Here is a 126,787-nt window from a genome sequence, read left to right on the forward strand (position 1 = left end):
GATGTGGACAACCGAATAGAAAGTGCAGGTTCAAGTAACTCAGACTCCTTTTTTCCCATGGAGTGTATAATATGTATAATACTAGAGAATACATAATTTGGTTTCCCTGTTATTCATTGCGCAGCTCTCTGGATCAAGCTGGTTCACCTTTAACCTTTTTGCAAATCCGACCTGTCAGTTCGTGGTCTTATACTGCTCTAAATGTATTGTTTTGCTCCGTCTGTCACTCTATCTGCATGTTCTCACCACAGTCTGTCCCAGCCAAAAATCTCAAGTTTTTCTGTGGGCTTGCCTGAAGATATGGTGCATATTGCTTTAAATGTGCATTTATTACATCGGACCCTGGTATTTATTGCCATATTACAGGTGATGTTACACAACCTTCTGCTGCCACTTTTCAGAAATCATGCCATCAATAAATTTGCCTACTAAGCAATGTTCTAGTTATTTTTTAAAAATTGAGGACATAATGTTAAACTCCAGGATGAGACATGTTGACCAACTATGTCACTTTCTATTTTTGAGTCTTTTTGTCTTTAACTATTCAATGTTCTGCTTGTAGAACTGTAAAAAAGGATTACTGTATTCTGAGGGTAAAACATGTTTGAGAGGCATTTGCAGCCTATGTTTGTACACAAAAATAGTAAATAAAAACTCCTGTATCTACAAACAGTTTGTTGCACTCCTCTTGTGACTGCTTGAAACTGATGAATCAGCCAAATGTATGATTGTTGGTGTAAACCTGCAATGTATATGTACACACCTTCTCATTGAATTCAATGAGAAGGTGTGTCCAAACTTTTGGTCTGTACTGTATGTAACCCTTCTTTGCTCGTCTCAGATCCAATAGGCTGACTCCATGACAGACACATTCAGGTTCATCGTTCATCGTGTTTATTCTTAAAGAAAAGAATAAAACAGGTAGGTTGTTATCAGCAGTCTAGCAGCTTCTGCCCCCTGTATATTAAATAAAATACAATAAATAGCCTTCGACAAACTATGAAGCAATAACAGCAGTTAATATCAGCTAGAGGCAGTTAACATTTGTACAATTAAGCAAGCTAAAATGACTAACATTAACAATGATAACATTTAAAAATATACACAAAACATAGCAAGTTTACTTAAGAAACACTGTACACTATCACATTTGTCCAAAATATATTGTAAAATATATTTGTAAGGAAAACACAGAGCTTACTCTAATACATACCACAGTAACAGACATCAACAGAAAAACAGGACGACCTGTCAGTTACCAGTTACTATGGTAACCACCCACTGCCAATGGCAACATAACAGAACTTAAAACACCAATAAATGTCTAAAGAAACATATAAAAAAATAAAGTCAAAGGCCGAATAAACAAATTTTGACAAACTTCACATTTACAACATTGTTACATTAAAACCCTGTTACATGTACTTACAGCTAATGTGTTTACACAATATTTAGTTTGAAATGCACCTGGATAGATGGAGGGTAAGGAAGATGATTCAAAAATAAGAGCAAAACAAAAAAAAAAAAGCTTAAAACGCTCGCATCAATGTCCTTTAGACAATCAAACCACTTTGCAAAAACTCTGCAAAATATATCCTCTCCAATATTTTACAAAAATATTCTAAAAGCATAGTAGTGGAGGGCTGGGGATGTGGGGTTACATACATCTTCTTTATTCATGTAGCAATGGGCAATTAATTTTACAGAAGGTCACAATAAAAACAGCAACACACCAAGAGGGCTTCACCTGGTGCCCTCTGGCAAACCAGATAACATCTCAACTGACCTCAAATTCATTTTGACCATTGAAGCGAACAGTGAGTCAGAATAACTGATTCGTCATGCAGAAATTTTCTTCAAACTCCCTTCACTCCCTCATTTTTTTTTTTTTTTTTTTTTGAGTTTGGCTTCATTAGTTTGAAATAGCCTACATTCCATCAGAAATCTTTTTCGTTTCATTTTGTTTGTATCTAAGATGCAAGACACATTTAGGATCAGGTTTCTTACTACTTCGGATGTTAAAACAGAACAACTATAAATATAGTATATAACACAATATATAAAAAAAAATGTTAACGTAATAGAAGTGCAATTTGTAAAAAAAAAAAAAAGGCTTACTTATTCCTCAAATTAAATTTAAGTCAAAAAGTTATTTTCTCCTGATCTGCATTCATATAAGTCATGTAGCGGTTGACAGTTTGTGGTTACCATAGCAAACAGTTACTGACGGCTCATCCTCTCTTTTTGTTACTATCTGGAACTGTGGTATGCATTAGGATCAGCTCTGTATTTCTTTAGTTTTATAAGTATTTTAATATCTATTTTATACAAATTACACTACATACAAGGTTTAATTTGTATATGTTTTGTAATTAATATTGTACATTTTAATTTTACAATTGCTAACAACTGCCAACTTGTTAGCAGTTGTTAACAAGTGCTTAACAACTGCTAAGCACTTGTTAAGCTTAGCAGTTAACAAGTTGTTAACTCCTAAGTTAACAAGGTTATGCTGTAGCATAAACTCTTGCTATGCTACACAGAGTTTACAGAGTTTAGGGCAGTAACACTAAACTGTAGTAACCCTAAACTACAGAGCAATGACTGTGGTTTAGGGTTATTGTATTTTATTTAATGTGCAGGGGCAGAAGCTGCTGAGCTAATACTAACCACCAGCTTGATTTTCTCCTGTTTGATATGTTTTAATTTTTGATACAAATTAATGATTCATATACCATTTGTGTGATATGTGATTTTTATTTCCTGTACTAAAGACATATATTCATTGCTTTATGTTAAAGATGAAATTACTTTTGTGGATAAATTTACGTTACATACCACTGTAGAATCCCAGTCAGCTGCCGCTTTTTCTGTTGCCGTCTGTATCGGTGGAATGGATTTTTGCAGTATCCTGTTGATGAAATGTTTTAGAAATGCTTTTGCGGGGTTGTACTTCAGACTACATGAGTTTGTGACATAACTAGCTTATGAGATGCTGCGAGACATTACCAGCAAGACTAATGTGAAAGTGTGTCAGTCACATGTTTTAAGTTTTGTCAACATCGTGATGGAAATAATTTGGTGGTGAGAGCTTTCAGACCCACCCACTGAGAGAGGTTTTGCTGAGACCTACTTTTGCGGTGTTCTGGAAAAACTTTACCTTGGTTAGTTTAGTTGTGTGAACACAAGCCTTGCTATGCTACAGCATAACCTTAAGTAAAAAATATCATAGTTTCACTTCTTCACAGTATTCACACAAGAAACTGAAACAAAATTGTAGACCGTGATCTATTTTTCAATTAATGTAGAAAGGTTATAATTTTTGCTACATTGCTACAATCTTAGCTTCAGCTGACCAGATGTGTGCAGCAAGCTGGTCTATATTGCTGCATACAGCCGGAGCAAACCAGTAAGGTTACTATCTGTAACCTTGTAAAAACAGGGTTACCTAACTCCAGTCCTTTTTAGCTACTATTCTCCAACTTTCAGGTGAATCCCTTTTCCGTGAATCAAATGAAGAGCTCAATGTCATACTGAACAAGGAATTCAGTCATTTCATTCAGATGTTTCGGTCGCATCCAGTAGTTACAAGATAGTAGCTAAAAGAGAAACTAATGTAATTTTGAAAGACGAGCTTCTGAAATGATGTTCGTTGGACAGACTCATCTAAACGAAGTTGTTTGGAGAGTAGAACAGAGGAAATGATAAGCCAAATATAGCATTGTAGGGAAATAACCTCACACCAACTGTGAAACAAGGAGGCGAGGTGTCATACCTTGGAGGTGGTTTGCTACAGCCGGATTTGGCCAGCTCTTGCATCAGAGGATGATTAAGGGAAAATGTGCCATCTACTAAACAAACTGGTCCTGTTAAATGATCTACAACAACCAACAAATCCAATAAGAATTACAGTAGAACTGTTGGGCTGAGTCAGAGTCCAGACCTGGATTTCAGTGAAATGCTGTAGGATGCATGTTGCACAGCTGGTAGGACTGCCTTGAATCCCGGCTGCATGGAGTTTGCATGTTCTTCCAGTGCATGCCTGTGTTTCTGTCTAGGTACTCTGGTATTACTCCCATAGCCCCAAAATAATGACTTCCAGGTTAATTAGTCCTTCTCAACTGTCCTTAGGTCTCTGTGTGTGCATGGTTGCTTGTTCTGTGTCTCTTGCCCTGCGATGGACTGGCGACCTATCAAGGGTGTACCCCGCCTCTCCTACACCCCATCGAAGCTCTGCAAGGATAAGTCAGTATAGAATATAAATGGAGGGCTGCGGGATGCTTTGTAGGCTAAAAATAAAATAAACACATTTTACTGTGAGCGGTGAGGTAACTTTTCCTGTCAGAGGCTTCTCTGCAAGAAGAATCTTACTGAAATTCAGTGAAAATGGAAAACTTAGGGGGGGTAGGGCGTCCCAACTATTTCCTCAAAACACATTTATGCTGTCTTTACCTTATTTACTAAGACATGTAAAAAAAACATAACAACAAGGAACTGAATAGATAAAGGTAGAATTTTTCCCACATGACTGTGTTTTGTACCGTTTCTTGCTGCATGGTTTCACTTTTGTCATCTTCCGTTGTGGTTTACCTGAAGCCCCGGTTTTGTTTTTTCTTTTTTTATCTCTCAAACAGCAGTGTTTAATCTCAGTCAAATCTCATCACATCGCCTTTTCTACCTTAAACATAATTTATGCTGTGCATTTCACAGTTTACTCGCGGGAGGACTCGGGGAAGGGGCGGGTCTCCACGCTGGAGCTACAAATGTGTGTCCTCAAAGTAGCGGCAATTTCGGGGAGGACGCACGCAAGCGGAGAGCCTGCTGCCGCTCTTCGTTTTCCTGTTGCGCCGCGTCGGTGCGCACCATCACTGGCGCGACCGCAGCAACTTTTTTGCATCATGTTTCCTGTCTTCCAAGGTAACTTACGCGTTTGTTTGCAGTTTCAGGGTTAACGAAACCCACGCAGCAGGGAGATCAACTTTCTCATCCATCAGGTAAGGAAAGGATTACTTTTCCAAATTGCGTCAGCTGATTGAAGGTAGTTTGATATTCTAATGGTTGTATTCAGGGTATTACACAAATATTATACTTTAAAACTGAAAGGGCCTTTGAAACAACTGACACCCATTTAGATGTTTGTTCTTTAACCAGTCGTGTACTACTACAGAAACATACTTTTTTTTTTTTAAAAATGAATGGGTCAGAATAAATGTCTTATTGCAAATAGCGCTGTTATCATCCGTGTTCAGATTAAATGAAACTGTGCGCTGAGCTCTTGAGATCTAAAAAGCCCCCCAAAAATCTAATGACACTTTTGTTATTTCTGTTTCTTCCCGTATTAAAAACCTGTTTCTATTAATATGTCAAAACCAGCAGCTTTTCTCGTTCTTGGAAATAAGCATTTCCTTTCTAACTCTTCTTCTTGTTTTCCTTGGACTTTGTTGGAGCTGAGCTGATACATTGATTGACAGGGCAGTGGCAGATCTTTTCCAGCAGGATGTGCGTTTTCTTATCACCTCTTCCTCTGTTTCTCATAGGCATAATCAAAGTTCTGAGTGCTTCTTGTCTCTCTTTCCGTCAGTCAGATCAGCTAGAAAATGGTCTTTTCTTATATTTTGCAAACTTTGATCAAATGTTTTTTGCTTTTCGCCATGCTTTGGAGGATTTGCACACTAATCTGCTACAACCTCAAGAGGTCTTTCACTGCAACTGGATAAATCCTTGATTCTGAATTCCTAAACAGCAAAGCAACAGAGGAAAAGTTGGACTTTGCGATAGCAGAACAGATTACTGATGGTGGAGCTGCACGTTTGCACGTGGCTCAGAGGGGTATGTTTAATAAAGTGTAAAGTGTCTAAAAATACCAGAATGAGAAATGTTTCAAAGGGAAGCAAATTGTGCAAACTTCTGTTCTCTCTTTGTATTTTCAGTGTTTGCACTGACTGTTGCTCTGAGCCATCTTTTTTCCCTTTTTTGCATACTTTAATGATTTCTCAGTGGAGTCAGGTGTTAGATAGTTAGCTCCTGGTGTTAGATTACACATTACTGAGCCAAAACATAATGGGAAGCATGCACATTGTAAAGGTGTTCAGGACTGCCTGGGATGTTTATAGCAGTTGCATGCTTAGGCTCTTGTTTTACACTACATGAGAATTAGGGAGGCTTTCCACAGATGCTTTTAGATCTCAGATTGGTAATTAGAGGTTTGATGATCAGTCTTATCTCATATCATAGGAGAGAGGCAATGAGAAAACCACTTGACTGAAGTTTGCTAAAAGGCATCTAGGAGACTCTAAGGACAAGAGAAAGAAAATTTATTAGCTCTTGCTTGTTTTTCTGGGTTTTACTGTAGCTCAGTTTTGCTGCGAATAGGGGAATGACTCAACAACATAAGAATATTTCATTATCTCACAGCGGAAGGTTTTCACTGGAAGTGTGAGCAAGCATAATTTTTCAGCTTCACACCTTGGCATATTTACCCTGTTGCACTGAAACTGTGAAAAAAACCTCGATGTCTTCACTTCATTGACACCATAACGCAACTAAGACCATATTAAACAGGGTTCAAATTTCATTTCCTAAGATTCTTATTTTATGTTTGTTAGTTTTGTTACCCAGGTTTTCTGTTTAGTTTTTTTCCATTTTGAATATTTTCCAATATGAACTTGCAATGTTGTCTTGTTTTCATCTTTTGTTGGGGAAGATTCTGTTGAAGAACTACTCTCTTAATCATTGACAGATTTTTCTGCATGATGCTCGCTTGATCGTTGATGCAATTTTTCTTCATCATATAAATAGGCATAAGATGTAAAACAAAAGTAACACAAAAAGAGCAATGGAAACACTTTAAGTCAATGTCGGAAGTGTAAATGTGACCTTTTGAGCAATCATCAGGGTTATTTCTGTAGAAGTTGTTTCCATTTTGTTTTTTCCTTTTCACCCCTTACTGATGAGCGCAAGTAAACTCCTCATTTTATTCCATGACTACCAATTAATTCACGAGTGTTTGTGTCAGTGTGGAAGATAAATAGATACATAATTACTCAAGAACCGTGACGTAAAAGTGCTCCAAGCTTCAAACTGAGATTTTGAAGACGTCATAACATTTCAGTATTAACCGACTAATTCAAGAACTTATTTTAAATTTTAAAGATCCAAATAAGTTTGGAGCAAACACCACAAGAAGAAAAATAAGAAGGAGGCATCCATTAAATTCTATTCTGACTCATGCTATCATTTTTCTAAATAGCTCATTGTTGGAATAAGGAAAGTGAATCATTTCATTCAGGAATCAACTGCAAATTTAGCAGAACAAGTTAGGCTTTAATAATGACAGCAGTATTTTTTTTACTCTGTCAATAAAGGCCACTGGTGCCAAAATATCTAAATAAAATTGTATCTTCTTTCCACTCTTACAAATTTAGTGTACATAACTATTTTCTTTCATTTACTTTTTTATTTAATTTTTATGTCACCAGGTGAATCCCATTGAGATAAAAAAAAAAAAAATTCCTAAAAATTCTGGCCAAGACTTGCAGCAGAACATAAGAATTACAGAACATTCACAACAAACACAGAAAAAGTTAACATTGTCATAAATCATCTACATTTTTTTTCCTCATCGCAATTATCTGTTTATGTGGGTGTTTCACATAAAACCAATAAAGTGCAATTAATTTTGTTGATGTAAATAAATGCTTTTGAAATGCCCCATAATTCTATAAATCATTACATTTCATCTGATCTGATCTTTGAGCTTACGTTCGTTTTTGCTCTTCATTCCCTTGTTTTTATCTTGTACAGTTGAGCTCACACGTCTGAGGTCATTTTTACTAAAGTCTGTTGACGTTGTTACAAGTTTGTGTAAGAACTCCTAATTTGCATATAACATGCAGGGATTTCCATAAAAAGAACTCTACAGAGCTCCTTTGATTATGTAATAACATCAAACAGTTAGTGTTTGAGTTATTTGTGTAATTATCTGTGAAAAGTATGTCAGTATCTCAAATGATAAGGGAAAGGGATTTTGGGAAACTGTCCCTAAATAAAAAGCCCCTTGTTGTCTTGTTTGATTTGACCCTGTATCCTTGTCATGCAGTGATAGATTGCTTTTTTGATATGTGTGTGGGTGTGCATGTAACTGCATGTCCATTGAACACAGTGTAATCTGTTTATACAAGCTAAACACACTAACACCATGTCCTCTCTTTATTCCCCCCCCCATCTCCAGATTACTTCTCTACTTTGGTAGCCCCTTCAGATGCGTCATCCACAGCTGTATCACTGTTCACTGACCAACACTTGAAAAAGAGGAAGCCCAGCACAGCAGTAGTGACGGTAAAAGGTGTAAGTGTAATCCGGCGTCACGCGTGTGACGCTTGTGCTGGGAACTTTCTGCTTTGCCTCACTGTCGATGTGACACAATCCCCTTTGTCTCAAGTCATACCATGTGGTCTAGCAAGAAAATGTTGTGTCTGAAAACAAGACAAGGAGCTGATTGGATGGGATGAAAGTACAAGAAAAGCAAAAAAGGAGGAAAAAACAACCATGCCGGAGCTCCACCAGGTGGTTTATATTGGCTTGGAGCTGCTGATTGCTCTCCTGGCTGTGGCTGGGAACACCCTGGTATGCTGGTCCGTCTGCCTGAACTCCAATCTGCAGAACATCACCAACTTCTTTGTGGTCTCACTAGCAGTTGCTGATATCGCTGTGGGGCTACTGGCAATTCCCTTCGCTATCACAATTAGGTATCATTTCCTTGTTTTTATCTAATTTAGGGCAAGGGTTAATGTTGTACCGCTGAAATATTACATTACAGGATGAGATACATCCACTGATGATTTCTTGTAATTGTTGTGATAGCTGCCTTATTGTTTGGTAATGGTTCCTTTTTCATCCATATCCAGTGTGGGGTTCTGTGCCGACTTTTACGGTTGCCTGTTCATCGCCTGCTTTCTGCTCGTGCTCACACAGAGCTCCATCTTCAGTCTGCTGGCCATCGCTGTGGACCGCTATATCGCAATCAAGAATCCGCTCAGGTGAGAGCAAAGAAGCCCTCCCCCACCCCAGCACATGATATTTAAGTGAAATCAGAAACATGCAAACGCTTACTTTCAGAAAAAACTTAAATAATTAAGCCTCATCTGGAGAGATTTACGTTGATTCATGCATGACGAACAGATCATTTTTTCTGCCTTGAGGGGAAGTAAAGTTGCAGAATGTGACCTTTAGTACTCATTTAAATCAATATTGATTAAGTGCTACCTTGAATTTCCTTGTTGCTAATCTGGGTGCTTTTACAGAACAATGAGTGGTTGGTTAGTAACCGCTGCTCTCTCCTGTTAAGGAAGTTTCATCTTGTAAGCCACAACAGGTGATGTATTTGCATAAGCGGTTGGATAATGGCTTCCGTGTATACTTAGTGCTAATACTGGTGCCATGAGCCTGCCAACCTGCCCACACAGGGTCTCAGTCAAAAACAAAGTAACAGTGTTGAGCATTTGAACTAATGACTCAAGGACTTGCGCTTACTAATGTTTATTTTAGTTTTCCAGCTGAATTTGTTTATATTTGGAAATGTTCTCGTTCATACTTAGTTCCAAGAAAAGTTTGGGACTTAATTCGGGAAAATAATTAGTAGTGACTACATGGAATAAATTTCCCCCTGAAGTTTGTTATTAAAAAAAAAGCCTTTTTAACGAGACAATTTTCTGAAACAAAGTGTCTACAGTTTTTGACATTGGGTGGAGACTTGGATAGGGGGGATAACTATTTTCTACCCATCTTTGCTCAAATAAGCAGAGGTTACATTTACCTAATATTCTTTTAGGACAAACATTCTTTTAAGAATATTTTTGCTGCTCTGTATTGTGCACTATTCGTTTTTACATTGATGCACTTCTGTAAGGATTGGACTTGAAAGTTGTAAAAACAACAGTTGTGAAAAACAAAATGATTTTGAAATGTGGTCTTCAGCCTTAATTTGTTATTTTGAAATTATGCCATTCATATGTACTTTTTTGCATTTAAAATAAAACAATTTCCACATAATTTTATAAAATATTTTCTCATTTGATTACATTTTTTACACATTTAATCAGATGTTATGATTAGTTACTCAGTACTTGAATAGCCTTTTTGTCAGATTCTTTTCTATTCTCACTTGAGTAATTTTTTCTTTCAAATGACTTATTATTGATTAGTAGAAATATTGGACAACATGGTACAAAGTATAGCAATACAATTTTAGCAGATTTTAACCCACAAACAAATTCCTAGAAAGCAGACACACCCACACAAAACTAAACAGATGTAATTTTTTCTTGGCTATTTTTTTAAATAGCGAAATAGGGTGTTCAAAGATATGTTCAAGTAATGCTATTCTTGAATGCGTTCAGTGACTCCTCTGTCCACCTCTGCAAATACATTTTCTATACTTCACTTGCATTTACATTTCCAGGCAAGAAACAATGGCCTTACTTCCTAGCTGATCATTGATGCTGAAGTTGAATAAGATTCCTATTTTGTGTGCAATGTCAATACCTTTTATGGAATATGGATTTACGTAATCATCTCTACGTTTAAAATCTAAAAGACTTAATCTGGTCAAATCTTTTCATAGATAATTTTATACTGAACATTGATTTTTTAAAGTACAGCTTGAGATTTATTCAACTTTTCTAAAGCATGTTGAAATACAAAAACTATATTTCTAGTACTTTTGGCATCAGGACAGCCTTAGCTTGACATAGGCACTAAAACTATAATAAAAGACTCCTAAAACCTTCACTAAATTTTTTTGTCATTGATTAGAGATTGTTGAAAGAAGAAACTTGTCGTTTTGAAATCCCCACTATTTTTACATTTTAATATTTAAGATATATTTGAATGATATTATAGAAGATTCTTTAGTGTGGTGAATTTTTCTGCGTAGCCTATATCACTACAAAGATCTATGTAAAAAAAATAATAAAATGAATGAATTGCCTATCGAAAAGGGAAATCTAATTCACAATGAGGCATAACACCAAGATATCACAATGTGTTTGCGCCTAATGTGTTAAAGAAGGAAGTGCATACAAAAAGCAGGAAAGTGCAAATTGGATTTGGTAGTGATTTGTTGCAAAGAAAATGAGAAAGAGAATTATAAGAAAGTGTTTTTAAACATTTTCATGATTCATGATTGTGGTGTGTTTAACCATCAACCTATAAATAGGAAAGGCGGGCCATAAAAGTAAATGTGTTCTGATTACTGTAATGTTTTTCTTTTAAGAAACCATCAATTTGTTTTAATAAATAAATAATGCAGTTAGATTTAAGTGCACATCCTGTTAAAATTGGCAAATATTGACCCGTTCTCTGAGTGATGTAATCATAAAGAGGTAAAACAAAGCTTTCTGCCCTATAATGTATCTTTGTGCTCTGTTCAACCATTTAGGTATAACAGTCTGGTAACAGGGCTGAGAGCAAAGTGCATCATAGCACTGTGCTGGACTTTGTCAGCGGCGATCGGCATGACTCCACTGTTTGGTTGGAACACAGGTGAGAGATCAAATTTAGCCATTTTTCCTTCTGTCACTCATATTTTTCTGTCATCAAAATAAATTTTGAAATTTAGCATTAGGGCAGCTGAAAAAAGATTTTTTTTTTTTCACTTTCATTTTGACTTTTTTTTTCTCAGAAGAAAAAGTTTACATTTCTGTGAGAAAAATGGATTGTTACCAGAGGGAAAGATCTTAAACATGCAGGGCTATGAGCCCTAAGGACCATGACCTCTAGTCTAGTTGCCAAATTATTACAAGCTTGTTTTATGGCCTCCAAATATAACAAAACATCCTCAACTTTCACTTAAATGATATTCCCCTTTTCTGAACTTGGATTCTTAATTGAAACCATTTATCTGTTTTTTTTTGTGTGTGTCTATTTTCTGTAAAAATATAACTACAGTACTAACATTCATGAATCTTGGTATTCTGTGTATTGTGCTTCCAATTAAACCCATTGTAAGCCTATATCATTCTCAGAGTCTTTCTATGGATTTTCATACCTTAAGATTAAATCTTTGTTGCCTCTGTTGCACAGGCTGGAACGCAACACTTCACAGCTCAAAAAGAAAAAGCTGCCCAAAAGGTCTGACCCAATGCCTTTTTGAGACAGTTGTTCCTTTGGACTATATGACCTATTTTAATTTCTTTGGCTTTGTGCTGACCCCTCTGTTGGTCATGCTGGTCATCTACATCAAAATATTTCTGGTGGCGAGGAGGCAGCTCCGTCGAATGAGCATCACAGTTTCATTCTCACCTGTTTCTGGACGAAGACCTTCATCCTCGAACTCTTCCCATTCTTTTCTGCAGAAGGACGTGCATGCTGCCAAATCACTGGCAATTATTGTGGGCTTATTTGCTATCTGCTGGCTTCCTGTGCACATCATCAACTGCTTCAACCACCTGTGCAAAGACTGTGAGCGTCCAACAATCTGGGTGATGAACATTGCCATCATCCTCTCCCATGCAAACTCTGTGGTGAATCCCTTTATTTATGCCTACCGCATCAGGGAGTTTAGACAGACTTTTTGGAAGATTTTTTACAAGTACATTCTGAGGCAGGCAACCAGCAACGGGATTGGGACAATGAGTATTGACAGCAGAGATTTCAGCTGCATCAGCATCAGACGGACATCCCAAACGAGTAAAGAGGTTTCAACATGTGGCACAATGGCGAATAGCTACATCCTGGATCCTGATACTCATCCATCAAGATACAAAGTTAATCGCAGAACTTCTAGCCATTGGTCTTCAAATCAAGATGTGCTGCCAAGCAGCTGCATCCACAACGGATGCAGAGGACAAAGTGACACGTTCTCAGGGATGCAGGAGAACCCAAGCACGGCATTTTGTGCACAGGATGCAGCAGAATCTGCTTCATGTGAAGAGGGAGCGGCAGATGTTTTTGAGCTGAAAGACAGAGGAGGCTGCACTGATTTTGTCAATGTTCAAGCTGTCTCTGTAAAAAAGACTGATGGTTGCAACTCCACAGACATAACAGAGGTGTCATGACATTTACGTTCATATATACATTTTTCCTGCCAGCACGAGACTCTTAATCCTGTGAAGACAATTTCTTCAACAACAAAAAAACACTGAACAGAATAGCTATTTCTTCCTCGTAGCATAAGACCTGTTTTTATTTACTCTAGACTTTTATTTTCTATATGAGCCAAATTTCAGTTGAAGGTCAGGCTACATGAATATAAAGATGCTTAAAGCAGAAAGCTTTTCAATATGAGCTGATGCTTATATTTTCTCTGCATATTGTTTAAGTGACATCCGTGGAAATGTCTGTTTTCAAAAATGAATGTAGGCTGTATACAGTAAGAAAAAGCAAAAATGTTAAATCATAATGTGAACAAAACAATAATCTATATAGTGATAACAATTTTTTAGACCCTGTAAAGAAGTTTAAAAAAATATTGTTTCACTACTCTAAACATAAAAATTTAGATTTTGATCAGGCAGTGTGTGTGCTACCTGGGCCTTTGCTCAAAGGGTTTTTTTTTTGTTTTTTTTTGACTCAAATGGGTTTACTAAATAAATACTGTATCAACAAAACCAGTTACCCAAAGCTGTCCTGCTTCAAACCCATACAGAAAATTACGATTGGACCTATGATCAATCTCTTAAGTGATCAATTATTCAAACCACTTCATACTTTCATTGATCCCATATGTAAATGTTGGCTCAAAACCTTGCTAAACATTACAAAAGAAGACTTTCATCTTGACCCTTGTCATCAAGGGTGCTGGGAAGTTTTTGTAAGGACAATTTTGACAAAAACATTTCTTAACATGTATTCCACCCTACTGAACAAATGTAATCAAATTGAAGCTTTTTACACATTTTTATCACTGATGTCAATAACTGTACAAATCTTCAGTCAGCCCTGTAGTGTACCGTGTCATTCATTGTACTTTAACTTTCAAACACTCAAAAAGCATTTCTTACAAAGCTGGATCGTGTCATGTATAATCAGACGCTTCCTTTCTGTTCAAACATGAATAAAATAATTGTTTGGTGTTTTGTTGTCAAACACACAAATACTTCCATGGATAATGTGGTTTATAGGCTGCCTATTACGAACATAGATCATTATATTCAGAATTGTAATCAGTGGTCTTAGTCTCTGTTTCTTGAGTAAGACATAAATACATTCATTTAAGCAAAGCTCCCTTTTACAGTAATTAAATGTTTGTATATCAATAGTTTGATCAACAATTAAATAACTGCCAGGCAACATGCAACAGTTACCTGTTCAGCATCTATGTTACACAAATAACAGGCACTGAAATTACCTTTTACCTAATGAAACATTAGGTTTGTTTGAACTTTGAAAAACTCTCTATAGACGTGTTAGGTCACTAATTTCTGAATCAGACTTGCACACATAAAGAACAATAGAAACACACATATACACACAAGTAAATTCCCTGCACATGACCATAGACTACAATCCAAGAGGTGTTTACAGAGTAGCCTGGCTGCTGACGCCAGTCAATGAGCCAAATGCAATGAAAATCAAATGAAGGTTCATTTGATGATGTCTTTTATTATCCCATTATGCTTTCTCCTTCCCCATTAAAAACCCCTTCCTCTGTGGCAAAAACCCACATTAGGCGACTTTTATGTGCCTCACAGCAATCCCAGACACACGTCTCCCAAAATAAACATTACTTGGCTTCTATATAACACGTGCTATATGTGTGCATTCAAATCCTATGCATATCGGTAGCTCGACAAACCTTGTCATCATGTATATGTGGTATTTAAATGGATCAAACAATCCTATTTTAATTATTTATTTTTATAGGCTACATGAAAATTAGGTGGTCATGTCAGATTCAAATGTTATTTTTTCAAGAGAATAAATGTTTCACGTGGCACCTTGATGGGATCCCTTTCAGCCTCTTTATGGAATCTCATAAAGCTGTAAATGTCAACCATGAACCATAACTGTGTCACGATGAAAAATTGTTTTGTGTCCTTTCAGAAAGAAGATGCAAATTGGTGCTACTGTGTCAGACGTTCCTTTCTATGGATGTTTTTTTTTTTTGTGTGTTGTTATTTACATTTACACTCTGACTGAAGCTTTTTCTTAATAAAAAAAAAATCCATCTTAAATAAATAACTGACTTTGACAAGCCTAATTTCAGCATGGGGAAAAAAGTAGTCAATGACTAATGCACTTCCTATAATAATAATAAAATAAAACTATATAAGCTTAGTGTGGCTTGGTTGGTTCCAGAGGAAGCAAAATGACCCATGTTTACCATTCATGCATGAGTAACTATCTACAGTTAAGTAAACATCCAGTTTGTGGTTAATGAGTTCGGCAATGCATCTCATTTCCTGGTTATATGTATCTCATATGGGCCATTGAATTATTACCAATAAAATATGTAATTCATAATTAAATTTTTCCTTTTATTTAACCAGTAAAGAACTCATTAAGATCAAAGGTGTCTTTTGGAAGAGCAACCAGACAAGACAGAAAGCTATAAACACTTACTGTAACAATAAAGCAGGCAGGAAAATACTACAGGAAGACTAAAAAACAGATCAGGGTTAACAGAGTTAAGAAAGTTTGGCAAACGTACCTGCAATCTGTTATGGCTGCATCTGAATTTTGAAGAATTTATTTAAACCTGCAGATCACAAAAATGTACCGGGTTTTGAGTTAAATTTCTATGCTCCATGATGAAGAGTATCGGAGCATGTAGGGGTCTGGTAAAGGAATGCATTACAGGAGATTGCCATAATTAGACTTGAAGCTTGGCTGGCAACAACCTGTCTCCTTTTGGCCTCAAAAAAATCCAAGCTGATTTCCATATTAAACGCTCTGTTTCTGTTTCAACTTCTTTTTTCTTTTTTTTTTTAAAACCAATTCCTCTACAGTATATCGAGTTTAATAGAAAGGCAGTCACATTTCTCAAGTATTTATGATGACTGACAAAGCTGGGAAGGGAAATATAGGAGGTAGAAAAATGTTAAGTTCTCCTCCAATCAGGTGAGGAAGACTCCATACAATTATAACTTTTCGTCCCCAGGGTGTTAAAACAAACTCACGTCCTTCACCAACTGCTGACCAATTGTTCTAGGTAACAGCAGCTGTTGTCAAAAATTATAATTTAAAAATATTCTGATTTACATTCTTGCCAATCATACTTTTTTGTACCTACCTAAAAAGGTTACGATTTGTGTTAGAAAAAACTCTTTATCCCACAATGCTTTGCCGTAAGCGCTACAGGAAACACTTATGTTGACCCCTCGTTGCTTTGTGGGTAGCAGGAAAAGGCTCAAAAGGCGCTGTAATAGCGACAAGCGCACGTTGCAGCATTACTACAGCAAAAATAACAAGAAAATAACCTGTTTTCAAGGCAAACCCAAGGTAAATGCACAATTTTATCTTCATTTTTGTTAAGAAAATTGCCTCTGGCTTGTTTTTACGTAAGCACAATTTGGACATTAGTTAGAATTTTGAAGCTAAGTCATTCAATTGTTATGGCTCCGTTTGGTTATGTTTTGTATAAATAAGGGGGTATAATTTAAAGTGGAACGTGTGAAACTGTCTAATTGTTCAGCGTATTTTATTTATTAACTTTAAATGTACATTATCTGGAGGATTTTCTGTTTGGTAAGTAAGAGTTGTACCTTAGCATAGTTAGCTATTGTGGCTAACGTTGTTAGCGGTCGACTTTTCACTCAAAGTTCACAGATTATGTTTTTCTACGGGAGTTGTAATTGCTTCATGCTAAAGAGTAGTATTAGTGATTATTATTTTTGAATGATTCAACCTTTTTCATAGAGCTGAGATGGCTCTTTAATATTTGCTAAAGAAACAGTAAATCCTATCCTCCATGAAGAATGACCTCTTGTTGGTAGCAACATTTATACGCTTTTATTCATTTGTGGTGTTTGCACTTATTTCAAGACATGTATTAACAATGTGAATAAAATTGTAAAGTGTAACTTAAAATTGGTCTTTTTGTGTTTATTGAGTGCTGCTTGGGCATAAGTTTTAGCTTTTTTTTCTCGACAGACTGCCCCTACAATTTTATGTAACTCAAATTTTCACTCACAAGTTAGTAACCCTGACTTTAACTACTAGTTAATTCAATATTTTAGTCCATATCTTTTGCACACGAGGAAAGAAAAATATAGGTGCATGTTCATTGGTGGAGTTGCTGCCTCATTTAGATATTCCAGGACGAATATTGCAGCCAACTTCTGCTTAGAAGTATCAGAAATTTAAAAGTCAGCAGATTGACATTTGCTGTCACACTTTTTTTTGTTGCATGCAAAGGTAAACGTTATTTTTTTTAAATCATCTTTTTGTAGGATCTACATGTATTTTTGTAACTGTGGATATCTGCTGTATATTTGACATTAGATTGTTAACTTTTTATTCATTATTATCAACTTGTAGAGGTGTGTGTGTGTGTGTTTTCCATTGGCCTGTCACCTAGCTTCTGATGCATTGAATTTCTTTAGAGAACTGAATAAAGGATTTTATTTTATAATACAGCAGCAGATATAGTAAAGTTTTTGCTTTGTGTTGTATTTCAGGAAGACTGTTAAAAAATGTCCATTGGCGTGCCAATCAAGGTCCTGCATGAGGCCGAGGGACACATTGTGACCTGTGAGACCAACACAGGAGAGGTGTACAGAGGCAAGCTGATTGAAGCTGAGGACAACATGAACTGTCAGGTTGGTTTGACTATCTTCATGGGTTGCCTTCATATGTTAGAGCAACAGCAATGTCAGGCGACTTAAGACTCGGGGTTATTTGCCCCTTTGTTAATTTGTACCCCAATTTTGTATTGGGCATAGTTATTCTTTCCTTCCCTACTTCAATTTCTTAAAGTATGTAAAGCAGGGGTCTCAAACTCCAGTCCTCGAGGGCCCCAGTCCTCCAACTTTTAGATGTGCCTCTGCTGCACCACACCTGAATAGAATAATTAGGTCATTAGCAAGGCTCGGAGAACTGATCTACACAAGGAGGAGGTAATTAAGCCATTTCATTCCAGTGTTTTGTACCTGTGGCACATCTAAAAACTGTAGGTCTGCGGCCCTCGAGGACTGGAGTTTGAGACCCCTGATGTAAAGCATCCTATCAGCTTATTTTCATAACTGGTGGTATATAAAGAGCTTAAATCCAGCATGTCTTTTATATTCTATTAGGAAAACTTTGTTTCACATCCTATATTCATTAATTTTGGTTCTCATTAGGCTTGCACAGTATTTAGTCATCCTAGTATCAATGTGTGCAATATTTACATCAACTCAGACTTTTTACAGTGCAGTAATTGTTACCCTCTAATGTTATATTTAGCCAGTAATGGAAGCAGATGCCAACATCAGACACAAATACTAGTGTCCATAATGGTAAAGGTCAGAGTGTATGCAACAGTGATGAAAGAAAAAAGAAAATAGGCTTATGCTGAAGCTGATCTCACAATCACATTTTTTTTTACCAATATTATTGATATTGCAAGATTTTCTAATATAATGCAGCCCTAGTTCTCATTACCATTTAGGTCAGTTAACTCATCATTCCTTTAGCGTAGGCCATAAGTATTTTGTACTTGGAAATGACTCTGGTGCATTTTATACTCAAGGTGAGATATCTCAAGGTGAAAATATGTATTTTTGATTGTCTGGTATCAGTAAATGGTCACCAATTGTGAAATGTAAGAGGTACATTGTTCTATTTTGTTTTTCTGTTGACTAACCATTAGGTTAATAGCATTTTTATGAGCACAAAGATGGTATTGGAAAGCCATTAGAGGGATGTTCTTTAGTGCTTGGATTATTCATTGGTCATCATAGCATATTTATTCACTATGCCAAGAAAATCCTTACTGTGTGCTGTAATGTTGTTACTTTGATGCCTTTATAAAACCATGCTATGAAATGGAGGGAATAATGTCAGTTTTCATTTAGTAAACCTGGACCATATAGTCTATTATTGTTCTAAAAGTAGTGGGGTGTTTTTATTCTCTGATCACGTTTTCCAAACATGTAGAGTAGGGTTGCACAATATATTGTGCATTTTCGTCCGTTATGATTTTAATATGAAATATTAAAAGTGAAAATGACCTGTCGGAATGTGGTATTAGCTAATGTATTCTCTCACATTTTGCATACCAATATAATATCCACCTTGTTTAATCAAGTCTTGTTGCAGTAATTGCCCACATTTGGCACTAATGATAACTCCCAAGCTGCAATGGCACAAAGAGAGCAATGAGAAAGAAAAGTTGGGAAAATAATTACAAATAATACTGGCAGATGTTTGTGAAATGCTTTCTTTTTGTGCATTAATTTTGCTGGATTTGCAGAAGTGACCAAATAAATAAGTGGGATTGGAAATTTCAGTTGTCATCCTCGCACAATGACATACATGCTAAACTTCTAAAGCTTTTCTTCCTTTTTCTTTACTTTTCCAATAGATGTCCAACATTACCGTGACCTATCGGGATGGTCGGGTCGCGCAGTTGGAACAGGTCTACATCCGAGGAAGCAAGATCCGCTTTCTGATCCTACCTGATATGTTAAAGAATGCTCCCATGTTAAAGAGCATGAAGAACAAGAACCAGGGTTCTGGCGCAGGAAGAGGCAAAGCTGCCATTCTAAAAGCACAAGGTGAGTGAGGAAGCTGTTTTTCCATAAAATTGTACTTGTATTCAAAATACTTGATGTATTTGTGGGGTGGTTAAGGTCAACAAGTTTTTAAATTTTGTTTATTGATCAAAATATTTTTCCTTGTGTAATAAAATCCAGGAGAAAATTGTTAAACTGCGTGCCGTTTTATGTGATTGCTTTATATATGATTATCTCCTATTCATGCTTCTTTTCTGTACTTGTGCAGTGCTAGGGATTCCTTTGTGATCATTTTCTAACCACACATTTTTTTGGTGCATTTTTGTTAAAATGCTGTTTTCTTCACTTTTTTATAGTGGCTGCAAGAGGACGAGGTCGTGGTGGAATTGGAAGAGGCAACATCTTCCAAAAGAGGCGATAACTTTCCTTTGTTGTTTCATTTAGTCGTCTTTGGATTTGAAATAATTTGCGATTCTCTGGTATTTTGTGCTTTTGCAATTCCTCACTTTGATTTTTATTTTGTATGGAAATAAACATCTTTGCGTTTACAACTCTTACTTAGTCTGTTTCTTCGAGACTTGATATTTTGGTGAGAGCTGCTTTCATTTATATTAAACATTTGAAAAGCTAAAATTACCATGTAAACACAACAGCAAACTGAGATTTTTAGCTGTCAAATTGTGGACAAAATCAACGACTCGGGTACAGTCATCAGATTGGCTAAATCTTTTTAGCTGATCTGAAATACTACTGTGGCTTCACAAAAATACTATTTTAATCAAAATAAGATTACACCGGTATGAACTATGCTTGCTTATGTTGCCTCCAAAGAATGTACTGCATCTCGTTTAAGGTTACAACAGTAAAAGGGGAAGAATACAAATTCAGATTATATATATAATCTGAGTTTATATATATATATATATATATATATATATAAAACCAAATTCTTTTCCTTCCACTGCAAAATTATATTTGCTATTTTGTGTTGATGGTGTAAAATTCAAAGAAAACTGAAGTTCATAACATTACTTTCATAAAGTCCTAATGATATGAAGAATCCTTAAAAAATGTTAATACAGACAAGCATCAATTAAAGACTACTTTAATTTGAGCAAGAGTGCTCCAAAACATTAAGGTAGCCAAAATGATTTAATCTGTTGAAACATAAAAGTTCTTGTGACTTTGACAGAGTGAAATTGAAAAAGTGTGTATTCAGAGTGCATTTAAATGTAGGTTAAAAATACATTGCCAACGAGTGCAATTCTCCAGCTCATCAACAGGAGGCGGTGTTGGCCGTGCTTTGTAGATCAGAAATTAAGAACCATGAAGTATTTTCCTAAAGTCGTGAGAAAAATGAAAACAATGAGGGGCAGCATACACTGCTTCTGCTTCTGAATCTCATTTCTCTGAGTGCATTTGTCAACGTTATGTAAATAAATGCATGCTGTCAGTATTCCCTTCGTGTGAAGCTCTGGACTTGCGCTGTCGACCGCTCCATCACAACATCGGCTGTCAGTCTGCTACATTTCCCGTCTCTCTCAAAGCTAGCTAGCTGGCAGCAGCTACTGTAACACCTCAGCTGGAAGAAGGAACCTCACATTTCTGATTCTACGCCCCCAGTTGCACGGAGAGGTAAGACCCAAATAACATCAGATTGTATGTTTTTGATTGATTCAATGGCTTTGCTATCGAGTGGAAGCTTCTTTTAAGCGCTGGAATCGTTACTATCATCATTGACGCCCGTTACAGCAACATCTGTATGTTGACATCTGAAGCAGCTGCTAACGTTAGCCGAGCCGCTTGACTTTGAGCTTTGGAGAGGAGTTGGCTCGCTGGTACCGTAAACAACCGTAACATTCGTTTCAATTTTGGCAGCGAAGACGCCCTTTGGCACATTGAGCTTTAAAATTAATTTAACAAGTTGCATTATTAATGCAAGTTCGCTTATATGTCACCAGAAACGCGAGACATTTCATTGAAAGCGGCTCATAATTGGCAAGTCATTTGTTTATGTTTGCAGGTGGAATTGCACGTTTTCAGCCTGTCAACAGTCTAAACTGAAATATCTCTGCCTACTATATTATGTAACAATAGTTGCAATGAGAATCTAAAGTTGCATAACATTCTATCCCAGATGTTATCATCAAGCTATATTTCCATTTAGGTTTATTTTAGGGGCAGACTAGTGTCGAACGCTTTTGGTTTAAAACAGCAACTTGATGCCAGTAACCGGTCTATGCCATCACTCTGCAATGGAAAACAGAAGCAGGAAAATTAGGCAGGGATTATAATTTCTTTGCCGTTGTTTGAAGCATATTTGACGCCTTCTTTCCACAGCCTTTATCCTGCATTGTCACTCAGCTGGATAGAAAACCATTACACTTTAGTCGTACTTTCTGGAAGGATGAATTTCATTTACCTTTATTTCTTTTCTTATAAGCAGAATAAAATCAACATGATTCCGTATTCCACTAGATGTATTGTTATTGTGTGACAGATTCTTATATAGGTCAACGTATTTCAAAAATTTTCCACAATTGAGCTAACCCAAGTGAGATATGACAGGAAATATTTGGAAATAATTGGTAAAATATACATCATTTAGGTTAAATGTAAATATATTTCACATGTTAAATTTAATGATTTCTACATCTAAAAATTGAATATTTACTGTCTTATGGCTGAATACTAAAACATGTTAATAAACTGCTATCAATAGTATGTTCCAGTTTTACACAGGATGTTGCAGATAAAAATACACGAATTCATATAAAAAGTACAATCTTTCTTGTAAGTGACCTCTCACCCATATTGTGTGGCATTTAAACTGTTCACAATTGGCTTTAATCCAACAACTCACTTCTGAATAGTTTGGAAATCAACACATGTATATTGTCATAATTAAAAATCCTTAAATATTTGACATCAAATTAGGGTGAGATGCTGTTTTGCATTAAAAACTTGGTGCTCTTGTAGCAGGTTAAGACTGGCTCTGTTCTCAGCCATGTGATAACACTGCACTTAAGTTAATCTATTAGATCCTTTCTTGCATTTACTGCAGCTTATCTCCTGCATGATTCCACACACCGCTGACTCTGTTGCCCTGTGTATCACTTAATGAAGCTTGGGATGCTCCACTGCTCCAGATGGCTGTGTGTTGAACTGGTATGTCTGCAGGACCACATCTATGTCATAATTACTGCACTACATACCTCGGACCCCCTCTTTTACCTTTCCGCCCCACGTTCTATGATAAGTCCTGCTTTCCTCTCCCCTCATGCCCAGATTGTCCAGGTCAACTCATGTGACTTTGGGTCTAAGAGGCTAAGTACAGCATCTGGAGCTTTACAGCATCTGCTGGTGTTTTACAGGACTTGAATCTAATCTTAGTCTGATGGCACCTTAAGTGGGCGTCTCTCCCACATATCCTCATTTAACTAGCTCACACACTGTTATGTTTACCTCATAGCTTTATTTGTCCTCTGCTACATCAGTTTATCGTGCTTTCATGACCACAATCCTCTTAAAAACAATCCAACAAAAATTATGTAGATTTTTCTTCCTCCTCCGCTTTTCTCTTCTCCTCATTCCTCGGATAATGAGCGTATGAAAAGCATGAGTAGACTTGGAGATAGAAATTGTGGTCTTAAATTATGCAAACAAGAAAAAAAACATGGTCCTCATTAAATGCTGTAGAGATAATAATTAATCATGTTGTATAACTGACATCAAAAGCGTACGCCAGTGTTGCTCCTTCAGATGCACCACTTTGTATCTGCTTACCAGAGCTGAAATTGGTGCATCTAAAAGTGTTCAGATGAATTAATTAGTTCATTATAAGGCGTGTGGGGAAAAAGTCAAGACTCTATTGAGGGTTCAAATGAAAACAAAATGTCTACTTAGGTTATGTTGTAGGTGAAAAGCATCTGGTTTGTGATACTTCACCTCTATGTATGCAATATCATGTCCCTACTAGAGATATGTATTTGCATATGTAAACTATACTGCCATCCAATTCATTTCGTACCTCTTACTACTGAGTTTGTCTTCCACTTTCCAGTTGATTCGTCTGGTTGGCCACACTTCAAAAAAAGAAAAGTACACAAGAGACTGAAACCAAAGGAATCATGCTTCAGATGGGGAACCTTACTTTTCACTCCATGATATTAGAAAAACATGCAAGAAATGATAATATGGGTTGAATTTTATAATAACTATAGGACTTGACGGAGAAACGTCTAATTAAAGGTCAGTGGCTTCTACAGAGCAGGACTGAGTCACTGGTCTAGGCACCTCTTCACTATGTGCCTATTGGTCACACTGATATTGCAATAACAATTTGTGACAGAATGTGCAGCCCTACTTCTCGGAAGGAATATTTATTTGTTTTTGTATACCTAACAAAAATCAACATGCCATTAGGTATCAAACTAGAAGCAAAAATGTTGAATCAATCAGGAGTCTGGGAATGGTTGAAAACTATTCTTTCATTCTTTATAACTTTTTCCAGATTGCAAATAACGCAAGATGCAAGACTGAAAATTTTACTGTCAACTCTGTCCATGTTAGCAGAAAAAAATGGGCCATTTTAAGTCTGCCAAAATTTCTTTTGCTTTTAACTCGGAATGCCTCCATTCTTTTTATAAATCAGGATTTTATTGCAGAAACATAATTTTATACACACAAAAAAACCCCACTCCACTGGCAGTGTGTTTTCTTAGATTGTATACTTCCCTTAAAATATAGTACACTAAATAGAATAAACACAGTTGAAGATTAACATTTTGTATACCAGATAATGTGACTGATGGTGGAAGCTTCAAGATGAGAAAAAAGTCTGTTGTCAGCTTGTGTGGGAAAAAAAAAACCCAATCAAAAAGCAACAGACAGGAAGTCAGTCAAGCACAAATTATTTTTCTGAGTGTCGACACTTAATTCTTAATGATATGGCATAAAAGTGCCTTTTAGAGTAGAGGTTGTAGATACAGCTTCTAGGCAATTCTAGGAATTTTAGTGAAAACTCTGAAACGTTTTTATAAATGATAAACATGACGTGCTCAGTATAATAAATATGCTACAGTTTCAACTTCAAGAAATCTACAATATAATATTGTAATATCACCTTTGAATCATGCTGCATTGAACTTACCTTCAAAGCAAAAGCCAGACCACTATAATTTGTCATTTTTCTGTCATTTATGATTGTAAACCAGAAAACAAATACAAAATCCAATTTTTACAATGATTTCATTTAATGAAGGCGAAAGATTAGTCAAATCTACATTAGATAATCAGTAGTTTGGTGCTTTTAGCAGCAACAAGAGCCATCAAGAGATGCTTAGTCCTCTCTTTTTCACAGAATTGTTTTAATTCAGCTTCACTGGAGGGTTTTTAAGCATGAATGTTGTACAGCCTGGCGGCCTCAGGCCATCACAATGATTGTTGCTATGATGTTCTTTCTGAAATACTGGAATAATTTTACACCAGATTTAGCAAGCTTTCCAAAAAGTTCTATTTCTGTCATGTCAGTCAGACAGTTTAGATTGTTTTTTTAATTTTTTTTATGTAAATGACTGTGTTTCTCAGTAAAGCAGGACAGGGTTGGTTTGGATAGGTTTTTCTCTCAATATATAGAATCATCATTTAAAAACATTTTTTTGTTTGTTTGTTTACTCTGATTGTTTGATATAAAATATTTAAGATGCCCATTGATCACAAAAATAAAAAACAGACTACATATCTTAGGGAGGTAGGAATCTGTATAATCTTATAACAACAAGAGTAACATCCTTTTATTTTGTACAAATTCTTTTTCTTAGGTACAGTTCTCCTAGAGGATGCAGTCTGATGGAGGAGTTGTCTAGTTTTGTGACGACAAAAAAAACATGTTTCCTTGTCATGTAACTCCTTGGCCCTCTGCTGAGTCTCCGGCGTCCTGCGGCAGTCATGCACCGTCAGTGCAGCAACCTCTCCCTGATCTGCTGTGCAGCTGTCCCTCCCCGCCTTTAAACGCGCACTCTGAGACACCGTCCCCAGACCCCATGGAGTCCCTCATTGTGGTCACAGAGTATGAACCAAGTCAACCACCTGGAGAGGAAGAGGTGAGCTGGAACATACTGATTTATGTCTTTCAAAAAGAATAAGCCTATACATTCTTTTTTTAAAATGATAAATAAAAACCAACATGTCACGTTAGGTGGAAGAAATGGACAGCTCTGAGACACCGGAGCCAGCTTCCTCAGCAGGAGCTCCTTTCCGGACTCCATCCTGCGACCTGCTGTCCCATACAGTTGGTCGGCCCGAGGTTCTGCTGCCTGAAAGCCAAGAGCAACGGGGCAGATTGAGTTTGTCTGACCGGAAACTTTCTCTGCAAGAACGCTCACACACTGCCACCTCACCCTGCAGTTCCCCTGGACTTAACGGGCGCTATATTTACCCGTCGTTACCTTACTCTCCCATCACATCGCCCCACTCCTCTCCACGCCTGCCCCGTCGACCCACTGTGGAGTCCCACAGCGTTTCCATCATAGATCTCCAGGTAAGATACCCCCTTCAGACTGGCATCAGTTAAATTTTCAAACTATCTCCATTAGTAGATTATCATTGATTTATTTATTCAAAATTCAGCTAAATTACAATTGTACTGAGATTATACTACAAGGTTTATAAACTTTTATCAAAATTAGATACCAGGGTTCCCAGTCCCAAATCTAAATATAGGTTCACTATGGATTTACTAGAGGTAACTCGGCAGGCCGGCATTAAAAATAAAACCTGTAAAAACAGAGTATGGATGGTCAAATGGACTGATTAACCAAAGGATGGACGGACGGATGGATGATCACTTGGATGGGTAATTGATGGATCCAGCCTCAGATTGTTTTTGAACTGTGATACTAAAATATTTCCAGCAGATTAATTAAGGTAATACTTATGCAGATGGATACCCTCATCCTATTTGTTTAATAGTTCCTCACTGATCAGGTGATGAAGAATTTATTGGAAATTAGTAAATTTGAGGTGATAAGCACCACAATAGTAAATATGAATACAGTATCTGTTTTCTCTGCACCCTGACTTACTGTACTCTCCTGAGGCTTTAGTAAAGCATTACACATGAATGGGCACACTAATGCTGACGCAGAGTAACTCTCTGAGGCTCTCCTCTTTAACATCTGCCAGTGTACCACGATATTAAAATTAACTATAAGTATTTAGAATTACATGTACATTTCTTGTTAAAAGCAGCAGCACTGGTTAAGATCAAGCTGTGGAAGCACAGGTAAGATTTTATAGACTCAGTAAAAGTAGCTGATAGCTGTGGTAGAACTTGATGTGGGTAGTGTTTCGTTCTGTTCTACTATATCAAGAGCAAAGGCTCTTGATATAGTAGGATCAGATTTTGTCGTATCAAAAGTCATATTTGTGAAGGATTTACATGACTATTATTTACATTAAAAATCCTTCAAATGAACTTTAAAATATATATTTTAGTACTCTGATTAATGTTTGTTGTTTTTGTATTTATTGAAAAGAAACGCATATATCCATATAAGTCTTTTTATAATAAAATTCCTAAATGTGAGTGGGGCATTTTGCCCGAACGACCTAAGTTTTCTTGATATAAAGGAAAAAAAAAAGTGATTGAATATGTTTGCTTTTTGCTTTCTGAAGAGAATCACAAATATTCCTTTTTCTTCCTTTCTTTCCCTTCTTCCCTCCCTCCTCCAGGACTGCGTTCAGCTCAACCAGTACAAACTGAAGGATGAGATTGGAAAGGTACCATCCGAGACCACTCACTCACTGATTGCTCTCTTTCACTGACTCTTCCATTTCCCTTCTCCTCTCCGCCTACTGCATGTCTGTCAAGTAAACGCACATCACCGAGGACGTGCAGTAACAGTTTCTGATATGCTCTCTCCCGGCTGTCCTCATTTTCCAAACTCCATGTAAACCACCCAGCCATGAGAGAGTTGGAAGATGGATGAGAGGCTGGTATAAATAGTGCTCTCTAAGGATTGTGCAAGGCTTAGTGGATAGGGGTTGGTGCGAGGGAGTCGATTGGTGTATAAATAAATGGTTTAGATTGTTAGTATTGTTGAGCAGGTTGATAGTATCTATGAATTTTAATAAATAGATGTAATGTCTGTAGATTGAAGCCATTTAGGATCACTGGAGAGAGTCCTCTGTTGTGGAATTGTCACTTTGGACTGTGGGATGAGCGATTTGCTTCCTCTCCATGCTACAGTCTGCTCCCCCAGCAGGAACTGAGTCTGCCCTCTCTCTGTGTTTGTTTTGTTGTGTATGAATTTGTCTGCACAGGGCTCTAATTGGGCCCACTTTCTACACAGAGTTTCCTGTGTTGAGGGGGGAGGGTGCGGTGTGATGGCACAAACCAGATCCAGTTTCCTTAATTAGCCTGAAATCAAAAATGAAAGAGCGATGGAGAGAGGATTTGAATTTCTCTGTTCTCACTTTGAAGCAGCTGGTACTCTTTCAGTGTGAGCCCACTCACTTCAGCTCGTGTGTTGATGCTTGTGTGTTTGTTCTTGTGGGGTTTTCTACATATTAATGTTGTTTATTTTGTATGAAGCGTTTCTTTTTTTTTGTTTTCTCTTCCACAGGGATCTTATGGCGTTGTCAAGCTTGCTTACAATGAAGATGACAACACATACTATGTGAGTATTGTGAACCCCACTCCCACATCCTAATTGTACAATAATGATACGCCTGTTATTTTTATGAATAAGCTACATCTGTGAGAAAGTTCAGAATGTAATTTACTCTTCATAACAATGACTCCATGACAGCGACTGAAAATGTCATGGGGATTTTTTTACCACTGTCTCCCAAGTGACAAAGCACACATGTCACAATTGGTGATTATATCATTGTTGTAATAGCTTAGTGAATTGGATTAGTTGGGTCTGAATAAGTCCAGTCCAGAAGAATTCATCCACTTTGAGCTTTTTCAGACTTTAACAGTCAGTAAATATTTTATATGGGGGTTTCATGTGATATAACAACAGAAGTCTTGGTCTTACAGTACATTCATGTTATTAAAATAAAGGCCTTAAAAAATCTTAAATTTATATTAACTTTTTTTTATTTGGCATTAAATATGTTTATCAGAAGTCTTATGTTTTCTTATGGCAGTACTATTTAATCTTGTATATGCAGTTTTTTTTGTTTTCATGGGACTGTTCTGTCTGGCAAAAGTTTGAGCCTCTTGTAGACATCTTTAGATTGTGACTCGAGGAGGATGAGGGCTAATATGCCCTTTCTAACTAGCTAGCTTTTTTTGCATCTATCATAGGTAGGAGCCAGTTTATTGGCGATTGACTAGACGACGTTTGTTTATGCCACTGGCTCACTTCTGTTGAGGCTGGGTGCATTCGTCTTTAAAAGTCTTAAATTTGACTGAAACCTGCAGACATCCTGTTCCATTCCTGTTTTCTATAATTGTGAAGTGCAAACTAAAGGATGCATGTTATTTTATCTGGCAAGTGTGGTGTGTATGTATGAAGCCCTCCTTAGTCAATACTTTATGTAACCATCTTTCACTGCAGTTACAGCTGCAGGTCGGTTGTGTCTCTACCAGCTTTGCTCTCTTCATCAGATGACTAGTGTCTGAGAATATTGATTTTTTAAGTCTTGCCACAGATTTAGATATGGACTCTGAGTCATTGCAGCACTGGACCTGCTTGAATTTTAACAATCCCTGCTGGTTAATCGAATTTGGATCTGCTAATTCACACCTGGATGAGCTCTCCTTCTACTTGATCACTCCAATTGGTACAGATTTTGGTCTTAAGTGGCACAAAAAATGAGTAGATTAAGTAAAGTTTTTGTTAATTGCAGCAATCGTTGCAGCACTGAACAAAAATATTGCAACTGCATGCTTTCCAAATATTATTTAGCCCCAGATTTCATCACAGTCCTGCTAGAAGTTTAATCTCTGCACCAGTCTCAGCTCTTTTGCAGCCTCTATTGGGTTTCGGTCTAGGATGCTCTGCCCCTGATGAGAAAAATCGTGACTATGATTCCAATGCTCTTTATATAGAAATCTTTAGGCACACTGTGCATTCTAAGAATCCCTTTTGAGTCTGTAAAAGTGATTCTTTTAGTTACTGAGAAGCATCAGACAAAGGATTTTCAAGGTAAGAGATGTTTTTTTTTGTTTGTTTTTTTACTGTAGATGCTGCCACTGTCATCTGTACAGTAGGTGTATGAGTGGGTGCGCTGTCAGAATAGCAGCATCTGATTGTGTGGTATCCAGCTCCATTTTTTCCCCATCTGCCCCTTTGTTCATCTTTTTCCTGGATCGCTGCCCACTGGGCTCTCCGGCCTCCTGCCCTCCTTATCCTCCACCAAATCTAAACCTGTTTCCCTCTGTTGTGTAGGCGATGAAGCTTTTATCCAAGAAGAGGCTCCTGAGGCAGGCAGGGTTTCCACGTAAGTCAGAAGCAGGATCTTTAATGCTGCAATAGATAGCTGATAAAGGTCACTTCAGTTTTTTTGTCTTTCGTCTAACCTCTTACTGCTCATCCATTTTTTCTATTCTCCTCCATCAGGGAGACCACCTCCTCGTGGAACCAGAGCAGTCCCCGAAGGTCCAGCTCAGCATAAAGGGCCACTGGAACGAGTTTATCAAGAGATAGCCATTCTAAAAAAACTCGACCATCCTAATGTAGTTAAACTAGTAGAGGTATGTAAACTGCAGTTTACTTTTACAGTGCTGTTTTTATTGTCAAAATTAAATCTTACAGATCATCAAACGAATGTTAATATCAGAGAAAGGTAATATGTGTAAATACAAAAAGTAATTCTTGAATGATGAGTTAATTTATTGAGGTATAAAAGCAATCCAAACACCTGTTTTGAAAATAACCCAATCTAAAGAATTTCAAAAATAAAACAAATAAAATCATTTGACATGTATAAGTCTGGGAAAGGCCACAAATCGATCCCTTACTTCCAGTGCATGTGAATAAAAAGATGAGGTTTTGTGTGTTTTAAGTGTGTGTTTGGATTGACATTCATTTCTTGTTCCCTCATGCTGTGATGGCAGGTCTTGGATGACCCCAACGAGGACCATCTGTACATGGGTATGTTCTGGCCAAACTGTCACTGTCCAGACTGCAAACAGACATAACACAGCTGGTTTTATTCTAATAAAGCATATGGAAATATTACTTTTTGGTATTTTGATAACGCTTGTAAAAAAATCTGCATTTTAGAACATGTTTCCTGACAAGTGAATTTTTTTTCCTTGTTATTTGTCACAGTGTTTGAGCTGGTGAAGCAAGGGTAAGATACAGTTCTATTATGGCAATGATTATATGACTGAAATCTCGATCTCATTACTTCTGATTGCTAATAGTGGGGGTGTACGTGTGTGTGTGTGTGTGTTCAGGGCTGTGATGGAGGTGCCAACTGATAAACCCTTCAGTGAGGAACAGGCCCGCTTTTACTTCAGGGATCTGCTGAGAGGAATTGAGTACTGTGAGTCCCCCGGGCCTCTACATTCATTTTCCATCTAATGGAAACTATTATTTAATCAATATGAATCGCTTTGTTTCAAAATGAACCTGTGATAGATTATACCTGCTATACTGATATGGCTTTTATTTTTAGATGAAATAAAAGATGTTGTGAATAATCATTCTTGTCTTGGTTAGACATTAAAATGCTCTCACACTATCATTAAGATTTGTTTTCACGATGCTACCCTGGCTTCACAAAGTTCTCCATGTGAGCTGTTCTTGACTCCAGCCACCCACGAGGATCATTTCACATAATTTTCCTGGCTGCAAATGCATTTCAGCTCAAGAGAAAAGCTTTTACACAAGGGTTGTCTAGGAGACTATTACTGCGATGAAAGGGAAGGGAGGGCTTTAAGTGTCAGACTCAAAAAAAACTTATAACAATCACATCTAAAGAAAAAAAATGCTTTTCTCAATATGTGTTGCTTCGTTGAAATTCAACCACCTCCATATTCTTTCTTTATGTGATAAGCATACATTATGGCTGTTATTTTTTGGAACAATGATGTTTACCTAGAGATTCTTTAGCATTTCCAGACTTATATTCTCGCAATTTGACTTGTCTTATCACCTCATGGTTTTGACAGTGCATTATCAGAGAATCATTCATAGAGACATCAAACCCTCTAACTTGCTGGTGGGAGAAGATGGACACATCAAGATTGCAGACTTTGGAGTTAGTAACCAGTTTGAAGGTGCCGATGCCCTGCTCACCAGCACAGTGGGAACACCTGCTTTCCTTGCTCCTGAAACACTTTCTGAGACCAGAAAAAATTTCTCGGGGAAGGTGAGGCAGCGTTTGTGGCTAACTAGTGCCACCTGGAGACAGTTGTCAGTAATGCAATACAATACTGAGGTGTTTCAGATTAATTCTTTCTGTTTATTAGTTGACATGGCTTTAGGGTATTTCTTATTTTTCTTTTTAAAGGCATTGGATGTCTGGGCTATGGGAGTAACGCTTTACTGCTTCGTCTTTGGAGTGGTGAGTGTGTCTACATCAAACAAATAGAGGCTGCTTGTCTCTTTAAAGTTGTTCCAAATGGTGGTGTACCATTAAAACAAAAAACTATGCATATTAATTGTCTCCACAGTGTCCTTTTATGGATGAGCGCATTCTTAGTCTACATCAAAAAATCAAAACCCAACCTGTGGTGATACCAGAATGGTATGTTGTAATGGGTCCTTTATGTATCTCAAAAAACATGTGTTGGTTTTCCACTCACTTGCTGTTTGTTCTGAATCTTTGCATTACTTGTTTTCTTGTGCCAACAGTGCAAACATATCGGATGGCCTCAAAGATTTGCTGTTGAAAATGTTGGACAAGAATCCAGAGGCCAGAATATCAGTGGCACAGATAAAGGTGAACACTTTCTATTGTTTCCTAACCTGAGAACAGTCTACTTTAGTTATCTCAGTGATTCTTGAGAAGAGGGACAAAATGGGTCCTATGGATAAAGCACAAAATTTGATTTTTTTTTTTTTTTCAAATATTTGACTAAACTAAGCTGGGCCATGTGAGCACAACAATGTATGTTTTCCTGGTGTTTGCTGAATATTTTTTAATTTAAACATTGTAGTAGGTGGATGGTGTCTTTAAAATCCCTTGTCTTGCAGCAGAACTCAATACATTATAATAGTTTACAACAATTAAAGGAATACTAAGATAATATATTATGACAATTAAGTATAAGTATTCAAATAAATAATTATAAAAGTATCAATAAATTGAATTAAAAATCATTTTTATATATTTTCCAACTCATTTGAAATTTGTCCCAAGTTTTTGTCAACACCATCAGACATAAAAACAATGTAAAAAAATCAGGCATTATTGGGGGGCATCAGAACTTCTGAGGACCCCACAACCTCTTCCTTTCTCTTCCTTTGCTAAGAGGGCTAAGCAGCTCTGGCTAGCTTATGTTATTCTTTAGTTTTTTCTTCCGTTTTATTCCTAAGTTGTTCGTCACAACCATGATGTGTCAACACCATCACTGACAATTTACAAAACTTTGATGAAATTTTGTGAAATGCTTAATTTTGGTGCACTGTAAAGATTTTATGGACCTGATGAGCTACAATCTGGCCTCCTGCAGAATAACATCATATAAATTGAGGTAGCTTGGCATTTCGTCAACTGTCAGATGTCAACTCCATCAGTTTTTAACTGACAGTCTGACTCTTTCAGTGATAGTGTTGACAAATCTCACTTAAATGTGCAGCTAATTCATTTTAATGTATTTTACATAAATGGCATTACTTCACATGTATCAAGTATTTCTTTTTACTCACTAGTTTGTCACCACCTCCAGTTCTGTGTCAGCTCCGTCATGCACTGTCAACTCTGTCAGATGGACTTTATGTTGTTTTTTTTGTTTTAAATAATATTTCTTTTGTTTCTTAAGAAGCATTTGTTTGTAAAACTGAGTTAAAATATCACTAATAGGGTCATTAAAAATAATTTTATATTTATTTTTGTCAGATGGTGATGACAAAGTTCTGGGTCAGGTCCATTAAAAATTTAATTTTCAAAAAAATGTTGCAACTGGGAGGCTGCGCCTTAGCATCTTTACATTTCCAAAACATTATTTGTCATATTTGAATACATAAGCTTGAGGAATAATTTAAAAGAATTTTGGAAAAATTTAAACCCATTTTGTCCCACTTCTCAAGAATTACTTATCTCCAAGTCAACATTGTTTTGTAAATGGATATAAAGACCCTTCTTCATTTTGGTATGAATATATAACAAAAATGATATTTTTTGCAAACATAAAACTGTTTTCATGTGAAACAACATGTATCTTGAGAAATAAATATCTTTTTAGAATGAAAGGGATTTTAATTTCAGTAGATAAACAAACTCTACGGTTTTGATGCTGGGTTTTTGAGCAAGTTTCAGTTTTCAACTTCTGACTTTACGTCACCACATATTCGAAGTAGAAAGATTTACTGTATAGCCAAAAGTATTTCTTTGAATAATTCAGTTGAGCTGTTCTAATCGCTTTCATATCTGTAGGTATGCAAAACCTATATAACAACAATTTATAAATGCGAGCCTTGCATTTTGTTAAAAACACAGCAACAGTCACACACAGCTGAAAGTCTGAGTTTTCGACCCTTCATGTTTTAATCAGAGAGCTGTAACTCCAGTAGAGGTGTCAAAACGTTCCTCTGATATACAATTTGATGTTGAACCTTTTTGGAAACTGAGAAGAATTTATCTTCTAATTATTGTAGGTGAAGCCATGATGTTGGAAAGTTTGTTGAGAGCAGTTATTGATTTAATATATACATTTTCTGACATCAGCAAGGGACATCTAAAAACGGCAAACCATGTCAAAACAACTCATTTTTGTTTCCTGCGAAACATTCAGGTTCCAGATTACATCATCACTCCATATATGGAAGTGCAGTTAGAAATGTATGTATTTCTGCTTTTACTACTGTTTGATCTTTCAAACAGTAGAAAGATCAATGCCATCATAATGTGGAGGTTTGTTTGGTACTGGAAACAGTTTCCTGTAGAAATGTGCATACGTGTTCATATTCTTTACTTATTTCTTTATTCTTGTATAATCTATTAACTTATGTCTAACATTAGTCTGTTTGTTGTGTCCAGGCTCATCCGTGGGTGACGAAGCACGGTGCCGAGCCTCTTCCTCCTGAGGATGACAACTGCTGTTTGCTGATTGAGGTCACTGAGGAGGAAGTGGAGAATTCTGTTAAACACATTCCAAGTCTGACTACAGTGGTGAGTTTCTCTGTTAATGAGCATTAAGGAAATGCCATTGCAGTTAGATTATATTTAAAAAATGGATTTTAATGATCCAGGTATAAAGTGGGTGAATTTACATTAAAAACTCTTAAATCAATATAAACATTAATCTTAGCTTTTGCATAAACTTTTGACGTTTGACAGATTTTGGTGAGAACCATGTTAAGGAAGCGCTCCTTTGGGAATCCCTTCGACTTGAGCCGAAAAGAGGATCGCAGCGGTTTGTGTGCTCCAGCACAAACATTTACGTGAGTATATTGTTTACAGGCCGACCTAATGATACTATGACAACAGTTGGGAGTCCTTGTGCAATGTAGTTTCACCACAACTTTCTTTCATAATTGTGCTTTCTCAGTGTGTTTCATGTTTTAATAATGAAGAATGATTTTGCTGTTTTATTTGACCTATCACAGATAGGGCAGCTCTTGGTCAGAGTGCTGCGTAGAGCTGCCCACCTTTTTCACTAAATCCATGAAACATCATTTCCAACTCAGCTCTTAAAAGCGCGGTCTGTCTTTTAATATCATCAGGTGACGATAGTAAATCCTGTGCTTAAATGCTGTGTTCCGGCACCGCTGGTTTTAATCAGATCACCAATCAGCTGATTAGGTTTGTCAAATGCTTGTTTACAGTATTATTAAATGAAGATGGTGGCATCTGTTAGCAGGGATACTGAGATGATAGCATGGTATGATGGCTGCTGTCTCCATGCACTACGATCCTCCACAAGAACTCTGAATAAAATGCAGGATAAAACTTTTAATTGATTAGACATTTATTGTGCTTAATGTTGATTCTTTGATTTTTTATTTTTGAATAGTAATGGTAAATTACATAAATATAGGATTGTAGATATGATCTGAGTAAAAGAGACAAAAAAAACTTTCACATTCCACATCCTATATGGCTTTGCACATAACACTCCTTTCCTTCTATCTCTATAAAAACAAATAAAAGTCAGAGAGAATAACTATATATAGATGAACATTGGAATAGATTGAGTCAATGGATGTTGGAAATGAAGTACAAATTAGGATCCAGTGGCACCCTTTCCTAATGTTTTATTCTTGTTTATTTCTGCATAATGCTGTTCCATAGAGTTAGTGCTAAGAAGACAGTCTAAACACACAGCATCAGGCCAGAAGTACTTCCATGGGGCTTATGGTTAATTGCAAATACAACTCCATCAATGTCTTTGTCCTGGAAAGAGACACGGCTAAACAGAGTCAACCGGCTAAGAGTTGTTCTTTGGAAAGACAAACAAGGAGAGGAAGCAGTGCTAATGGTAAAAATAGCTCTGTCAATGACTTCATCAAACAAAGAGAAGAAGCTAAACACAGAATCATTTTGGTAGAATCACTTCCTGTGGAAAAAAACAAAGACAGTTCATTTAAACACTAAACCCTCAGTTTGAAATCCTCACCTGTAACCAGGTAATCATCTAATTTCTAAAGTATCACAGAACAAATATAATAAATACTCTAATGCTTGATGAAAACAGTTTGAAACCACTAACCGATGAGGTTTGTGCTTTTATTTTTGTACTTTGGTAGAGCAGTGCTTCAAAATTGTTCCTGTTGTTGTTTGAGATCAACATTGTTTCGTTGCAATGCTGCCATTGGTGCTGAGTCTCGGTTGTTTTCACTCAGGAAACAAGAGAGTGCAGACGGAGTGAGAAGCATGGACCTTCCCTATGTAGGAGAAGACAAGGCTCTTTCCTGATAGAAACGGCTTTATATGCACACTGATATCTTCCTGCCTGTAACTGCACAACATGACACCCCTTTACTCTTTTAAACTGATCGTCAGCGCTTATGGACTTTAACTTTTTACGTTGGATGCGAAGAATTTTAAAAGAAGGGACGAACTTATGATCTTAAGGACTTTGGTGATGATTTTTGTGACGATGGTTATCTTTTCTCTTCTTGTACAGCTTACCTTTGAGGTGGTGGGGATTTGTGACTGTCGTATGTGAACCTCCCAGGGGGTTGACCCCCGTAAAACCTTGAAATGTTGCGTCCTTTCCCTCAACTTACTCTTCTCCTCCTCCTCTCTTGCATGCATTTATAGTCTCAGCATGCCTCGTCTCAGGCTTCAATGGTCCACTTTCAGGTTTTTAATGTAGTCTATTCCCTAGATCCCCCGCTTGTTTTTACTTGATAAGATCTTCAGGTGTACTGTGCTGAGAAAAAAAGGGGATGTTTGGATGTGAGTTCACCATCACAACTGGCCTTCTCTTTGGCAGAGAATGCCTCCTGACAAAGATTGTCGAAGTTCAGAGTATGGTAGAGTGGCAGTGCCCAGTTTTGTTACATATTTAAGACTGTACAGTTTACCAAATAAGGAAAAAGGGACGCTAAAACATGTTTACTTCATTGAATGCATGCAATTATTTTTACAAGATATTTATCTTAATTCCCACACTTTAAGTTTGACGTGTACTGCAATTAATAGAAAGCTTTAAATGATTTAAAATGGTTAATGTAGTGCTGTGTGAACGTTCACATTTGTCGTCACTGCATTTGGATGCCATAGGAAGAAAAAAGGACCTTTATATATGCTAAAACTTGTACTTTCAGACATGTTAAGTGAGGAGTTTTTGTTTTAGGTGTTTACACTCAATATTAAAGCTCAGTGAGATGCAGTAAGCTGAATATTAAAGTCTGCATGTGAGAAGAGCAGAATGTGTTGGTGAAAAGTTGTTGTTTCCTTAAATATTTCAATCAAAGTATTTTACTGTGCTATAAAGGCAGGGTTTTACACGTTCCTGCAGCATTCTGTTTTAAGATTTACTTGATGACAACAGAACCTCAAATCAAAAAGGAAACCTTCTAGTTTTTTTGTGTGTTTGTTTTGTCTCACTGGATTCATGTTGTTTAAAGACAGAGACCGTTTAAATAAATGCACAGGTTTGCAAAGTAAATGACAAAACAATTTCTTGTTCTTATTGTTGACCTATAAAAACTGGCTGCTGCTATAGGGTTAGGATGGAAGCATAGTGCCAATATTCAGACTTTTTACAGATCTATGCATGTCATATCTTTTGACGTGTTTGGTCAGAAACATCAGTCACTCTGGAAAGAAGCAGAATTTAATTACTGAAATCAATTACAAATGTCCTCATTTTTTTTCCCCCCATTTTTTTACCTTTTCATCCGTTCTGTATTTTGTTTTCAAACATTTAGTGTTGTAGATAAAATGACTGAATGTGTGTCTAGTTAACATAGATTATTGACAGTGTTGATGCTGACATTTAATGCTTCCACACATTTTAGTTCAGCACTTCCGTGTTGAATGTATAAGAAAAGGGAAGGACTTTTTTGTACTCGTACCTGCATGTTTCTCTGAAATGTATGTTGGTTTTTAAGACTCGTACTATGCACATTAAATGTCTTTATGGTGCAGCAGTACACCTTGTTGAGCACGCTCAGACGCTATAATTCGGGTGATAAGTTTTGGAAGATTCATGATGAAGATGAATGTCATAAATTTGGTCTCAAATTTATCTTTTCCAAATGGGTTCTCCAGTCTAGCTTGAAAGTGTATTTTGTAACAGGGATAATTAAGGTTCAAGGAAGGAAATTAAGCAATTGAAATTAACTCTCCAATTTCGGCCTGGAAAAATGATCAAATATTTATAATTACTCCATAAGCTTCTTTTTATGGCTACAAAAAGCATATGGTCATAGTGCTATGTCCTAGGGCAGGATTAACCTAATAAGAGCATTTGTATGTATACACTGAGAGTATATGTTTAATTTTAATTCAGTTTTAATGAAAACAAATTCACAATAAATTCAAACTTGTGCACCCAATTCTTGTTTTTGTGGTTCATTGAAATTGCTGCTGTATCATTATCATATCCTGGAAACAGTTCAAATACATCACCATTTAATATTGATGCCTATCAGGAGTGTATTTCAACTTATCATGAGAAATATGTGGTCAGAGTGGTATGTGTCCTTTTTGTAATGCCAAACAGGATTTCAGTCAAAGTTTAAGTTATGCTTTTAAAATTAAGAGCACAACACATAAACACAAATTCCAAGTTTTAAAATTTTCTATGACCTAAAACACAAGCCACAGAGCGGAACTCACTGAATCTAAAATTTTTCTTATTGTGCGTAAATTTTATTTTTAAAGAGCTGTTGAAATTGTTATATAAAGTAAAAACACATGCCAGTATGTTGAAACACTATTTTTGTCCCATAAGACGTCAACCACCACAAAAAATCCCTAACAAAAGTCAAACTGTACCGTGTTCATTATTTAAATAAACAATCACAGCCTTTCTGTAAAATTCTTGGTCATGTTTTGCTTCAATAATTCCACTGTAGGCTCACAGTTCCTATAGTTGGCCACAAGTGTGCGCTGTTTACTATATTTTTGAACATGGCAGACTGACTTTTAGATGTGTCTGTTTCATACAAAAACGAGAAGTGAAATTATATCTTCAAAACTCTGTTTATTTTGAAAATTGGCTGATAGTTTAATCTTTAGGAGTTTTGTTTGCAGCTGACACATATTAAAGCTTCATGTTTAAGTTTAATTTTTAAAGTGACATAATTTGCTTCCTTTGTCAATGGGAGCTTGCATCAAGTGGCCAAAATATGGAGTGAAAATGCCAGAAATGTGATCCTGGGAACATTCGGCAGACACAAACTCCTCATTGCAGGAGATTTCAATCTCTCATCCTCGGCAGAGCTCTCTAACATTCACACAGGAGGCGGCGAGGTCACAGAGTCCAAACTGGCCGCGTTCCAGACCTCTTGCTGTATAAAACAAGGCAGCTCAAAGTAAAGTCAGTGTGATTTTAACCTTTTAAAGCATGTTATAAGGAATGACATAAGGTACTTTTTATAATGCTAATTATTTATTGGATGATTTTAGAAGACCAAAACATTCAAAGCAACACTTGGATTGCTCTGTGATAAACTCCTTATGCATAAGGTTCCATTTCCAGCTGCTATTCTGCTGCACACTAACATATTTAGTTTCTCAGTAAATATAAATTTCCTCTTCCTGAACAGAGTTTTAGGATTTTAATTCTTTTCAAACACCTTGGAAATCTAAACTTGTACAAAGGAATGTACCCACTTCCAGCCATAATTTCAAAAACCTTCAGGATTTGCGTATTGTTGTGCTCAGTTGCCTGGCCAACATCTTTTATCAAGCTGTATAAAAAAGTAATTCTCAGTCATTTTCTACCCTTTTACATTCACATATCTGCCACTGTAGCTATTACTGACTTATAAGTGTGTGGGAGCAATAATGAATTTAGTGGAAAGTGAGAAATTATGACATCCAGATGTACATGGAAGTTAGCAATACTAAAAACCCACCTGTTTAGGATTGTATTTGAAACGTAATCAATTACAAATTTATTGATGGAACCTGACTTAATGTCGTGTTTTGATTGTTGATTCTATGTTGCATTGTGTTTCTGTGTTTGATATGATGTAAAACACTTTGAAATGCCTTGCTGCTGAAATGTGCTATACAAATAAAATTTGATTTGATTTTGATTTGATCTTAAGAGCTGACACTTGAAAATACCTGACTTTCAAGTATGAAAAATGTCATATTCTTATTACATTGCTTTAAAACCCACAGGCTAAGAATTTAGAAGGTTGAGTTTAAAGCTCCAAACAGGAGAGACAAAAGTTGAAATATGAGAGTGGAAGAGTCTCTATATGCTCTCCTTAATGCAGATTTCTTATCAGGCCAGTTACATCATGCTTAGATTTTGTGCTGAATGGGATAATAAAGAAAAAAACTGCCCTACTTGTATTGGGGGTTATATAACAATAATTGATATTAAATAAATAAACGCATGAATGCAGTAATATTCATTGATGGCTTTCAGTCTGATAATACTCTTTGCTATAATGTAAAAAATGTTCAGGGATAATTTGTGGATACATGAGGCCTCAGTTCACCGTCTAAACGACGTAAAGGTTCTGTAAACGTCTTCACCTTCAGGCATCTAGTGGAATTTATGCCTCGATGAGTAAGGGCTGTTTTGGCTGCAAGGAAAATACCAGCATCTTAGGTATGTGGTTTTAATGTTATGCTTGATCAGAGTATATATCTCACAGGCTGACATAGAAAAACAGGAAGCTATTAAAAGGCTGAGCTTAAGCGCCATTTAAACAATTTGTGTGGCTGACACCTGTCGTCTTTTGCTGACTACAGCACAATGTGTGCTAATGTCCGCCATATAAGGCGCTGTTCAAAACCAGTACAGAGGCAGCTTCAGGTTCTGAACTGCACTGTGCGTAAATTTCCCCCGCTGGGGCACATGAGGAAGCTGGAAACTGCACATCAGCAACCGAGAAACGCTGATAGTAACAGAATCAAACCCTTTACTCTCCTGACTCGCTTAATTGTTTTCCCCCAGTTGGAAGGCTGGGGGAATAATAAAAAAAAATTTTAAAAACGGGGAAAAAACTGAAGTAGAAAACAAAAACCTTAATTCATCATCCTGTAAAAAATGCAAGTAGAACTTCAAATCTTGTTTAGGTGTTATTTTTGTTAAAGTTCAAGTGAAACTGCTATTTCACATTCTGTCAATGTAGAATGTAACACTGACGTAAACACTAATTCTCTCCATTGTTTTTCCTTTTTTGCTTTATATCAGACTTGTCTTTCAAACTCGTCTCCACTCCTGTAGCTTTTTCATAAATCAAACACACTTGTAGTTTGTCTGAGTGCTCTGTATTACAAACCTCTATTTCTAAACTCTTTAATGTGTGCATTTACACATTGTTGAAGTTAATATACTTCTCTTTTATGCAGGTCCAGTTGCATTTTCCCCTTTTAGTTTGCAAAGTAGACAATAGTATTAGGAGAAGGATAGCTGTGTTGCCTACAGCTTCTATAAAACCTGGTTTAAAACATGATTTCTCCATAAGTCAGTCTTTTAGATTTGCAGATTATTTGGTGCTTGTTTCTAAAATTAAGGAGCTGCAAATATTGTTGATTTCTCTTTCATTTTCACTTTTCGCTTTGCTCTTTGATCTCTTAAATTCAACACACTTCTAGGCACCGCTGACAAAATTGAATTAAAAAGTCTAAAATAAGTGAAATATCGCACTCTGATAAATAGTGCTACTAATTGTGTGGTGCTGGGAATTGATAATAATCAGCAGTCCACTAAGCTGGACATCATGCATCACTGCATTTATATATTGTACCTATTTTTTTATGTTTAATTAGAATATATTACTCTTGAAAAGAGTTCAACATCTGTTTGAATCAGCAGCCCACTTGAGGGGGAATACATGTAACACATGCAGGATACTGGCCCTCCTAAACTGGAAATACACACCTTTAATGGACATAGAAACTGCTAAGCTGAAGATCCTGAAGTAGCTATTATTTTATAATGTGAAGACTATTAAAAAATATGCAAATAGGGCTAAAGAACAAAGAAAAATTAAGAACATGTGTCTTATCATATTTTAATAAGGATATATTATATAAGTTTGTCAAATACATTTTTCAAATTCCTAAATATTGTCCACCCAGGTGGACATGCCAAAAACTCATTGATATTCCGTTGATACTCCTTTCTTATTTTTTCTGTGTTGAGTTGGCCACATGTTTTGGATGTTGAGTTACATCCACTAAAATATTCCATCAGAACCTGTTTTTAGTTTTCCAGTGGTGTCCACCATATTTTTTTATGTAAAATCTCCTGGTATGTCAATTACCTCATGATGACTGGAACTCAAAAGTTTGTTTTTTTTTGTTCTTGTGACATTACCCCATACAACCAGTTGGCATGTTGACTCCAGTGGTTGTTATGGAGACTAAGTGACCACAAATGAACCCAGGTAATTATGAAAGGCATATTTTCTTTTACGTTCGTTTTCCATCATCATTGAACCTCATGGCAATTCAAATATAAATATTCATCCAGCCTTTTTTTTTTTATTGGTCACAGTTCCTGTTTTTTTATGACATGTATTGCTCAGCCTGAACATATGGACAAGTTTAGGTAGATAGCTATTTTCCTGTAACACACAATTAATAATAACGTATTTAATTGTTAATATTTAGAGGTCATTAAAAAGGAAAATACGGAGCTTATTCTCATGTCTGTCTAGGGGTGTCAATAATTGTGGCACTGGATGTTTTAAAAAAACCAAAAAAAACGTTATTTCTTTACATGTTTTTTTTTCTCCCCAGTGAATAAGTTAAAGGTTGTTTGTCTAATTTCTTTTAAATAAGGAAGAATTTGTCTTGATGCTTTTTATACATCTTCACCAGGGGTGCCAGAAAGTGTGGATGTCTCTCTGTGACTAATAAAAAAAAGCAAACAAGAGGACAATAAACTCATAAGAATCTTTAATTAGATTTCCAGTGAATCTCCTTCATTTTTTTTCTTGGTAATGATAGAAACAAAAAGTCATCTCTCTAAAACTCCTGAGTCACGATGCCCCTCTCCTTATCTTCCCAAATAAATTTAACATAATCCTAAACCAGTAAGACATTTTTCCTCAGGACAGGTAATAGATTATTTTTATCCTGTGGCACTTTTTTTTTTTTTTTTGACTGAAATAACCCGTGGCTGCTGTGTTTCTGAAGCGGAAAATTATGCCGGGGTGAAAGCTCTGAAAAATAATCCCATTAAAACCCAGCAGCTGTTTAGGGCGACTTCTTGGAGAATTTGGCAGCACAGTGCTTTTGCTGGAATTAAAATGGCTCTGTGAGATGACAGGTTGTGTAACTGCTGAATTTTAAATCTGTAGTGAAAACATATTGCGTGACTCAGGCTGAGAGAGAAGAGATGAGAGCACTTGGCTATCCCAGAAAAACAGGCTAGAACTGCAATGTCAGCCACAGCAAATACATCAGAAATAATAAGAAAAAGATCATTTAGAGTTTTTTTTCTCAAAAAAGGTTAATCACATCAAACTTTAACAAATCCTCATATATTGACAACAGAACAAGTAGGAAAGAATTATAACGGAAATATCGACAGCATTGTTTTGTGTGTGTTATTCAAAGCTATGACCACTTCACCCCTACACACTTTCTCCACCCACTTCTTGTCTGCAAACACTTATTTAAATTTTACTTTCTTGCTCTTTGCAGCATAACAGATCTTGGTGGTTGTTATGGAACTGCTGTGATTGGATTAGTTTTGCACTGTGGCCTTTTAAACATCTTGAATTAAACATTGTTTAAAACATTTTGTCAGTAAATATTCTCTCTGACCCAGCAAGCAAAGCAAAAAAAGCAGAATCCCAATTTGGTTTTGTCAATACCCAAGACCCTACTTTTAAAAACCAAGGCAGCTAACAGTCACTTTAGAGATTTGATTTGTTTGTTTGTTTTTAACTAAAATACAAGAATTTCATATTTCTACATTGCAATGTACTAGAATTTGAAGATAAAAAAGATTCATAGGGATATAAGGATTTGCCCCAGGGCCTGAAGCTTTATTCAAAGCTCTTATAGAAAGTTTTTCATATTTTCAATCTAAAACTAACATTTCCTTTGACATTAAAAGCAGCATTTGCAAAAGTTACTGGCTCACCTGTTGAAGACGTATAAAAAGCCTTAAAATAAATCCATCTTTTATTGCAGTAACATAATCTCTAGCTTGGAAAAAACCAAAAAACTCCAGTACTGGATTTGATCACGTTTAACCAGGGTGTGAAAAAAAAAAACAACTAAAAAAGAACATAGAAATAATAATTGCCAACAAACTTCTAAATGGGAAGAGGAAAAGAAAAATGATCACCTTTACTAACGTAAACCTGGACCATCTTCCATTTAAATTCCCTTCACTATTTGCTTCAATAATATGAAATGCTATAGATTATTAATAGCATCTCACATAGGTCCCAAATACTCCCTCACCCCCTCACCCAGGAATTGGATAATGTTCTCACACTGAAAAGTTTCTAAAGATTTTGGAACTGCAATAAAAGCTGAATTTGGATCTCTGGCAGTGGTGCCAAAAAAAAAAAAAAACTAATCTCAAAGACAAGAATTAAGTTCTTATAATTTTCACTGACAAATAAAAAGGGCAGCTTCCTTTATATTGTGTTGGGTGATATAGCGCCAACATCTACAATTTTAGGTGTCAGGTGTACGTGCCTTTTAATTGGTTTAACTCCTAATTAACACCTTTAATTAATCGACCTTCACTTTCTGCTCTGGAACACGGCAGCATACTGCCGATAAGCTCTCCCACATGTCCACTCAACCAGTGTTGTGACAAACGAATCCGACTGAATTTGAAGTCTAAAGCCATAGATGAGAGGACATCTGTGTTATTTCCCTCAGAAATCTTCCCCCTGAGCTACAGCGGATATCAGAACTATGTTTCTATTCGCAGTTGTGCTCATGACAAGCACACCAGCTGAATTATAAATAGGCTGTGGTACCTGTGCCCTTCTAACTTTGTCTCTAAATGTATTTTGGTCTATGCCCTAGCATGTATGATTGCATCTGTGTGGATTACATCATTGTTAGTCTGTCTGGAACAACTGGAATTGTTCGACTTGTCTCAGAGTGCACATTTCTGGTCTTTTTAAATAAGTTGACACCCGTCAGTGAGGCTCACAACTTCATACTCTGGTAGACTTCTCCATTTCAGAAAACTCTGGTTTTTAAAGCCAGAGGTGCTGGAGGCTCGTTTGGCTCTTACTAAGAGCAGCAAGAGTATTTTAAGCAGAAAAAAAGGAGTTGCTTCTATTGTTAGGACTGATCCCGCTGCAAAAGAACAAGGTTTGATCATCAGGGAAACTCCTCTTCAGTTGTAGGAGCCCTTGGATGGCTGTTACATCCTTTGACATCATGAGTCACGCTGGACTGTCATCCTTTTTGAATAGACATGACAAAGGGATATTTATGGCAATGCTGGCAATTATTCTTTTTGCTTAAAGGAGATTTAAGAGAAAATGCACACTTACTTTAAATGGAAAACACACTCGAAACTTTTTTTTCCTCACAAAACATTCATATTCCCACAAATCTCTAGAGAGATAATACATTCATTCAAAGCAATGGCGTTGAATATTACAATGTCATCATAGAATAGACAGATTCTTTAAATTCATGGCAAAAACCTGAGTTATTTCAAAGTATTTCCATATGAAACTGCACAACAATGCACTTCAAAAATAAACGATGATCCAATATAGAGTATTATTTGCATGACTAAGGCTATACTAATATATTCATGTGAACTATACACACTTTAACATTACCGATGTGTCTCAGGGGCCAGTCTGAGAGGTCAAAACACAGAACCACATTGAGACAGGATGAGTTACAGCAATTCGTCTGAAGCACATTGCCCCCAGAAAGCATGGCATTGCAACAACAGTGTGACAAAAACTGTATATGTATACACTTTTAATCATCAGTTTATATTTTTGAAACTCAAGTGATAAAGAAAAAAAATAGATTTGACAGGTTTGATATGGATAGTTCAGCTTTGTTGGGGTTTATCCTCATTTTTTTCTCATTCCCTTCGTTGTTCTACATTGTCCTGCTGCTGCTTTTCCTCCACTTCCGGCCTTCACCAGCATTAAAGCAGGTACGACTTTTTATTTTTTTAAGCTGCCGGCCCCAACCTGACAATTAAGATATGTTCTGCCGCTGGATCGTCAGTTTTAACAGTGTCCTCTTGGCACTGTTGGGCTACCGCTGCACTCTTTGTCAGCATGTCTTTGTCACAAAAGGTCCTCGTAGTCCAAGAGTTTAGAGTGTTGGCGCGTCTTCCAAAGGCGGTAAAGGCGAAAATCGAAGTACATCTCAATCACTTCCTTGCCTTGAATGATAAATGATGAGGAGAAAATAAAAAAAGTTAATTACATTTATTTATTTTTAGAAAAAACATTACAAGAAACAAAGCTTACATAGTTTTTGAGTTTATGATCTGGATTACATTAAACACCAAAATAACAAGATGCTGCCACAATTTTACTTTCCAGGTGTAATGACGCCAGCTTTCCCCTTTCACCTCCAAATGCAATGTCAGCCATTATGGCTAAATACTTCAGTTCTAGTTTCATCAGATCACAGAACATATGTCCAATAACTATGTTCTTTTTACTGAGTAAATCTGCAACCTGTAATCTGGCTTTTTGTGTTGCTTTTGGAGTAATAGCTTCTTCTTTGCATTGTGGTCTCTCAGTCCATGTTGGAACAGAACAGCATTTAGTGAATATAAATTATTCTGGTATTACAAAATGGCTAAAAAAAAGTTTTGTCTTTGTATACAACGCATGTTAATATCTGACTTCAACTGTATGCGAAATATATTTAGTGTTTCCTCTGTATTGGGAAGGAGGGTGTAAAATGTATCATCTGCTACTGCAGAATTAACTTTGAGCAATGTCATTTTTTTCCTTTTTGATACGTTACTGTTTGCCATGCTGAGTTAAGAGAATCTTCATCGGTGAAGACAGAAAGTCAAAGACTGTATGTTGCAGCTGTTTTGCAATTTGTCAAGATGTCCATAAAAATCTGTGATAGTCTCTTTTTTTAGCTGGAGATACACATTTGATAGACAACCATTTTGTGAATTTATGTGTTTTTTCTATTATTATTTTTCTCTCAAGATTGGCTACTCTATTCAAGTAAGGTCTTGATGGGCTGGCTTGAGATTAAAATTAAATTATATTTTTGCCAAAATGTTTATTTAACTTTTTAAAAATTATTCCTGTCCAAGGTATCGTCATGGTTGATGAATGAAAAGTATACTTTTAATAGAACATGAATCTTTTTTGCATCACATCTAAAGGAAATAGAAACTGTCTAAAAGAAAAACGTGAAACAACACTTCTAGAAAAGCATGCAGAGTGAAGAGGGAATCGTTATTTATTAATATTTGATTTGATTTGATTTGAAATGAAAACACTGTAAATAAAAGGAGAACATCTGTTTTGTAAATCCTCCTCGTTATCTGTCAGTGCTGGACAGATGGCATGTGTGCGAATCATACTGTAAGTGTTGGATGTACTACGTGAATGTGTCTGTATGTGTTTGAGTAGCCGTGTTAAAGCGTTAGGGTGTGTTCCTGGGCCTACCTTGTGCAGACAGCTCCAGCGGTGATTCAAACTCAACAGAATACGGCCTCATCAGATTCTTCAGTTTCTGGAACAGCTGTTGGGCACAGATAAGAAAGCGAGCGGCAATTAATCCAGCTTCTCTTGTAACAAGGGAGCCAGCGTGTTCAGCGGCACACACCAAGCATAAACCCATAAATTCAGCTCGTTACTGTCTAACAGACAAAACTGTTTCTGTGCAGGGGACAAAAAAGACACAATATGCAAGGATGTTGTTCTTTGCTCCTGGCTTTCATATTACCACCTCTTTTAAGGACAACTCTATGTTATAAAAGGTATTACAATATATGAATACATGGAGAAACAATTTTTCTGTGGAGAAACTGTAGGTGACATTGAGAGCAATCATTATAAAAACTACAAAAATAATAAATTGTTTCTATACTTCTGTTTACAACAAGAACAAATCCCTTCTTTAGATGTTTTAAGTCTTGCCATTATCTTTAAATGTGACATTGTAAATTCCTAAATTCAGATAGCTAAGGACCTGAAAATATAATGTGGCAAAAATAATGAATGGGAGATAACCACCCAGCGTTTGAAGCAATGTCTTTTTTGGTTGTGTTCTTACTTTTCAAATGTCCAGTAAAAGCTAGCTGTACTGCAATGCTAACGCTAGCATGGAATGTAGTGTAGAGAGTGTGATTTTTTTTTTATATCTGTTTTTTTCTACAGGAAATAGACCTCACAACACTATACTTCCTGTTAGCGGAGAACACCACACTACACACTATGAACATTAGGGAGCGCTGCTTATAAGAAAGTACAGTAGTGGAGCGAAACCACTGTGGCCAACTTCTCAGTAAGAAAATGACAAAATATGTAATGTATAATAGGTTTTACTGGCATTTTATATTATAGATCAACTCAAAGTAGAATGTAATTGGAAAGTAAAAGGAAAAGGAAATCTTTTTTTACCTCCCTTTTTCTCTACCAACTTCACACATCTAGTAACTGACATTTTTGTCCAAATCTCCTTTGAAAATAGTTTAACCTCAGTTAGATTGGATGAAGTGTATCTATCGAGAGCAATTTTCAAGTGTTGCGAGTTGCAACAGATTTCTAATTAGATTTTGGTCTGGACTTTGACTGGGCCACTGTAATACATGAATAAGCTTTAGTCTAAACAATTCTTTTGTAGCTAAAATCAAAACAACATGAGCTACTAACATCACATAAAATCAAGGTATTATTGATCAAACACAAAGGCTAACTCATATGTTAAGTGAGCACATACAGCACACATATCAACATATATAAACATTTGTGACACATTTGGAACACCATAATTTCTCAATACCTTTTTGTCACTGTAGATACAGAGTGATTTATGTTACAAATATCAGTGACAACATATCTTATCACACTATATCTATTCAAGTTAGTCTGTGATTGTGATGTCTCAAGCATAACATTTTGACAGGAGTTTTCTCTGTGTGAGTCTGCTGTTGGCACACACACAGTCTCAGAAAATCCTGGCTCCGCATGTGGCTGATTTCAAAGGGACTCGGAGGATCTCTTGTAAACTGGTACATATGATGAAATTTGTGTCACACAGGTGCAACGGGAAGTCATGACGTTAAATTCTATATCATTTTCAAACCTGCACAGTATAATATACGTTGTGATTTTTTTTAAATCCTAAAAAGTAAATTAATATTCTCTGGAGAAAATGTAAACATATAATAGAAAATGTCTTTTTAAGGCATTTAAGGAAACTGCAGCGCATGTTTACAGGTATTCCAAGCAAAATCATGAACTTAGGTCCCTATATAAAAAAAAGAGCAACCTTACACCTGTCTTGTTTTTGTTTTTCATTTTCGCTTCATACAGTCCTAAAAAAACAAAAAGCTTGCAGCTGTGTTTGTCTGTCTAGGTGCAGAAATCCCTGATGTGTAGTCTGTTCTGCAGATTGTCCATCAACCCCAGAGAGAAGCACTTTATATAACAAAGCATTGTTTGGCAGACATGACGGAAACAGACAGATGGGTCAGACAAACACCGCTGGCGATGGTCTGTTACTGCTTATGTGTTTGCCAGCTTGTGTGTGCACGGGTTTTGTTTATCCTTTATTTTGGCATGTTTGTGTGTTGCTGTCTGTCTTAATAGCTGTTCAGATCAGGTACAGAGAGATGTAGCATTACTTGGTATGTGTATGTGCTACTCAAATACACTCAGTATAATCACTTAGAAATATGAGAAAACAGTTATGAGTGGAGAAAGAGAGAGCTCACTGGTTTAAAGGGCACCTTTTAGTCTGGTGAAGCTTGCTTCTCATGTAGGGATTTTATTAACTAATGCATACTTAAGAAATATTTAAGATCAAATGCAAGGTATACATTTTATGCTGCAAAAATAACGTCTTTCTAAGTATTTTTGGTCTGATTTTTAGTGCAAATACCGTAGGGCACTGGAAATAAGATAAAACTAACTTAAGATGTTATAAGTGAAATAATCTGCCAGCGGAACCAGTACTTTAAAAAAAATCTATATTAAGGAATTAGTTTCTTAAAACAAACTTATGTATTATCTAAGGTGTCGGAATACCTTTTCTCCGTTGGGGTTTCCCAGAACATAGCATCCCATTATGTGGATCACATTTGGCTCCGGGTTGACTTTACTCATAAAGCGACTCAATCTTCTCCAAAATCTGAAAAAAAAAAACCCCACAGAATATAAAATCTGTATGAGATTTTCGTGTAAGCATTTCCAGGGCAATAAAGACAGAAGAACTAACTGAAGCAGTTCTCCTGTCAAATAACAACAACAGCATAGTTAAGGCCAAATAAGCTATGTAAAGCTATGTGATCTGCGATCACATTAAATAAATATTTTGTGAATTGTTATTGATATTTTTCTTGAGATAGTACCAAAACATCCTGGGATGAAGCTTTGATAAACCAGCTGAAAAGACACCTTCAAGTTTTATTTCAGCTGAGAAATAAAACAATCATTTTTTTTAGATGAAAACTACCAACACTCCCTGTTATGGGTCTTCACGTGTCTGAATCTTCAAGGACATTAAAGATAAATGCAAATTGTGACAGTACAAAAAAAGTTAAAAAATAGCTTCCTACTGGCTCATATCTTCTTCTTTTTCCACTTTAGCAAAGGTCGCCACCTTGTTCTTCAGTAGGTACAGATGACCAGGGCCTCCCTGTTAAACAGATATTAACCCACATTTAAAAAAGGAGAAGAAAATTATAGATCAAGGGGTTACAATAAAACTAAAATATACAATCTTCCTTCTCACCTGACAGAAGATAAGCATCCTCCAGAATTTACTTCCTCTCCTGTACGCTGTGAGCTTCTTGTCTATTTCCTCTGTTAGCCAGAAATAGTGGGATAAGTGATCAAAGAACTAATGAGAAAATGAATAGATCACACTTCGAGACAGAAGCATGTAAATGTGTCATATCAGCATGATATTTAGAAGCCCTTGATCCATGGAGGAGAACCAGATGTAATTCTGTAATCTGAGCATTCAAATACAGATTTGAAACGATCTTTTAAAATGCTTTGTGTGAGCTTTATTTCATGTACAGATGCTGAAATCTCAGGGGAACTTTTGCTTTAAAAAGCTTCTATTATGAGCAATACTTTATGAACGCAGACAGTAGTTTTAAATAACAGTAGGTAAGTTGATTGAAAGGATTAAACAGGATTTAAACATGCATTATGAGCCAAATCTAAGCTATAATTTGGAGATTTAATTGCATGTCAGTTTTCTCCCCAAGCCATTTGCTTGACTTTTAATTCTCGCTCTGCAACAGGAGTCAGTTTGGACTGTTCTGCTGCTCAGCTGAGAATAAAAAATATAGGTGGCTCATCCTATACATTTGCACTCAGAGTGATTACAAGAAATAAAATTCAAATTGAGCTTCAGCTTGAAAATAAATTTTATAAAACTGCAAAGCCTGCTTATGAAATTATGCCTAATTTCTATAAAGACTCTGTGCACAGAGCATGTGGGTTGGGACCATGAAACACCACAGCTCAAGCTGCAAATTCATTTTCCTTGAAAATTTAAATTAAAGAAATTACACAGACTTGCCCAGAAGCGCAGATACAACAGAGAAATAATTAACTAACAGAAGTTCCTTACTTTTTGTGCTAGGTTTACATATGAAAGGCTGTTGGATTTTTTTTCTATCCTTCTCCTCACTGATAAATTTGCCTTCAGTGAAAGAATTAAAACGTCCAAATGTCAAGTAAAAAACTATTAGAGAGCAGTAGAATCTAATTTCAGCTGAATCAGGGTGCATATAGCTAATGTATGTGCGTGGCAAGACCAAATTCTTAAAATAAATCACAAAGTGGTTGAACAAATTAGTACTTAATGAGTAAGGACGCTTATGAGACCAGATTATCATTTTGCATTATTCCCTTTAACAGTCCCGATTAATACACATAAATTGTATGTCACACTAAAGACGGAAAATTTCTGTAAAAGGATCTATAATGGTCTAATTTTTTTTGACATCACACAACCTGATCTTATTACATGGATGTGTGTACCTTCTAAACTTACTCCATTGGAAAACACTGCAAATTCCAAGTTTTGCATAAAAATACAGTTTTGCAGTTGCATTGGTATTTTTGCTGAAACACTAATTACATTTAAAGCAATTTTGGTTGTTTTAAGGTTAACTTAGCACAATTGTTAAACAATTATTTATAAAGCTACTGACTGCTTACTATGACTCTTTCCATTTTTTTAGTTATATGTTAAGCAAACAGTAGGCATAACTTAAGAAAATAACTCACCCAAAATGTCATCAAAAGTTGCATGTTCATGATCCTGTGGAAACAAACAAGTTAGCACTGAACACCAAACATAAACCCTGAATTAATGGAAGAAAATGTAAATGATGATTGCAAGCTGTATGCTGAATGTCCTTTGTGTTCTTCAGCGTACAAAACATATTAGTCTTCAGTGTGTTGGACTCACATAGAGGATGGGGATGATAGATGGATCATCCCTGCGGATTATGGTGGGAATGTATTCTGCTTTTGGAACTTTGGAAGAGATCAGCTGAAGATGGAGCAGAGAGGACACAGAGGACTGATTAGTGAAGTTATTTAAATGACATTCACAATTCAAAGGCTTCATTTATCCTACTTGTCATGAATAGAAAAAACACCCTGGCAACCCTCTACAGTTTTAACCAATAACTATTGGCTCATTAAAAATACAGTTTTTAGAAGACATGGGAAATGTACAGGACCTCATAAAGAAGCGCCCACCGGAAGTAGCGGTATTTCATTGTTTTCATTTGCTAGTCTATATTCATGATAGAGGTTACAGCTCTCTTTTTGGTTATAATACAATATTTAGTAAAACTTGTTTACGGACACACTGTCTGCGATCAGAGAGCTGCTCAGTACAGATTATTGTAATTGTGAGTTTAATCACGGGGAGCGACAGGAACATGATCGTTAAGTTTTGTAACAGAATGACCGTCAATTAGCAGCGCTGCTAGCAGCTCGTTTCTCTGAAGAACTGACAGTAATAAAGAGAAAAGCAGAGAAGTTGGTCAGAGATCTGAGCTGCAGGTTTGTGCTGACAGTATAAAGCACAGGTGTCAAACTCCAGTCCTCGAGGGCCGCTGTCCTGCAGTTTTTAGATGTGTCACAAGTACAAAACACTGGAATGAAATTGCTTAATTACCTCCTCCTTGTGTAGATCAGTTCTCCAGAGCCTTAATGACCTAATTATTCTATTCAGGTGTGGTGCAACAGAGGCACATCTAAAAGTTGCAGGACACCGGCCCTTGAGGACTGGAGTTCGACACCCCTGGTATAAAGCACCAGAACTACATATTAGCTTCATGTGATGTGAATTTTATTTTTCGTTTGAATTAAAAAAATAATAAAGTTCATGATCTGAGTCTTTATCGTTATGATTGGGCCAGCAAAATTTATTTATAAGACAAAATAAAATATCTGGGATTATTTAGTCCATCACAACCGGAACCTCGAGGTTCTACGTTGCTGAGTGTCGCTGCAAATCAGCAGAGAAATAACCGCAGCTGTTGCGCTCCAGACCCTAATACGGATAATCTCCCCACTGGACTAGAATCGAAACGAATCGCACATTAACCGGTTATAGAGAGCAACTTGCCACTGGAAAGTGTCGGAAGATGCCCTTGTGGTGCTCGGGTAACTGTTGTGCTGTTCGTAGCTGTACTCTAATAATCAGACTATGTTTAGTTTGTGGCTGCTGCAGCAAGTGTGTTTTGAACGTGCTCCAAAAACAAAAGCGGTAGTTTTCATTGCCTACCGACAGATAAGCGAACAAAAATAGTTTGGCTAAAAATTCTAAACTTAAAGAGAGACCCCAACATGCTTTATGTGAGCTCATTTCACATAAATGAGCTCATTTTGTGTGGACAAAAAGCCAACGGAAAAAAACTTCCGAAGCAACTGAGTCAGTGAAGTAGCTACATATGCTAGTGGTGGTAGCTACATATGCTAGTGCAACTTGAAGAAATGCGGCCATTTCTTCAAGTTGCCATCCCTCCCCGCAATAGCTGTAGGTTGCGATAAAACAATATTGTCACATTTAAGCTTTGATAGCTGGTGTTTCCACATATTTTATAGCCTAAACGTTCTGACGAAAGCCGGTTAGCGAGTTCCTAACATATAAACAAAGGGCGGTTCCGGTTTGCGCCGGAAGTCGCACCCATAAATCACGCAAAGCCTCATGGGGGCTAGGAATAAGGTGGATATGGTTTACATTTTCCTTTCCATCCAGTTGGTTTGTTATCTCGTCGGTTAGTGACCTCTGATTGTTTGGATTGGAAGAATAAGAGAGACCCAAGAAAAGCCAGTAATGAGGGACAATATTTTTTGCATAAGAAATACATTGCTTTCTACATTTAGTTCTTTATCCTTTATCCTCCACTGATAATGAGTTCATTATCATCTCAATGCAGTTCCATTATTATGTTAAAGAGACTTTGCTCTCTCTTCTTCCAGACAAATCAGCCGAATACTGTAATAATACCATAATTTTGGGAGGAACAAAGTCATCTCCTTCACAGGCCAGCCTCTCCATCTCTTTCTCCTCCTCCCAGTCTAGAGCATCATCAAGGGCTCCATCCTCCAGGGCGTTAGTGGAGGCCTGCAGGTCTCCACCTGGAAGACAACAAGGCACAGGGCAGAGCATCAAGACCTGAGGTAACAGGACGCATGTGGAGATGCTAGAAGAGCAGTGGGAGGCCAGCGATGTGGCAGAGAGTCAGTTAGGGAGTAGAGACCAGATCAGAGAGAAAGGATGAGAGGTGAGAGGATGAACCTAGTAATGATGACATAAATGAGAGAAAACGAGAGGAAGGGAACCAAACACTAGAAAATGCTTCTGAACTGACAATGCTAATAATTTAACTGCCTATATTTAAGAATTATGTTTATGCTATTTGTGGCCCATAAATAAAGACTCAATCATGCATGAAAGTTTATAAAATGCCGTAAATGAATGTTATGATGGAGAATTAGAGCCAGGCCAAGAAAAAATAAATGAGACACATCATGAGCCGATTACTGGTATCAATTTATACAAACTTTTACAAGTTCCAAAAGTATTTTGGTTTTAAAGTCCTTTAAATGCCAGACAAACTACTGGAGGCTTTTCACAGGCCGTTTAGAGTGTAACATTTTCTTTGCTCTACCTGTTGCTGCACACTGCCAGTGAGCTGGATGAAAGAAGGCTCCAACACATCTCATGCTTACAATGGAGAAAAAATTGTCTGGGAATATTTTCAGATGCTAGAAACAATGATGGTACTCTTATTCCGGTAAAGCTGTGAGTGGTATGTTAGTTAAGCAGCCAACTACAGACACATCAATTACCATGTTTTACTGGTGTAACTCTTAAAAAAGCGGGACTGCAAAAGATTTAATACTTTAAGCAAAATACACTTAAATTCTGTTTATACTGCAGTTGATGCATTAATATTAACCATGACTGCATGTATAAATGTGTAGCTATCGTAACTGCAATAATTAATGTTATATTGTTTTAAGCCATTTTTGACTGATACTGTGAAACATGAAACGTTTTCTCAGATATCATCATGTGTCAGGTTTATTTGTGAATTCAACCAGGCTGGAATCTTTTTTTTTAAATAAAAGGTTATTTCACTGCATGACTTTTAGTGTGATTAGAGCTGCAGACCTTATTTAAGGGCTTCTGAGAGTAATTTCTGTCCATTCAATGATCTTGAGAGACGTTTTCTTTGAAAGTAAGTGGGGGAGTGGTATGATAAAAGTCTCCTTAAACAGGTTGCTCTCTTGGGACCTTTTCAAACTGTGGAGTACAGAATAAATAAAATAGACAGATAATGGGCCTATATTTTACAAATTGAAAGCTGCAGTGTTGTCAGCTGTGATAGTGCACCTGTTTCATGCTAAACAGGTGTAAAGATCAATGCCTCTGCTGCTGAGAGGAAGTAGAGAAAATAGTTTTGAACGCATGCTATGATTCAGAGACGTGTCTTGGATTTTTGACATTGGTCTGTTTCCACATTGACTGGTTACCTTTTACTCACTGGGGAGTAGTTTGACATTTTAACAGCAGAAATCTGTGTTGCACTGGAGCATGCAGTACAAATTATTAGTTATTTCAGAGTGGAGCTCACATTTGTGGTTTGAAAGCTTTGATGTTGTCATACCGTCATATTTGGAGAAAACAGCACAGATATCCTGTGGCACCAGAGCCGGCCCAGGGCATAAACAAACCAAGATGATACTTTGGTCCCCCAGCACGGGGCCCCCAGTAACATTTGAATTCTTAAACAAAATATTGATATCAAAACATATGAATTTTTCTTTAAAGGTTTTTGAGCATAAGATTCTAAAGAATTATAAGTTTTTAATATCTTCAGTTTCTGTTCTCCATTTTAAAAAAACTAACATTTTAATTTGTTTGGGATTTAAATTAGTTCTCCATTATACCAGTTGTACTTATGCACAGAAAAGTCTCCATCACATTCATACTTTTGTTAAGTCCTACTTTAATGCCAGTAGTTTGATTATCTCTGCTTCTGGTGTTTCTGTAGAGTCACATTTTATGCGCACTGTAACTGCAAATAAATCTCACTGAATAACTTATAAATCTCACTGAGTTTTCTGTAAACAATGCCAATTATACTTGACAATTATTTGCTTGTTTTCCAACTTTATCAAACAAGTTGTATGCCAGACGTGACTGCCCCAATTGATTAAATACATTAATACATCAAAATTAAGAACTCCCATTATTTTCAGTCAATAAATACATCAGCTAAAATCTTTCTCTCTGATGCCTTTTTCTATAAAAATTAAATAAAGATAATGGATGTACCCTCATACCTAGACATACTCTTGTAGTCCCTTCATTTTCTGCTGAGGTTATAACTATTATTTTTATCAAACATTCTGCAGCACATTTTATTTCACCTATTAGTTGTCGACTTTAGAAACAAAATTTTAATCTGTAGATATTCAAGAAAATAAAATATTCATATCTGACAGGAACATCATAATCACTGCAGCTCTACTAAAGGCTTTTTTTGGGGGTAAGTTTCATGTTTTTAGTGATTTTGATTTTGACCTTTCTTTGTGTTTCTGTCTTTCTGATTTTATTCAGTTTGTCTAAATTTATGCAATTTACATTCAAATAGCAGTTTGACCTTGACTTACTCCTTGTCCCAACTTCTAATCATCAAACTGGTTTTCTATCATTTCATTTACTAGTTCAAGGTTTTTATAATCTTTTCTTATCCTTGGGTTTCAGTTGTTCTTCTACACTCTTTGCTGCCATCAGCTGTGCCTGTCGCTCTTATTTTGTACATATGTCTTCTTTGGGTTTTAGTTTTGGGTTTTCAGTATTTCATTTTGGGGTGATTTTCTTTGTCATTTCGAACAATATACAGTACAGACCAAAAGTTTGGATACACAGTTGTGTCCAAACTTTTGGTCTGTACTGTACATTATTGTGAAACAAATAACTATGCTACATGAAATCCCATTTTATGACAAAATTGCAGTGGATGAGTAAAATAGCATGAATGGAGGGACATAAATGACAAAATGGGATCAGAATTAAGGCCAACAAAGACACAGCAGAGGTTCAAGAAACATTAACCATCACATCATATTTTCATCAATTCATTTCTTTTGATTATATATTATATTGAAACACTGATGGAGGTGGGGGGGAAAAAATCAAAGCACAAACCCGAACATTAGTGCAGACAAACAGCATGCAAACAGTCTGAGCTGACTCGCACTTTCACAGCCCCGCAAATTCACAAAAGACACACAAGTCCTTACAATGACATTTCTGCCAGCTGAAACACCCGGACTTGGACACACTTCATTGTGGGGGACATACTCACAGGACGAGAGAGCATCACAAAGTTGAAGAAAGACCCACAATCAGAGAGAGACAGATGGACAGGGTCATAATCAACAGCAGAAACAGTCAGTATGTACGTGTGACTGTGTCATTCATGTGTGACTTTTTTTTTTTTTTTTTGCAGTGTTAGTTGGTCTTAGTCATGATGTGAGTTGTGATGCCAAAAGCTACTTCGTTATAAGGAGGATCTGTAGAGCAGACTGAGCTCTATGCTGTTAAATAGTGAGTACTCTCTGAGCTTTAATATTTCCAGTCAAATCTTCTATAAAAACAAGATTTTAGAGTACAAAATTGGTAAAGGATAATAGCAGATTCTCCATGTGAATGTCCTCCAGAGTTACCATGGGTCTCCTGGTTGCTACTTGGACTAACTGTGATTTACACTTTTCCTTAACTTTCTCTCTGATGTGTTTCTGATGTCTGATGTGTTTTGTGGTCTTTTTCAATGTTAGTCCTCTAATGGTGTCTTACAAAACTCTGAGACCTTCACAGAAAAGCTGAATTTATACAAAGAGTAAAGTACATAGAACTACACCGTTTGGATTGTGTCTTTTGTATGTTTGTTTTAGTTAAAAACTGGCTTCTTGTTTCTTCAACTGAACTTTATAAGTTACATAAAATATTGGAGAAGCACATCAAAGTTTTAGTTTCTTAAGTGACAAAATTTAAAGAGATTCAAGAAGCGTGAACACTTATTGAAATGAAAGATTTTAAAGCTCAAACATGTAGTATGTAGAAACATCTAGTAGCAAAACGATCAAATTTGTATTCAAGATATTTATTACAGATTACATTAAATAATACATTTGTGGGTATTTGCAAGTGCAAAACTATTAACTTAAAATCAGTTTTTCTGATTTAATTACCAGTTATTTTTCCTTGTTGCACCATTTCGTCAATCCTTATGTTGCTTTCTGTTAGCATCTCAAGCCTAATTTGGTGTGTCTTTGCGTGTCGATGTGTCTGTCTGTGTTAACTCACTGTCTTTAGCCTCATGAGGGGAGTCAGTCTTGACTGGGGTGGGGTCACTCCAGGAACGGCTGAAACTCTTCGATCTACGCTCAGCGAATGCTAGTGTAGGTGAGGAGAGAGAGTCACACACACGCCCACTCTCGCGCACACAACAGGAAGCCCGCAGAATGGCTTTTTCCTCAAAGCACACACCACCAAAAACAAACAAAAGTGCAAAGACTGCTGCAGCTACTAGAGCACAGATACAGAAAGCACACAGAGCCACAACTCTTCTCCACAAACACTGCTTACACACAAAACCAACAAACAAATGAGCGCGCAAACAGCACACAGTCATTTTGTTGCTTGTTATTGTTTACATGTTTACCATTTACCACATGTTCATCAGTACATATTTTGTGCATATATAGAGACAGGACAAATTAACATAGCTATTTACAGACTCTGCAAACGAGAGTTTGATCATCCTAATTTTAAAAGCTATCATTTGTTCTTTATAACAAATTTTTTTTAAGGTTTTAGAACTTTGATGTTGTTTATATAGAATAAACTATGATTATTATTTCTCTATGCTGGCTTGTTTTAATTGTTGTTCCTTACTTGTTCTGCCATTTGATCATGAGAAAGAAAATGTAATTTCGCCTTTCATAAATCTTAAATTTTAGGCTGTAATACACTTTGAAACTGTGGCCAGACTCCACAAAATGCTAAATTTACTGCATCCAATGCAAATAAAGTGTTGAATAACAAAAATAGAACAAGAATTCACAAATTGTGTGCAATCACAATCACCCTCTGAAACGCCCACTTTGACATGGAGCATGACATGAACACTGTGTTCAAATTATCAGCAGTCTAACAACACCAACAGGCCCAATCTAGCAAATGTTTTCTATTACTGTACTGAGGTGCAGTACAGTAATAGAAAACAAACATTCCAGCAATCAAGGCTTGATGCTGCCGAGTCTGTGGAATCGATTCTGTAGCTGAATGGGTTCCAAATAGTACCAGTGTGGAGCTCAATCAATGAGATCATTCTGGTGGGCTCTTTTAAGGCAGCAGATGTTGTATGCTGGTTATAGTGTATTTCTCTCAATAAACATGAGTAAAATGGGTTGTTCCAGGCAGTTCAGAAGAACAGCATATTTTGATCTAAAAGATGATTAAAGAAGTTCATCTGATAAAATGTTCTAAAAAGCTTTAACGTAGATATTAAGAGCATAAAGAAATGGAAGAAAACTACTGTAGATCAAACAAAAGCCAAACAGAAAAGACTTCAGTGACCAACTTTGGGGTGATCAGTGAAGGTCTACTGTTCCCTCCGTGCGCTGAAGCAAAAAATGCCTATGTAAAGCAAAACTATCAACAAGAAACACCCAAAAAGCCTCATTTTTGAAAACACCACAATTTCTCCTAGAACATAACCATGGGTCTAATGGATCCACATATTATGAACTGATGAAAGCAAGAATATTCCTTTTGAGTATAGGAGCCAAAGGTTTGTCAGAAGAACCGTACTGAATTCATACGGTGTATCATGTTCATGAGATCAGTAATTAACAGGAAAGCTAAATGTTCCAACTCTTTTCAGTTTACGCAGCAAAGCTTTGAGCTTATGAAAAAAAACTGATGATACTGCTTTTTTTTTCATCCATCTGCTTCATATTCTTTATTCCTGACCTTCTGAGGACTGATTATAGATAGAACTGGGGCTGATTAATTTGCTACATTAAAAACAACACTTTAAAATAATTAAGACATTTAATTGCGCAGTGGAATGTAAACCGCTCCACCAATCGTCTAGTGTTTACATTTAGTATAAATGTCAGATGTCCCAGTGTAAGTCAATGCAGCACCTAATGATCTGCAAGCTACATAATGCTCCCTACCCTCTGCTCAGCTTACAGGCAACACAAATGAAGGGTTTTTATAGTGTAACAATCAATAATCAGTGTGCAAATGAAATGTCGTTAAACAGGAATAAAAGTATGTTGAGCAGGTTTTGAAAACAAATGTCACATTTTGTTCCCACATAGGCTCAACATTTTAAATCTAAAATGAGGGAATGAGACATCCAGACAAGGTGAGGAAAAAACAAACAGCTAAACACATATTAGTATTGCTTTGCAATTCTGCTTTCAGTGCTGAATATTTTTCTACTTTTACTTTGTTGCTGTTTTGACTGAGGGGTGAGCTGTTGAAAAAATTACTCTATGTGAGGAGGATTTAAAAATCCCATTTCCACTAAAATGCAGTGAGTAGAAAGAGCAACAGAGAGGACTTGAACACTTCTGAAGATAGAACTAAATAACAAAAAACCTGTTAGGTAAAATATCAAAGCATTTAACTTTTTTTTTTTTTTTTTTGACGAAGTTGCATAATTTAGAAGAGTTTAAAGTACAAAGCTGATGATTTTCTTGCCAAAGGACAAGCAGGTTTGTACTTGCAATTGGATATGTTGGATGAACCACTGCATGAAAGCAAAGCCTCAGCATTCCAGTTTTAAATGATCCTGGGTAGAAACAGATACATGTCATCACAATAAATTTTTCTGTCTATTTATTAGCTCAACCATTAACCAAAATTTATTGGAATTGAAAAACTTGGCCTATAGCATCAATTATTGGTATTTGTTAAGAAATTAAAAGACTTACAATTAATTGATTACAAACCTAATTTATTTGACTAATGTGTTTAATCATGTCTTACCACTCATAATATGTTTTGATGATAATTGTTCCATGTTTTGCTTTTAATAAAATGTGCTATGTCCTAAATGCATTTGGTTGTATGGAAATGATAACTATTATTTGGATTTGGATGTTTAATCACGTTTTAAACACACCACAATTACTTCGAACATAAAAAACCACATTGCAACAGATAATATACTTGTATTTAATATTTTTTAATATTTTTTTTTTTTACTAATGAGCAGCTGTAAAAAAAAAAACAAGATTAACTCACCAGTGTCTTGTTAGAAATAATTTTGTTTTACATTTTCTTAGCAGTTTGCAACCAGACATTCAAAGAACACACATTACATGCAAACAGGTCCAACCATGCATAGACTTGCCTCATCTAAGAGACACTGATTAATGGAAAACCTTGGAAATGTAGGGAAAACAAGCAACCCTTGGTGGTATACACATGCAAAGCAACAGTTAACGGAAAAGAAAAGAAAATGATGATGGTGGGGTGAATAACATCACAGTCAATATGAACAAACATATCAACTGCTTACATACACACATATCTGACTCACTCTGCGCTTTAATCCTTCTGCTTCCCACCATCCGAAGATGCTTCCGGAAGTTCCTGTGGGTAGCCAAATCATAGCGGAGGAGGGACATCGGAAGGCAGAAGACGGAGGACCACAACATGAAGAGGAGATACAGGAAGGGGTGGGCGAGTGGGAGAGACGGGCAGAGCGAAAAGAAAAGAGTTTACTGTCGAGACTTTCCTAAAGGTTGAAAAGGGACTATTAGGTACACAAAGAGCGTACATTTTGTTGTCAGTGTGAGCAGAAAATAGGGTTCACAGGCACACAGTGGGTGAAGCATTCTCTCTTATTACTGTGTCAATTAAAATAGGCAGTATAAATAATTTTGTCAGTAACATCTATTCTTGTTGAAACATCTGAAGGCAAACGAGAGATCCAGTTTTTTCGATTCTGATGCTGCTGTGTGTTGCTAGAGGATATTCCTCTTTAAAAAAAACACAAACCGGTCCAGTAGAAAACTCTTGAGATATAAATGTCATATTTATTTGTTCTATGATGCTTTGCATGTAACATACTCTATTTCTAAAAATGGTGTAACACCCAAATTGAGAATTTCTGTGGTAGAGCTGCACAATATTTCAAATTGAAGTCACGATGATAATATCAGTTCCTGCAAGACTGCAATCACAAGTGATTCCATGGTTGATATATGGCAACCAATATCATATTTTACGTGCAACTCATGAATGGCCGGTTTGAACTGTCCTTGATAACTTCGCTTGATGCATATTTTAAGTGACTGAGATGCTGGAGCTCAGAGACATTTGTATAAATAAAAAGAGTAAGATTCAGGAAAATTTAATAAAAATGATATTATCTATTATAATATTTAGTCAGAGTTTTCCAATTACATATTTATTGAATATCTCGCAGCCCAGACATTTTGAACGTACAATAAAAAACCAGCTTAATACACATCTAATGCGCTCTCAGTGATTCATAGCACATAATACATGAGATAAAAAACAAAGAAATTAGATTTTTACCTTTTTTTACCATTTTTATCCCCCCAAATGCTAAACTTTGACAGGATTTCTATGATGATATCCTGTGTACCACATAAAATCAAAGTTTTATTTATTTTCATCTACAAATGTGAAAGTGACCAACAGAATTCTTATGATGGATCAAGAATAAGGTTGATAAAATCTTCTTAAGAATATTAAAATCTTGTTTTAGATGTAAATTTATATTTTTTGCAATGATAAACTTGTATAAAGTGGCCATGTGACATTTGTGTTACACAGTTTTTTAAATGCTATGATAACCACCAAATAATGGACTAAAACAACCTCGAACCTTGTTATTACTTTATGCAGCAACTGGTGACTGCTGGGCATGAAGGACTACTTTCAGAGAAGCACAGCGGGTATTTTGATTGATCTTTGCTTCTAACATTTTACTCTCACCTTTTAAATGAGTGCTCTGTGTTTTTGTATTCTTGTGATGATTGCACATTCTGTTGCAGCTCAGTTTTCAGCTTCAAATTTTCACAAGAGGAAGAAATAAATAAACAAATGCACTAGATTGACTTACAAAGGTGGCATAATAACAATTGTAATATATGTAAATTTTATTCAACAGCGGGACAAAAATTACAGTGAATTATTGGTAATAGCTTTCAATGGGTTACAGTTCTTTTGAAAAATGTAAATTTGCATTGTATGACATTAAGGGTTGCTAGGTTATCTTACTTTTTTATACTATTTAATCATGTTGAGGCTACCAGAGTTTCCTGGCCAGGTTTATGAAATTAAATTCTCTTTTTAGTTTTATGATCAAATTATGATTTTCACATTTCACAAAGCTGAAAACTGAATCGGCAGGTCTTGCTCTTTAAATATTTCCTCACAAAACATCAACCGGGATAAGCAAAACAAATACAGTCAGAAAATTGAATTTGGAGAAACATAAAGCTGAAGTTCATGGATCATAAAATAAAAGGTTTTCCATTGCTAACTTATTTTTTACTCTTGTCCAATGTTAACTGTAACAAATGGGAAGGAATTGCAGGATGTTTGAGTGTTGGAGATGAACTTGTATTTAACTTGATGGATAAAAGCCTTCATGGCTGTTTGTTTGAGGAAAGAGTAATTTTGATCTTAAAAAAACAAGACCCATGTATTTTTATTTAATATCAGTTATAACATTATCTCTTTAAGTAACAAATGTACATAATAACACACACCACATCTCTTATCAAATCCAAGGTTTTGCTTTTCAAATTATAGCAGATGTATTTTTTTGATAGAATTGTTATTTTGTATAATTATTTACCACTTAATGTGGCAATTAGTAACTTTAAAATCAACAGAGGTTTTCATTAGTTTTTTTGCCCAATCACTTACTGCCAGATTTTGACACAATGTTCTATGCAAAAGCTCCAGATAAACATGCTTTCATCTTTCTGAGCTCCTCCCACATCGCCTCTAAAATATGGTATCCGTGCACCAAGCAACCAGCCAACACTCATTATTAATGGTCTCGGCATGTGGCTATGTGAGAGTGGGAAGTGTGTTTATCTGATAGTGGGGAAGCACATAAACGTGGAGGGGGGCATTAAAGGGGAGCAGACATTTTTATTGTTTCTTTTTTTTTTTTTTGTCGTGGTTTCCCTCCGGAGGTCTGAACATTCAACCTGCAGCTAAGTTTCTAGATGTAGAAAATAGTAGTAAAATGGCTTAGAGAGACTCTATAGGCACCCTTCTGTCAAATTTTAATCGGAGTTTGATGGATGAGTGATTAATGACCCTAATTAATTGATATTAATTTCCGGTCACATGATGCCCCTCCCCCCATCCGGTCACATGATGCCCCTCCCCCCATCCGGTCACATGACCCCCCATCCGGTCTCATGACCTCAGCGTGCTTAACACGTGTTACAATATATTCCCGCTAATTTCAATTCAACCAATAGAAACAGAGACAGGCTCCGAGTTTTATGAGTAATACAATTAAAGTATAAAAAAAAACAATAAGTGTTAAATAATCAAGAATAATATACGATATAATATATTTAAATAGAATGTTGTAATTAACTCTGGTTTTGCTCACCAAGCCGTTCGTGTTTGTGCGTGTGTCCGGGCAGAATACTGGACAGGGAGAGGGTTGAACTTTGAACATGTCCCTCAGGATGTCTCAATGCCATACATTGTTTAAGGTGAACTCCTTCTGACCTCTATGAGTTTGAATTAGCCAATAGAAGCAGAGACAAGGGGTTCGGTGTTAGAAAATCAATAGTAACATACAATATAGTATATTCAAATAGATTTGGCTGTTGTAACTACATCCGGTTTTTTTTAAACACAAGGTCTTTCTGATATACTGCCTGAAGCGGGACAGGCCCCAGCCATCAGGAAGACTCTCATGACCTCCGGTCATCATGCGTGACACATGTGGCTCTCTATATTTCCGATCATCTCAATTGGGTCTCTATCGGGGGTTGATTGATATGGAGTAAACGCCAGCACAGGATTCATTCTCGTGACTTTTTGGAGGAGGCCCCATGACAGTGCTGCTCACCAAGTCATGTGTGTGTGTTTGTATATAAAGACATATAGAAACAAAAGTCCCTAAAGAAAACCTACAGTTTAACTATTTTACTGCATTATTTATGGTAGCACAATTAGCCAGTGTTGACTATGAGTTTGTGATTTCCTTCATCACTTCAATTTTAAACTCTAATAGATTTTCTTTTTCTGTAACACTTGCTAGTGTGATACATTTCAGTAAATGTTCCTCATTTGTACACGTACTTCTTAAGAATATGTGACAGACAGTAAACAGGCCTACTCAAATTTAACTTTTATCTTTCCGCAGTTAAAGAATTTGTCCAGACTTTTCCAGAATTTGGCCCGGCATCACTGTGAATGATTTTGTTCAGTTTTTTTTCTTGCTGTTGAATCAACACTGATCTTCCCACTGCTTCATGTTGTCTCCAAAATAGTAAATCTTGGTTTAAATACATTTGAAACTCAGATTTTTTTTCTGTAACACTTGCTAGTGTGAAACATGTTAGTAAAAGTTCCTCATCTGTAAATTTATTTCTGAACAATATCTGACAGGGACTAAACAGGCCTCGGTGAGGTTCCCTTGGATTTCTATTGATTTATTGAATGTGTAAATATTTATCAAACTGAATGGTCATTCAGTTTTTATATAGTTTTTTTTTTTTCTTTTGGTGTTTGTTGCACAAATTTAAATATATGCTGGCTATCAGCCAAAAATTCAATCAGTGAATTTGTGTTTTTTCTTAAATACTCCCTCTCACGGAGACTTACTTACATCTTCTGACAACTAGCCCCACTTATAATAACATTGACTAAGTTTGCTATTGGTACACTTTACCTAAAAATAAAAATTAAACATACTCACTACACAACCATGCTCCAAGAGTTGCTCATAACATGGTGAATTGTTTTGTTACCTTTAAAATGATCTGCAGCTTTTGTTCCTCGGTCCTAATGATGCTGTTCACTAATGTTCTCTAACAGACAGTACAACACCTCTTGTAATTGATAAGCTTATAAATGATCAATGCGAAGCATCAGTATGCGCTAAAGAAGATCATATCAGTCAAATTAAGTAAAATATCATTATACTCAAAGCAATCAAAATTATATTTCTCTGAAAGGTCATTTTTCCTTTTCAGAGAGTTTAGACTGTATGAAAGGAATCAGTGAAATATACTATAAAATATTTTATCTGCTGCATCCCGATAATAAAACTTCAATTGTGAATTGAATGATTACATTGTATCTAGACACAAAAGAATCAACCGTTAATTAGTAATCATACTGACTAACAAGATCTGATCAAACAAGAAACTTGACTACCTCAAGGGATTTCTCACATTGGAGAATAAACCGTCTGACTTTCTTTAGCCACTAAATTTAACCTTACCAAAGTTTTGCCTTGGAGCAAACAGGTACTGAGTTTGAAGCGGATCAGATGCCTTCAGCCATCTGCTAAAGCTAGACTCCGGCCTTCCTCACTGTAAAATAAAACATTAGACTTAAACAAAAAGTTCAAGCGAACATCACTTAATTATCATCGACTTGTTGTTTGTACTCATCTTAAGCAAGTGGCAGGAATATTTGGATATATAAAAAAAAGCATTATAAGTTAATCTATTTAAGTTGAGTCCATGCAACAAGTAAAATAAAATAAAAAGTGAACTATTTGAAAGTAATGAGGATTTTGGGTGGTAAAAGTTGAACATTTTAACATGCCCAGACACTACGCCATTTCTGCTCAAGCAAACCAAAAGGTTTTGAACAGAACAACCATGTCAAATAATGAGACCATGAATCTTTAATCTATGTAGCAAATATATTGCTGCTGCTGTAGGCAGAAAATAAAAGAAGTTTTACGGAGAATAATATTTTGGATGAGTTTAAGAATATTGTTTGCCAAAATCACACGGTGTAACTACACTTGTCTTTTATATGTAGCAGTAATTGAATCTTTTTGAGGCAATTGGTTGCATAAATTAAAGTAAATACGACCTATTTTCCTGCTCCACATACTTAGTTAGCAATTTGCCAGCTAGCTTCCCAGTCTGAACTTCTGGGCAATGTCTTGATTCAGTCAAATTTTCTATCTTGTATCTCCTGAACTCTGATATTTTGCTTGCTCGTCTTCATCGTGCTCTGAATGCAGTATCGGGTTTCTCTTACTTTAACCCGCCCAACTTACACCTGATTGGCATGTTAGCCTTTTGATTCCCTCCCAGTGAGGCGGTGCTTCACAAAGCAAACTGTTTGTCAAACTGTTGATCTGCCTCATGGCTGTTTTAGAAGATATGGTGACTGAGGTTTAGACAGTACTAGCCCGCTCATGCAGCTTGTTTTTATTAGATGGCAGTCCTAAAAGTACATATCTTTAAAATATGAATAAATATGTACAATTCCATAATTATTCGATCCAACGGTTATAGAAGTTTTGTAATAATGCAATTCAGGTATTTTACATTTTCTGGACTAAAGGAGGATTTCAGTTCAACACCTGTGGTTTCTTAATGTAAGTGTTTCTGCTACTGGACAAGAAACAGGGTTAAAAGAGGATTTAGAAAGAAAAATACAAAGATGATAGTTGTTTTTACCGAGAGCAAGGCTGTGACTAGTTATCGGGACAGAATGAGACCTGTAAAACTGTTGGGCATCTGCTCCAACAATTTATTAATCTTTAGGAAATATTTTTTGGACACAGCCATCCGCAGGAGCAAGATGAAGCAAGAACATCACAACATCAGATGTATTTTTTCATCCTTATATCCGTGATTTAAAACTATTTTTAATTTTTGTGTCATCTTAAAGATGGAAAGAGTCAATTATTTTTCACCCATGGAAAAGTGTAAAGTGTTTATTATGAGTAGGATTAACCAAGCTGAAGGAAAACAAAGAAAAAGGATAAATAAATATTAATTGATACAGAACCGAATCAGCAAATATGAACTTATGAAACTATTGAAACCTTCAAGAATTTTATGTTGTGTAAGATATTTAAGAAACTAATAATGAATCTGCGTTCATGAATTTCTTTATTTGGTTGTTATCTGTAAAATACGTTTACCTTTTGTTTTGTTGAACACCAGACATCTCATCTCTTTCCCACAGTTTTTTTTCCACTTAGTTCCACTACTGCAGTGGATTTTATAGTCAATGTTTAAAGCCAGCACAGAGTCTGAAGCGATGGAGGAGATTTACGTCAATATGGAACCTGTTGGAAAAACTGCATCTAATCACACAGGTAAGAACGAAGTTACAGAGAAATTTAGTGTGTATTGAATTCAATTTTGCTAAGGTTGAGGTTTTTGTTAAGGTTCGAACATCTCCAAAGAGAGGCTCTGCCTCCGTGCGGCTGTATGTTTGGGAATCCTGAATGTTTTACTTTTGGCTGAACTCATCGCCCTCAGTGTACACAGTGAGTCTTCTTCTAGTCATCTTAAAGATGTAAAAAGAGTAAATTTTAAGTTTCTGTTATATAAAAAATGTCATTGTTCCCCTTCTAAAATCAAACTGACCAAATAGCAAGGGTTTAAAACAGAATAAAGCTTAGTGACTCAAAGTGTTGCAGAGAGGTGAAACATTACATTAAGTTACATGAGTTTGATTCATTTTCAGCAATGGTTGCATTTGCAGCCATTTAGGTTAGCAGGTCTTTAATATCTTTTCTTTTTCAAACTATTTACCCAACGATTTATTGTTCAGTGTTACCTCAGTTTAAATTCTACAGGCATAACCAAAATCATGAAACTATTTTATAAGTCTTAAGTGAAAACACAATGCCACTTCTTTTTGCAAACATGGTTAATTTTTTTTTTTTTTTTTGCAGCTCATCACATGACAGCAGATTTTTCTGACATCAGCAACATTCTGACCGAGCAGAACAGCAGCAGCAAGTTTCCCTCCATGAACGCTAACTTCACTGAAACGGCTCCACGAGCTGAAGACACTTTAAGGTTGGTCAAAAGCTTTAAAAAATTTGGATTTCGTTAAAAATTGAATTCTACTCTGAATTGTAGAGTATAACTAATAACTTTCCTTTTTGGTCTAAATGAATATAATGTAAATGAACAACTTTTATTTTAATTTATTAAGTGCTCTATCATTTGCATGTGCTAAAAAACAACAATGTAAAACAAACTAAACTTTGATTTTTTTCTCCTTAAAGGGAAATTGTGTCCTACAGAACGAACAAACATCAGTTGTTCCTGTTCATCCAGGGGCTGCGGAAGAAGAGAAGAGCAGATCCACTAGTGATGGATGATTAGGATCTGTGTTCACTGTGATATTATTCACCAACAATAATGTAGCTTATTAGTACGGTGTTACATAAAACCCTAAAGATAAAATGTACACTTCCAACTGTTGTGACCTGCATCTAATAACACAACAATTTTATCGCTTGTACTCTGTGTTTTTCTTTCTTGTTAAAACTCTGACATGATAAACAAATGTTTTTTTTTGTTTGTTTGTTTTTTTGTTTTTTTTTTGTATTTTTGCGGAGAATCGGTTGATGCGCTCTGATTGTGTATTAATGTGACTTTTACTACGAAACTTTATGGAGTTCCAGTTGTGTCCGGTAATAGCGGATTAAGTTCTATCTTGGTAAAATTATATTTCCAATTATTTACTATCATTTGTAATAAAGTGATGCCAACACCACGGATTCAACAGTGAGGAGTTTGTTCTAGTCATCTTAAAGACGGAAAGAGTCAATGTTGTGCTGATTCTGAGTAACTGAATGATTAACTGAATGACTTTTTATTCATTTCAGAGTTCAATCAGCGAGGTTATTCATTTTGTGATGGTCCTAGTCTATGAAAGAAAGAAACAAAGAAAGAAAGCAGCAAATGTACATGTTGGTTCCACCGGCTTCCCCTGAAAATATGGATAAATTAAGTCATTGTAGGGTTAAAGTAATTTGAAGAGGGAGAAGCGTATAAACAAGTCAAGTCAATGACGAGTCAATGACATGATGCATTCTGCATTTTTAACTCAGTTAACTTAACTTTTTGTTTTTTTAACTGACTTTAATACATTTAAATTGCTACGTTGTTTGATAAGTAGAATGGAAATGACTATTTTTTGTAAATGGTCTTGTAAATTAGCGTTTTAAAAATCAACTGAATTGAATTAAGAAATTTGACCATCGGATTGGACTGAAGAGAAATGATGAGCAATGTTTTATGGGTGGATGAAAGTAAAGATTGGTATTTTTGTAACATCAAAAGTTCATTTTTGAGGCAAACAGAAAATCCAGCTTATTATAGTTTACTGGGACTAACAACCCCCGGACAAATTTGGGAAAAAAATTCAGCTAAAGCGGGTGGTGCTTTAAGGAACAATGAGACACAGCCCAGTGTGGGGCCACATGTAGAGGGGATAAGCAAGGCTGTAGTAAGCGCCGTTACCAATTTGGTACTTTGTGGTTATAGTTTTCTCCAAGTTGCGTTTGAAGAAATTATGAACATGTGCAAAACTGAGAAACTCTATCAATCAACCAACTGGACATTAAAGTATGTCACCGGAGATTTGTTCTCCTGTCCACGCGATGAATCCTTGGCCCACTGCATCAGTGAAGACTGTCGCATGGGAGCAGGCATAGCGGTGATGTTCAAGAAGAAGTTTGGTCGAGTCTCAGAGTTAAAGGAGCAGAGTGAGTCAGACTAGTTACTAAAGTCTTTGTTTTGGAAAAAAATGTTTTATGTTTTTGCAGTTCATTCAAATGTATGATTTCAACAGCAGGTGCTAAATCATATTCTGTTTTGTATTTTTTTGTATGTCCTAATAGAGAAGCTTCCAGGGCAGTGTGCTGTCCTGACACATGATCAACGTTTCATCTACTATCTGGTAAACATACCACAATTATACTGCACAGGACCAAAACCTGTTTCATTATTCGATCTGGTAACTGTATCTTTCCTATTATGTGTCTCAGATCACAAAGAAAAAAGCCAGCCAGAAACCCACGTATGTCAACCTAAGACAGAGTCTGGAAGACATGAAATCTCACTGCTTAGAAAATGGTGTCAATAGGATATCAATACCTCGGTTTGTAGGAACTACTGTGAATAAATGACTATAATAAATACCCTTAAATCTTCTTCTTTATTGGGAATAATTAATCAATTTGCTTGTCTCATATCTCCCCCCTCAGAATTGGCTGTGGCCTGGACCAGCTGCAATGGTCAAAGGTGTCAAAGATCCTGGAGCAGATCTTTAAAGAGACAAATATCTCCATCACAGTGTACAGCCTGCCCTGTGTTGGGTCAAAGCTTCAAATGCATGCCGTGTAGTACATTTTCATTTGAGTTTTGTTTTTAACTTTAAATCCTTTATAATCTCTTAAAATTTTGGATGAAATCAACACTCCTTAAACAGTTTTAAGGAAACAATAAATAAGGAAACAATAAAAACCTCCCCATAAGATGTTTACATACAAGACTTTTAACATCCCACTGATGTAAAAATGATGTTTCCTGCCATTAAAGATACGAAACTTATTGTAAACACTGATGTTGCACTGTCACTATCGTACTACATGATGCTACTACTAAATCATGCTACACAAAATGATCCAACAAAGCCCCTGAGGCAGGTAAAATACAATAGTTATGCCTAAAATTTGTTTTTTTGTTTTTCTAAATCTATATAGTTGTTGAAAACGTAGCTTTTCCTGTGAATCTGTAAATCTAAATTGTGAAAGAGTTTGCTTCTCTAGCTTTATTTTCCTGACCCAAATTCAGGAGCAAGATTGTTGTCACAAGTTCTTTTTTTTGTCATGAGTTTTTAGTGATTCTGATACTTGACTTTTTTAGTATTTGTAACCTGTGAATTAAGTTGTACAGAATATTAGGACTTATATCTTTGTAAATAAAATTTAAGACAACAGCTTCATTTTATTGCAAGGGATGACCTTTACCTGCTAAAACACCAGGCAACGGTATGTAGGAAAATGCAATTTGAAATTTTTAGAAATTTCTTAGTTTTGCCTCAAAAATGAACTTTTGATGTTACAAAAATACCAATCTTTACTTTCATCCACCCATAAAACATTGCTCATCATTTCTCTTCAGTCCAATCCGATGGTCAAATTTCTTAATTCAATTCAGTTGATTTTTAAAACGCTAATTTACAAGACCATTTACAAAAAATAGTCATTTCCATTCTACTTATCAAACAACGTAGCAATTTAAATGTATTAAAGTCAGTTAAAAAAACAAAAAGTTAAGTTAACTGAGTTAAAAATGCAGAATGCATCATGTCATTGACTCGTCATTGACTTGACTTGTTTATACGCTTCTCCCTCTTCAAATTACTTTAACCCTACAATGACTTAATTTATCCATATTTTCAGGGGAAGCCGGTGGAACCAACATGTACATTTGCTGCTTTCTTTCTTTGTTTCTTTCTTTCATAGACTAGGACCATCACAAAATGAATAACCTCGCTGATTGAACTCTGAAATGAATAAAAAGTCATTCAGTTAATCATTCAGTTACTCAGAATCAGCACAACATTGACTCTTTCCGTCTTTAAGATGACTAGAACAAACTCCTCACTGTTGAATCCGTGGTGTTGGCATCACTTTATTACAAATGATAGTAAATAATTGGAAATATAATTTTACCAAGATAGAACTTAATCCGCTATTACCGGACACAACTGGAACTCCATAAAGTTTCGTAGTAAAAGTCACATTAATACACAATCAGAGCGCATCAACCGATTCTCCGCAAAAATACAAAAAAAAAACAAAAAAACAAACAAACAAAAAAAAACATTTGTTTATCATGTCAGAGTTTTAACAAGAAAGAAAAACACAGAGTACAAGCGATAAAATTGTTGTGTTATTAGATGCAGGTCACAACAGTTGGAAGTGTACATTTTATCTTTAGGGTTTTATGTAACACCGTACTAATAAGCTACATTATTGTTGGTGAATAATATCACAGTGAACACAGATCCTAATCATCCATCACTAGTGGATCTGCTCTTCTCTTCTTCCGCAGCCCCTGGATGAACAGGAACAACTGATGTTTGTTCGTTCTGTAGGACACAATTTCCCTTTAAGGAGAAAAAAATCAAAGTTTAGTTTGTTTTACATTGTTGTTTTTTAGCACATGCAAATGATAGAGCACTTAATAAATTAAAATAAAAGTTGTTCATTTACATTATATTCATTTAGACCAAAAAGGAAAGTTATTAGTTATACTCTACAATTCAGAGTAGAATTCAATTTTTAACGAAATCCAAATTTTTTAAAGCTTTTGACCAACCTTAAAGTGTCTTCAGCTCGTGGAGCCGTTTCAGTGAAGTTAGCGTTCATGGAGGGAAACTTGCTGCTGCTGTTCTGCTCGGTCAGAATGTTGCTGATGTCAGAAAAATCTGCTGTCATGTGATGAGCTGCAAAAAAAAAAAAAAAAATTAACCATGTTTGCAAAAAGAAGTGGCATTGTGTTTTCACTTAAGACTTATAAAATAGTTTCATGATTTTGGTTATGCCTGTAGAATTTAAACTGAGGTAACACTGAACAATAAATCGTTGGGTAAATAGTTTGAAAAAGAAAAGATATTAAAGACCTGCTAACCTAAATGGCTGCAAATGCAACCATTGCTGAAAATGAATCAAACTCATGTAACTTAATGTAATGTTTCACCTCTCTGCAACACTTTGAGTCACTAAGCTTTATTCTGTTTTAAACCCTTGCTATTTGGTCAGTTTGATTTTAGAAGGGGAACAATGACATTTTTTATATAACAGAAACTTAAAATTTACTCTTTTTACATCTTTAAGATGACTAGAAGAAGACTCACTGTGTACACTGAGGGCGATGAGTTCAGCCAAAAGTAAAACATTCAGGATTCCCAAACATACAGCCGCACGGAGGCAGAGCCTCTCTTTGGAGATGTTCGAACCTTAACAAAAACCTCAACCTTAGCAAAATTGAATTCAATACACACTAAATTTCTCTGTAACTTCGTTCTTACCTGTGTGATTAGATGCAGTTTTTCCAACAGGTTCCATATTGACGTAAATCTCCTCCATCGCTTCAGACTCTGTGCTGGCTTTAAACATTGACTATAAAATCCACTGCAGTAGTGGAACTAAGTGGAAAAAAAACTGTGGGAAAGAGATGAGATGTCTGGTGTTCAACAAAACAAAAGGTAAACGTATTTTACAGATAACAACCAAATAAAGAAATTCATGAACGCAGATTCATTATTAGTTTCTTAAATATCTTACACAACATAAAATTCTTGAAGGTTTCAATAGTTTCATAAGTTCATATTTGCTGATTCGGTTCTGTATCAATTAATATTTATTTATCCTTTTTCTTTGTTTTCCTTCAGCTTGGTTAATCCTACTCATAATAAACACTTTACACTTTTCCATGGGTGAAAAATAATTGACTCTTTCCATCTTTAAGATGACACAAAAATTAAAAATAGTTTTAAATCACGGATATAAGGATGAAAAAATACATCTGATGTTGTGATGTTCTTGCTTCATCTTGCTCCTGCGGATGGCTGTGTCCAAAAAATATTTCCTAAAGATTAATAAATTGTTGGAGCAGATGCCCAACAGTTTTACAGGTCTCATTCTGTCCCGATAACTAGTCACAGCCTTGCTCTCGGTAAAAACAACTATCATCTTTGTATTTTTCTTTCTAAATCCTCTTTTAACCCTGTTTCTTGTCCAGTAGCAGAAACACTTACATTAAGAAACCACAGGTGTTGAACTGAAATCCTCCTTTAGTCCAGAAAATGTAAAATACCTGAATTGCATTATTACAAAACTTCTATAACCGTTGGATCGAATAATTATGGAATTGTACATATTTATTCATATTTTAAAGATATGTACTTTTAGGACTGCCATCTAATAAAAACAAGCTGCATGAGCGGGCTAGTACTGTCTAAACCTCAGTCACCATATCTTCTAAAACAGCCATGAGGCAGATCAACAGTTTGACAAACAGTTTGCTTTGTGAAGCACCGCCTCACTGGGAGGGAATCAAAAGGCTAACATGCCAATCAGGTGTAAGTTGGGCGGGTTAAAGTAAGAGAAACCCGATACTGCATTCAGAGCACGATGAAGACGAGCAAGCAAAATATCAGAGTTCAGGAGATACAAGATAGAAAATTTGACTGAATCAAGACATTGCCCAGAAGTTCAGACTGGGAAGCTAGCTGGCAAATTGCTAACTAAGTATGTGGAGCAGGAAAATAGGTCGTATTTACTTTAATTTATGCAACCAATTGCCTCAAAAAGATTCAATTACTGCTACATATAAAAGACAAGTGTAGTTACACCGTGTGATTTTGGCAAACAATATTCTTAAACTCATCCAAAATATTATTCTCCGTAAAACTTCTTTTATTTTCTGCCTACAGCAGCAGCAATATATTTGCTACATAGATTAAAGATTCATGGTCTCATTATTTGACATGGTTGTTCTGTTCAAAACCTTTTGGTTTGCTTGAGCAGAAATGGCGTAGTGTCTGGGCATGTTAAAATGTTCAACTTTTACCACCCAAAATCCTCATTACTTTCAAATAGTTCACTTTTTATTTTATTTTACTTGTTGCATGGACTCAACTTAAATAGATTAACTTATAATGCTTTTTTTTATATATCCAAATATTCCTGCCACTTGCTTAAGATGAGTACAAACAACAAGTCGATGATAATTAAGTGATGTTCGCTTGAACTTTTTGTTTAAGTCTAATGTTTTATTTTACAGTGAGGAAGGCCGGAGTCTAGCTTTAGCAGATGGCTGAAGGCATCTGATCCGCTTCAAACTCAGTACCTGTTTGCTCCAAGGCAAAACTTTGGTAAGGTTAAATTTAGTGGCTAAAGAAAGTCAGACGGTTTATTCTCCAATGTGAGAAATCCCTTGAGGTAGTCAAGTTTCTTGTTTGATCAGATCTTGTTAGTCAGTATGATTACTAATTAACGGTTGATTCTTTTGTGTCTAGATACAATGTAATCATTCAATTCACAATTGAAGTTTTATTATCGGGATGCAGCAGATAAAATATTTCATAGTATATTTCACTGATTCCTTTCATACAGTCTAAACTCTCTGAAAAGGAAAAATGACCTTTCAGAGAAATATAATTTTGATTGCTTTGAGTATAATGATATTTTACTTAATTTGACTGATATGATCTTCTTTAGCGCATACTGATGCTTCGCATTGATCATTTATAAGCTTATCAATTACAAGAGGTGTTGTACTGTCTGTTAGAGAACATTAGTGAACAGCATCATTAGGACCGAGGAACAAAAGCTGCAGATCATTTTAAAGGTAACAAAACAATTCACCATGTTATGAGCAACTCTTGGAGCATGGTTGTGTAGTGAGTATGTTTAATTTTTATTTTTAGGTAAAGTGTACCAATAGCAAACTTAGTCAATGTTATTATAAGTGGGGCTAGTTGTCAGAAGATGTAAGTAAGTCTCCGTGAGAGGGAGTATTTAAGAAAAAACACAAATTCACTGATTGAATTTTTGGCTGATAGCCAGCATATATTTAAATTTGTGCAACAAACACCAAAAGAAAAAAAAAACTATATAAAAACTGAATGACCATTCAGTTTGATAAATATTTACACATTCAATAAATCAATAGAAATCCAAGGGAACCTCACCGAGGCCTGTTTAGTCCCTGTCAGATATTGTTCAGAAATAAATTTACAGATGAGGAACTTTTACTAACATGTTTCACACTAGCAAGTGTTACAGAAAAAAAATCTGAGTTTCAAATGTATTTAAACCAAGATTTACTATTTTGGAGACAACATGAAGCAGTGGGAAGATCAGTGTTGATTCAACAGCAAGAAAAAAAACTGAACAAAATCATTCACAGTGATGCCGGGCCAAATTCTGGAAAAGTCTGGACAAATTCTTTAACTGCGGAAAGATAAAAGTTAAATTTGAGTAGGCCTGTTTACTGTCTGTCACATATTCTTAAGAAGTACGTGTACAAATGAGGAACATTTACTGAAATGTATCACACTAGCAAGTGTTACAGAAAAAGAAAATCTATTAGAGTTTAAAATTGAAGTGATGAAGGAAATCACAAACTCATAGTCAACACTGGCTAATTGTGCTACCATAAATAATGCAGTAAAATAGTTAAACTGTAGGTTTTCTTTAGGGACTTTTGTTTCTATATGTCTTTATATACAAACACACACACATGACTTGGTGAGCAGCACTGTCATGGGGCCTCCTCCAAAAAGTCACGAGAATGAATCCTGTGCTGGCGTTTACTCCATATCAATCAACCCCCGATAGAGACCCAATTGAGATGATCGGAAATATAGAGAGCCACATGTGTCACGCATGATGACCGGAGGTCATGAGAGTCTTCCTGATGGCTGGGGCCTGTCCCGCTTCAGGCAGTATATCAGAAAGACCTTGTGTTTAAAAAAAACCGGATGTAGTTACAACAGCCAAATCTATTTGAATATACTATATTGTATGTTACTATTGATTTTCTAACACCGAACCCCTTGTCTCTGCTTCTATTGGCTAATTCAAACTCATAGAGGTCAGAAGGAGTTCACCTTAAACAATGTATGGCATTGAGACATCCTGAGGGACATGTTCAAAGTTCAACCCTCTCCCTGTCCAGTATTCTGCCCGGACACACGCACAAACACGAACGGCTTGGTGAGCAAAACCAGAGTTAATTACAACATTCTATTTAAATATATTATATCGTATATTATTCTTGATTATTTAACACTTATTGTTTTTTTTTATACTTTAATTGTATTACTCATAAAACTCGGAGCCTGTCTCTGTTTCTATTGGTTGAATTGAAATTAGCGGGAATATATTGTAACACGTGTTAAGCACGCTGAGGTCATGAGACCGGATGGGGGGTCATGTGACCGGATGGGGGGAGGGGCATCATGTGACCGGATGGGGGGAGGGGCATCATGTGACCGGAAATTAATATCAATTAATTAGGGTCATTAATCACTCATCCATCAAACTCCGATTAAAATTTGACAGAAGGGTGCCTATAGAGTCTCTCTTGGCTTGCAGCTAATGTTCATAATGAGTGGACTAAAAGGATACAGATACATTTAAACTGCCTGCTTTGTGGAATAGTTAAAACATTCTTAATTTATTTAATGCATCCATTGTTTGGAAAGATGAACAGATTTTAGTATTTGGAGAGATGAACAGATTTTAAATATAATGAGTATAAAATCTCGTGTTGAATGCAAGCTAATAAGATTTTTCTGAGATCAGTTTTGTGATTCCATTGCACAAAAATACATAATTATTTACTATGCTAAATTAAATAAAAATAAAATAAGGTGTAATATTTAGGAAGAGGTGAGATCATACCTGCAGGGTTGGCTTAACAGCAGCATGTCTGACTGCTGTGTAGACTAATAAGTGTGACTATCTGTCCCAAACAGCCAGTTAGCTTTTGGCTTCTTGTTAGCTATTTTTTGCTGCCTGACAACAAAGTGTTTTTTCTTTTCATCTTAAAGGTGCACAAGTTAGTTAAATGTAGCAATGTGTGAACAAATATGTCTGTTTTCGACAAGAACATCTTAGATATGTTTGGTTAACTTAGAAATACTTTATTTTTCTTTACGAAAGGATTCAAATCATCACTCTCTAACAAAAAGCTTAACCACATTTTTAGTCGCTTTTGTTTTGCTGATCACCAATCACATCTATTTCTTTTTTTTTACCCCTCCAGGGGGTCTTTTTTGTGGGCTCTAGTGTCCCTTATATGATAGTAGGCTGACAGAAAACAGGGAAGGAGAGGGGGAAGACATGCTGCAAATGTCGTCGGGTCCGGGAGTCGAACCCGCGATGGCCGCGTCGAGGACTCAAGGCCTCCAAATACGGGTCGCGCTAACCACTACGCCACCATCACATCTATTTCTGACTAGAAATAGTTTTGTATTTATTCCCATGAACACATGCATGGCTCGGTTATCACAAAATCTGATGTGAAAAAGCCTAATGTGAATATATCTGTGGTATAAACACCAAACAAAACTTTGTTTGGAAACTTCTAAGAATATAGTAATAATTGCCTACACTCTAGAGGACTTCTAGATTTGCTCCAATTTGGACACTTTCAAAAACAGGTCATGTTGGTCATGGAGAGCATGTAGCGATCCAAATCCAGTTAACGTGACCTAAGATGATGACTGGTTCAATTTTAGCAAAGTTGAACAGTAAATGTTGGTTAATGTATTTCAAGTGTCAAGAATTCACACTTCTCAGCCTAAAAGATGGACTTTCTCTACAATTATGCTCAAACCTAAAATATATTACAGGGCTAAAGATAAAAAGGCAGTTGTAAGCAAATGTGGATTTATCATCATTATAATATTTATCAGTAATATCCCAATCATATGACTGTCTAACATTATGCAACATTAAGATTGTATACAAACAGGTATGATAGCCTCATAAATGCATCCTTCAGACATTGAGAAACACGGTTTCCTTTTTTTTTCTCAAAAAAATATAGTAAATACCACCCAACGGGTCCTTCTAAAAGTTGCACACTAACATTTGCAATTTTCTCAGACATGTTTTAAGCTGTGATTGCTGATTTTGATTAAATACAGTTATTCGCAGCGTTAATGACTCTGTCACTGCAGATGGATGACACCGACATGTCAAAGGAACCGAGATGTACTGCCTGGTGTCACATTCACCATCTGGCCTTTTGTGACAGAGCATCTGGGTCTGAGTGGGATGCTTTCTGAACTTGCTGGTGAAGCAAGTACTCTTCCAAGTGCAACAGAACCTCCCTCCATTTTTCCAAAGGCTTTAAAATTTTCATTTCTTGTCTAATGAATTATTAATAGAACTTAAACTGAAAATATTTGCAAGAAGATAATCCAGAGATTGTAGATTTATGCAGTTTGTCCTCATATCTTTATGTCACAGATTTTGACCCTAAAGCCGAGGTTAAATTCTAACAAAAAAACTCTTCCCCTTAGCATAGTCTGTCAGGGGACGCTTCATACCTCACGATGACTTCTGCCGTATCCTGCTCCCTCTCTTGTCTTTTTCTTTGCACAAATCCCCGGAAAGCCCTGCCAGGACGTGGCACAGTATTAAAGGGATAAGAGAGGGAGACTGCTGGCATGGGGAGGGGTAGGGCTGTGCAGGGAGGCTGATGCCATGGCTTTTAACTGCAGGGTTCATTTGGCTATGAATGAGACTCTGTTGTAGGTATGGCAACAGATAGCTTTGACAACAGAAATGGAGGGGATCACTTAAAATAGTTCAAAAAAATATTTCTATCTATCATAATCAAGCCAGGAGGTGATATGAGCCAACAGTAATTAGAAAAGCTGATTTTATGATCTATTGTGACATGTTAGTTTGACATGTTTAAAATGAAAAGGATAATAACCTGATTTTGGGTAACATTCTATTTTTTCTGCTATACCAGAATAATTTAGAAGATAGACCCTCTTTTTAAATTTCTTTCATAAGCAACTCACTCTCTGCTGTCTAATATTTATTTATTTTTTTACAGACCCAATCTTTTCTTTGCAAGCGACCTACACCAAAGGCAGAAAAGTTTTTCTTGAAACCCCATGTTGTGACACTCAGGCTGTTTATTGTCTGTGCTAATGCTGGACATTGAGTGCAAACTAGGTGTGAAAATCCTCGCTTTCAAAGTGTGCCTTGATCAGTGTTAATAGTTGTCAACGATCCTGTGAAGCCGTCCAACACTTGCTCCAACAAGAGACCAAACTGGATTCTAAATTATTCCAGCCCTACTAAAGATAATGGCTTATGTATTTAGTGAAAGGAAACTGTGGCTGTTCGCAACCTTTACAAAAAATTTTAAAATTCTCAGAATAAAAAGCGAAAAGAACTCACAGATCTCAACAGGGTTTAACAAATCTCACTGAAAAGTCACATTGGGCTCAATTTGTTTGCAAATCTAGCATTTTTTTCCTAACCCAGACCTAAATTTAACTGTAAAACTAGATCAAGCCTAAAAAAAAGTCTATTTTCACAGAGGGTATTTCTAAAAATAACTTGACAAAATGTTCAGTTTCTAGATGTAGAAAATAGTAGTAAAATGGCTTGCAGCTGATTACATAAGGCTGAATACAAATGTATGTGCCAATTTGTATATGCAATAAAGTTTTATAAAGCAGTGATGTGGCTTAAACTACTTAATATTGTTAGAATAAACTCCAAATGTCTACTTTAAACTAGCATTATGCATTATTAAACAAGCTCCTCTCACATCAAAATGCACAGCCACATTTGTCCACAATTACTTTCACAAAACAGACCTCAGATACCTGTACATTGTTCCCCTGAGAGCTTATTTCTGAACACTGATACCAGTCATCACATGAATCCCAACTAGTTTTTCTTTTTGTAGTTGGAGAAAAATAATAAATAAAAGGAATAAAACACAACGATGGTACAACAGAGTTCAAGTTCTTGCGGCCAACTGTCTTTTTTTGTTTTTGTTTTTGTTTTGTTTTTTGTGGTGCAAAATGTGATTCTCCCACAGAGATTTTGGAAACTATCATAGAAGAAAAAATCTTGATCAGTTTTACTATAACAAGTGGAAATAATCTGTATCAAAAGGCTTGAACTTAAACATGTCTTGTTTTAATTTCTTATTCAAATAACAAGTTGGTTGCTTTGAGGATACTAAATGTTTTGGTATAAATATAGAAATAAAAACTCAAAAATCATAAGTTTTCTCTCCATGACATAGTCCATAACATTTAAAGCAAGAGTCATAGCTGAAAAAAAGCAAAAATAATCACTTCTTTAGGTCTAAATTTCAAAACTGTTTCACAGCCTAAGACGTATGGCATCACAGAATAGACTACAAGGCTCGCTTTGTTAATTTCTATTCCAACAATATGCTGTTTTCATCTCACAATTGCCCAAAATTTGACGTAAAACTAATAGGTCTTTGTGTGGTGGACCAACACAACACATAAAACATTTTTATGTTTGTTACCAGCGAATGTTAGTTGGGTTAGTGAGATAAGTTGTGCTGTCTGATGAAGGGGAGGTAAAAGTTTTATCTTACAGTTTTTCATTGCTGAAAACAACTGGACACATTTGTGACAGCAGCAATCTGCCCAAATGGCTGTCACAGACAAAACAAGTAATCTCTCATGGCTGCTTTTCTAACTTCCTGCGCAGTTGTGCTGGAGTAGTAATGTTAGCCTATACTGCAGCTTATATGAATATACTATTGTATTTTATTGCTTTGTCCTGCCTTGATCCTGCTTGTCTGGTTATTTTTCAGCATTATTGAAATAATTATCTTATTGAAACTGGCAGCTAACTTTCTATTAAACTATAACTGAATGGTTTACAAGCACAAATTGGAACTATTTCTACTTACTAAATCTTTCAAAGTCAATTTCCAGGTTTTCAAATTCAGTTTAACTCAGCCAGCTCACACTCAGTAATAATTAGGATGGGTGCAAAGTGAGATTACTGCACTTGGTCATGACTGGCACAGAAATTTTAAACAGCTCAAGTAAAACTATCCATCCCTGTGTGCTTGTGAACAGTTTGTAGAGCTTAGGTCATCCAACAGTCATTTTCCAGACTTCAGCCTGGCACATCAACTCAGCTTCAGTGGATTATTCTGGACTTTATCTCTTGTTGCATGAAATCCTGTAACTTTCTGCAGTTTCACTTTTTGTAACGGTTCTCACAGCTGACATCCATTAGCTGTCAATCAATAGGGCAGAGCTTTGAGAAGGGCTTCATACGTTTGGTAAATCAGAAGAAACTAACTGCTATAGTACTCTATTGATACAAACGATAGTAATTTTTCCTGGACACATTCGTTTTCTGTGATATAATATATGAATGAATGTTAATTGTGCACATCAGTGTTAAGCAGCAGGAGTTAAGGTTAAGTTTGAAACAAGAAAAAGCAGAGAGGGGGTAATACTTACGATATCCTGTTTCCAAAAATACATCCGAAAGCAAAGAGAGAGAAAAAGAAAAGAGTGAAATATGTCAGTGTTTGGTCACCATGAATGAATCATTTGCTAGTAACTTTACTTGATAATTCATCTTTTATGAGCAATGAGATGGCACATATTTGCACAGTCGATGAACTATGTAGGATTTTAAACTTTAATCATGGACAACTAACCCAAGATACAAAGACTCAGAGGGGAAAGTCCAAAAAATGCATTTAAAATGAAATAAAATTATAGCCTACTTCTGAAAAACAGATCACCTGAATAACAATTTCATTTTTAAGTGACTCCTGTTGTTGGTGCACCATCTGAAACTCATGCTAGCAGACATATTTATGGTGCAGTTCTTCTATCTTGGCTTATCTGGACGTTTTCTTGCATTGCTTAAATTTTTTCCTGTATTTACAAGTTAATATTTTACATTTACTTTCTCCCCTGACTGTAAAGGGATGCCTTCAAGCGTACATGATTCATTAGCAGTCTGGACGAAGAAGAGAAGGACTGGAGGAAGGAAGGGAGGGAAAATTTATATAACTTTTCTAAATGTAACAACAAAATTGCTAAACTATTGGTACCAGTACTACTTTAAGGTTAACCTGCAGTAGTCTTATTTTTTGACACTTCTTAGTTTTCTCAGTCATTTAACTAGTTTACATAAAGCCTGAATGTGTTTGCTCCAGCTCCTGAAGAACAAATTTCTTATCTAATTTTACTGCTATTTATATTTGCAGTAGTTCAGTTTTATTGTGTGGGCACATAAGTGGACTATAATAAAGTTAAAGCTGTGATTTATCAACTGCGATGCTGGAAAGTAGTTTTTTATTTTTACTTAAATGTGAAATGTTTGTATTTGCTCCATATTCTGCTTTCAAAATGCACTGTGGCAGTATTATTACTATAAACCAACAATGAGATCACTCAAAAAATTATAGGTTTGGAAGAAGTTTTCTGAAGGTCACTGACAATTTTTTTTGAAGCTTGGGAAATTTGAAACCAGTCTAATTTCATACATGATGACAATATTCATCTTTATTTTGTCTGTTTACTTTAAGTGCCAAGACACTAGATATATCCTGGATTTTACTAAGTTTAAGCTTACATGACTAGAATGTGAGAAACTTACGCTTGTATTGTTGTTGTGGCTGTTTGGAAGGTGAACATGTTTTCCTTGGGGAACCAGTTGGTGTCCTCTGCAATTTGAGAGAAAAAATTGAATTCTAAAGTTAGCAGACAAACCCCCCCCCCAAAAAACAGCAACAATTTTTACACTGTACGGGGAAAGTATTGCAATGAATGTAGAAGAAAAGCACAAGACCAGCACCTCACAGTGCACCACTCCACAAATGGAGAGAGGGAGAAACAAGGGGAAGAGACAGCAGAGGAGAAACGGTTAGACGAAGAATCAGAAAATACAGACCACCACTTCACATCTAACACCAACCCTTCTGTCCCCAGCAGACCGGAGAAAAAAATGCATTTGAAGTGTGTGCTATTGTGTGTGTTTGTCTGTCAACATCAGAAAGTAAAACAACTAGGGGTGTAACGGTACATTCTTCTCATGAGACAAAACAATACATGATGTTGGGTTTGAAACCACTGCTAAACATTCTATTCAACCCAAATAAGAAGTCAAAATCATAGTATTTACAAAGTGTTTGTTTTCAAATAACTACATAAAATGTTAAAGTGATGGACACTTTTTCCTTGCTTCTGCTTTTTCTACATCAAAATCAAAGCCTCAATCATAGATCCGGGATGTTATGCACTTTCACAACAGGACCTAATAAATATAGCTTTTGCTTGCTTTTGCAAACTGATTTGCAAGAGAAATCTCACAAGATCTTGTTACATCCCTAGAAACAACAAAAAAGCTCTTACTGCAATTTTTTTTTAGAGAAAGTGAAATGCTCAAATGTTATTTCTTCTCTGGTCAAATATTAGTGAGCCCAGAGAAACTGGGTCACACACCAACCCCTTCCCTTTTTGAATTTCAGCGCCTCTCGCTTCCTCTGTGTCATCCACCCTCTCACCTCTCTCCAGCCCAGTCACTCGGTCCACACTCCACATCCGCTCTAGGCGTCGGTGCTGCTTGCCTGCCTCTCTGGATGTACTTTCCAGGTCCAGTGACCCCTGGCTACGCGAAGGGGTGCCGGTGCACGAGTCGCAAGCAAGCCCGCTGCACTCTGCTTCTCCTTTCGCACCTTCACCAAGGCTACGGATATTGTGCGCGCTGACGGAGGTCTGTAGCGGTGGCTGGGATAGGTGATGGTGATGATGGGCGTGGTGGTGGGAGTGGGATCCTGCACCCGCTTGCTGCTGTTGGTGACTACTGCTACAGCTTGCCCCGCTGATTCCACCGCTGCTAGAAGAGGCGTTTATTCCAGAGACAGGGGTGTGGTGGTGGTGGTGATTGCGGCTACAACTGCTGATGCCTCGGCTGCTGCTCGAGCGGATGTACTGGGTTGGAGATGAGGAGGCAGAGGATGGGGAGGTGGAGGGCTGGATTGGGCCACCTCTAGATCCCACTCCACCGCTCCCCGACTTCTCCTTCAGGATGTCCAGTTCTAGGCTCTCTTTGCTGCCCCGGCCACTGCTCATCAGCATGCCGTGCTGGGAAGAGATGGTGTACACACGGGTGCACTCAAATGACGACTTCTGGTCCTCCTCTGCTGCGAAGCTATGTTCAAGCGAGCGACAAGTCGGCTTGGTAGAAACTGTGATGGATGGGAGAGCAGGCTGGATTAGGCCCAGCTTTTCCTTTGCCAGGATAGAATCTGGTTTGTTCGTACAGCCTTTAGCAGAGGAGCAGGGAGGGAGGTGAGTGTTGTTGATGTTGAGTCCAGTCGTGTCTCTTGGCGACTCTGGATCAGGACCCACCAAGGTTTCACACAGAAGATGAGCTACAATGTGAAAGAAGGAGATGAACACAGAAATATCAGTATAAACTAATTGTAAAACCACTCAAGCTGAGGAGGAGGACGTAGAGGTAGAAAAAGCTTAGGATGGCACAGCAGATACAGCAACATCATCATCTCCCTGTGGTTGTCAGCGGTTGTAGTGACACACTAGTGAGCACCTGGAATTTCAATAGAGGATGAGGTGAAGCAGGTGGAGGAAGGATTAAAACCTCAAAGGAAAACACAGCAGAGGACAGCGGGATGGACAAATGGCAGGACGACAGAGACGCTGACCTGATCCGTTTCGGTTTTCAGGGTGCGTGTGGGACAGGTACTCTCCAAATGCTCGCGCTGCTCTGTGGGGATACACAAACAACGACATACACACACAAAGGAATTAATTCATGGGCTGGAGGGGAAGGATGAGCGGGAGACAAGACAAAAGGAAAGAGGAGAATGGAGAAAAAGGGCAAGGGAACTATAAATTATAATCCTAATTGCCTTCTTTGAAAGCTTGTGCCACCCACAGATTAAGATATGGCAGTTTTATCTTCCCTCTTCAGCCAATCTTAGTCTGAAACCGAGACAATGAGACAGCAGCAGGACACAGAGTGAAGGACAGTTTTTACCTTATGTAATTTCACAGTATGACCTCAGTTTACGTTGGTGGATTTATTGAAAGCAGGCAATTGCGTTTGCATGTCTAACTGTCCATGTGTCAGAAAGAAATATTCAAACCTGACAGCAAAGTGGAGACATATGCTCAGAGATGTGCTGAAAATAGATGGGAAAAACTCTAAAACTTAACAACTACAGTATTTTAATCTGCTATCATAACCAGTTCAGTTTGACACCTAGTTAACATCAAGCTGTATGTACACACATTCAGTAAATTAGAATATTATTGAAAAGTCTATTTAGTCCAACTTTATAGACTAGGTAATCTATAAAGTTGACTATACTGTGTGTAATGAATTATTTAGATTCATACACACAGATGGATGTTTGAAAATACTTTTTTCTGTTAATCATCATTCTGTACTAACAACTCATAAAAATGTGACATCATAATTAGAATATTACACTAGGCCCATAAAAAAATATATGAGAAAAGTGAGCTTATTAAGAAACAGTATGTTCAATACCCACTTAAAGGTTGTTATTTTTAGAAGGTACTTTTAATCTGACAATTGTTGTATTAAAGTTTCTGCATCTGAAAAATAAAATAACTTAAAGGGAAAGAGCGCAACTTGGCATAGGCTGCATATCAACATACAAAGTGCTATGGTCGTACCATTCCTGTTGTTTAAAGTCCTTCTGATCATGCACCATAAAATGTTGCAATAAGAGGAATTTTCTCCTTCTGCTTGGCCAGAAGCTACTTGGGTTTGGGTCTTTTTTTTATACATATATATTTTTTTACAAAAGATAAGTAATCAAAACATATTTTTTTCATCAAGCAAATCTATACGATGGTCAAACAAACAACAAAACCTTAGAACTTTCTGTCATTCTAAAATAAAGATAAAATAAAAACTAAAATCAAGCTTTTAATTACCTTAAAATACCATTATGAGTGGCAAGTCACAAATCGAATCATGTTAGTTAACTTTGCTAACCCTCCCGCCCAGCTTTTCTGGACTACTCAACCAATGAGAAGTAGGGTGGATAATTATGGTCTCAGCTCAGTTTGTTTATTGACTTCACAGCCTATATGATGTCACGGTTGGTAGCCCTGTTGCTTTGCAGGAACCTTGGGTTCAAATGCAGCCTTGGGATCTTTCTGCATGGCGTTTACATGTTCTCCTCATGCCATGCATTGGTTCAGATTCCTCCCACAGTTCAAAAATATGACAGATAGCTTAACTGGTCTCTCTAAATTGTGTCAGTGTGCATAATTGTCTATCCTGCGTGTCTCGTGCCCCGTGATGGACTGGTGATCTGTCCAGGTGTCCCCTGCCTCTCTCCAACGACAGCTGGGATAGAGACAAGACCTCCAGCCCCTCGCCTTCAGCTTATTATCATAATTATTTTGCATCCAAGTGTTGCTACTTCCACAACATACATCAAATAAATAATTTGATTGATGTTAAATGTCACCAGCCTAGTTTACTCACTAAGTGTGATATTAATATGCAGGCTTTGTCTTGTTAATAAACTCAAGTATAGATTAGCGATGTCTAACCTGCTTTAGATCTTTAACCTCATTTCAAAACAGCTTCTTAATCAGAATTGCTTAATATGGCATCTATAAAATGGAAAAAAAAAGATATATATATATATACATATATATATACAGTATATACTGTATATATAAAGCACTTCCAAATTTTACGCTGTATTTAGCCTTACAAATGGTACACAGCATTCTGCTAGTCAAAATACCACACGACGACACACTGAATTTCCTTTAAAAGTGTGTTTAAAGCATAATTTATACCTGAAAACTGATCCACAGCCACTAAGTGATGCATTCAAATGTTTCTGCCGCAGTTTTCATTATTCAATCAATCCAATTTCCACAGATTTTTGTTGAAATTGCTGTGCATTTGCTACTTTTGTCTAATATTAACCCACATGTACTCCATAGAGTTTCACATGAAGGCATATGGAGGCTGTAAGACAACTGATAGTAGCAATAGGGTTGACAACCTGAAGCTGAGTACATGCTGCTTTGAAAGCCAGACTCCTTTATTTGAGATGTAAAATTAAACAATCATCTTCATCAAAGTTTTTGGTTTCCTGCAACCTGCAGTGTTTGCAGACTTATCTTTATTTTTTTCCCCCATTTAGTAGCCCCAAGGCCGATGCCATGGGAGGGAAATGTAGTTACTGTGTCTCTGACACATTGAGGGCAAACACTTACTTGGATGCAGGTGCAGGTTTGGAATTTTTGTATCTTTTCGCTGTTTTACTCTTTTACGGTGTCTTGTCTTAATGGTAATTTTGGCTTAAAGCTGGGATGATATAACATTTTTGTACTGTTACTTTTATATATCCACAAAGTTTCTCAAGGGCAGGCAAACTGAAACTGCATATTAACTGGGTTCGTCTTACTTCCCTGTCCTCTATTAAAATACAGATGCTATTCCTGTTTTTCTAAGAAAATTAAATAACAAAACATCCCTCATTCATTTGCAGCTTGAATAGTTTTCATAACCTGATATGTTCACAATGCCAGTTAAACTTTTAAGGCCTAATTTACTCATCACAAGCAGAAACAGATTTTCACATGTTTGAACAATTATTAAGGATATACATTTGAAAAGGGTGTAGAAGTCAACAACTTGTCTTGTTTTCACTTGTACATCAATATTACCACGAGGAGTAGAGATACGCAAAGTTACTCTGAATAACGAAAGGCTTCTGTCACCCGGTGGTGCCTTTTGCGACACAACACATAAAAGACACAAGGGGGCGTGCTGTGGTGGCGCAGGGGGTTAGCATGTCCCACGTTTGGAGGCCTTAGTCCTCGACGCGGACGTCGCGGGTTCGACTACCGCATGTCTTCCCCCCTCTCCTCACCCTCTTTCCTGTCTGTAGAAAAAATACGAGCCACTAGCGCCGCAAAAACTCTTCGGAGAAAAAAAATAAGAGATACACAATTCTTCTGCTGTGCTTGATTTGTACGGAATGCCAAACTTGATGACGCCATGTCTGATTTGAACTTTTGCTTGTTAAAAGTTGGTTAAGTTGAATTTATTGATCTTTGGGATTAATCACTATTAGCTAAACGCTATTGGTGATACAAGCAGATAACAATATATACCATACTGCCCAAAGTATTTGCTCCTCTGACTTCACACACATGAAATACATTTCATTCCATATGGCTTGATGGGATGTTGGTGCACTCTACGCACTTATGCTTCAACTATTCTGGAAAGGGTTTCCACAAGACTAAAGAGTATATCTATGGTAATTTCTGTTTGCTTAGAAGTGTATTTGTGAGCAATCCATTCATAACTCTGCTGTCAGACTGCCTGTCTTTAATTTCAACTAAATTGATGCTGAAACCAAAAATCCATTATGATTTGATCTGCAGTCAAATAATTATTCCTGACAATAAACATAAAAATAGACAGACAATACAGAGACTCCTTCCTGAACTGAAGATTTCCACTGAAGGATAATCTATAAGAGTTCCCCTGCTGTCTGCCAGTGGCTTCAATTATTGAAGCTTGTCCAGACCAGTGAGTACACAGGTCACACATGCACACTGAATCCCAGATAGAGCAATCTTACTGTAAAAACAGATCCTATTCACATTGATGGTCAAGTTTTCAGGGGTTTCAGAGTTTCTTATGTTAACGCAGTTAAACTTATTTCCAAGGTTAAAGAAAAGGACAAAAATAACAACAAAGTCTCATTATTAAAATTGTAGAGTTTTGGGAAGGTTGGCCAGCAGATCTATGCATGTCTAAAGGGCTTTTTTTTATACCGATGACCCTTAATTAGTTTAATCTGACATGATAGAGCAACAGAAAGCAGCTCTTAATTGTAAATGCTGGATTTTAATGTTAAAAAAACACAATATAACAATATACATTTTTATTTATATTGAAACACCTTCACTCTAATAACCACTAAACAAATCTAATTACTTTCCAGATCATATACTCAGTGTTCAGAGTGAAATTTAATCTCAGTATTAATCAATCTCTTCTGTTAAGGCCTCAGAAGTTTGTTAGAGAAAAATGAACCAATAGTATCCTGAAAACCAGAGGGAAATAGCAGACAGGTCAATGAGAAAGCTGCAGAAAAGGTTAAAGCGGAGTTGGGTTTGGTTAAAACACAATATCTCAAACTTTCAACATACCACAAAGCCCTATTAAACTCAGCATCCAAAAATGAAACGATCAATCAATGCCAGTTTGCTTACTGCAAAGCTGCTAAGAGTCAGCAATGTAGCAAAACCAATGAGCTGGGCAAGAAAAGCATTAATCAGAGAAACCAAGAAATGGCAACTCTTGAGAAGCTGGAGAGAGCCACAGTCAAGAATTAAGCTCTTGTTAAAAGAACATCATAAGACGTGTTCATTTAACATTTCTTATGTTGACACAGTCAACAGGTGGAAGAACAAAGAATGACCTGTAAACAATTCAAATTTAAAAATACTTTATTGATCCCAAAGAGAAATTAAATGTTGTTGTAACTCATATTAATTAAATATTCTTCAAACGTTATTGTACATGGTGATGGCTATGGGTAGGAAAGCAGTTTGTACTGCAACTTAAACTAAAAACTATACACTTTATGCATTAGTTTGTGTTGGTCTGTCATATAAAATTCTGATGAAGTACTTTAAAGTTTGTGTTTGGATTATGACAAAATGTGGAAGAGTGTGAATACTTGAGCAACGCATTGTATCACTGAACTGTCAATCACAAAAAACTATATTTCACAAAAATCCCCAAACTCATTAAGTAAAACTGAAACATTGCAGCATTAAATGACTTTTCCCAGCCATCTAATTCTGTTTTCTGACACTGCAGGCAAAAATTAAAAAGTTTTCTATGCTTGCAGTATTCTTTTGTCTCCTCCTCTGCTAATGGGGATGACAAAAGTGAATAAGACTGATACAGTTTAGTGGCGACATAATAGGAACCGAGAGGCTTTGCACGTGCTGCGACACCCTCAAGATTCCTTCACTACCATTCTAAAAATAGAGCGCCATGCAGCTGCAAGGATGCTCTGCTGCATCTTCTCTGAAAAATATAACCTCCAGTGCTGTATAATGGTGTTCTCTGTGAGTGAAAGAGTGTTTTCACAGGTTGAGTGTATGCACACACATTTCTGATTATATCTAGAGACTGACACTATGATGATTACTGCACAGGGTTGCAGTAAAAGGGGTGTTAGCTGTAATCATTAGGTCTCTCTTAGAACGTCTCAGATTCATTTTGCCCTCCCATTTCTTCATTCAGCACTCTGGATTCTGATTTAAATTCCCAAACAATAGTGCAAGAGACTCATCTCATCCATTATACATGAGAGGAATTGGAAACCTCTCAGTCTGACTATTAAAGGAACCTCTGTCTGTGTTGAGTTGTGTGAGGTTTCCGTTGTGCTTCATATATGTCTGGGGAGAACAGTACGGTAGAGACGCAGATGTGTGACGAGGCAGCAGGGAGACACACACACACAGCAGAGAAAAATGGAAAAGGAAAAGGCTGGGCAGGCGGGCGGATATAAAATTCGCCCCTCATGCTCTCGGACATGTGATAGGGGTTTTAAGGAGAAACACGTCCGGGAGGGGGGGTTTCTTAACAGGAGGAGGAGTGCACGTAGACAAATTGGGGACATATTAACAATGAAAGCTGGAGTAAACTTGTGGAAACTGAAGCAGATGGAGAGCTCAGTCAGCACAATGGAGATGGGAACGATAAATAAGACAACAGAGTCTTATCTCTGTCTGGTGGAAAAAAGAACAATTCAGAGCCAAATACTAAAACTAACATCTTTCATTTACTTAACGCCTCAAGAGCATATATATGTCTATTCAATCTAACTTGCAATCTGTGATTCATAGATGCTTCAACAGATAAAACTCCTATAAAAATGCTGGAAACGGTAGACTGAGTAGGAAAGAGAAGTTAGATGAAACAGATTAAAGTTTAGTGACCTGGATTTGGTTCAGATTTGACTTTCTAAAATTGATGGAACAGCCAGGACTGTTGGAAAGAAATATTTAACTGTAAAACTTAACTTCGCAGTTAAGATACACAATATATTATTTCTCATTCTGACATTAAAAAAATAAGAGTAAACTTTTCATGTTTCAGAAAAATTTTGGATTACCAAAAAAATATTTTATTCGTTAAATGCCAGAATAATGAGCAACAGGAGCACTAGAGATGCTCAAGTGCACAAGATTTAAAATTGAGATTCAAATACATTTCTTCATGGAGTTACCTTTTGAATTTTATGATTTGAATCAAATGTTTTCGGCCTGCTTTGACAAGCTGCTCACAACAATTTGCTTGAAATTAGCTTAGTTAACTTACATTTGTAAGGTCTAAAAGCAATAATTTATTGATCCCAATCAACAGCAGCCAATCAATAATTACGTTTTATTGATGTGAGTATTACATACTGTAGTTTGGGTACAGACAAAGTGTGAACTACCGCAACATTAGGTTTATAGTTGAAATAATCACTTGAGCAAAATTATGTACTTTTCATCAAGTTTCTGATCATGTTCATGGAGAAAAACAGCAAACATATTAACATAATGTTAACATAATAAGGTTTACGACAGAACAATTGGGAAAAAGCACAGTGGTGGAGGGGTGATGGTTTGAGTTTGACTTGAAGTTACATAACCCAGACATCTAGCAGTTGTTCAATCATCTGTGAGCTCCTCTGTTGTACTCTGGAGTCTAATGTAGGCCTGAAAGCAGGTCTGGACATTAATAAAAGTGATAATCTGCAATTGGACCCATGTAGGAGCTAAAAAATGAATGTCTACAGCCTCAGCTTCCTATAAAACACATAATCTCTAAACTACTGTAAAAAAAAAAGCAACAGTGAGAACAATTATGCCTTTGTTTTATAAGTAAAATGAGTCAGACTCACTTAAATACACTTGACTTCTTAACTATTTGCAAGAATCTTCTCTATTTTTTTCGAAGAGCTGCACATCTTTTAAATAATTTAGACAGAATTATGAAGGACCAAAAACAGAAACTAGCAGAACTATGTCAAATTCCAAGTGTTTTCTTTTTTATCCATATTTGCTTTCTGTTTACAAACATAAAACCCAAATAACATTTGTATTCCCATCCCACTTTATAAGTTGTTTGGCTTCTGTCTCTAATAGTTTATAGCGTAGGTCTTCGAGTTTCTCAGCCGCTGTTCACACTCACTTTTTCTGAGTTGTCTTTCATGTGTCATGTGCAAATTGCCTAACTACATTCTTATGCAATGCAATATGCTTCAAGCAATTGCTCCATTCAAGAAAAGGAAGGAGAAACTCGTCTTGTTCTGAATATCATTAGAAGTGATACCTCCCTTGGGTGTTTGTTCACCATAAACAAGAAGCTGCTAAAAAAAGAAGTTCCTCATTCTTAATGCTCCTTAATCGAATCTTCCTCTCAGAAGCTCTAATTGAATTGTGTCTCTTACAAACACACACATGCAGAGCAGCATCTGTGCACTAATGTGCACAGTAAGGGTGTTGAGGACCTGTTGAGAGGCTTGTCGCATAACTTAGGGGGTCGATGGGACTTAATGGGTCCCCTGAAAGTGCAATGCATTATGGGATATTTGATCAGGGAGCGGGTGGAAATGTCAGCATGCTTATGTCCGAAAGCAACAACCATATCACACGAAGAGTCGAGTTATTCAGTCAATTCTTACATGTGTGGCCATAAGTGTAAAGTAATTTAATATTTATATAAATTGCAACAGGAAAATCAAACTCGACCAATCTGTTTACTGCACTAATATGGAAGAGTTGCTGCATAGAATACATAATAAATTAGTTTAATTAAGTAATTGTGGACTTTATTAGGCATTTGAATTGAAACAAAAAAACACACTGACTTGACCACAAGCAGATTAAGTATCAGATTAACAATTCATAGTTTCATAGAAAATAAAAGTGGGTCATTGTTTTTGTGACTGAGCTGCTATCATGTTTGTGTCTTCTTTTGGATTTTATTTATCATAGAAAGTACACCTGGCTCAGATTTTCTGTGTGTAGCTATTTTTCTTTCGAGGAAAAGGTAATTTATTGAGCAATTTAATGGAAAGAACTCCTGGCATTAATTCTCTTTGTCTTTCTCAATCATCAAAAGTACACCTGGTGCAGTTTTTTCTGTGTTTTGCAGTTCTTTCCGGAACTGAATGATTTTCTGGTTAATTGCTATAATGACCTATGTGTACTGCCTTTGATTTTCTGCTCCATTAAAAGTGTCCATTGTTTATGTGTGCCTGTTGTTTCTCCCCATTGAAGCAACTTTTGGATCTGTGAATTGAGGGACTGGTTCTTCTCCACTGTCACCACATTCTTGATTATGAAGAGGGATTGCTTGAAAGCTAAAAACTAAAAGTAAGCAAACGGGTTTCCTAAGATAGGTATCTTTTTTACCAGCTATTCTGTTTTATTGTATTTACCTGTTTTATTCACTTCTGATTTCTGTGATTGCTACTTTAGCCAAGTCTTTGTGACTGAAAAGATTTCTGAGCTCAATGGGACTTTAATAATGGTATACAAGGAAAATATAAACAAAGTGTAACAATATCCTTTTTATGTCTTTGTTTATTAGAGCCGTAATGGCCCGGACCAAAAAAATTCTTATGACCTAGACACTATATCTGCATAATTGCAAAATGTCTTTAGTCAAAATATACAGATAAAATTTTAAATATTCGGAAATCCACAATATTGTTCCACATGGGTGACTTGTAATACACACTTGTGCATTTGTGTTAAGTGGTCTTTGTAATCAGCAAGTTAAATTTGCCATTTGTTTTGTAGAATGACAGTAATTTGAAAATGAATAGGCTCAATTTCAGAGTAAAAAAAAACAACAAAAACCAGAGCACAGCTGGAACCCTCATTTTCTCAAACTGCAATCAACTAAATTCAACCTCATTCAGCGGATTTAAAGCAATAATTACTGCTTAATTGAAGCAGAGAGGATAAAACAAAACAGAGAATAGGATAAATGTCTTACAATGATTTTCTATAAATGAAGATACAGGTCACACAAATAAGGAAGTGTTTATAAAAAAATATTTTTACATAAATAGAAAGAAGTCTGCACATGAACATGCTTTTTTATCAAATATGATCAGTGGAAAGCAGAACAAAAAAGTTATGTAACGCTCTCAGGTTTGTGACTGCAGATCAACAACAAAGTCAGCCAGGTGGCTGACCTGCATAAACTAAGACATAATATTTCATTTGCATCCCTCTGTTAAAGCCAGCCCTTTCATCTCGCATGCCATTTTTCACACCCTCACAGTTTCATGAACCCCGTTGTCCTCCACCATTCATCCGAACCACGACACAGCTCTCCTCTGAGGCAGATCAAAGCGCTTGTTTTCTCACTCGGGAGAACTGAATTTAGGTGTGTAAATAAGATGCAACCTCTCTCTTGTCTTGGCTGATCTGCTTCATATTCGCAGATACATAAATGTGCATAAAGTTACACACATTAAGCCAAGCCCTCTTGAGTGTTTTCATACTATGGCTAAAAATGATTGTAATTCACATTACCTTGTTTCCTCAAATGAGCCTCCGTATGAAGACAAGCACTTTGTAATTGCTTGATATAATAATCCTGATGAGTGCTTTTTAATCTGGTACACCACGCTGACATAACAGTGGGGATGGCGGTCTCAGTATTCCCACCACTTTCCTGCAGCATTAAACCTATTAAAAACTATTTAGTGGACTGGAGATAAAACTCTGCAGACCAAACCACAAACTCCAGGGCTGGTAAGTAAAGCCAGCATGCATGTGCCAAACTCTTCAATTAATGAAGTGAGCCAATCCTGACAGACTCCCTTGTTAAAATCACTATTAATATGTACGTATAATGCCAGGATGAACTTAAAAGCAAAAAATACAAGTGACTTTCGGCTCAATTGCCTAAACCAGTTGTTATATAAGACAGAACAATCTCAAAGCTTTAAAGTGACAGTCCACAAATAACTATGAATGTTTTTTTCATTATTATTTCAGCCTTGTGTATGCACTGTTACATGTTTTAAATGCCTAATGCTGGTAGATGTGGTATAGACATGAAACCTTTTGCCAATTTGATATTGGGTTTGTGTCTTGATACTCATGGGATGAAATCTGGACAAGAAACACATTATGCTACAATGTTTAAAACTACCAATCGGAGTGGCTTAACTTTTAAATACGTCTGTTTCCATCCATCTTGAAAAACTCTCCAGTTCATTCTGGTAGACCCAAAAACTCTCAGAATGTGTTTGTCTTGATGTTTTCTTCAGATAAGACCAGACAACAAAACAAAATAAAGTGCTAAATATCTCACCAGACCAGAAGCCACCTCCACTGATTTATTTCAATACAAGGAAGCAGCAGTTTTCCTCCAAGATCCTCCTGGTAACAATATGGGGCATACATGGTATTCAAAGCTTATCTTAAGGACAAAGCAGCTGGCTTTATTCAGTAATCTCCTCACTCCGCAAAAACAGTGAAAAGAAAAGGCTCACTAATGCACATGTGTATTCTAAGGTACAGGTACCACATTATTCAGTCAGTTTATGACCAGGTTTCCAACTGTGGTCCTCAAGACTTGAATTACTGCGTGGAGATTTGGGGAATATAAAAAGGCACTTTAGAGCTGCTTTGCTCATCACAAAAATGAGCAATAAATAAGATGGGATATTTACACCATACAAATGTGCTACTTTTAAAGTTAAACATAAAAAATATGGATCTTGTCAAATTCAAAGCTGGTCAAATAATGTAGAGAGCAATAAATAATAAGATACCACAAATTTTTAAAAATATATATTTTTTCCAAAAGGATGGAAGTTTATAAGTTAACAGAAAAGCTGCATTTTAGAAAACATAATGCATGTACAATAATGAAGAGAACGTCCTTTAGAGTGAATCTGTGAAACAGCATAGTATAGGAAAATGTTTTGATTTTTGTTGTTTCACTAAAGATTAATGTCGTTATTTGGATATCTTATAGGGGTCTGTAGACCAGGGGTGGGCAATCCTGGTCCTCGAGGGCCGGTGTCCTGCAACTCTTAGATGTCTCTCTGGTCCAACACACTTGAATCCAACAGCTGAATCACCTCCTAAGTGCAGTCAGGTTCTCCAGAGTCCTGCTAACGACCTCATTATTTGACTCAGGTGTGTTGAAGTAAAGATACATCTAAAAGTTGCAGGAGACCGGCCCTCGAGGTCTGGAGTTGCCCACCCCTGCTGTAGATAGTAAGCAACGTGCAGACTATATAATAATGTACTAATTGTACAGATGCGTTTCTGAAAGTGTAGAAATTGTGACAATAAGGTAAAGTTAAATTTCTAATGAGTAAATAAGTGCCTGTGAAATTAATAGAAGACAGAATTGAGTGTCAGTATCTTTGCAGATTAAACTCAGATTTCCTGAGCAATCATAAGACTCAGATGATCTATGAATGCAGTGCCATAAAATATTCAGAACCCTTGAGTTTTTTTTTTTTGTTTTTTCAAATTTAAACAGATATTTCATTGGGATTTTACATAATTAACCAGCCAAAAGTTTGGTACATAAGTAAAGAGCAAGGGAAATAAACAAATCTACAAAATGTGGACTACAAGCATGTTCAGTCCCCTTGAGAACCACTTTGCAGAGCCACTTTCCTCTGCAGTTCCAAGTCTTTTGTGAATGTTTCTACCAGCCTTTCATTTCTGGAGACTTATTTGGCTCTTATGTGTTGTAAAATAGCTCAAATTCAGCCAAATTTGATTGTACGCATGTGTGAGCATCAATTTTCAAGTCTTGGTGCAGATTCTGTGGTCGGGACTTTGACTAAGCCATTCTAACATATGAGTATGCTTTGATGAACTATTCTATTGTGAATCTGGCTTTATGTTCAGGGGAAACAAATACAAATGCACGTCACCCTTTCCAGATGATTAGTTTTAAACATTTGGAAAACCATCTCACATCCACTTCACAGTTATCCACCACCTGGCAATGCTGCTCAGTCACATATGAATAAATTGCATTGAAGTTGGTGAGACTGCGAACACCTGCTCTGTGAGAGCAACTTGTTAGCTGAATGCATCAAAGTGGCGCACAGACTCCACGCAGCCCTGAAGGCGCATAGATAAAACCAAATATGGGATTTGCTACGTGACACACACAGACGGAGGGAATGACGTAATACCACATCAGCCCACATGTGTGGACGTTGGACTTTGCACAGCTGAAGGTCATTCATCGACAGAATTACATACCACGTCGATCCTGTTATGAACTCCCCCTCTGTTGCACGGATGCTTGATTTTTTTTTTCTTCTCATTCTAGATCGAGGCTATCCCGTCTGTCATACATGAACACACAGCCACACGTGCTTCGCAGCTCCAACTCAAAGCAGCGCAGCGCGGGATGGATGCAGCCTTGTAGAGATGCAGGTCCTTCCCCTGCGTGCTGTCGGACGTACTTTCTGCTAAATGTGAATTATTTGCGTCTTTTATTAAAACACTGACCGGGTTCAGACGGGTTTCTCGTCCATCCTGGCTCCTTTTGTGAATTTACAACCTCTGCAGTCCCTCTCTGTGCCCGACTCAGGTAACTGACAGAGGAAGGTGATCAGCGCACGACGGCGTTGATTGTAGGTGACTGATTGATTAATTGATAGAGGGATGTGAAAGGCAGCCCCCGTTAGCCTAGATAGGGTATCTTCTAAGTGAGAATGCTAAAGGGTTCCTGCGAGTCCTCGCTTTGCCTCTGCATGACTTTGGTTATACAATGATGCCTCCTCATTCAGAACAACATGGAAAGGCAAGCATCCTCTTCCTCCCCACTCAGACTGGCTAAGCCTCAGCCTCGATAGAGTAAAAAGAGGCATCTACGTGTTTCTATTATAAATGCAATGGGGAGATAGCGCTGAGAGATTTAAAGCACTTGTCCGATCAGCCGCACGCCCCGGGGCTACAGACGGGACAAAGCGCACGGAGCGTCTATGCGCATTGCAAGGCAGGCTGACTAAATCCCCGGATAGCGCAGTGGTCATTCATCAAGTCACCCGACTGTCATACCTGCATGCATGGCCACACACACCAAAAAGAAAAAAAAAAAAAAAGAAGAAGAAGAAGAAGCCTCCCGAGAGGTGCAATCAGAAACAATTAAAGGTGGACACCTCCGAGGATTGCTCACCTAACTTTTGCTGCCACGGAAGATATCGCATCGTTTCTCAGATTCTTCCTTTTGGACACGGCAGTTCCCATGCTGACATGGAAACGACGCAGGCGGGAAAAGTGGTCATTCCAAACGTTCGGAGGAATGCGACAAGGACGAGATCAGCGAGCTAAACACGGGAAAGTTGGAAGCAAATCCGGGAGCTGATGGGTTTTACACACGCGTCCGCAGAGCGAAGAGACGGACGGTATACTCCTCTCTGCTCTCCGCTTGTCTCTCTGGGGTTGAGCACGTACTTGGGGTAGCTCAACAGCTGTGGCTTAAAATACACACGCAGACACCCCTCTCTGCTCTCTCTCTCTCTCTCTCTTTCATTGATCCTGGATCCACTCAGAGGACTGGAGGTTTTGGCGATATCAGCATCATTCCCACGAAGAGAAAAGGAGCAGAACTGGTGTCATTCACTCATTCGCTGTTTTGGGACTTCTTTATTTTTCTGTTATCTGTATGTAGTGATCTTTTAGGATGTTATGTAATCGGTCATTTGGGTTAAAGCCACCCCTCCCATTCGTTCCCCGTCTCACAGACTCAGATACGTTGAAATGGACTCTTATGAACAGAAGGAGCAATGCAGTCCTCTTTGAGCATCAAATATGACACTTGCAAAATGTTCTTCCTGCGGCTGATTTGATCTACAAGCCATTATTCGGGACCGTAGTGATGAAAACGAGAACATACATTTCGCATAGACCATTTAGTTACAGTGTGTCATATAATAATAATAATAATAATAATAATAATAATAATAATAATAATAATAATAATAAACTCAATAATTATTATTTCAATTATTATTAATACATATGCCAATTTTAAAAAATGCTAAGTTAGAATGAAAAATGATCCATTCCTTCACTTTCCAACTCATTCAGAGTAACGTTGTAACGGTCCAGCCTGTGGCCTTGCATTGGTGTTTCACTCATTATTTATTCATTTATTTATTGATTTATGTTTTAATTAAAGATGGTTATTAAAAGGTGGTTTTTGTGAACTGAATATAATGTAAAGGGGATGGAGGTCTTCTCTTGGGAGGGCCAGTGGGATGGCCACCCATTTTTCAGGGCGACGGACCCATCTACGACCCCTAAGGGTCATGGTTGAGAGATACAGTCAGGGTCACCTCAACGCACGGCTCTGGCTCTGGAACCAGTGACCACAAGTGTGATTGGGCACTCTTCCATTCTGGAGTTACACTGAACTCAAGCAGGAGTTGAATTATTGCCCGCCAACTTGATGCCTGTATAGACATTGGTGCCCTGTCTGCAATGGTGTGAGCACTGTACCAATCTATTGTGGTGAAGAGAGAGAGCTGAGCTAAGTTCTTTATTTAACAGCCAATCTACATTCCTACCCTCACCTGTCATCATGAACTCTGGGTAGCAACCAAAAGAACAAACTCAGGGATACAATCAGCTGACATGAGTTTCCTGCGCAGGGTGTCCAGGCTCTCGCTTACAGACAGGGTGAGAAGCTCAGAGTAAAGCTGCTTCTCCTCCACATCAAGAGGAGTCTCGAGGGCAACAAGGATGAGATAAAAGAGGTTGAGGTGGCTCAGGCATCTGGTTTGGATGCCTCTTGGACTCTTCCTTGTGAGGTGTTCTCAGTACGTCCAGATGAAGGCCCAGGACATGTTCATGAATCATGTTATGTTTATGCTTCACTTCTGCGTCACTCTCTCTCACCTTACTAATCGAGTCTTTCCTGCTAACCTGTCTCTTGCCTGTTTTCACCTGCTCCCTTCACTACTTAATTTCCCCTCTGCTTTCTCTGCTGGATTATGTGAATTGTGTGAATAGTTTTCCATTCAGTCCTTGCCCTGTTTGCCCTCTAGTGTCTGATCTCATTCCCACATTATTCTCATCCTGCCCATGATGGATTAGGCCTATTCTGGCTCATGTGATATGTGCTCCCGACCTTCGGTATAGACACTGACCAAGGATCCCAGCCTTGGCCCTTTGCTAAGTATTCTGTCATCTGCCTCTTCATGGATGACCAACGCCTTTTTCAGCTGCTTTGTTACACCTCGCCATTCCCCCAGAGGAGTTGGCCCAAGTGAGTAGGAATAAAGGAGTCTGAGCCTCTGCTTAGGCTGCTTACTTACCTTGGATTAAGTGGAAGGTAGTTGTTGGATAAAAATTGCAGTGTGCACCATGCTGACAAAAATCAACATAAAACATTGGAACAAGTTGGAAAAACTTGAAATAGTACTAGAGAAAGTTTTATGGGTAATAATCAGTTACATATTTTTATGTTCCCCCAACATTTTTATTTTTCAGTTCAATTTGGAAATTATTCTAACTTGGCTTAATTACAAAAGGTAAAAAATGACCAACAAAAATAAAACAGGTAGTTATGTATTTCAGGTACTAGAGAAGAATTCACAGTATGGTTGAGGCTGACAACTGATGAAGCAAATGATGAGAAACAACTTACATACAAATAACAAATGCAATAGAAATGGAACATTATTATATTTGCTGTCATAGTGTTATTTAAAAAGGTAAAAGGTAATAATTAGAATAAGGGTGATGATAAGACTCAGATTATCATGCAAACTAAATACTTAAGTGCAAGTAAACAATTAGAAAGGGACAAGTTACACATCGTTTATTTAGAATGCATTTTTAAAATTGTGTAAGATGTTTAAGCAACAATAGAAAGTCAAATGATTATCTTTTGACCAAAAGCAGACAATTGCAAACAATATAAACAAATTTGATGCAAAATTTTCAATAAAACATCTAATGTTTTATTAGATGTTTTATTGACAACATCCCTATCTAATCAATAGGGGACAACAATAGTCCCCTATTGACATGACCACGGGGTAAGGGTCGTGATTTTGCTCTTTCTTCACCACAACAGACCAGAAGAAACCTTATATTACTACAGACTGCACCCCAAACAGTCTCTCCTGCATCAATCATTCAGGAATATGACATCAAAAAACTTGAATTGCTTTGCTTTAATGCAAAAAAAAATCTTGTTTCTGAGACAAGAGAAACCGGAATTTTGCTTAAAATATTGTTAGACGTAATATTTTCCATTGTTAGTGCAATGAAAAGAATAAACTTTTTAATGCTTCAATTCAGGTAAAACAACCTCTGAGTAATAAAAAAGCAAAAATAGTTGCAGAAATCAATAGCACTGTCATTTGATGTATTTACACAAAGTTGTTTTCTTCGGCACTGTTTAATGTACTTTACAAAACCTGTGCAGCAGCGCCTATCGATTGATTTGTTCCTAATTTAAAGATGTGCGTTTGCTAAAACCCATTAGCATTGCAGACTTCGAAGATATTTAATGTTTCCTCACAGACTGATGTTTGTCATTGTGGTGTTTGCACACACTCCCATGTACGGCACATGCATGCATACGTCATTTAAACGGATGTAAGCTCGTGCTGTTGTGGAATCAGCCGTTAGCCTTCAAAAAAACATATCAATCAATTTGCAATCCACAGGTCATTTCTCCAGCAACTCAGATGTGCAAAGTGTCCTTGTTGTTGCTATTGTTGTTGAGGTTTCTTTCTTTGTCTTTGCTTTGCGTCCTTGTCCTGCACATAGACGCAGATGGTCACTGTCACACACCCACACACAATAAGACAAAAGGAATGAGAATCGATAAATAAAGTAAAGCACCGCTGGGCTGGTGTGAGCTGCTGTAACCCATTAGGCAGTAAATAATTCCAGGCATCTCTGACTAGACTAGACTGAGGAAGAGTGTGCGGGCGGACTGTAGATGAGCACAACAGAAGGAGGTATAAATGTTTGGAAAATACATTACATAAAAGAATTCCTGCTCCAGGAAAAGTGATGGAAATAAACATTATGAACAGACAAGGGAGATTTCAAGCATAAATGTGCAACATGTTCTTCTTAAAAAAACAAATATCACCCGTGCCAGTAGGATTTAACAGTGCAGAAACTGGGAATGGAAAGTGCTAAAAAATACAAATAAGAGGCAATAAAATGTGCAGGATGAGGAAAAAACCTTATGCAGTCATAAATCCACATCTGCCCCGGGTAATAGTGTCTCTGCTGACCCTGAGACACTCTCCATTTGATTGATTGTAAAACAGATCAATATTTGAGTCGGTTACAGCAGCAGTCCACTGAGCGGTCCGACGGTTTGAAGGGGCTACATTTAAACCCCAGTCTCAAATCAGTGAATCTTTTTTTTTTTTTTGCATTTGTTCAGGGAACATCTGCTAAGTATGACAGTGGTAATGTGAACACAGTGCAGTAGATGTGAAAACTGAGTGATTGCAACCTGTGACGTGAGTTTCAGTGAGTGCAGACATGGCAGTCCTCGCCTTTCCAATCCATAAAGTGTTTTCATCACAAGCATTTAGTGCAACATTTAAGACTTGCAGAGGATGACTCATGCTAAAATTGGTCATTCCTACTGGCATGCCCAAAAGGCTGTGCTGTTGTCTGCAGAGGAATTGCATTCGATATACTGCAGACGGGCTCTCAGAAAAGGGACATTTTTCACATTTCACAACCATTGCCAAGACCTTTAAAGAAGGTCTTCGTCATGACTTTATGCTGAGGTAGAATATCCTTTTTAATCCACAGATGGTGTGCATTATTGTCAGAACAAGTACTGCTAGTGACTAAAAACAGTTAATTTAGATGTATGTCAAGTAATTTTCGAACCAAATTATCTCATTTTGGTAGTTTACAGACATGTACGTTTTTGAAGTTATTGCATTATTTCTTTAGAATGTTAAAGTATACATCTAAAACTCTGAACTGAATTGATGCTTCCTGGATCTGGTTTCACCTAGTCTTTTGGACTTTCCTGCATCTGTTAACCATAAACAAGAGTGTTTGAAAGAAATAGTAGAACCCGTTTTTCTTAATGACTCCAATTTCCTCTGGTGAATTGATGAGGTTCTGATTACGTAATCGCTGCATGGAGCACTGATTTGTTGAGCACTTGCTTAAGAGTCACAGAGTATTGGATTAGCAAAACAAAGAAACACTCAGCAACAGTAAAGAAGTTCTGCAGGAGCCAAATATTGTACAGGCTTAATCAACCTTCAAATCCAATTACAATGTTTTGTCTTATGCACTCTTTCCACCAAATGTTATTCAAAGTTTCAGCAACCTTCATTTTGTTTTATATTCCTGCACCTTCAGTAAAACTAAAACCCAACTTAACCGGCAAGATTAGTTTTTGTACTATTAACAGTTTTATTTCAGATTAAGACAACCTATATTGAATCCACTGGGGTGTTCAGAGGTCATTTCAAGAAAAGCCGGTAACTTTTCTGCATATCAAGACAAGATTCGGTTCCTACAGAGGGGTACCACAACAATCTGAAATTATAGTCCAAAGAAATGATCTTTTTGTCAGTTTTATTGTTGCAGTTCACTGTTGGCTAAACTGGTAGACCAGCAGACCCAGCAAGCAACTGTTTTCTTTTCCTCCCATCAAACATTCAAATTTGTCTGCAAACTTGAGGTAACAAGAATATTCTGATTTACTTTAGCACAGAAACTACATTTTGCCATCCATGAGACACTAAGCAAGGAATTTCTGGATCCGCTATGGGGATATTTTAACTGTTTGGGGGATAGGAATGATTTATGCATGCGTTGATAGGATGTGGTGGGATGCTGTATTCTCAAAAGTGGATTAAGACTAAATGCTGGAAAAGCTTTAATTAAGACATTTATGAATTATGATAACCACCCAAGGCACTATTAATAACATTTAACTCTTAAAAATCCTGGTTCTTTTAAGTATTCTTATTTAATTATAAGAGAATTATGTGGAGAGTTAATGGATTGCGCTGCCCAGTGTTAATTAACTTTGATAGTGCGTTATAAGCTCATTTATAGGCTCATTTGCTGTATTTGACTACTTAAGTGACACAGTCCTGATATGTAGAAAGAATAGTATCATAGCTTTAAAGGGAAAGTTTGTTTCTTTAAAAAAAAACAGCCTCAGGGTTGAGAGATACAGTCAGGCCTTATCATTTGCATCTGTTGCATGGTATATATATATTTTTTTCTATGTTGAAATAGTCAGAAAAACTTATGACATATAGTTTCCAGTGAGTAGAAACATTAACAGCACAAAAAGTACATACTGAGTCATGACTCATAATCTTAGTCACAGAGCTGTTATTTAACTCTTAAGTTAATACTGTTTTTTCTGGGTCTGTATTGATTAAATACAATATTTCTTACAAACAAAAACCTTATATAGCCAATATACTGTCTACAAATACTATTTAAATGATTTTTATTTAGATAAAAAAAACCATATTCTATTATCAAAGTAAAATACAGCACATTGCAAGGACAGTGCTTTGAAAAATCACTTAATACTTATTTGAATTTCTTTTGCTTCTGCTTTTTTTGTCACAGTTTCATGTTTCAGATTGTTTCAGATTAAGACAACCTACGAAGCACAAAGTGAAATTTAATATGTTCAAATGGCAATTTGCATATTGAATACAACAAAATTATCTAAACCAATCTGTGCTACAATGTAACTGGCCCTCTAAATCAAGTAATTGCTAAAGCTAGCCTTCAGTGCAACAACTGAGAATGAGACTTTTACATTAAGACTTTGAGCTGAACGGTCTGTTAGTGGCAGCGTTATATCCTTATTAGACTTAGTCAGAACTTTGACTAGGCCACTCTGGAACCGATCATGAAGAAGCAAAGCAGCCCCAGATCATCATACTGCCACCATCATGTTTGACTGTTGCTATAATATTGAATTGTTTTGAAATGCTGTTTTAGTTTTATAAAAGATGGGGAACTATTACTGCTCCAGAATATCATAGAACCACCAGCATGAAGATTATGATGGTGGCAGCATCATGCTGTTGTTGCGCTTTTCCTCAGTAGGGGCAGGAATGCTTTTCTGACTTGATCGAATTAAATGATAGAATTAGATATCAAGAGAAACCTTGTAGAAAATTGGGGCAAAACACTTGGGATTGGGACAAAGACTGCCATTCAAGTTGGACAGCAAGCGTTAATATGCATCCAAAACTTTAGTATTTCACATTAAAGCCATGCATTGTAATGGAGTCAATAATTTCAAAATTGAAAATTGAAAATCTGTGGTAAAACGTTATGTTAACTTGTTGTTAAAAACTTGCTGCTGAAATTTATCTACGAGATTCTTCTATAAGGAGTCTTCTTAGATTGGACGAATACACATGCATGCCACACATTCCAGATTTTTACTTGTAAAACATGTGAAAATCACCCTTTAAATTCCACTTCTCAAATGAAATTACCACAAAATCCCTTAAAGCTTCAGCATTATTTAAAGTAAAAAGTTTCAAGAACAATGTATAATTTTGCAAGGTAACCAGAGGTCAGTGGCAAAAACATAGTGAACAAATGGTATCAAGAAAATCTTATGGCTTTTGGTTCAGGCATTTGTGTGTCTCCCTCAGAAAGACCTTCAATGACATTGTCAGTCCCATCATTAAATTAAAAGTATGATTTGCTCAAGCCCTAACTAATGCGGCTTCCATCAGCCTGAGCCGCACTCAGGTTTCAGTTCATAAATTGTGTATAAAAGATGGATTTACTCATTCAATGTCAAAGGTGCCACCGGTGCAGAAGAGCTAGAAAATACAAAACAAAAGCACTGATGGATGTTCTCATTCAGGCCATAAGGCTAAAATATCTGCTTGTCTAAGAAACAAGCAGATTCTTGTTTCTTAGACAAATCACATCTCCTGAAAGGACTGAAAATCAGGCTCTAATGTTGTGCACAGTAAATACTCATATAGCATAACAGTAGCTATCGCCATCTCATGACTTTAATAGTACTAGTATGTACAGTACATATAACTGCTGGAAGGACTTTTATTATGGTGACTACACCTCAACTGCAAAGCAACACCCTTCCAGCATAATATGGAAAGCCATTAAGCAAACTTTGGAACTTGGAAAACATTTATAATTAGATTATAAACAATACTACAACTTTTGAGATATTGCGCCATAAATTGTGAACTGTTAGTTTCCTAACTAAGTTTAAATCTGTTGCGTATGTCATGTTCAGAATAACAACGTCTGTTTTATTTAACCTCTGTTTACCGTCTGTAAAAATCATTCGAGGTACTTTTCTCTTAAACAGGCTGGTCACACTGTAACAGTTCAATGGAGCTGAATTAAAACAATTCTGCAAAGAAGAGAAGAGATAAAGTTCACCCATAGCAAAAACACAATTTACCAGAAACACCTGATGGCAGTAACTGGCTCAGGGCTCCAGTTATTAAGTTAAAGAAGTAATTGCTTTTTAAATAGGGGCCAGGTTGATTTGGACCGCCTTTTTTGCACTAATAAACAAAGTATGTTTACTATTGTTATTTTCTTGCATTTTACAACAAGTACTTTTTTCTGGGAATATAATTACTGCTAAAAGATTTTCCTCCAATTGTTTATGCTCCCAAACTCTTCAGCAAATTCAACTTCTGATTTATTAGAAAAATGAACTTCAAACTAAATACAAAATAAGAGAAATGATGCAAAGCAAAAATAGGTTCCAAAAAATTATGCCCAATAGCTCTTTGTTGCATTATTTCATCTTCTTGTGAGCATAGATGTCAGTGATAATCACCTGGAACGGCTACAAACTAACCAAACACCCTCTATCTCAACTTTAAAATGTTCAGCCACTGTCATTTTAATATGAACAATTTGTCAGAGGCCACATTAACATAATTTCCTATTACTGATTTGGAGAGAACAAACAGCTCATTTAACCTGCTGCTGGCAGCGTGTCTGTTCTGTTTAGTGCAGATCCTGGAGGTGTAGCAATAAAGAATAAATCAGTATGTTGACCACAGCTCTTTGATGGGTAACTTCATGTTTGTCAGTTTCTGCAAAGCTTGCCTGCCTTTAGTAGTGCTCATTGTTCATGTATGAGATGACAATGTGTGCCCTTTCAATTTTTAAACACATGCGTGTTGCTGCGAGGCTGATTTAGGAAGCGCGTCTAAGAAGACGGGATAGATTTTTCCTGGCTATGGCTGTTTGTTACTTTATTTGTCATTACCACAAGCTGAGCAACAGAAAATTGGCTGATAAGTGAGTATTTCATTTGGAAATAGCAGCTGCTGTCAAAATGGTTCTTGTTGAGTTAATTAAGCTGCATTTACTTTGTGACCTGCGCTGTCCGTCAGTCCATGCAGAAATCATAAATTTATCAGCCTCCATAATCACAGCCTGGTTAAACTTGACACACAAATATGCAGACACACTCACATGTTCTCTGCTCTCTGACACACAACCCATCATCCACCTATGAAAATTCGTCCGCTTCCAGCATTGTGCCTCATTTCTGTGCATTGCTGTCTGCCATTTTACCACTGACATCCATCCCCTCTCACTCCCTGCTGTGTCAGGTTGGCAGTTTCCTCAGGTACATGGAGACATGCAGCTTCAGACAGTCCTGCCTTTGAATAGCCTGGAAAAATATATTAGAAATTTCCCTAACAAAGAAGCTGTCTTCTGTTCTCACATTTGTTTCTTCAAATTTATTTTAGCAGGGATTAAAATTAAATTTAGGCGATTCTGGTCCACCATCCGGCGTCTCAGGGGGGGGAAGCGGTGCAGCACCAACACTGTTTATAGTGGGGATGGTGTGCTGCTGACCTCTACTCGGGACGTTGTGGGCCGGTGGGCAGAGTACTTCGAAGACCTCCTCAATCCCACCAACATGCCTTCCACTGAGGAAGCGGAGCCTGGGGACTCTGGGTTGGGCTCTCCAATCTCTGGGGACGAGGTCGCCGAGGTGGTTAAAAAGCTCCTCGGTGGCAGGGCCCCGGGGGTGGATGAGATCCGCCCGGAGTTCCTTAAGGCTCTGGATGTTGTAGGGTTGTGTTGGTTGACGCGACTCTGCAATGTCGCATGGACATCGGGGGCAGTTCCCCTGGATTGGCAGACTGGGGTGGTGGTCCCCCTGTTCAAAAAGGGGGACCGGAGGGTGTGCTCCAATTATAGAGGGGTCACACTCTTAAGCCTCCCTGGCAAGGTCTATTCAGGGGTCCTGGAGAGGAGGGTCCGTCGGATAGTCGAACCTCGGATTCAGGAAGAGCAGTGTGGTTTTCGTCCTGGTCGTGGAACGCTGGACCAGCTCTACACCCTCGGCAGGGTCCTGGAGGGTGCATGGGAGTTCGCCCAACCAGTCTACATGTGTTTTGTGGACCTGGAGAAGGCGTTCGACCGTGTCCCTCGGGGAGCCCTGTGGGGGGTTCTCCGGGAGTATGGGGTACCGGGCCCTTTGATACGGGCTGTCAGGTCCCTGTATGACCGGTGTCAGAGTCTGGTCCGCATTGCCGGCAGTAAGTCGGGCTCGTTTCCGGTGAGAGTTGGACTCCGCCAGGGCTGCCCTTTGTCACCGATTCTGTTCATCACTTTCATGGACAGAATTTCTAGGCGCAGCCAAGGTGTTGAGGGGATCCGATTTGGTGGCCTTAGGATCTCATCTCTGCTTTTTGCAGACGATGTGGTCCTTTTGGCTTCATCAGATCGTGATCTGCAGCTCTCGCTGGAGCGGTTCGCAGCCGAGTGTGACGCGGCCGGGATGAGGATCAGTGCCTCCAAATCCGAGGCCATGGTCTTGAGCCGGAAAAGGGTAGAGTGCCTTCTCCGGGTCAGGGGGGGTGTCCTGCCCCAAGTGGAGGAGTTTAAGTATCTCGGGATCTTGTTCACGAATGGGGGAAGAAGGGAGCGGGAGATCGACAGGCGGATTGGCGCAGCGTCTGCTGTCAAGCGGGCGCTGTACCGGTCCGTCGTGGTGAAGAGAGAGCTGAGCCAAAAAGCGAAGCTCTCGATTTACCGGTCGATCTACGTTCCCACCCTCATCTATGGTCATGAGCTTTGGGTCATGACCGAAAGAACGAGATCGCGGATACAAGCGGCCGAAATGGGTTTTCTCCGTAGGGTGGCTGGGCTCTCCCTTAGAGATAGGGTGAGAAGCTCAGTCATCCGGGAGGGACTCAGAGTAGAGCCGCTGCTCCTTCACATCGAGAGGAGCCAGTTGAGGTGGCTCGGGCATCTGGTCAGGATGCCTCCTAGACGCCTCCCTGGTGAGGTGTTCCGGGCACGTCCCACCGGGAGGAGGCCCCGGGGAAGACCCAGGACACGCTGGAGGGACTATGTCTCTCGGCTGGCCTGGGAACGCCTCGGGATTCCCCCGGAGGAGCTAGAAGAAGTGGCTGGGGAGAGGGAAGTCTGGGCCTCCCTTCTGAAGCTGCTACCCCCGCGACCCGACCCCGGATAAGCGGAAGAAGATGGATGGATGGATGGATGGATAAAATTAAATTTCCTATTTATCTAAATTCTAGCAGTCAAGAGTTTTATCTCTGATTGCCAAACAGTGTAGAGGAAACTTTCATTAGAAAAAAGAAATCTCATACACCAGTTGATGTCTTAGGAATCTAGTTTTATATACTTAGAATCCTCAAGCTTCAATATTGCTGCAATAACAGGAGTACTAAAATGTATACATATAAAACACAATTTAGCAAAAGAAAACATCTTCTATAGAATTACTATAACATATTACAAGCTGTTGCTAAATCAGTAAGCATGTAGTCAGCATGCCATTGATAATTAATGCAAAAAAAATGTCTATATAACCACCAAATACAACATTCTGTTAGATGCTCAAATTTTCTATCCATTGTCTGAAAATTGTAAGAGTATTGCACAAAAGAAGCATACTCCTGCGCTGCAAACATCATCCTCACCTGCAAAAAGAGAAGTGCTGAATAATAATAATAATATTTCTGTTTTCAAACAAGCTACAGTTGGCACTGCAGCACAGCTGGGTACCACAGGAAGATACAGTATGGAGTAGCAAGATTAGGCACAACTGGGTATGTTAGCTAAACAAAATTAACTCCAGATTGTACGGGATACGCACCTTTGAAAAAAGTGCAACGTTTGTAGCCTCAGTTTACAGAATCGTTTCCTAAATGTCTTGGGGATCATCGAGATGATTTATGGAAAATGTAAGATGGGCCTTTGTAGTTCTTTTCACCTTGAAACAATATTTTTCCCAGTCTGTTTCTAATTGTTGATTTTTGAACACCGACCTTAACTGAGGGAGGTGAGGCCTGGGTTCTTCTCAGACTTTCTTGCTAGTCTTATTTTTCCAGCATGTTCTCCATATGTGGACAACAGGAATGTTGACCAACATATTTGATGAGTATTTGCTTGATAATTTTAATGATGGCATTTGACAAAATGCTTGACTCATAGTTGGTGACTGCATGAGGTGTTATGATGTAATGCACTGGTTGCTGAAAATGCTATAAAAAGTAAACTTGAATTGATTTGACTTTCTGTGGTTTGCTGAAGTGCTGTGGAAATGACTTTTAAACCCTTTTAAGACTGATCGATGTCAGTTGATTTTCATCTCTTCTGCTTTGTAAAAGCAAAGGCACTTCATCCACAGGTGTTGGGAGTTAAGTTACAGACTGAAATGGTTAGCTTGTGGGGGTAAGAATCACTTTTTTTTAACTTTTTAAATCTTGGAAAGCAGTTATGAATGTGTCCGACTTTGGTTACTTCTACTTCCCGCAGCTCAGATGACTTTCAACGCTAATTCATCTGAGGAGCAACATTTAAAGCTTTAAAAGGTGAGATGTTGAAATAGTCTTTTGAGAATTGATAGTAATTTCCAAATGTTTTCAAGGCAGGAGATTTGGCCACATCCGAGGAGTTATCAGGCTTCTATATTTGCAAGAAAGTGTTTTGAGTAATAAAGCTGGTTCACCCTGTCCTATCAAGTAAGTCTGTTTCTGAGCTGTTCCAGCAGAATTTGCCACCAGCAGATGGAGAAAAACAAGCTCACATAAAGCGTCTTGGTACAGCGAATGATTTCTATGTTTATAGATTTGAAAGTGCAGCTTTTCTTATGGCTCTGAAACCAGACACTCTGCACAACGAGGACGGAGAAGTACTGAGCAAAATGACTGTTGTGAATACTAATGTAAAGGATGACCTAGACAGAGCATTTGGCACCGTCTGAGGAACAAATGGCTGACCCTAAATGAGTCCAAGGAGACAAACAAAAACAGAGGGAATGCATTGTTTGAAATGGAGGGCAGAAAGTGAGAAAATGGAGGACAAGATCCACAATGACAGAAATGAGTGAAGGAAATGAAACTGATGACATAAAGAAAACAAATGGGGACAAAGTTTGTGAACAACAGAGGGAGAGTTGAGTCCTGGTCAAATCTGCGTCACACATGGGACCCTCCTCTCTTTCCTCAGGGCAGCCCCTGTTATTTATCACCAGTGGATGGTGGCTTCATTAGAGCGAAGCCAAACTAGACTTTCTGTTCAAGTGAGTCATCCGCCAGTGCTCTGTTTCACATCCGTTCTCTGCTTGGCAAAGGCAGCAGGACGGTAATTGTCACTCTCCCTCTGTTAACGGGAGTCCCACGGTCACGTCCACAGCCCACGCCCCTGTGACATTCAGCCGGCTGCGACAAATGAGCTGCAAAATCCCGGAGATGATGTGGAGGATTAAAGCTCCTAATTCACTTGCATGACGAGGGAGGCTGCAACAAAAGGAGTGACAAAATTCAAGCAACACCCTGCAGATTAGCTCAACCCAGCTGTTATATAACTTCTTTCTGTCTTTTTTTTCCCCATAATGCTGATTTTTTTTTTCCTCTGACCTCTCCTGCAGACATTGTGAACTATCTAATAGCTATTTAACACATGCAATTAAAGAACATAGATTTCTATGATACTGGGATTTGGCATTACAGAATCAAAATCTTAATTTGTAGTCATTACCTAACAACATATAATTGGTAAGGAGACAGAAAAGTGGGATATAGGTATAAATCAGTGGGACCACCAAGTGCTGTCTACATTTATGTGTCCACGTGAAACCCAAAATATATCACACATACATTATAACAACTGTATGTGTCCCTGTTTTTCTCCATCTCAAGTAAGGAACTCACATGAGGGTTCCACTGTCGGATTTTGGGACCATGGTGGGAAGTCCACATCTCTGAGGACAAGAACCGGTATGAAATGTGTGGCTTGTGTAGTGATGTGGGGTCCAAGCGGGAGCAGAGTGAGCAGCACTTTTCTGTGAGCCTGAATGATATTGTAGGGTCCAAGTGGGATGGCAGTCGACAGTATAAGTGCAAGTACTGGTGTAAATTGTGCACTTATAACAAAATGTGGTTCATGTTTGAGCACTTCAAATGTAGCCTGGCCTTCAGGAGATCTACAGGGAGATGTCTGCAGTCAAACTTTTAGGATAACTTTTTTTTACAAACTCATACTTCTGTAAATCTTGTGGGACAAGGGTTGTTCTTGCTGTATAAACATATTTCTCTAAGATCTTTGCTTTAAATTATATGTTCTTCTGCCTTGAGATCCAATGCATTTCAGAAATCACCCAGTACTGCTCAGGCTTTATATCGCTCACACTTAGATATATCTCTTCCCTAATTTGTCAAAATGTTCCATGGCTCCATTCACAGTGTCAGATTTCAATTCCCTCATGTCTGAGTACACTGAGCTGCTTCAGCAAGTCTCCCTTAGAGCGGCTCCGGATGGTTTCGACAGTGATGAGGACGGCCTTTTGCTCCACAAAGCCAGCTATTACTGTCAGCTCTGTCATCCGCTCGCCCCTGAACAAAAGCTGGCTCTCGTTTTTGACGGCAATGCAGAGAAGAGCCGGAGACAAGCTCTTCCAGCTTTAAGGTCAAACAGTCACATCCCTCCGTGCAGCACTCACTGACAAGACACGCATTTAACACTCACACTGTACCAAATTCCCCAACTGAGTGAACCATGTGAGGCGTTGCGCTCACTTTAGATCAACAATGAACTATTTTCCAATAAATAAACAGGATTTTTCAAACAGATATAAATGTCTCTTTGTGATTTTTGCTGTTTCAGGATTTGCACCCACTGTTTGTGAAAGATTCAGCATCTCTAATCAAGTTCTCACTGCTTGCAGATAGTAAGAATTAAGTGATCAATTGCTTTCGACATTTATTTGCAAAAATAATCTCCGCTTCTATCAGCGCTCCCCACTGGTTTAATTTACATTTCAGGAAATTCTCACAGCAGTTTCCAAGAGCTGGTTGTGAATCACAACAAAGCCGACCTAATATCAAACAGGAAGTAGACTAAACTGCAATTAGAACAGAGGGGACACTTTGCTGGAAGCAAACTCTTCTGACTAAAAAGGAACAGCATCAATAATATCATTTTGTTCGGTAGATAGTGTTTGATTTTTTAATTTAGAATGCTCTCATGTTTCTACCACTGTTTCTTTTTTCCTTTGCCACATTTATTACATTTCCTGTTTGGATTTTAATGATTTAACTAGATATTACATTATTGCTATCTATTCTGTTAGGAAACTGGAGCTTAGGGCTTTGATCAAATGAGATTAAAAATTTCAGCAAAGAACAAAGCAAAGCTCCAGAAAAAGACACTTGGAAAAACCTCACCCTATCCTCCCTATTTGAGGAACCTGGTTAGATTGTTCTGCATCTTGAAATTTTCTAAATTTAAAACAAAATGAAACTGAGTAAAATAATAGTGATTGTTTCTGTTAGAAAACTGGAAGTGGAACATTGGTAAGTCTATTGTAAGGATAACATTTCAAAACATGTAGTCAAATCAACACAGGTTTAATCTTCCTTCACAGTCACCTCAGGCTCCTGATCTAAATTACACAGAAAGAAGGAGTGTATGTCTTTATTCGTTTATTTATTTGTAACAAAACTAAATGTGCTCAGACTGACGGTTAGCATTTCACAATTTTTTGATCATTCGAGGATGTTCATTTACTTCAAGTATTTTAAACTACAAATAATCTACACCTTGCATTGGTCGTTTATTGGTTCAACTTTCAAGCAAAACACTTGCAAAATGTAAAGTGGCTCACAATAAAGCTGTGAAATAGAAACATTTAAATGAATCTTAAACTTCTTCTAACATTTAGACAAAAATGTCTGCCAAAATTTAACTCCCTTGCATGTTGTCATGAAGTACTGTGGCTAAAACAATAACAAGGAGAAGTGAGTCACTCTTTAGCAGACATGGCAGGAGATGAGTTGACATGTTCGCATGCCCTCTATCGTGTAAACAGGTGGATTTATGGTGTTGTAAAAGGTGAGCTAAGGGGGGCAGTCCTCCAATCTCATTACTGCTCCAGAATCACCACTGAGACTAATGGTATTTGTGTCGGCTCTTACCATTCAGCCACAGTTTATGTGTGTGTGTAAATGTGAAGTGGAAAAGCCTTCTCCGTACGTGACCATCATGTCTATCCCCACCTTGGTTCACCTTCATATGGCATCACTCCCCCATTCCTCCTCTTTCCCAACCTTCTCGTCTTTCCGCATCAGTTTTAAAGATCGTTTCCCTGATGACATATTTCCACTACTTTGTCTAATAGCTGACGGTGCTCTCCGGTTGGCTGAGAAACAGTGGCCTGACTCTTGAAGAGTCACCAGGAGGAGAGAGGGAGAACTGATGGAAGGAGGAGGTTTGAAGGCATCAAAGAGATGAGAGCAAACAGAGATAAAAGGGGAATAAAATGTGGAATGGAAAAAGCAGAGGGAGGGTGTAACGTCTGTGGCACTGCAGGTTTCCATGTACAGAGAAACAAAGTGATCAGAGCCCTCTGTTGCGGAGTAAATTTTAACCTGATTGAAAAAAATACAGTTGATTCCTATGGTTTTTATATGCTGTCGTCAGAGGAGAGATGAACGTTCATTGTCTGTGAACAGTAGTCCACTCAGCAGGTGCAAAGTTTTGTAACGGTTCTCTCTTTTTTAGCAGAGTGATGCTCAGACAGAATTAAATCTGTTATAGAAGACACATCAATATTACCTCAAAGTATTTAACATTGGTTCAGGTGAACAAGAAGCTGAATACAAGATAATAAATAAACAGCTTTTAACCATGTGGACCTTAAAATTGTGTGCACTTTAAGTTTAATATGCTTTACTACTAAATAGTTCTGCTGCTACATGTGTTCTAAGACTTGTTAGGTCTTTTTGACTATGTCACTTTTTGCTTCTGTTCTCTATTACTGAGTTTGTGTTGTTTAGTTCCCTTTACAGCGACGGGCCTTATTCAACAGAGTTTTCAGTCAACTGGTGATAAAAGCACCACAATGACCAGGACTCGCTTTAAAAATAGGTTTTTAATCTCAGTGGGGTTTTTTTATCCTGGTAAAATAAAGGTTACATATTAAAACAAAGACAATGAAAAGGCCGACTGTGGCTCAGTGATCAAATCATGATTAATTTATGAAAACAATGAAGAGACTAAAATATTCAAGGTGAAGAACATTTGATAGGCACTGCAGCCCAGAAAAACAAAACTCAGGAATAACTATTTATAGGTCCTTGGACAAAGCATAAATTTAAACAATACTTTGGTCATATTTATTTTCATTCAAAAATAGTAAGGAATGCAAATAATTGTAACTTGGTTTTAAAATTCCAAATATTGTTAAATGTTAAGTTTCTTTTCCCCTCTGAATACATTTTCCCATAAACCTGTGTGCCATGTAAGCAATAGGCTATAAATTTATCCTAAGGCATTTTAAGGCTAGTTGCAAATAACCTTCATTGTGAAATAATCTACTGTATATATAATGATGTGAAATGAAATTTTATATTATCAATTTTGCACAACTCTCAAGCAAAAAGTGCATATGTTTAGCTTTTTTTTTATTTTTCATTTTTAGAATTTGTTTTTAATTATTCAATACTTGAAGAGATCGAACTGTTCTTACCAGAATATAGTTATATTTATCATCTATGACTTTTAACTGGAAAATAAGTTACTTTAATTTCAGAAATAATCTTATGCACTTTGTAGCATTTAACATCAAAAATATCTTTCTCCAACATCTACTGCCAATTTTCTACGATAATAAGGGCGTTATTAATATGTTCATTATGTTAGTTCAGACAACCTAAAAGTCCTTTTCTGAGCTGACAAGCTGCTGACTTCAGATACAAGTTCATTAGCTTATGAAAGAAACTTCTGAAAGGAACAGGAATTTATGAGCCAAACTGGTATAAATCTGTTTATTTGCATCATAAAATCTGGGAAACCATCCAAAACCTAATGAACAGCTTTACTATTTTGTCAGTATAAGACTAAACGAATAAAACAACATGCACAAATTTGACAGAGTTTTCAGATCCTGCAGACAAGATCAAATTAAATACCTGATGAATCCTTTTTGAATAACATTAAAGTTCTCTACCTCTTTTTTCAGTTTCTTCAAGCCATGACCTTTAGCAGACATAGGAGGAATTCCCAACCATAACTACGGGACACTGTGCATAGGTAGGAGGATTTGAGCCTTTATTTGCAGTAAAGCAGATGCTGCTCCAGTATCAGCCAAAAAGAGAAGTGCTTTATTAAATGATCTGTCTACATCCCACCCCTTGCCTATGGTCATGATCAAAACACCAGGTTACGAGATACAGTTGTCTGGTATATGCTTCCTCCACAGGAATCTCTGGACTGAGCCTTACAGGTAGTGTTAGGACTTCCATCATCTGATCCTTGAGTCGAACAGAAGCTCCTCCAAATCAAAAGGACTCAGCTGAGGTAGTTTGTGTCATTTTTTAAAATTATTTTTCTGTGGTCACTGTGCAACAGGAGTTTCATGACTTGGATGAGACCAACAAGCGGTGCTAATATTTCCCCCTTTCTAATTTACTGCCCTGCTGCAGCTTCACCAGTGTTTGGGTTGAGTGGTTGCACTGGAGCTCACTGGTGTCACTTAAGCTTCTCCCACAGTGAGTAAAGCTTGGCAGCAGGGGTATTAAAATGCATTTGAATGAGAAGCCGCAGGCAGTGTTGGTTGTCCTCCCAGAGGCTGAATGATGAATTATTGAGGCTCACTCGTCTCTGTTTACCCAGACAAATGTGCCCTTTAGCTTAAAGCATGTTTAAGGGAGAGATGCAAAGGCTTTTAAAGCATTGTGGTTGTAAAGTTAAAACTTTGTGACATGTCCAGGTGTCAGCTTCGGCTTTACTTCTCATGCTCACCTTCACATTGCTCCTTACTGTGTAAACTCTGTTTGTGGGAGTTAGAGCTATTAGAAACCATGTGTCCTTTGTAAAGAGGCCAGTTTTGGCACGGGGAACTACACGATGAAGCCTAACTGCTGGACAGCATCTGTTCGTCCTGTGCTGCAGCTTTTTTTCCTGTCACAGACACTTCATACTGCCGGTATGAAGCAAAGAAATTGGTCTTTTATTGCTGTTGCATAATCCAACAAACTCAAATAAATTGGGTACCTATATTTAATATGAAAAGAAAATGACAAATTATAAGAAATATTAGTTTGTAACAAAACTAATATTAAAATATGTAATATTTATTAATAATAAGCACCCATTTTGTTATTTTGGTAACAAAATAAGTACCATAATTAGAGGTCTCCATCACTTCTAATAAAACAAAAAATCTAGAATTTTCAGCTTATGCTTTATTCTTATAATTATTCAGTGTTCAAGAGTTTTTATTAATAATCTATGGCTTTCTGTTTGCCTGATTTCTTAGCTATTCTTCAAAATGGGAAAAACCTGATAGCAGTCAATTCAGGAAAACTGTAATGGTGTTGATTTTTATAAATCAGGAAGAATCTGCAAAAATATTATTACCTACCTTATCTCCATAGCAACACTTTATTTTCAATATTTTTTAACAAGGAGGAGAGAATGCATACATTTCTTAAAGATCAGAGCTTGCCTCTTGTAAGACAAATTCATTGTACTGTTCACATTTTCCTGAGCTTAAATTACACACTTTTGTATATAACTTAGCATGTTTAAAATATGCCTGTTTTCTATTTTAAGGTGAGTCTGAGTTAGTAGAAGCACCATTCGCTTTGTTTGACAACTTTGTCCAGAATAATAACTCCTCTTTTTTCCCCCCAACATTTGACCTCTTAATTAAGTGAGAAATGCAGCTGTGGTTAAATTAGTCAGTTATGAGAAATGTGTGGGGTGGTAAGATAATATTGAAATATGCTTTTTGCATTTAATCAGCTTACATTTGTCTGATATTATTTAATGATCAAAAACGTCCCAAGTTTAAGCACAAAACAGAATCAATCTGTAAGGGAGCAAAGACATGAAAGCACTGTACATACATTAGCTGGTGTACTTACAGGTCACAAACTGTTAGCAACTTTAATTTGAGTCTGTACACTAGATATTGTTATGTTTTAGTCTAGAAATATGACCAAAAAAATGTAAATAGCAACAATCAAGTCAAATACTGCAATAGAAAAAATGACACCAAAGGCTGGAAAGTTCTAGAAGGCTAAAGCTTTCTAGTCTTCTTCATTTGAGGATAAAATGCAGTGCAGGATTACTGCCGCCTTCTGGATGACAGAAGACCTGCAGTCAAAGAACTCCCTTGAAATACGTTTTTGAGTCCTGTCTATAATTATGGAACAGAATAATCTCCCATTATTTAATAATCCAGTGTTTAATTCAGAAGCTAATGAAGGATTAAATCATCTTTCTTTTGGAATTTTAGGGAAGGTCGTCGTCTCTTTTCATGAAATGTACAAAATTTCAATCAGTTGAGAACATTCTCAAACACAAAGAGGATAAAATTAAACCCTTCTTAGGTGCTGGATCCTAACTGTAGTCTGCACACCTACCTCAAATGATTGTTTGTATATCCCTCAAGTTATCCTATGGGTGTTGATTAGTAAGTGGTGATTATAAAAGCTTCTGTCTGCTTAACACACAAGGACGCATCAGACTGTGTAGATTCAGCAGATTGAATGCCTTGGGATCTTATTTGTTCCAACAGAGTCTAACCTGGGTTTTTTTTGTTGTTGCTTTTTTTTTATCAAGGGGGAAATGATTCAGCTGCATTATTTTAAAGCTGTTAGTCACAAATCCAAGTTTTCCAAGAGTTCAAATAGCATGCCTCAAAGCCTCTGCAGGAGTTCCTCTGCCCCTGTGAGCAACTGCACTAGTCATCATGTCTATTTTAGAGCTTTTCTTTACCTAAAGTCACGCCTGGTGTAAAAAAAAAAAAGAAAAAAAAAAAGACATGATTTACGTCATTACACTGAGCTAAAGCAAGAACGTGGGAGTACTTTTTTTGTGCTGAGATAATTCAAATTAAGCATGTTTCTATCTGGGGTAAAGACATCCTCCTTTTGGAAGCTGTGAACCTCTGTGACGTGCTTGGACACTAAGGTGTTCTCACCTCGTGCTTCAGATCAGCAGCTTCGCCGCGATGTTATTATGAGCCTGGCTGAGAGCTGAGAAAAATAGCAGCTGTATGTTGGAACAGGCAGCAGCTGTGGCTCCATCTTTGTTTTCGTGCTTACCTCTGATTCCTCAGACCTGTTAAAGTATCACAGAGTCCACACCAGGACATGGAGAGGGCCTCCCACACGCTAATCTGCAGCTATCCAAGCCTTACTGAGTTTTACAAACTCAGCATCGCTCCAGCCCACATAAATCTAACAACTAGAAAACATCTATTTTTTTTTTTATATATAAACACCAGCATTTCATTCCTTCTTTCTTACATTTTATCAAAATGTAAAACTGAAAAAAGCCTAAAGTGATTTTATTTTGAACCTTTAATGTTTGCGTGTTAAATATTATGTACAGTTCCATTCAGACCCTCACACTGTGTGGTCCTTTAATTGCTTTCCTTGCTAATTTTGCTCTTTAGTGATGCATTTGAACTGTTCTATGATAACCGATGATCTAATTAACAACTTCAATAGTTTTTGAAGACAAGACTTTGCAGAAAAAGTTTGATTGTTCTCAAATCCACACAAGTTCAAAATGGTATAATGTCCCACAACTACCTGGATAAATGTCCCGTTTGCAAGCTGCAGAAAAAACACAGATTGTGTAGCCTTCAGTGAGGTCTTGGCATGATTCTGCATCAACCACTTTGCTTTGCACTATTGATAAAATCTATTTTAAATTAGTTAGATTCCTGGGAAGGACATGCCTAAAAGTCATTCCAAAACCTTCGTGTTAGAAAGCTCTATCTACTTAAGATGTGGATTTGAGATCATTGTCTTGTTGGAATGCCCCGTTGTGTCCATGTTTCAGTCATCAAATCCAAACTACCTCTGACAAAAGGAACCACTAACACTAGATACTATAAAATGGATAATGTTGGAACTCCAGGATCCCTGTCCACAGTGAAATGAGTTTAACATTAGTATATGGACTGACAGTGGGCTGACCCAAGTTGAAGCACCAAGTCCAAAACTTTGCACCTTCAAGCTTGAGTGGTATAAAATGTACATTTAGTAATGAGGGAAACATCAGAATTGGATTTCCTGCTTTAAGCACAAACTAGTGACAAAAAACAATTAAACTTTGTGAATGATGTTGAAATATTATAGTGCATGCATTTTTTTTATACATTTAGAAGAGCACTCCAATGGCAGCTAAAAACAAATCTGTGAGACTGCAGATGTTTAGAGAAAAGGAAGTTTGAGATCAAATGTTGCAGATATTTTTTGTGGCTGCTTATGGTTTAGATTTTTTAAACATTGAATATGTCAGAAAATGGATTGCCAAAGCAACAGCAGCACAGAGTTTTTATTGAAATGACTGTCTGACTTTGTTTGTTTTAAAATGCCTTTCAATTGTCTGCCATTGAAAGGGACAATCATTTTTAATTAAGACTAGAGACTCTGTGCATTTACAGTTTAGTTCCAGAAGTGTACACTGGAAATCTAATGTGAGACAATAACACTAACAAAATGAATAGGAGTATGATCTCCTAAAATCAACAAACAATGCAATTATATTTGCAGGATTATATGTATGCACTTATGTTCTAGTGGAAAACTTTCACAGTAGCACATGTGTCAAAGCATTTCTTTTCCTCAGAAAGTCACAGCCAGATGTCCTGACGCCTGGCCCGTGTGTTAATTGCTGGATCTGGGAACGTGGCAACATGCCTCGGATGGAGCAGAGCTTGCAAACATTCCATAAACAAAACATTTTGTTCAGCCAAACCTTACAGGAAGCATTAAAACACACTCTTGGCTCAATGAGAAATCTTTTGTCTTTCTGTTTCTCTTCACAGGAGCTTGTACAAAGAATTGTCAGTTTTAGTTAGCTTTAGCATCCCTTTTCATTTATTTAACTTTCAATTCATGATCTCTGGGTTGTCTGTCTTTGATCAAAACATCAAGGCTGAAGATACCCTGGTGGAAAAACACCTCAGCTGTCCCAAATGTTTATCTCACTGATGTTTTACAGACTCACCTGCACAGTGATCAACATGCAGCATATTACGTGGCACAAATCCAACTTTTGATTCTCTTCATTTGTGAGAGGACGGGGTATAAACAATGTACGCTGATTGCACCCTTCCACTCACTCCCATATCCATCACCAATCCAGGCACAATGTAAAACGAATGCATGGTTCTTGATCACAGCTTCAAACTATCCACCCAGAATCTATCTCCATGTTGTTTCATGACTGATGATGAGATTTAGCAGAGGGATTTGTTGTAGATGCTGCCAGATCTTAGACCATTATTGTAATTGAGGTTTCCACCAAGATGTATTGTTATTGTTTTTCCTGCTGGGCACATTGCTGGGTCTATAGGGGATTATTTATTCCACTTTATTTAAATATGCAGGCACAGCTTCAGCACAGAAGACAAAGTGTTATAGAAATATTAGACTTATTAAATGAGACAAGGAGAAGGAATCTTAAGTTTCTTCTATCGTTTCAGGCAAGTAACAGTATTGTAGAGGTGACTTCTGGCTCTTGTGCCCCTCAATTTTATAGGATTTGAATATTAGCATTTTATCAAATCTATGCCTCTTGTATTTGTAAATCCATTCTTTCAGCACTAAAGGCTTTGTGGCAAAGTTGAGCTCACAACGACATCAACAATAATTGGCAACCCTGGCTAAACTCTTTCAAAAATGATCTTTGAAAGGCCCAAAGCATCACACATTCTTCACCATACTTTACGGTGAACATGATTTTCCAAACATTTATCTTTTGTTTAACACTAGACCCAGCTTCTTTTTTCATTTGTGTGGCAAATTACCATGTACATAGTGCCTACTCATTGTTATGGAGATATTGGAAGCCCAACATACCGCTCTTAACAACACTAAGTGTGAATGAGCTTTGGAGATATTTTCACCTCCCTTATTATCCTAACATTTTATGATAGTAAGTTCAGTAACTTACTACCAAGTAAAAGTAGCATTGTTTTGAAAGTTGCTCTAACAATTTGGCTTTTTCCAGACTTCCAGTCTCTTTTATGTAGATTTAGTTCATATTTGTTTGATTAATTGAGCATTCTCAAAAACCTTTTGTATTGTTTCCTGTCATTTTGGAATAATTTCAGTATACCACTAGGTTTATTTGTATTTTACTACTGTATTATACTGTAGTTCCTACATACTGTAGTTTGTAATTTAGGGGACCTTATTTAACGAAATGCAAAGCACTTTTTGGTGCTGTGTTGGGGTTTAGAAGAGACCATACAGCAGCACTACTGAGACAATACAAATACAAATTGTGGAAGAACTGAATAAAAATTCAAATGAAATTTTGATAATTTTCATTAAATAAAACATTTATTTTTTCTGTTTTTCTATGCATACTAACTAGGGGTGTCAATGAGTGTGAAGGACGCTTTTGAGAAGCACGTGTGGATGTTTTGTTTTAATACATTTATAATGTTGTTTCAAATTAAATTTAGGTTATGACTCAAAAATGCTATAAAATATCTTACTGACGAATTAAATACAAGGTTTTAGAAGCAACTCTGTTGATCATATAAGGTAGGTAGAGACTTATTTGAGTTGGTTGGTTGAGAGTTTGGTTCTGTCCTTCATTATAAGACTTTCATCCATCCATCCATTATCTTAAACACTTATCCCTAGTGAGGTTGTGAGGGGTGCTGGTGTCTATCTCCAGCGGTCGTAAGACTCTCATGTTTTATGTAAAATCACTCATTTAATTTAGACTGTACTGAAGCTCTTCAAATGATTTATGTAAAGTTACCCTGGAAGGACACCCTTTTTGAACATCACTGACACTTTTACCACAGTAACAAACTGTGACCCACTTACCCGTTAAATTCCTTTTTGTCCCCATTTCCCCAATAAACTACAGAGAAGGAGGAATGAAGAGAAGCCAAAGGGAGGAGGGGAGAAGGGAAGAGCACCATGCATGATATAATGTATTGTACGTGGACCTCTGGCCAGCTATAAATAAAAGTGTCTGTCTGCTGAAGGTCAGAAACTTCTTGCTTTTTCCATAAACGCTTCTCCTAATATCTTGCTAGCTTGTCACAATTATTTAGTCCAGATGGGGTCATTGTCTGCCAGCTCCGTGGCTCCACTTGTTCACCATCAACCTTGACTTTTCTGTCAGGACTCTAATTTCCAAGAAGCCTGATCTCTTTCACCCCGTTTTCTGCCTCCACTTTCCTTCCCAGTGATGTATTGATCCAGACGAGTGCCACTTACTCCGCTCTCCTCTTCCAGGCCCCATTGTGACCTAAATTCCTCCCCTTACAGTCATTAATTAGCTGTTGCAATTCTGCCTTCCCAAGGGAAAGTAGGAGTATGAAAGAGCTTGTTAAAGGACCCATCAGTAAGGGGGGATTAATCAAACAGGCATGTGGGATCCATTTTTTGGAAGTGCCACAAACAGCCCAGCATAAAACAAAGCTTATAATATTT

The 126,787-nt window shown here is 37.1% G+C and overlaps 5 protein-coding genes across 9 annotated transcripts; 4 read left to right on the top strand and 1 right to left on the bottom strand.

The window, feature by feature from the left end:
• Positions 1 to 4,672: 4,672 nt before the first annotated feature.
• On the top strand, positions 4,673 to 14,095 carry adora2ab (adenosine A2a receptor b). Its single transcript, XM_032570982.1, has 5 exons — positions 4,673 to 4,994; positions 8,231 to 8,747; positions 8,907 to 9,038; positions 11,438 to 11,541; positions 12,082 to 14,095. The coding sequence occupies exons 2-5, from the start codon at positions 8,548 to 8,550 to the stop codon at positions 13,053 to 13,055; spliced, it is 1,410 nt and encodes a 469-aa protein (XP_032426873.1). The 5' UTR covers positions 4,673 to 4,994; positions 8,231 to 8,547; the 3' UTR covers positions 13,056 to 14,095.
• A 2,216-nt stretch (positions 14,096 to 16,311) lies between these two features.
• snrpd3l (small nuclear ribonucleoprotein D3 polypeptide, like) lies at positions 16,312 to 20,212 on the top strand. The gene is made up of 4 exons (XM_032570983.1): positions 16,312 to 16,440; positions 17,619 to 17,759; positions 19,505 to 19,697; positions 20,012 to 20,212. Exons 2-4 carry the CDS (start codon positions 17,634 to 17,636, stop codon positions 20,074 to 20,076), a joined length of 384 nt encoding a protein of 127 aa, XP_032426874.1. The 5' UTR covers positions 16,312 to 16,440; positions 17,619 to 17,633; the 3' UTR covers positions 20,077 to 20,212.
• A 769-nt stretch (positions 20,213 to 20,981) lies between these two features.
• On the top strand, positions 20,982 to 38,794 carry camkk2 (calcium/calmodulin-dependent protein kinase kinase 2). The gene is made up of 17 exons (XM_032569966.1): positions 20,982 to 21,290; positions 25,478 to 25,759; positions 25,855 to 26,196; positions 27,390 to 27,437; positions 28,283 to 28,336; positions 30,062 to 30,113; positions 30,233 to 30,366; positions 30,730 to 30,766; positions 30,947 to 30,968; positions 31,075 to 31,163; positions 31,792 to 31,991; positions 32,133 to 32,186; positions 32,296 to 32,369; positions 32,477 to 32,564; positions 34,824 to 34,955; positions 35,124 to 35,227; positions 36,629 to 38,794. Exons 2-17 carry the CDS (start codon positions 25,544 to 25,546, stop codon positions 36,699 to 36,701), a joined length of 1,719 nt encoding a protein of 572 aa, XP_032425857.1. The 5' UTR covers positions 20,982 to 21,290; positions 25,478 to 25,543; the 3' UTR covers positions 36,702 to 38,794.
• Positions 38,795 to 43,309: 4,515 nt separating this feature from the next.
• nsmfa (NMDA receptor synaptonuclear signaling and neuronal migration factor a) lies at positions 43,310 to 103,668 on the bottom strand. 5 transcript variants are annotated; one of them, XM_032569947.1, is made up of 15 exons: positions 100,996 to 103,668; positions 87,428 to 87,489; positions 86,267 to 87,136; positions 85,360 to 85,426; positions 84,207 to 84,212; positions 62,713 to 62,765; positions 59,457 to 59,546; positions 55,083 to 55,213; positions 53,025 to 53,108; positions 52,841 to 52,874; positions 51,327 to 51,397; positions 51,151 to 51,230; positions 50,621 to 50,723; positions 48,035 to 48,110; positions 43,310 to 46,773 (listed from the first exon to the last, which is right to left on the bottom strand). In XM_032569947.1, the coding sequence occupies exons 1-15, from the start codon at positions 101,064 to 101,066 to the stop codon at positions 46,676 to 46,678; spliced, it is 1,896 nt and encodes a 631-aa protein (XP_032425838.1). In that variant the 5' UTR covers positions 101,067 to 103,668; the 3' UTR covers positions 43,310 to 46,675. The 5 variants fall into 5 exon arrangements, with proteins under 5 accessions (XP_032425838.1, XP_032425839.1, XP_032425841.1 ...); XM_032569948.1 differs by having other exon boundaries at positions 86,330 to 87,136; positions 100,996 to 103,664; XM_032569950.1 differs by lacking the exon at positions 87,428 to 87,489 and having other exon boundaries at positions 100,996 to 103,666.
• LOC116724886 (ADP-ribose glycohydrolase OARD1-like) lies at positions 71,706 to 72,997 on the top strand. Its single transcript, XM_032570664.1, has 4 exons — positions 71,706 to 71,892; positions 72,028 to 72,086; positions 72,175 to 72,287; positions 72,394 to 72,997. The coding sequence occupies exons 1-4, from the start codon at positions 71,706 to 71,708 to the stop codon at positions 72,530 to 72,532; spliced, it is 498 nt and encodes a 165-aa protein (XP_032426555.1). The 3' UTR covers positions 72,533 to 72,997.
• Positions 103,669 to 126,787: the final 23,119 nt, after the last annotated feature.

Source organism: Xiphophorus hellerii, chromosome 8 (assembly GCF_003331165.1).
Source record: "Xiphophorus hellerii strain 12219 chromosome 8, Xiphophorus_hellerii-4.1, whole genome shotgun sequence".
In the NCBI taxonomy this organism is placed as follows: domain Eukaryota; kingdom Metazoa; phylum Chordata; class Actinopteri; order Cyprinodontiformes; family Poeciliidae; genus Xiphophorus; species Xiphophorus hellerii.

Excerpts from the sequence above, each read along its gene's own strand:
- adora2ab (XM_032570982.1), top strand. The coding sequence starts at position 8,548 with ATGCCGGAGCTCCACCAGGTGGTTTATATTGGCTTGGAGCTGCTGATT. Across the intron at positions 8,748-8,906 it reads CCCTTCGCTATCACAATTAG|TGTGGGGTTCTGTGCCGACT; the intron begins GTATCATTTCCT and ends ATCCATATCCAG. Across the intron at positions 9,039-11,437 it reads GCAATCAAGAATCCGCTCAG|GTATAACAGTCTGGTAACAG; the intron begins GTGAGAGCAAAG and ends TCAACCATTTAG.
- snrpd3l (XM_032570983.1), top strand. The coding sequence starts at position 17,634 with ATGTCCATTGGCGTGCCAATCAAGGTCCTGCATGAGGCCGAGGGACAC. Across the intron at positions 17,760-19,504 it reads AGGACAACATGAACTGTCAG|ATGTCCAACATTACCGTGAC; the intron begins GTTGGTTTGACT and ends CTTTTCCAATAG. Across the intron at positions 19,698-20,011 it reads TGCCATTCTAAAAGCACAAG|TGGCTGCAAGAGGACGAGGT; the intron begins GTGAGTGAGGAA and ends ACTTTTTTATAG.
- camkk2 (XM_032569966.1), top strand. The coding sequence starts at position 25,544 with ATGTTTCCTTGTCATGTAACTCCTTGGCCCTCTGCTGAGTCTCCGGCG. Across the intron at positions 30,367-30,729 it reads ATGTAGTTAAACTAGTAGAG|GTCTTGGATGACCCCAACGA; the intron begins GTATGTAAACTG and ends CTGTGATGGCAG. Across the intron at positions 32,370-32,476 it reads CCTGTGGTGATACCAGAATG|TGCAAACATATCGGATGGCC; the intron begins GTATGTTGTAAT and ends TTGTGCCAACAG.
- LOC116724886 (XM_032570664.1), top strand. The coding sequence starts at position 71,706 with ATGTGCAAAACTGAGAAACTCTATCAATCAACCAACTGGACATTAAAG. Across the intron at positions 72,087-72,174 it reads AACGTTTCATCTACTATCTG|ATCACAAAGAAAAAAGCCAG; the intron begins GTAAACATACCA and ends TATGTGTCTCAG. Across the intron at positions 72,288-72,393 it reads AATAGGATATCAATACCTCG|AATTGGCTGTGGCCTGGACC; the intron begins GTTTGTAGGAAC and ends CTCCCCCCTCAG.
- nsmfa (XM_032569947.1), bottom strand. The coding sequence starts at position 101,066 with ATGGGAACTGCCGTGTCCAAAAGGAAGAATCTGAGAAACGATGCGATA. Across the intron at positions 87,490-100,995 it reads TCCGTGGCAGCAAAAGTTAG|AGCAGCGCGAGCATTTGGAG; the intron begins GTGAGCAATCCT and ends GTATCCCCACAG. Across the intron at positions 48,111-50,620 it reads GAAACCCCAACGGAGAAAAG|CTGTTCCAGAAACTGAAGAA; the intron begins GTATTCCGACAC and ends TGTGCCCAACAG.